This window comes from Dermacentor andersoni, chromosome 10 (genome assembly GCF_023375885.2).
Source record: "Dermacentor andersoni chromosome 10, qqDerAnde1_hic_scaffold, whole genome shotgun sequence".
Taxonomy (NCBI): Eukaryota; Metazoa; Arthropoda; class Arachnida; order Ixodida; family Ixodidae; genus Dermacentor; species Dermacentor andersoni.
The window spans coordinates 48,753,171-48,865,566 of NC_092823.1; the positions used below are offsets into that span (position 1 = coordinate 48,753,171).

General features: G+C 45.5%; 3 protein-coding genes and 1 long non-coding RNA gene across 4 annotated transcripts; 2 read left to right on the forward strand and 2 right to left on the reverse strand.

Annotated features, from left to right (window-relative positions):
- Nucleotides 1-10,624: 10,624 nt before the first annotated feature.
- On the reverse strand, nt 10,625-23,694 carry LOC140213804 (uncharacterized). The gene is made up of 3 exons (XM_072285139.1): nt 23,482-23,694; nt 12,052-12,199; nt 10,625-10,844 (listed from the first exon to the last, which is right to left on the reverse strand). The coding sequence occupies exons 1-3, from the start codon at nt 23,596-23,598 to the stop codon at nt 10,672-10,674; spliced, it is 438 nt and encodes a 145-aa protein (XP_072141240.1). The 5' UTR covers nt 23,599-23,694; the 3' UTR covers nt 10,625-10,671.
- A 22,969-nt stretch (nt 23,695-46,663) lies between these two features.
- On the forward strand, nt 46,664-55,826 carry LOC129388265 (juvenile hormone acid O-methyltransferase-like). The gene is made up of 3 exons (XM_055078409.2): nt 46,664-47,574; nt 54,606-54,753; nt 55,654-55,826. Exons 1-3 carry the CDS (start codon nt 47,002-47,004, stop codon nt 55,824-55,826), a joined length of 894 nt encoding a protein of 297 aa, XP_054934384.2. The 5' UTR covers nt 46,664-47,001.
- Nucleotides 55,827-65,979: 10,153 nt separating this feature from the next.
- Nucleotides 65,980-109,475, reverse strand: LOC140213446 (uncharacterized). The gene is made up of 9 exons (XM_072284675.1): nt 109,332-109,475; nt 102,746-102,947; nt 94,799-94,902; nt 90,935-91,137; nt 89,048-89,216; nt 86,227-86,508; nt 78,324-78,513; nt 70,126-70,395; nt 65,980-66,163 (listed from the first exon to the last, which is right to left on the reverse strand). Exons 1-9 carry the CDS (start codon nt 109,452-109,454, stop codon nt 66,042-66,044), a joined length of 1,665 nt encoding a protein of 554 aa, XP_072140776.1. The 5' UTR covers nt 109,455-109,475; the 3' UTR covers nt 65,980-66,041.
- LOC140213793 (uncharacterized) lies at nt 81,005-82,490 on the forward strand. Its single transcript, XR_011890770.1, has 2 exons — nt 81,005-81,146; nt 82,366-82,490. It is a non-coding gene; the product is annotated as an uncharacterized lncRNA (long non-coding RNA).
- Nucleotides 109,476-112,396: the final 2,921 nt, after the last annotated feature.

Genomic DNA, 112,396 nt, shown 5'->3' on the forward strand with positions numbered 1-112,396 from the left:
GGACTTCAACAAATTTTCAAAAGCTATTGAGTTCGCTCAACACTTGCACAACAATATTACTGTTGAGTGTTCTCAATAAACAATATATTGGGTAATTTGTGTTGATTTTTTTAGTTGTTTTTTTTGTTGTGCAGCAGTTGAGTCCAGCATCAATAATTAGGACTCGCCCATGAAGACATACGAAAAATTAAATGCGAAGCGTTCCAACCTCATTGCTGTCACTTTGCGGCAGGTAGGTTCTTCTTTCGCCTCGTTTTCATAAAAAAAAATAATGTGTGACCGATGGGGTGGCATTGAACGTCGGCCGTCAAGCCCGGTGCTCTAACCATTAGGCCACGAACGCGCGCATGCTCCTCTCGTTCGAAAGCCAGTAATTTCTGAAAGGCTTGGCGCGTGCGCAGCGTGCCACTTCCTCGTGCTGTCGCTAAAGCTGGCGCTTTCAAGCGCCTATCTCTGGGACTGCCCCACTTTCACAGCCGTTTTCTCTGTAAAAACTGCAGCGTTAGACTAGCTTCATGACCGCTGAAGTTCATAACGATTTATTTATTCGCCGGTGTACAAATGCCATCGTCGTTTTAACATACACTAGATGACATAGCAATTGGTACGATCCAAAATGAGCACGTTTCAGGGAGCAGAAGAATGCGAAGTTCACTCGCAAACACGGCGACTACGCGCATGTGAAGTTCCCCAAAAGTAGACACGGCGGCAGCGCGGCCGGCGATAAGACGGGCGCCGACACGCGACGACGCTACTACCTTCGAGCATCCGACGCGCTGTGGGAACCGTAGGATCCAAGCGGCGCACATGCTGCAAAACATACACGTGAGAGATCTTCGAATTTCCTGCGACGCACCCTCCGTCCGGAAAGTAAATATAGCTTTTTTTATTCAACGGCCGTGGTACTAGAGATCACACAACGAACACGCTTTGAGATCGCAGCGCGCAGCCACTATAACCATTGACTTCAAAGAGCTTCTGATTCAGAAACAGCCGCAACAGTATCGCAGCTAATCGCTGTATCTGCGGCTGCTCCCGACTCTCGTCTTGCAAGAAGCATGCGATTTATTTGAGCCTCGCCGAACTGTCGTCCGCAGGACAGGTCCCGTATGTTCAGTTAAATAGAAGAACACCAAAGGGAAATGAAAGAAATACAGGTAGCGGACTCTTATCATACCTTACTTGTCCCCTCGTCATCTGCAAAGGCGCAATAAACTGTTCTAGTAGCGTTATTTTTGCAAAGATAATAATATTAGTAGCAATTTTTATTTCTAGGTGGCGCTACCAACGTCGAGGTAGTGTTCGGGTGTGTGTGTGTGTGTGCGCACGCGGTTGCAACCGTTGTAAGCACACTTTTGCAACTGTACACATCGTTACCGCTAGTTTCGTAGTCGCATATTTTGGCCGTAGTATTTATTGTTTACGCTACAAATTAGGTTGTTCTTAAAACTTTATGAAGGTTAGTGGATGAAAAATTATTACTAAATAATTAGTGGTTTTCCCGTGTGGTTATTTTGTGTTTGAAAGGTTTTTATAACTCCATACGATAGTGAAGCTGTGAACGGCTTTCGGACTCAGTTGGTTGCCGTTGCGTGGTGGTTCACGCCTCGGGCTTTTTGGAGAAAGTATTTTTTTTTCTTTTCGGCCATCATAATGCACATTTTCGTGAAATGCTTTAACGACGATAAGTGGGACGTTTATCCGTTGAAGTCGTTGGCTGACTCAGCTACTAGTCTTCGACTGATGTGCGAGCCTGGCTGTTTTGATGAATTGCGCTGCAGAGGTCATGATGCCTGTTGGAGAGAAGGCACCCCGAAACAGTCGCAGCCGAACTTCTGCAGATAGGTAAGTAATCCCTTTTTCTTGGGCACGTAGCCTTTTTTCTATTTTAAGATTGACAAGCGTGAGATGTTAAGCACACCGCTCTCTTTCTTCAAGCAAACCGTATGCCCCGGAGGCAAAGCGCGTGATACGCATTTCGTAACTATGGCGACCGCCGTGGCAATTTGGGGCTCGAGGTCGTGGATACGATCCCTCCGGCGGCCGCATGCCAGAGGAGCGGAATGGAAAAACGCTCGTGCATTGTGCATTGTATGATGATGATATGTGGTGTTTAATGGCGCAAGGGCCAGGTGTGGAGTGCATTGTATGCACATAAACATTTCCGGGAAGTCAAAATTAATACGGAGTCCCCTACTACAACCTGCCTCATAATCAGATCGTTGGTTTCGCACGTAGGACATCATAATTATTATTTTTTTTTTAATCCGTAGTGGCTCATCGCATACCATACGGTTAGTGTGATCACCTTTTGTTCCGTAGCGGTTAAGCGCGCCTCGATTTAGGTTGTGCCTAATGATGCGGCGCACCGCAATATATATTTCGCCTCTTTGGGATTTGCGCAGAACGGCCAACCGATTAGTCACAGCTTCCGCGCGGTGACTGTACACGCATACACAGCGCAAATGAACAGAGGTGTGGTGACGACTTCGGCAAAGAACACAGCCGACGACGGGGTCGCCTTATCGCCTGTCACCGCCAAAACTACCGCGGTGAGCATCTTTATCTAGCGCGGCGCGTTTCTGTTGAAGGCGTACTGTACAACTTTAATTGGCGATAACCGAAACATGCCACCGTTCTCTGCTGCCTCTTTGAGCTGGGCCGATCCGAATGTGCTTTGCTTGCAGAAGCGAAAGGAGCGCCACTCGGTGCGTTGTCGCCTCGAGCACCGTTTGGGCGGTGAAGAATGACGCGTGCATGAAGCTAGCTCACTGCGCGGACGCTACCGCGGAAAACGCGCAAGGGCGTGTACGCGACGTTCTGCACACAAATCGCGTGGGATGATCGGACACACGCCGGAGCGGCTAGCGTCAAAGAAACGGTGCATGTTCTCACTCGTACAGGCACGCTCACGCTCGCATCGCTCTCGGCGTATCTTTAGGTGATTCCTGCTGCTGGACTTCTACCCAAAGATTCGATATCTGCTTGGTATCGGCTATGCACCGTCGCGTGGTCTTTGGTTCTGCGAGAGAGCGGGGAATATTTCTCCCAGCTGTGAAACATCGCTGTGCGTGTCTTAGCTAACATTTACCGTAGCAATCTGTTTCTTCCTTTTCTAGACAGAACTCGTAAAGAGTCGCAAATTTTTACTTGCCAGTAAAGTGTGTACTTCTATTTTGTGCGTAGTTATGTGCAGTGTGTGGCAGATTCTGAAATCCGCGCAATCTCATTTTCTGTCCGCATTCCCTTCTCGCAGGTTATGCATGCAGCAAATGCCCAGATGCTAAAGTGTTCAACGTCAAGAACAGCTTGGCGGCGTGCAAGAGACACCCGTTGATATGTGGCTGATTCACTAGCAAGCTCGCATCTCTGTTGCCACTCTCCATCAAGTAGGATATTTAACTATTTTTATGCTGCTGTGTGGTTTACTAGCTGCCCCATGGACGCTGTAAAAGCTTACTTTTGATTTGCTCTGGCTTTTAGTAGTGAAGGATGGGCTACCTTTTAAGGGGAGGTATTTCTTTTGCTTGCGAGGATGTTTACCAGCCTAACCAAGTTATATGTGCGTACTGGAAACAGCAGCGCGAACAGAGGCGGACGACGGACGACGAAATAGGTAGGAGCACACACGAGCGCAAGTTTATTTTTCAAGACAGAATTATTAAAGACGCTGGTCAACTTGACGAAGGTAAAGAGCCATGCATGCGTGGCAGAAACAGTCACGAGCTACAAGAAAAAAATATGAAGAAACCATGTCATGTAGATAAACGTGCGGGAAAAAGGAGAACTATCGGACAAATCTTTCGAAAAAGCGAAATATTTGTCCGATGAGTTATACTGCCCAACGAGAAATACTCTTGAGAACTGCAAGTCTTTCCCACTAAGGGCAACAGATAACTTGCTTATGTATTTATTTCGTTTGTGATCAATAAATATTGCTTCTGGAACTCCTCTGGTGTTGAGGTATAGAGCAGAAAGAATGGTTGTTTCATCACAAAGACCAGAACACAAGAGGACCTATGGAAGAATTATTTATTGATCACGAAGAAAAATTCGTAAGCAATATTTCTGTGACTGTAAGTGGGAAAGAGTTGCTGCAGTATTTCTCGTTAATATCACTTACAGGACAAAGCTTTCAGTTATCATGTGTTTTGTTTTTTTGACGCATATGTTTGTTCTACAGGACGTCTATCGGTCCTTTTTTTTCTGTGCCGGGCTGTTTCTGCTGCGCATCCATGGCTTTTTTCTTTGTGAAGTTGGCCAATGTGTTTAAAATCTTTGTCTTCACGAATAAACTTCTAGTTGAGTCAGCGTTCATGTGTGTTCCTACCTTAATTCATCCTTCTCGTTTCTGTTTGTGTGGTTGTCAAATATAAATGTACACCGAATTGGTGAAGTGTCCATAGAATTTATACATGAAATATTTGCGCTGTTTATTTCAGGAAGAACGCTATAGGGTCTTATCTTCTGTTTTTAACACTGATGTACATTTTTCTAGTTCAACTTCAAGGAGTCCCCTGAGGAAGCCAATAAGAGTGATGGTAACTTCATTTGTGTAAGCTTTATGAATTTCATCCATTCAAGGCATGACATGTCACATGCCTGTAGGTATGCAAGTATTCGTACTTTTTAAACATACTATGCTCTAGTTTTCGGTTCTCATGACGCTGCTTTGTACTGTGCTGCATTCTCCAGGCGCAGGAAGCTTCTTGTATGCCGTCAGTGCATGGGTTCTTTTTGTATATATTGGAGAAACAATTGTCTTGAGCTTAAATATGCATGTATATTACTTGTAATTTTTTTTCAACACGGGTGCTGTATCTCCCTCCGTCTTTCTTACTGCTTTGTCCCATTTTTTATGCAAATTTTATGTATTTTATGCAATAAAATTCTGGTAGCATTTTAATAACATTTTACCTGCGCAAATGAGGTCATTGGTTTTTCGTATACGCATTTCCGTTTTTCACTGTCTCACCAATCTGGCTGTGCAGTCATTGAAACTTTTCCAATCCTTTATGACTATTTCTGGGGTACTTGATACGGCAAGTGCAGGTGACCATCTATTTGGCACTTCGGAATTTTGTTAGCCGTGTGTTACTACCAATTTTCTGGGCTAAATATTTTTTCTCTTATGGTTCAAGGTTTTAGCCTTGCCTTATCTCTTTATTGACTGAGGTACCACTTAGTTGCTGGGTATATTGAAAAAGGCCCCAAAAAGTGCTCTAATTAGCTTTGTGCAAGTCCAGAAAAATTAACTGAAAATGAGCTCACTAATTGAGGAAATACCACCAACAACCTCAATTTAGCATATACAAATGGTGTACTGTTCTTGCAAACCTGGCTCGTCAGAAAAATGATTCAGGTGCTCACCATGCCCGACAACTTTCTAAATGATGTCTCATCAATTAATAGCTAAGTTGAGTGATGTTATTTTATAAAATAATTGGGCAACCTGAAAATATATACATCTCGAAGACAAAAAGCTCAGACAAGTCTACTTTGGTACTTCATTAAATTTTAATCGCGGTGAAAGACGTGTGCTAAAGCTTGTATATATTTACGTGAAGTCATTTGTTTCAAGTCTGCTATTTTGCCTTCTCACAGTCAGCCGTAACTGTTCCTGTGATGGATTAGTGTGCGAAACATTTTAATGTAACGTATTCAGATGTCTTGTGTGTATTCACACGCAAGCAGCTTCAAGTGTTCATGTGTTCAAAGTTGGTTGTTAAAAGGGTATGCTTAAGCCCTGCCTGTTGAGTCGCTTTGCCTTCTAGTCACGAACTTAAGTCGCAAGTGAAGACCACAATGATCGTTTTGATTGAATTCATATGTATATGTGTTGTCAGATGTATTTACACTGTTAAGAGTGCTGCAGGTACTAGCCTATGTCTCCAGGTTCGATGTAGTGGTGCCTTATGTACTGTAATAATGTTTCATGGGCACGCATCTTTAGTGTAAATAAAGGTACTTCAAATTGATCAGTCTCTCCTTTGCTTTTGTTTGTGTTTGTGAAAGTTATGAGCAGGCACTGGGGCATGCAAGTGTCAATAGCAAAGCGATTTCAATATATCAATAAAAATCCACTAGCCCAACGAAATGTCAATCATATTTCAATGGAGACATCTGAAATCTCAATGCCATCTCAAACGGGCCACAATATACTTTTCAGTGCTGTGACAACAACAACTCAACAACAGGTCAACAGAACTACCACAACGTCAATTCAATGCAGCAGCAATGGTAACCCAACAACCATTCAACAAAATGACCACAACGAGCCGTCTAAGCGCAATGGAATTTCAATGGTAACTTAAGAATTATTCAACATTGAGACACCCAATGGTGTTTCAATTAAAAAACGACATTTGGGCGAGTTAAGTTGCAGCTTCCCCTTTCAAATTACATCAAGCATAGTTGTGAGACGCTCAAGGTGAGTGTCGACCGTTGGCGAGAAGACGATGACGTCGTCGAGGTAGCAGAGGCATGTGGACCATTTGAAACCTTGGAGCAAGGAGTCCATCATACGCTCAAAGGTGGCGGGAGCGTTGCATAATCCAAACGGCATTACTTTAGATTGGTATAGGCCATCAGGTGTGATGAACGCGGTTTTTTCTCCGTCCATATCGTCAACAGCAGTCTGCCAATATCCCGAATGAAGATCAATAGACGAGAAATAGCTGGAACCGTGCAGGCAGTCAAGGGCGTCGTCTATACGTGGGAGCGGGTAGACGTCCTTCTTTGTAATGCTGTTCAGATGACGGTAGTCTACACAGAAGCGCCACGTGCCGTCCTTCTTCTTAACCAACACCACAGGTGACGCCCAGGGACTCGATCAAGGCTCAATGACATTTTTATCGAGCATTTTGTTCTCTTCATCTTGAATTACTCGGCGTTCCGACGCAGAAACTCGATACGGTCGCCGGTGAATAGGCGCAGCATCGCCAGTAATAATGCGATGCTTGACCGCGAGCGTCTGGCCTAAAGGGCGATCGTCGAAGTCGAAAATATCGCGCTAGGACGATAATACTTCGCAAAGGTCTTCAGCCTGCGTAGAGGACAGGTCCGTCGCAACCATCTTCTTTATGCTGGGATCGACGCACGAGGCTGGCGCGAGGGGCATGGTAAGCTCGCGAGTAGTATCGGTGGATAACGCTGCCACGTATTGGTCGCCGAGACAGTCAATGGTGGCAAGGCAAATACCTTGCGGTAGAATTTGCTTAGCCAATCCAAAGTTACAGACAGGCATGCGAGTGTGGTTCGCAGTAATAGTAAGTATACTGTGAGGCACGGTGACGTCATACTGTATTGGGATGTCGGGCAGAGGAGTGACGAGGTACTCGCCATTAGGAACTGGTGGGAAAGACAACAGTTCAATGTAGGCTATGGACTTTGGAGGCAGGCGAAGAAAGCCGGTGGAGCGTAAGCGGCAGTGGGGTGCGTCAGAAGGTTCTGCGAGCATCGGCAACTCAAAGCGAGGGGTACTGGAAGAGCAGTCAATAAGAGCAGAATGGGCGGAGAGAAAATCGAGGCTGAGAATGAGGTCGTGGGGACATGAGCAATTACGGTGAAGAGGACAGGAGTGTGGCGGCTGGCGATGCTGACACGTGCCGTACACATGCAGATGATAGGCCCAGTACCGCCATCTGCAAAGCGCACGACGCGTGCCGACGCTGAGGTGAGGAGCTTGTTCAGTCGTCGTCGGAAGGCAGCACTCATAATAGAAAGATGTGCTCCTGTATCGATGAGTGCCGTGACTGGATAGCCGTCAACGTCAACGTAAAGAAGGTTTCGGTTAGTAGGTGACTTGAGCCGAGCATTTGAGGGTAGGGTCGACAACGCAGCTTCACCTCCAGAAGCTGCAGTGCCTAGCTTTCCGGCTGGGTCCGGGAGGCAATAGGCGGCGAAGAGAAGCAGCGGGGCTGGGGTGAACGAGACTGGTGGCGTCGAGGTGAGGGCGAGCGACTGTAGCGAAGGTTCGGAGCAGGGGCATCAGTGGTAGTGGGTTTATGGCAGGTGGCATAGGGTACAGAAGGTCCAAAGGTGCGGGAATAAGTGGCGGCGCAAGTGCGAGGAGGTGGTGGCCATCGGTTGCGGCAGTGACGGGCGACGTGGCCGATGCGACAGCAGTGGAAGCTGATCGGCCTGTCATCAGAGGTAGACCATTCGGACGGGTTGCGGCGAGATGTGGCAGAAAAGGTGTGCCGGGGACGAGGAAGGCCGCTAGATAGCTTGGGAACGCTGGGTCGAGACGTGGAACACACGGTGTTCAGACCCATCTTCTGAAATACCTGTCTGTCGACGGCCTGAATCATGGCAATGGTGGTTGCTGGCGGATCGGGAGGCGTCATGGAGAAGGCTGGCGAACAGGCGGCCTTGAGTTCCAGGCGAACAATATGGGTGACGTCGTCACAGGTAGTGGTCTGACGCGGTCGACCCTCACATGTCGACGTAGCAGCAGTGTTCGGTAGCCGCGCAATGTCGTATGAGATACGGCAGCTCTTAGCCTTTTCAAGGCGACGGCATTCTTTTATAATGGCGTGGATAGTCTAGACGTTGCCGAAAACAAGCAAGTTGAAAGCGTCGTCGGCGATGCCTTTTAGCACATGTGCCGCTTTATCTGCTTCGGACATATTATCGTCAGCTTTACGGCATAGAGCCAAGACGTCGAGGATGTAGGAAACGTATGGCTCTGTAGATGACTGAACACGAGACGGAAGAGCCTTTCTCGCGGCAGGCTTGCGTCCAATGGGGTCACCGAACAGTTCCCGTAGCTTTTCTTTAAAACTGCCCTAACTGGTTATTTCGTCATCATGCGTTTGGTGCCACACGCATGGGGTGCGGCCGAGATAAAAGATGACATTGGCGAGCATAATCGTTTGGTCCCACCTGTTATTAGCACTGGCGTGTTCATAGAGCTTGATCCAGTCGTCGACATCCTGTCCCTCCAGGCCAGAGAACACACCTGGCTCACGATGTGGGGCAACCGTGACGATTGGAGCAGTCGGACAAGCCGAAGCCGTTGCAGAGGCGGGCTCGTCACCGGGAGGCATGGTGACAAGCTCGGTGTGTCGACAACTTCGGAGTTCCGTGGTGAGGACGGGGATCGCTGACCTCCACCAGAGATATTACGTGTGGAAAGACACAGACGAAAGTTGCTATTTACATGCTATTTACACTGGAGCCAGGCTGACACTCGCCCATGCGAAGGGCACAGACCAACTTCTTCGTCGTTCTCGCGGCGGCTCGTCTCTTGAGCATCGCTCGACGATATCGTAATAACATATATATATATATAGATGAACACGGTAGACCCCCGCTGTTTCCGTCTTGCTGCCGACATCACTCCCACCTCATGCACAACTGCTCAGCCGTACCTGGAACCCTGCCTCGAGATTGTCAGATTTGGGATTTGGTGCTACTCGAGCCCTTATTCGCAGAACCCTTGCCTGCCCGCACGAGACGCTGCTTGGGGAGGCCCCATATGTATGTCGGAACGAGCGTGCTTAACCATTCTCTACTTGTGGCCGTGCTCTTTTTCACCTCTGGCTGTCGATTAATTTAGTTTTACGGAGCTCCCGGCCTCGACAGGCACGCGCACTTCTCGTGTCTCGACCTCGTGAGGCTGCACCTTGCTGTCCTGCTTTTGTCGGTTGGGTTTACTGTTCCCATACTATTTTCCTCTGTTATGCTTTGCTCAACTGCAAGAGTGCTGGAAAAAGCGTAAGGGGTGCTTTGAGAAAAGTATATACTTCTTTTCTTTTGGGATGCGTTGCTTGCGTCACTGAGGACTATCTGGCAATTTCGTGTAATGAAATGCAGTTTGATTGTAAAAGATTGTTTTGTGTTGAAATGCTGAATAATAGATGTTCTATTGCAGAAGGTCCCCTAGGGTCTTCCTTGTTGCGGCTCGGGCTCGTGTTTTTTGGCTTGGCTTGGCTGAGCACGCGCACGCGCATCGTTGCGTCACTGCTGGACATGCAGTATAGGCACGCTTGACCCTGCTGTAGTCGTGTAGCGCGCGCCCTTAGCTTTTAACATTACTGCTCAGATTTATTACTTGCAAATCCAAAGTTGTTGCGATACTTGTTGGGAAAAAGAACGATAAAATTTTCAGTTACAGTAATAATTGCGAAACTCTGCTGTGCAGCATAATGCATGCTTTAAGTCTTGTTTTGGAAAAGCTGCATATGGTAAACTCCAGCATCCAGAACAGGCATCATAGTTTCTGCAAAGCACGTGGAACCACCGGCTAGGTCGCAAGGTGTTTGCATTGAACAACCGATGACAATAAGAAAGAAATGTTACGGCTAGTGTTATGTGATAAACAGCTGAAGCACTTTTTTTAGGAGACGACAGACAGAAAACGCGTGCGTAGAAGCGCCCAGTGGAAGGTACACGAGCGTTTTCGTTATTCGCCCTTTAGCCAGATTGCAAACGGAATTGCTTGAAATCCAAGCAACCAAATTCAGCGGAGCACCAGAATGCCATAGTCGCTGAGCTGAAGTTGATTTGTAGGCACAATGAAACGCGGTCGCATTGCGTTCATTGAATGACATGAGCGACCATCATAATATTTCGCAGTAAGGAATATCAACACTGCTAAAAAAGCGTCGTTGACTAATATTGCCTTTAATGGAATGACAATTTACCGTGCGAATTGCCGAACCGCACTTATTTGTGCCGTTTCAATGACTTTATTCCGTGGATTACGTAGTTGTCAGCCACGTGCGGGTTTTTCCGTCCGCGCACCCAGTTCTGGAATTCTTCATCAGCGTCTTTGAATAAGTCGTGCCTTTCTTCGGCGCTCAGAGTGTAATTTCCTGGTAGCAATGCAGTCAGTATTCCTGTGGAATATACAATAGATTTTGAGCTTCAATGTTTATTATTTCGGCAATACTGTGCAATAAAATAAAAACAAACGCCATCAATGTACACGCTGAGCACTAAATACGTCGAACATTGCTTTGGCTCTAAACTCTAACCATTCTTTTAATTTTCTGCTCTTTTTCTCTTTTCACAACGGCTCTCATGATGCGGCTTTTCAGCTGTCGAATAATTAGGGTGCATGGCTCGACGGATGATGCGGCGTATACTAAATAAGAGGAAAAGAAGGCTTGCCTAACCAAGGCCCTGAACCTCTCAAAGTTTTCGTTCTTGCGGGCAACATAGAAATTCCAACATAAAAAAGTTATATCCATATAAAAATAAAAAAATATTGAATACCCGCCATGGTTGTTCAGTGGCTATGGCCTTGGGCTGCTGAGCACGAGGTAGCGGGATTGAATCCCGCCCACGGCGGCCGCATTTCGATGGGTGCGAAATGTGAAAACACCCCTGCACTTAGAAGTAATTAAAGAACCCCTGCTTGTCTAAATTTCAGGCAAACTCCACTACGGCGTGCGTCATAATCAGAAAGTAGTTTTGGCTCAAAAAACCCCATTATTTAAAATATATGTATTCAATACACTATTAGGACAGCTGAAAGTAGATGAGTACCAATTTCGAGAATAATGTGTTGCCAGGGTGTGGTCAGCGCTCAGAGCCTCAACAGAAAGTCGAATAATATCCAAGGCGTGACTTTTTATAACGAAGGAAAAGACGCATCTCACACTGGTGTTCATGCAGGCGTAATTTACCGAAACCATTCAGCGTCATTATTTTTTGAAATAGTAAGCGCAAAATATGTTCAAAAATTTTAACCCAAGCGATGGAACTTTGTTCTTACTCACACGAAACTAGAAAAAGACAAAAAGAAAATAAAACGAAATATTTTCTCCAGTGGACCTTGCGTATATTGAGTTCTTGCGTGATACTTGAGCCAAGATAATGATTGCCTTTCCGAGCCCCAAATAATACCCGCTACGGTCTTTCCAAACACTTTCTCAGTCGGCTTAGCTTATACTGTGTGACTGCGGCCAAGCTAAATGCAGTAAGATATTAGATTAGCGTTGTTTGCACGCTGTGTGACAAACGTCTTGATTTGCCTGGCTTCGCATATGATAATGAACCTTCTGCGGATTGCGTGAGGGTTATCGGGGCCCAAACACTCACCGGACCACTCTTCTAAGGAGTGACAGATGTGAGCTATCTCGCAGCTCCTCAATTCCAGCCTAGTATCCTTCGCCAGTGACCGGACATAGTTCAGCCTGTCGTCGGTGCTCTTCATGTCCTGTGACGGCGGAATGAGGGCTTCCCACATCTGCAACGGTGCGTTGCAAAGTTAGTCGTGGCAGCTGTGCTATATGATTAGGCGAATGAGATAAGGTGTACGTAATCAAGTATGGACAGGTTGTTCCAGAAAAACTGGCCAACCTGTATATGCAATGCCTCAAGACCTCGAGCGTACCGGAATCTTGGAAGAACGCTAACATATTCCTAATCCATAAGAAAGCGGACTACAAGGACTTGAAAAATTATAGACCAATTCAACTTACTGTCCGTTGTCTACAAACTATTTACTAAGGTAATTGCGAATAGAATAAGAAACACCTTATACTTCGGTCACCGAAAGGACCAGACAGGATTTGGTAAAGGCTACTCAACAATAGACCATATGCACAGTATCAATCAGGTGATAGAGAAATGTGCGGAACATAACCAACCATTATATATAGCTTTCATTGATTACGAGAAAGCGTTTGATTCAGTCGAAACCTCAGCAGTCATGGAGGCCTTACGTAATCAGGGTGTAGACGAGCCGTATGTAAAAATACTGAAAGATATCTGTAGCAGCTCCACCGCCACCATAGTCCTTCATAAAAAAGCAACAAAATCCCAATCAAGAAAGGCATCAGGCAGGGAGATACGATCTCTCCAATGCTATTCACAGCGTGTTTACAGAAGGTATTCAGAGACATGGATTGAGAAGAATTGGGGATGAGATTTATTGGAGAATACCTTAGTAACTTGCGATTCGCTGAAGATATTGCCTTGCTTAGTAACTCAGGGGATCAATTGCAATGCATGCTGACTGACCTGGAGAGGCAAAGCAGAAGGGCGGGTCTAAAAATTAACCTGCAGGAAACCAAAATGATGTTTAATAGTTTCGGAAAAGAACAGTAATTTACGATAGGCAGCGAGGCACTGGAAGTGGTAAGGGAATACATCTACTTAGGGCTGGTAGGGACCAAGGATCCGGAGCATGAGACTGAGATAATCAGAAGAATAAGAATGGGCTGGGGTGTGTTTGGCAGGCTTTCTTAGGTCATGAACAGCAGTTTGCCATTATCCCTCAAGAGAAAAGTGTATAACAGCTGTGTCTTACCAGTACTCACGTACGGGGCAGAAACCTGGAGGCTTACGAAAAGGGTTCTACTTAAATTGAGGACGACGCAACGAGCTATGGAAAGAAGAATGATGGCTGTAACGTTAAGGAATAAGAAAAGAGCAGATTGGGTGACGGACAAACGCGAGTTAATGATATTTTAGTAGAAATAAAAAATAATTGCACATGGGCAGGACATGTCATGAGAAGGGAAGATAACCGATGGTCATTAAGGGTTACGGACTGGACTCCAAGGGAAGGGAAGCGTAGCCGGGGGCGGCAGAAAGTTGGGTGGGCGGATGAGATTACGAAGTTTACAGGAATAACATGGCCACAATTAGTACTTGACCGGGATAGTTGGAGAAGTATAGGAGAGGCCTTTGCCCTGCAGTAGGCGTAACCAGGCTGCTGCTGCTGCTGATGATGATGATGAATCAAGTATGACAACCAGGGGCCTGCTGCATTAGCTACTAACACCAAAGGGGCGTCTCTTTGATACAAGGCTACCCTTCAATCCAGGAGTGCCCGCATCGCAAATGAGTTAAGCAAGCTTCCACCACGCTTGTAGACTCCTCGTGGGAAATGTTTTTGTCAGTGGGTGACCGCGATGGCTATGTCATTAGGCCATACAAAATCCCGATGATCCAAAAAACTCATTAAAATCTATGTGAAGTGGACCTTTTGCGAAGCAGTTAAAAAATGCTGCAAATTGTCTTATTTCATTTTGCTACCTTTGGCTTGAAGTTAACTGACGAGCACGTCTGTGCGCTCCCGCCGCGGTTCTGTGAAGTTGTGACAATTCTTATATTACATTGCATTTCTTCATTTGTTCTTCTTTTATTGAAGCCTACCCTAGCTTCTTGACTTGTGCTACAGCCTATACCCAACTGTGGCTACCTGCAGCAGTGCGGTGATCCTCACAAACACTCGGCGACCATCCCGAAGAGGTAGTTGGCGTTCAGATGATGGAACTGTACAGGAACGCATGGTATTCTGAACTAATGGTTATTAAAGTAAGCACTGAAAGATCAGAGCGGTCTGCTTCAATAATGGAATTGTTGACTGAAAGACGTACATTTTATCGCATAAGGATATTTGGGTGTAATACGTTTTATCACAGCAATTTAGTAGAAAAGAAGGTCAACAACCCAGACACCTGTAAGGGCATTAAAGGGGACGGTGCTGTTATTCGTGTGAGCTCTTTGGGAAGACGACAGCAGCACCAGCGGCTAGCCATGCTCAGGTGTGTCTTGCAAGGTTCGCAAAAAAAATCTTCGCTTTATTAAAAATTTAGCGTGGAAGGGCAAGCGGTAATGAGGAAAATGCATCAACTTGTTTGTGCACATCGAAACCGCTAACGCGCGCAAGTACTCGTATTGGAAACCTGTCCGGAAGAGTAAAGTGCCGCCAATGCTAGAAGCGGTAATGAATGGCTTGGGCGATGTCGATAAAGAGGGGGTGTCGTACTCGGCGACAAGCGTGTCCAATCATTGGCAGCTTTGGGCAGAAAGAATTGCCTGTGCACCGCAAGCAAGAGGGAACAGAATGCTTGTAACTTTACAACGTCATAACTAATGGTCGAAAATACGATAGTTTACAATGAATTTGGGCATAAGCCATGGTTCAAATTGTTGAAAGAATGCCTCTACCATGCAAAGCGAGCAAAGCGAGAACGGAGCCATGGCCATGGTGCCATAAAGTCGCGTTTTCGGCGTCATGTAGACCGAGGCGTTGAAATTTAACAAACGACTGAACTACGGCGCGAAGCTTGTTTAGAAAAAGCAGAAATGCAGAACAAAACTCTAAATGCATGCTCTCTAGCGCTCGACCGGCATTTCCGTTTGTGGCGGGCTACAGGCTTCTGCGATATTCAGTGGAGCGAAAACGTAATTTCGCTAGAAATAAACTGCTCGTGCCTTTATGAGTACGATCACTTACAGCGCTTTTTAATTTAATTGTATAACGCCGTGGTGGGATCCGAAATGTTGTTAGAGTTATCCCTTAGGTCAAACTATGGAAGTTTGAAATGTAAGTACCTCACTGTACCAGGTAAGCCGAACACTGCTGTCGTTTGTGCTCTAGGAAGTCAGATATATGATTTCAAAACTTAATGCAAAAGATAAGGACAGGAGTAAAAATTTTCCATCACTAACTTCAATGCGCGGTTCGAAATATGGATTGTTCTGATCGAAATAAGCTACAGCTAGTTTAAACAGTCGTGCTCCAAATATAAACTTTTTTTCTAGTTAACCTAATTCACGTTCATAATATTCTGCTCATAGACCCAGATTTTCTTGCTCCAAAAATTCATTCAAAAGTTCTTACAGCTGCCTCACCACTGCCAGCAATTCCGGCTTATGAAAGTCGTCTAAATGCGCATGGAGCTCTTTGAATTTCTAGTGACTGCCAGCTCTGCATTACCGTAGTATTAGGAGCAACTGGATGCGTTCTAACTCCACAATAAATATTTCGATGAGAACTTTGTTGCGTTCATAATTTTCGGATTCGTCAGGCCCTTTCTATGGAGCAAATGCTCCTATCTATATCTCTATGCATATATCTACCTAGTCGTTTTCCCGCGTTTCTAGTTTACTGGGTAGTCCATGGTCGAATAAATAGCACATCCGGCTGCCGTGTCTAGGCAATAGCATTTGAAAAAATCCACCCATAAACTAGGCTCACTCAGTATGAATCAACCTGTAGATTTAGGCCAATCTTAAATGAACCTTAGCTAAGGCTGACATGCGTCAACGCAGATGCCGGACTTTGAATGTGCCACTGTTCGAAGAAACTCGTTGACACCGACAATGAGCACTGGGCATTGGCCCCACAGTTTGTATTGGCCTTCAATAAGCTTCTTTTGATGCTAAGACGAGTCTCTGAGTATGTGCTAGTAGGAAACCCATAACATATCACTATTCCAATCTCTCGTTATTGCAATCTCCTCACGGCCAATTTCCGTGACGACCAACGCAAGCACCGGGCGGTAACCCACCGCGTTTTTAGAAATTTAGATTAAACGAGCTCCTTCCTTATATTGGGTACATTGTTTTGCTTTCAAAGCAAATAGCATTTCCTACATTGAGCAGATTTTCTTATCGAATTCACAGTCATAATAATAGTAAAAATAATCTTTATTTCTCTCATTCCACAGAATACAGAACGAGAGCAGTTGTAATGGTAAAAGCCGCATGGAGCGGCTTGAGAAAACCCCATTACGCCCCAAAATGGCAGTATGACAAGGACACCGCTTAGTCATGACAAACGCATATGTATACATAGAAGCATAGATATATGATTACATTCTGAATTTGCGAACGTACAAGGGCAAAATTGCTTACAGTAGGGATCAGTAAGAAAAATTTGTGATGTAACACAAATTTTGTGTTAAAATTTTGAAAATTTTGTGATGTAACAAACAATAACGCAACATACAAAAACAGAATGAAAGGCCGACCATTAGTGCAGCAGCGGCAGAAAACTAATTAACTTTTTTTCAATATTTCTTCCAGTGAGATGTTATTCCGTTAAGGTAACAGAAAAATATATAGGCACTTGACTGAAACCGATACAGAGTCCGACAAAACGGTGTAGACCAACCGATGCAACGACGTATATTGTACATGGGCGCATGGCTTTGAAGGTTGAAGAGTGTCAACATAGCTGCGTAGTTTGTTCTAATAGCATTCTAGTACATAAGATTTAACCTGAACGCATAAAGATAAGGTACATGAATGATGTTAAACTCGGTATAACAGTTTTATGTGGGGGCAAACTATGGTATGTTAGTTACTAATGTTATCGCACGTTTCAGAGTAACAATAATGTTGGATAAAATATGCTTAGTACTTGTGGCCCAGACAGTGTGGCAATAGATAAGGGGAGAAGGCGAGAAGCACGCTGAAATGCTGACAGTTTCGATGGGGCTGAGTCAGCACAGTAAAAGTTGACAACCGGTGAAGAGGGTGGTGCCGGAATCTGAGATAGGCACGCCTCCCTCTACTCAGGTTGTGGTGGCTGGTCGAAAATTGCTGTGGCATGCAACAGAAGGTCATAATAAAGGGAAAATCAGACATCCACATGTTCGTAGCAGTTGCTACAAAGGAAACCCATACGGGTTCCACGAAAGAAGAGCCTCACGTTGAAGAAATATTCGTACTGGTCCGGGACGAAACGCCGCCAGAACGGATCCTCAGCAAAGACGAGTTAGGAGAGCGATGTCGTATACGTCGTTTACGACATCGTATACTAGAGATCCTCGTATTGAATCGTGTTGCAAGAGATCCTCGTATACGAGGATCGCTTAAGATTTTCGTGATGCCCTGCTCTTGGCGCTGGATGCCAAGCACATTCTCGGACCAGGCCGGTATCAGATGAGACATCTGTGGCTCGTCCCCTTTGCCAGCAGCCTTTCGAAGCAGAAGCTTGTCGATAAACGTTGCGATGCTAGCCAAAGAACTAAAGTGCTTTGTCATTAATTCAGAAATCTGGAACATGAAAATGAAGCTTCTTTGGTTTCCTCCTCACCTAGAAGAGAAATGTGTTGTTCAGGAATTGGAACCGTATGTTATGCTACAGTCGATCACGAGAGAAATGTAGCGTTGTGACAGCATGCAGTGTTCGCAGATGACGAATCGCGATGTAGTGTCCACGCTCAAGGAAGGCGTCTCTGCCACCTGCCGACCTCATCTTATGATGATCTTCAGACGCAAATCATCAATTTGATTCCCTGACAAATTCCCTTGTTTTTCGATGCAATAGAGTTGGGCACATAGGGCGACAGTGTAAAACACGATACCGAAAGCGCCACCGTCATCGTCATAACCACGAGACAGGCATTGGTAGGTATGCTGACAAGCTTCGTTGTATTCGACCAGCGGACGTGTAAACCATCGTTAGCCACCTCTTTTATGTAAATGAGGTCGCACATGTGTCTGGCGAGGCGCCAACTGATTACCACCGGGCTCGGGAGGTGCAAGTACCACAGCTGTGGACACATCTTCACACAAAGAGTATTGAAGAAAATGCAGTGACCAACTGTGAAAAGAACCCTTGTGCAACGCGGGCCGAATCACCGCCTTTTCGGGACCAGCTACATCCTGCCGAGGCTGAAATGACTGTGGTGTTCAAGAAACAAGTGCCATTAGATGAACTGGAGTGCTCGGCGATAGAGCGAAGGCGAAGAAACCCCTTCATGGAGCTCCTGTGAGAGCAGATACCGCTGCAGTTCGAGTAGTTCCTGCAGCTGCGACTCCTTAAAAAGGCGGGACACACAAAATAAAGGTAGAAGCACTACGTGTAGGTGCTGCACCTCAGTAGTGAAAAAATGGTGGACGCCCTTCCCTTAACGTTCAGAACACGGAATGTCCGTGGCTTACGTAGTAAGCGACGGCAGGGTCAGTTGTTGCATGTATTTTGCATCCGAGCGTTAGATATTATTGCAATTCTGGAAACAAAATTTTAATCTGATGAAAACACAGAGGCTCCTGTAGCTCCATTTCTTTCGGAGTATGAAGTATGTGTGAGCAACACGATTGCTGTCTATGTGGGATGTATGATATCTGTGAGAAAAACGCATCAGTGTAACGTGTTGGGACTGTGTACTGATAGGGAACGACACCTTGTTTGGTGTGATGTCAGTATGAAAAGTCAAATTTGGAAGTTTCTTTGTGCATGCACGCCAAGTAGAACGCGTGAGAAGGAGGGCTTCTTTCTGACCTTGTATTGGTTGTTTTAGGTGATTTTGATTGTCTGTGTAGTACACAGGACTGGTCGTCGAGAAAGCAGAGCCACAATACCAGTGTTGATGTTTTCAATGTCACAGCAAGTGACTACGAGCTTTTTGATGTACGGCCCATTTGATATAAACCTCATTTTGCTACACACTCTTTCAAGGTACATATCTTGCAAGGCTGGATCGAATTTACGTCTCATTACCTGTCCTCCTTAGACTATACGGCTACAATGTGCAACCTGTGTTCTTCAGTGATCAATGTTTGGTGCCTGTTTGTTTTGGCAACCGGCATAATAAATGTCCGCGGATGTGCTCAAATTTGTGGAAAACTATTTATATGTCACTCTCACGAATTTTACATATTTTTGATTGAAGTGCGAAGACCCACTACTTTATCACTCTTTCCGAAGTGGGAGATATTCAAACATGAATTTAAAATGATAACCCTTGATGAAGCTTCCATGTCGTCGTTTGAGAAAAAAAAGGAAAACATAATGACTTGCACAATTTGAAATACCCGTTAGACAGATATCAATGTCTCCTTTCTGGCAAGTACATTGAAGACATTTGCGACATTAATGCACAAATGCAGACAATGTACCTTGAGAGATATAGAGGTGTACAAGTTCGAACACGTTCACGTCAGTATTTGGAGCAAAAGTCGTGTGGGCGTTCTTTTGGTGATGAGCGTTGGCATGCTCTGTCGAACGAAGTGCTCAAGATAGAACATGCCGGATCGATTGGTAATGACCAGGCTAGAATAACGAAAACGTTAACGAATTGCTATGACAATTTTTTCCAATGTCATAAAGGTAATAGTGAAGTTGTAACGAAAACGTTTGTTTTGTTGCTGCCACAGTTCGGCCAAGAAGTATGTGATGATGTTGATAGATACATATGTGTCACAGAAGTTGAAGCAACCATTGATTCGCAGGCTAAAGGCAATACTCCTGAGCCTGATGGCTTGAGTGTGGCATTTGATCAGTGTTCTTACTCTATATTGGTACCCTTTTTGTTTAAAGTGTATTAAGAAGCTTACCAGATTGGATACCTACCCGTCACATTCTATCAAATGCACACATTACTTATACGAAAGAGGTAGTGATGCAACTAAAATATAGAAAGTCGAGGGATGTCGCCCTATATTGCTTATCACCGTGGATTATAAAATATTTACGAATATATTTCCTAGCCGCCTTCAAAACAAAAGTCAATCCGTGGTGGAAGAGCTATAAACAAGTGGCGTTAGAGGAATAATAATTCAGGCAAACATCCACGTTGCGCGGTATGTGCTGGAGTGTGTAGTAGACAGTGCAGGACAGGTCGAAAGAGTTCAGGTTAATTTGGCAAAAGCCTTTGATAAAGTTAATCACTACTGGTTTCGGGTGTCAGAGCAGATAAACATTGGGGCTCTTCTATTTCGAGGCATACTATCTGTTAGGCTAATCGCACAGCAAGGGTAATAGTTGGTGGTTGTTTAAGTAAATTTATCTACATGAGGGTATCGGTAAGGCAGTGTCGTCAGTTTTAACCTCTGCTACATGCTTCATTCTTAGAACCGCTTTGCGCATGAACTTTGAAGGACCCTGTCTTTGAAGGGTTCAAATTATTATCCATCGAGATCCGCGTACTTTCTATGCAGGTTACATAGCCTTGTTTATCTCTGAGAAGTGTAGAGAATGTCCTTGCCATAATGCAACAGTTTTGCTCGGCTTCTGGAGCAGCAGTAAACTTTGAGACGCGTTCAGGGTTTCGGTCCGGTCTGTGGTGTACGATGCCAACCCAAATCGCAGGTATTCAGTGGAGACAAGTCTTTAAATACTGTGTTGTAGCTCTCTCTCTCTCTCTCTCTCAGTATCACAATAGCAATCCACACGGGTCAGCGGAAGTTGCAGACGTACAACGTAAGGTTAAACGCTGCCAGGGATGGCATTGTCAATAGTTGACCGACCTGAAGTTTGCAATGTCTGCATAGGCGCCGGCCCTATGTATGTCCTGCAGGTATTGCACTGCGCGGAACTTACATTGCAAGCTTTCCATCGTGTCTTTGCCACCTATGCATGGAGGTCACGTGTTGACGCCATGCGGCATAATAACCTGTTTTTTTTTCCTCTTGAAACAGGGGGTCTTGGCCTACTCCTCCTTTTTTGTTAGGCAACTTGTCTCCAAATTATTATTCTTTTTTGATATAAATAGGTAACTGATAAAACAGGTGTTCCAACTTCGAATAATGAATTACCTTCCAGAAATAGTTTTGTCGTCACCTGTGAAAGATGCACAGCGGGCTCCTTCGGGCTTCTTGAAGGAGGTTCTCAAAGGATTTCTCTTTCTTAAGGCTCGCTTTAGCATGGATTATATTTTCACTACCCCCTTCAAAGAATATTCTGCTGAACTCATAGAAACATTGGTACCTGTTCGCCATTATTGTGCGCCTCATTAGGAATGTCATTACCAAGATGTACTTAAGCGTGTCCGTGGATTGATCATCCATCCAGGGATCACAACACTTTAAGTTAGATTCGGCAACCCTTGCTGTCGAAACCTCGTTAGGAAAAAAGCGGCTGTTTCATCCTGTGGTCGACAAGCAACCACTTGTGCCCACATGCTGAAATGATTGAAAACTGTTTTGTATATTGTAGGGATGCTGTGCTCTTCTGGGGCATCCTCAAAGAACAATTAAAATGATTTAGAAGTCACACCACACACAGTCCGCTTCCGGCCTTTTAAAGATTTCTCGGACCCGGCATATGCCATGTTCTTGGTACTTGGCCTACATAGCCTTCAGATTGTGCGACAGGCACGCGGAACCAACGCCAAACATTCAGTCGTTTTTTCATGAAATAATTGCCCCCGTTCAGAGTGTGTACGCTGCACAAGAAACATTGCCGGATTGGATGCATTTATTGGACGCCTGCACTTGCTTGCGTGATTTTTAAATGTGTTTAAATTCCTGTAGCACTTTGTTTTTCAAGTTTTGCTGCAGATTCGGTTCCCATGTAATAAAATAAGGCGCTGGCGTGACTCAGTGTTAGAGTAACTGACTTCCGCGCAGAGGGCACGAGTTCAATCGTAGCGGGAGCTCAGTTCATTTTTTTTTATCCCGGACACCTACGGTGGCTGGTAGAAAAGCTTTACGTTATGGCGTCCTGAGTTTCTTTGGCACAAATTTTAGAAATTCTGTAAGTGCCACCGTTACTAAGATTTTCCCGACTTGCAATGGCAAAGAAAGACCTAAACTTTTAAACGGTGAGTGGAGCCGAATACACATCACAAGGTATTTTCGGTAACGATCACACGACGCTTCAACTGCCTGCGCCATAAATACGCAAATACGCCCATCTTCAATGAACGCCTTTCACGCGCCAATGCATAAGGCAGCTGTGAAACAAATGCTTTGGGTATGTGCTCTGAGTCCCTCGACAACTTGGGACACTGACTTTATGCGATTGCTGTGTACGGAAAGCGAAGAAACTGCTGTACACATTCGGGTACATCGGTGCGACCCGCCTTTTGTCTCTAAATCCACGCATAGACCGTTCGGTATTGCCAATAGATGGCGCAGCGAGTCCAAAACGAAGTGCGAGGGAGCAACCAGGTTGCTTCACTACACGTTTCTTAGCCATGTAAAGCCGTGGCTACGCGTAGGTGTCACGGCGGTGGAGCAAGAGTGCACGGAGTGTTCTGACGGAAGTGTGAAAGAGAAATCGCTTTGCAGCGCACGCGTCATACGTAACTCGTTTCGATGGCGGCAATAGGTTGTGTACCTATATTCATCCTATCCGAAAGACATTCGCGTTGACCGTCATTGTGAGAAGGGCTCTGCTGAATTTTCTGTGACTCCAAGGTAATTTAGCACGTGCATGTGCGAAGATGTCGTGGTATGCACCTTTCTTTTGTTGCCAGAGTTTTCATTCGGACGTTTTGCATGCCTGTTGTCAAATTTACGTAATAAAAAGAGGAGCCACAAGATTTTTTACCTGTGGCATATTTTTTGGTTGTGAGTACATATTTTATTTTATTTTCACTGGTTTCGGCATTTATGTGCGGTCACCACAAAGAGAAAAGGTTATGAACCGATTTTCAGATGGGGTTGCTAGCGGGATGTATATCACTAGGTGGTTTCAATTTCAATCTCCTTGCACATCGATGGGCTGTGCATCGCGCTGCCCCCTCTTTGAGAACCGGGTTCGGAAGTAATTACAACATACTGCGTATTTTTTTCATTAGTTCAGGATAGTGTCTGCACAGCGATGCAGTAAACGGTGACACGCAATATCACCCGAACGTAAGCGATTCGCTGGAAAAAAGTTTCGCAAGGAATCGACAATGCTTTTCATTTTTAAATTGTCTTTACGAGTGGTCAGCATCCTCAACAAATATTATGTCCAACGTCAACATTGCTTGGCACCTGCTTTTACGGACAGATATAGCACAGGAACTTTTCGCTCATAATTGGCTCTGCTTATAAGTATCCACCACTCACCTCCGCAAACCTGCTCCAGCGTTCCCTTCTCGCCAATGCTCTCCAGATTTCAGGCGAAGCGAACCAAGCGCTGTAATACAGAAGACACTCTCCGCCAGGCTTCAGTAGCTTCGCCATGTTGCTCCATGCTTTGGGCTGGTCTTTCACGCGGGTAAAACTGTTGAAGCCGTAGACGCGATCGAAAGGCCCGTACAGCCTGAGGAAGTCTGAGACGTCTCCTGTTATGTCCAGCTGTTAGTACGCTAGCTTTGGATGAGAACTGTGCTCGCGAGCGTAGGAAACCATGTTTGCGCACACATCGACCCCTACAATTCTCTTTACATGCTCTGGAACATTGGGCAGAAGGATCTTCGAGGTCACTCGGCCGCAGCCAGAGCCAATGTCCAGGAATTGCAATGGCCTACAAGGACTCACGTTTTCTTGCCCGACGTCATCGTCTTGTCCATTGTCGAACGTTAGGTTGTAATAATTTAGCAACGTAGTTAATACGGGGAAACAACACGTGACGCCCTTCGAGTACGCAGCCGCGTCGTAGTCAGGTTTGCTGTGACTGGGCTTGGCTTCGTCATCCATGGTAATTGGTTTGCAGTGATGGTGTTGTGCGTGGTTTTTACTTGTTCTGAGATGTGCCTGAAAAGGCTGGGAAAAGATGTGGCAATTCGTTTGATTTCCCTACTCGCTCTCTTTCCCTTGGTTAAAGACAAACTGCAAGAAAACGCTGAAGTGCGTATACAGCCTTGGTTATTATGATATGGGTATAGAAAAGCCCTCTTGCAATAATCTGTCATTTCAAATACTAGCGCGAAAGTCATGCAAAGTTTCTCTCTATAGCCATTTCTAATGCTAAAAAAGAACATTGCGGTTACCGCTCGCTGGATGTGACGCACTACCTAACATGCGGTGCCTCGGCACGACTTCTGTAATCTCGGTGGCCACGTTTCTACAGATACCGCGGCCGCGTCGGGGTGCCGCGACGTGCTGTCTCCCCGTGTGAGGTGGCTAGATTATCGCGTGCGCTGCTTGGTATTATTAGATATACAGGATGCATGTCAGTCTGAGCGGGTGGCGTCCTGTGCTGCATGCTACCCGCTGACAAATTTCCGACGCGGCTTGCTGGGACTTTCGTCCTAGCGACATCATGCGCACACTTATTGTGATGTGCTGTTCAAAGGTTGCTAAAAAAAAATCTTCACCATTATCAGCTCTGCGACTCCGCCAAAATTGTTCAAATGGTATATACTACAGAGTTTTGACAAATTTGGGGCCAACACAAAAGTTTTTTTTACAGTTGGCTATGAAGCGTTCTTCAGAAGCATCTTGGAATATACTTTGCGGGAACTGCTGGCGCTAGGCGCACTGAAGCGCATTTGCACGGATATCGAGGCTAAAAATGAGGCTGAAAGGGAGCGCAGGACAAGCCGGGGTAATTAGCGTGCAATTAGAATCCGTGCCTACCCTACATCGTGAGGAACTTTCCGAACATGCAATAAATGATGTTTGTGTTTCGACAAGCGAACTTCTTCATTTGCACAGAAAATTCTTTCAAAATGGTTGCAGGCTTCCAGATGTCGGAAAAGGTATAAAACCTGCAACGAAGTGCGAAATCTTACCTGAATCCCTTGTCGAATGACTTTCAGTCTAGGTTTTGCCCTGCAGTGGATACTGAATGAAGTGATTGCCCTTTTATGTGCAAGTTGGGCGGCTGCGGGTGAGGTGCAGCTGCGTCGTGATGAACGAATATATGCTCGCCGATATAACCTAGGTCAAACATGTTTCAAACGCTTCACGAAAAACATCGTACAATCTCTAGATCTAATCCGACTAGAGTCGTCATGCTCTGAAATTGCTTCGTGTTTTTCCTACGGTGTATATTCAAGCGCGGACGACGCGGTACACGTGTTCACCAAATGACAGATCGCCACGTCCACGTTCTTCTGTTGAGGGAACTGAAGTGATAGAGGGAATGTGCTGTGTTTTTGTCTTTCTACTTTGTTCTTTTCTTCCTGCATACAATCGTCCACCTCCCTCCACCCCCTTCTAAGGCAGCGAACCAGATGTTTTATTCCCCATGGTTAACCTTGCTGCCTTTATTTCTTTTTTTTCCCTCAGCGTAGAGCACCATCAGGCTCTCCACTGTACAATGACTATTAACCCGCTGTGCGTCATATTAACTCGCTGTGCAAGATATTAATAAGCAATCCGCAACAGTTCTGGCGCATGGTGAATCCGGAACACGTACATAAAACTACACTTGCTGACAAACAGGATGAAGCAGCAAGTGACGCGAAAAGCGCAAACGCGTGTAACATCGCTCTTGAAGATGTATGCACTCATAAGTGGGACATGTTTTCTTCCTTGCAAAGAACTACCGCTGGTAACCAAACAATGCCCGAGCTTGTATTTTTCACAATTGATCTATAATCTCAGATTTAACATCTGAAGATCCCGTCGTCAACTGGCTTCCATGAGGTCGATTCGAATATTTTCTAAATACAAAGAACACTTAAGCAAACTACATATGTATTTTATATTATCAGTCTCTTTGGTCAAGTCACATACCTGATGACTGGAAAGTGCGAAAGGTAATTCGCATCCATAAATCATGTAATAAACAGTCACCGTTCCATTATCGTCCAATATGTTTCACAATCAAGCATGCCCTGCAAAATCATGTAACATCTAACTTATTCTCAAATAGTGAACTTCTTAAGCTCGAACAATTTCTTTAATTCTTCAGAGCACGGCTTTCACAAAGGCTTCTCTAGTGAAACTCAGCAAGCTAATTTTCTGCATGATTTACATTTAATCATGTACCGTAATTAGGAAATTGATGCCATCCTCCTACATTTCACGAAGGCTTTCGATAAAGTATCTCATCAGCTTCTCCTAATTAAACTTTCTGGCTTAAATATTCACCCTCTTGTTCTTTAATGTATTGGAACTTTTCTGAGCAATCGTCACCAATCTTCCCTTGGTATTGCGCACATTTCTAACCGTTTCCCTGTAGCGTCCGGTGTCGTTTAGGTGTCGGTACTTGAGCACCTGTAGTTCCTAATATACATAACTGACTTGCCTTGTGCCATATCAGATACATATGTTTGCGGACGGTGGTGTCAAACGAATGAACCTGGCCTGAATACAGTGAGAAGAAAACTAGTCATTGGACAAACCAAGATGTATGCACTGAAAGATAGGCAGGGTATTATCATCAGTAATCTCGAAGATATAGTAAAAGCAGCTGAAGAATTTTATACTGAGCTGTGCAGTACCCAAAACAACCACGATACCTCCATTCGAAGTCGCAATGAACAGGTTACAGAGGTTACTTCTATAACTTGCGATGAAGTTAGTAGGGCCTTGTAAGACATAAACCGGGAGAAATGGCAGGAGAAGATGGACTACCATTTGATTTAACCAAAGATTGAAGAGACCTATTGCTAGAGAAGCAGGCCTTTTTATACGAAGTGTCTATCGACTTCAAGGGTCGTAGAGAACTGGAAGATTGTCAATGGTATATTACTCCACAAGAAGGAAGACGTTAACGAAGTGAAATATTATTGACCCATCAGCTTATTTGCAATATTTTATAAAATATTCAAGAAGATAATATTTAATAGAATGAGGGCAACACTGGAATTTATTGAACAAAGGTTTCATGAAGGTTTCATGAAGGGATACTTTACAATCGATTACATCCGTGAAATCAATCAGGTAATCGAGAAATCCGCAGAGTACAATCAGCCTTTCTATATGGCTTTCATAATTTACGAAAAGCCATTTGACTCAGCCCAGAAACCAGCAGTCATAGCTGTATTACGTAATAGATGAGTAGAAGACGCTTACGTAAATATCTTGGAAAAATCTACAGAGATTCCACCGCTGTCTTAGCTCCCCGCAAGAAAACTAGAGAGATACCTATAAAGAAAGGGATCGGACAAAGAGACACAATCTCTCCAGTGCTATTGAATGCGAGCCTAGAAGAAGTATTCAAGCTATTACACTGGGAAGGCTTAGGCGTTAAGATCGGCGGCGAATGCCTCACAATCCTTCGGTTTGCCGATGACATTGTTCTATACAGCAACACTGCAAACAACTTAGAACAAATGATTGAGGACCTTAACAGAGAGAGTGGAAGAGTGGGATTTAAGATTAATATTCAGAAGACAAAGATAATGATCAATAGCCGGGCAAGGGAACAAGAGTTCAGGATCGCCAGTCAGCCTCTACAGCCTGTGAAGGAGTACCTTTATCTAGGTCAATTACTCACATGGCATACTGCTCACGAGAAGAAAACTTACAGAACGATAAATTGGGTTGGAGCGTAATTGGCAGACATTGTCAGATCCTGACTGGAAGCTTACCATTAACACTAAAAATAAAGGTGTACAATGAATGCATTCTAGTGGTGCTGACATATGAGGCGGAAACTTGGAGACTGACAAAGAAGCTCGAAAACAAATTGGGGACCACGCAAAGAGCGATAGAACGAAGAACGTTAGGCATAACTTTAAGAGACAGGATGAGAGCAGTGAGAATCAGAGAGCAAACAGGTATAGCCGATATTCTAATTGACATTAGGCGAACGAAATGGAGTTGAGAAGGTCATGTATAGCGTGGGGAAGATAACCGGTGGACCATTAGGGTTACAGAATGGGTGCCAAGAGAACGAAAGCACAGTCGAGGACAGCAAAAGACTAGGTAGGGTGATGAAATTAAGACATTCGCAGGTGATAGCAGGAATCGGTTGGCGCAGAACAGAGTTAATTCACATCACCAAACATCGTAGCAGGTTGCACGACCGGCTGGCTAGTTGACCGCGGGGGAACAGGATTGATGGATGCATGCTATCATGGACCCTTTGAAACGGATAAGTGGGTGGTGCTACGTGTAGATTCGTGAGGCTATTATGGCCTTCGCGATGCCTAAAATAAGAACCACGACGCTGTCGTTTCTCGCCTTATTGCTCCCAAGTGAACATAGGGTTGCAATACAAAAACAATCACCGCACAGGCTATATTATCCGCTGTACTTAATTGCAGAAATAAATTCGATAAACTAGTTGCGAGTTTCAGTAGCTTCCGCAACATGAAGGCAGGAAAAGCGCGGCCATCCAGATCTATGGATGCAATTGCTAAGAGTATTGACATGTTTGTACAGCGCGAAAGGCTACGACTCAAGGAAGAACACAACACCGGTGCTGACTGCAAACTTGGGACCCAAGCTTAACACCCGTGGCACACCTTCCGCAATATGCACATCTTATGCTGTGTGGACTGGGGGGTTAGTTGGCGATGGAGACTTCATGGGGATGATGGCCCAAAGCTGGATGAATGCGTGCTGCTAGATAAATTCAGTTGTTCGGCCGGTGATGACACGAAGTTCAAGCCACTTCTTCTTTTTTCTCTGTAATAACGAAGTTGCTATATTATTACGACTTGACATTTCGCAATGCGCTAGACAGCGGCATGATGCTAGAAAGTGTTAGTCCACGTGGACCATTGCAATTACTCGACGTGGGCTCTGGCTGCGGTCAAGTGAAAATGAAGATCCTTTTTCCCAACGTTCCAGGCAATATAGGCAGGATTGTAGGAGTCGACATGTGCCCAAACATTGTTTCCTACGCTCGCGAGCACAATTTCCATCCAAAGCTAGCGTACGAACAGCTCGACATAACAGGAGACATCTCCGAATTCCTCGACCAGTACGGACCTTTCTATCTCCCTCTACTGCTTCAACAGTCTTAACCACGTGAAAGACCAACCCAAGGCATGGCGCCACATGGCTAAGCCACAGAAGCCTGGTGGAGGGTGTCTTCTGCTCTATGGCACTTTGTACGTTACACCGAAAATTTGGAGGGCATTAGCCAGAAAAGAACGCTGGAGGAGATTTACGGAAGCGAGTGGTTGATACTTACAAATGGAGCCCATAATCGCGAAAAGCCTCAAATGCTATAACTGTCCGTAAAAGCAGTTCATAAATCATTGTGATGTTCAACGTACTAATCGTTGAGGCCGTTGCCAATGATAAAGACAAAGTTTACATGAGAAACACTGTCAATTTCCTGTAATTTTTTCTATTCTTTTTCTTTGAACGCTATCGTCATTTGTGCAAGTAGGCATGGTATCAGTTACCAGATTATTCAGTTATATTATGTTATGTTGTGAACATTGCGTTATGTTGTCAACATATTAGTTATGTTGTGAACCTATACTTTCGTGTTGCTTAAGCACTGGAGCTGTGTAAGAGCTGTAGTATTGCATCAATGTCGAAGCTAGCTTTCACCTACTATTGCTACAGTATGCCAACACATACGTTTCACCGTATTTGTGCATCTTCTGAAGACCAGCTGTATCTTCTAGGTGAAATTTGTACTGCCCTTTTAATTTGCCGGTTAGTTCTTTTCAGTTTTTAAGACAAAATATTGGCATGAAGGGAAGGGACATCATACAATTTGACGACTACTCACAACGGACTATTTTCATGGAAAGAAGAAAAATATCAGTAGCAGAGAATGTGTGCTTATATAGTTCACAAGGGTTTTCGGTGGGGAGGTGTGAGTTCTAATCCAACGACATAAAGTCACGATAAACGTTATTTCTGCAAACAAGTAATTGGAAAAGGCTAATTTCTGTTTTCTGTCATCTAGAAAGGGTGCGTTCTTTCATTCATTGATAATGGGGCCTAGCTCAAACATATTATTTAGGTGGTACTGAATATGTGGTCACTGATTTCTCTTGTAAATTTTTCACCCTGAGTTAAAACAGCTGAAAATCTTTATCCGACCTGAAGCTTTATTTCGGCAATGCATGACCAAGTCAGGTGGGAATTCTGGTACTTTGAATGAAATATAGGAATTTCTTTGGCACATATAGAGCTACCGGTCATTCTACTCTGTCTACATTTCACCACATGTGAAAGGAATACTGTACACTCCCTCTGACAAGCACTAGAGCAATTTGCTGATACCTGTAAGAGGCAAACCTTGCTTGCCTGCTCACCTTTTTCAATTCACTAGTGTACTTGTGTATATACTACATACAACATTTTCTGCTGTAAATATGTGTGCATAACAGCCCACAAGTGAACTAAGAATGGCACCCAGGCAACGGAGGCTTCCTTAGCTATAGATACCAACAAGGTTGTCTCGTGTGTATCAGGGGTAGTGTAGTGTATTCCTTTGATCTTCTGTATGTAAGGCAGACTGGGTGGTGCCTCAAAAAGCCCCCAAGAGAGCACCATATTTCACTCAAGATATAGGTATACTTGTCCCAATTGATGATGCATTGACATAACTGATGCTGCCCACGAGAGTTAGATTATTCATCTGGTTTGTCCACCAGCAGGAACCGCTTGAACAACAAGATCAGTGAGGAACACCACATGATTGCATGACAAAACGGAATACTCTCCAGATGCCACAGAATAACAATCACTCCGGGCTTATTTGTCCAAACATGCTAAAGCATGCTAAAAGCACGTACTTTCCCATTTATGGTTTATACAACAATATCCTCATAGCGCAGGCCACGAATTGTAGAGATACAAGCTGTATGTTGGCTTCCACCAATTCCTTAGAGGGTGATCAGAGGCGGGCAGTAGGAGCGCTCTTCTGGTTGGCTGGCACAACCTTCTTTGTTCACTTCACAAAGCTCAAATACTTTACTTGGGCTTAGTGAACCTGCTTATGTGCTGCTTGTAGTCGCTTTAAAGAGAACTTTCACAAAAATATAAGCCATATAATCTTCTGTGAAGAGCCTTCACTTATGCCACGGCGCGTACCTGCCCTTTCCGTTAGGATAGATAGTTCGGCGTGTTGGTTAAGCATGATCTGAAGTGAAGGCGCTAAAATGACGGAGGACGGAGGCGCCCTGTGTGTGTGTGTGTTTCTTCTTTGTCCTCCGTCATTTTAGCGCCTTCACTTCAGATCATGCCCTTTCCGATTACATTTATCTCAATGTTCTTCACGAGTCGTTTTGTGACTAGTTTTTAATGACATAAAACTCGTACTGGGGTAACCTTATTACATGGAAACAAAATTTTATTGATGTCATGAAGAATTTGTAGTGATGCGTAGAATTACTTGCCTTCTCAGGCTGTGTTCTGTCTCTGTGAAGCATCACAGGGTGCAACTGGCTGCAAACTAGTTGTGGCTTCCACAGTACTTCCAAGCTTTGTTGGCACACGGCAATGTGACATGGTTATGCCACATGGCAATGTCCGGCTCCGGCTCAACGGACTAGCTAAACCTGGTCAAACGAGTGAAAAGGGCAGCTAAGGCCGCTGGACTGAGGGCATCACTCACTGCAGAGAGAATGAGCATTCTGCAATCGTGGGCTATTTTGTCTAAATATTATTCTCTCCCTCTCAGGGCACTAAGCTGAGGTAGCATTTAGTTAGAAATAAAAAGCTACGCCGCTCATATATAGAATTTTGCCTTGACAAATTATTTAGCTCTCAGGACAACAGAGTGCGTATAAGAAAATATTGGCACTTAGGTTGCTTTAGGCTGATATCTTCAAAGCAAAATCGATTTTCTTTTTGTGTACCGAGTAACCAGATATTTGCACTAGTCTTTCGCCTCTGATATTACAGCAACTTGACATCTACACCATTAATTTAAACTAATTGTTTGCTATAGAAAATACATTCTGCAGCATGAAACTGTTCATGATATATAGCTATGTCGTGCATGCTAAAATTTTTCAAACACATCAGAAGGTGCCAGCATGGTCCCAATGAGACCACACCAGGATACAGAAAGCACCAGTTAAGCACAGTAAACGCACGTCGAACGCACAAAGAGCCCCGGGTCAAGTAAACTAAGCACACCAGACTGGGCACACCCTACCGGCCAGAATAGGTACACCAGACACACGAAACCGGGCTCACCGTACACACCAGGACGAGCCCATCAGATACACCAGACCCGTGTCTGAAAATCCGCTCTGGTGTAAAGGATAAAAAATTCCAGAACCATTTAGCTGTATTTTATAGTGGGACACTAGCAAAATTTATGTGCAGCTGTAATATTAGGAGCCATAGTCATTATATACATCACGAAAACGGATCTTCTCCCAAGTTTTCCTGCGGTATGTAGGTGATTAATTCGAATAATCGGTCTGTCATCACCAAATGAAGCTGAGTGGTCAAGGAATTTTCGTCTCTATGCAGAGACCAAACTGCTCACTTTTTAGTTGTAAACAAATTATCGTAGTCGAAGGTTCTAATGTTCTAGAATTACTGTGGGCTGGGTAAGCCGGAATCATTTCATTGATTCACGTCAACCTAAAAATGCAATCGGGACAAATCTCAGAATTGTATCTTCTTAGCACTCGCGCAACACCTCTACTTGGAGCCCTTGGAGGTACTAAATAATAATAATAAATAAAAATGAAAATTCACTTGTTGCAGCAGTCATCGTCATCACTTGAGTCACTTGAGTTACGTCATCCCATTGTTGACACTACCTTTGTCGTTCTCGACGTCATTCCTTATGTTGTATTTCATCGTAATCACGCTGTTTCAATGAATCGTAATTATGCCGCCATTGTTCTGCCGTTGTCATTGCGTCGTCGTCAGACTGAGACCATCACACATCTGTTGTCATACTGTCATCGTCATACCATCGTCGTCAGTCCAGCTCCTTCATAGCGTTGTCTACATGCCATCGTCATCATCCCATCGCCAACATCCAGTTGTCGTCGTCTCAATGTCATCATGTCGAAACCTCCGTATTATTTAAGAATCAACTACACATTGTCGTAATGCGGCTATCGTTAGTGTTCATTTGTCGCTTCATTCATATCCATCGTCTATTCCATCGTCTCTCCGATGGCGTTATACCGCCATGGTCATGCCGTGCCGCGCTCATGGCCGACTAGGCAAGCGAGTTTCATATAAAGGTCGGATAATATCGTAGTAAGATGCATATAACCGAAGCAAATAAAGTCTAAGAATTTGCACACCTGCTAAATGAACGTGATTTCGTCAATACGGTCTGTTTATGCGTAGAGTCTGTTGATACATACATTGCTCGGATGCTATTCGCATTACCGTTGGCAGTCCTCTTTAGATGACTTCTTCCGTGTTTTTTTTTTACTAAGGCTCATTAGGTAACCAGTTATTAATCAATCAACTGCTTTAAACAATATACCAAGAGCTAAAGGGCGAATTGTCACATTGTCACAATTTCCGATCCTGCTTACCGTAGCTCAACGCCCATCACATAAAACTTTATGCCGAGGCCGAAAAAATCTCGCCGGAGCCCGCAAAAGGCGTAGCGGAATGAATCATCTGCTTTAAACAATATATCAAGAGCTGAAGGGCGAATTGTCACATTGTGAATCATCATGCGAAATTTCCGATCCTGCTTACTGTAGCTCAATGCGCATTACATAAATCTTTATGCCGACGCCAAAAACTCTCGCCAGAGCCCGCAAAAAGTGTAGCGGGTTTCTTTATTTTCAGGGCTTTCTTTTTCAGGCTTGGAAAACCTTTAATGTAGGATGTATAGGAGCAGCAGAAAGCCGGATCTGGAAATTTTTATGACAACGTAAAATTTTCTGATTCTTGTTATTGCTTTTATTACAATATTTTATTCTCAGTAGATACTAAAACGCAATTACTTCATTGCGCGATACACAAAGCATAGCCTAGCTTGATCCAAGCGTTAGTAAACAAAAGTCTTAGTTTTCTCCAAAAAAAAAAGCTTTGTAGACATCCTAGACAATCTACAAAAGTATTTGGTGTGTGAAACACCACCGAAAAAGAAACTAAAGAACCACCCTGCATGATACGATGTATCATCGTCGATACCGGAACCGATAGATTTCGTACATGACCAGGCTATCTCAATACCATCCGGCGCTAAACGAAAAACCTCAGGCGCAGATTCTCATTATATAAGACTGTCACTATGGAATCGTTCAGAACACTAACGAAATATTTATGCAGTACGCATGTCGTGCAGCGACCGATAAGTGGTTAAATGTGATATTACGGTGAAATCAGATCGCACACTACCGCGTGCCTGATATCTGATGAGTGACGCCACTCGCTCGCCCATGTTCTGCGACCATAACGTGATTCGGATGGGGCACGTCAAAGCTGAGCTCTGCTGCCGGCGCCAACCAATCAGGCGCACCTGTATTTCCTGTCTCCATACCATCCTTTCCTCCTCCGCTTTTTTTTTTCATCCTTACGCATTTTTGCCTCTCAATTTCTTCCTCTTTTGAATTTGTCGAACTGCAATGCCTCCCTGCTCTACATCCAAAGTGCGCAAAGTAGACAAAGAAACCCATCGCTCTGAAATGATCAGCAGACTTTATCAATTAAGCAGTAGTTAACACTTCAGCAGGAGGTGGCCAGACAATCACGATACAATAGCGACGATCACTAATTGGTGGCAACAATGACGTCACCTAAAGGATACACTCAAGGAAACCAAGCTTCTAGCTGTTAACCGGTGCCACAGTAACAAAACCGTCATGGGCTGCGCAAAATACATGCAAAAAGGAGATGCAGCGTTTTGGTTGTGCTATACACGCTAAAACTAAATGGTAACGTAGTGTCCCATCTAGATAAGGTTGAGACGGTCTTTTCAAAGACACTATTATTCCATATTCATGCCACCCTGAAATGTTCACAAAGGCAGGCGAACAAAAGGAAAAAAAAAACACCAGTGATACGGTGGGCAAAGCTGTGAAATGCATTTTTGTGCCTTCTTTGCGCGTTCGAAGAGCTTCTCTGTCTAATACATCTACTAATCAGTCTAAAACGACAAACAGTAATAGTTTACTGTTCCGATAAGTATTTTAGTTATGATTCGATTTTATGAGTACGCGTGAAAAATATGTGGACATTCTGAGCGGGCAAGTAGCCTGTCTTTTTTCCGCTTCCTGTTTCAAGAAATTTCGAAAATTTTGGAAATATTGAAAGGGCCATAATATAGTCTATTTTATTATTCCCGCAAAATAAATACTTACCTGTGAATACTTGCGATAATTACGCCATAAACGCTAAGAGAATGGAATGAACTTCTTGTTCACTTCCAACGAAGGAGTTATAATGCGATAACTGAGAAAAATAACATACAGAGTACCAGTAACCGTCGCTGGACTCACTCGCATAATAGTCGAACGTGGCCGATTCCCTATGCAAATTTATTAGCATGCGGACGAGCTTTCAAACACATATAGTTTTCAGTCTGTCGCTGAAGCTCCCTATGAACATTTCCAAACACAGCGCAATTTCATTCACAAATGGCAGACGGCGAAGATACCTTCAGCGGCTTAGAAGCAGTAGGTTTCAGTGGTTGATTAGTGCTTAAACTTTTTCACCAGGCTGATCGTTCTGCCTGATTTGTGATGTATCAAGTGCCAGTCCTGGACAAAGACTCAGAGTGCATCCTTTATTCCAGCAGCTTAAATATATGCGCAACTTTTTTAAAATCAAAGATAAAGCATACATTTTGCTGCGCAGCAGAGATTGGGGAGTATTCTGCATGTGCAATTTTTAACAATTTCTCTCACTTTTTTCATGCTAAAAAACAACAACCAAAACAAACACGCTTCCCACCAATCTTCCCGTTATTTTTTCCCTTGACCCTTACATTTCATGTTGCTTAAATGGCACTTCTGTAGCTTAGTCGAGCAGGTTTTCAGTGTAGAAGGCTGCACACACTCTTTTGAAGTGTATTGTCAAATAACCATTAAATGATGTAAAATGCATGTGAAGGCAGGTCAATTTTTAAGGACCCAAACAGAACCTTATAGTTCAATTAGGGCCTACATGCGCATGTAAGCATAGAAACTTTAGATGGGTCTGTCGCAAGAATAGGAAAATTGAATGCATTCATGATTTTTGGTTCAAAGTAATATGTTTACGCGGGCGATGCTCATTTGAGAGCACTCAGAATACAATGCGAACAAAGTAATCAATACTACATAAAACGCAAAAATATTGTTTTTGGCGTAATGTGGGGCATACGTTATATCATCAATTTGTTCTTTTTAGAGAGAGTGGAAATATACTGTCAGAGGTTATCATATTAGGCACTGCATGACAAAAATGAACGCACACAAATACGTATTTAAACCGGGTGTCCATTGATCGGTTAGCAGTAGGTCCCTCAGTTTTCGTGTAGTTGACATTACTATATGACGGATAGGCCATTTTATTATCATTATTCGGCTAAAAACGCCTGAATAACTTTGAGAAAAATACATTATTTCTATTATAGTTTCATCATCTGTTGCATCTGGTCGAATCGCTTTCTCAAGACCCTGAGAGACAGGTCTCCCCAACTCACGTTAACACAAAATTGATGCGAGGCTATCTTCACAGCACGATAACACTGACACGTTCAGGTTCACTGTAGCAGCAAATGCTTTCCCTCAGGAAAGGAACAGGCAATTTCTTGTGTCAATTGCACTAAGAGGTCGCCATTATTACAACATATCGCCGCTACAGGTAGAGTGTCTTCTTATGAAAACTGGAAATGGTTATGCCAATGTGATGATACGCTTCTACCAATATGCGCTGCCTACCGCGATCCCACTTTATTTTTGCAAAATCTGCTAAGAAATCATGCCTGCTCTAGCCAGTATATGTAGCAATGCTTTCGTTGTAAAGGTAACTGAAGAAAAATGGAAAATCAGTTTTTACTAAGTATTCGTACGAAGCTTTTTAGCACACCAAGATTAAATTCATTTCCGTACTTTCTTTTGCCTGCGTGGGGCGCTTTTTTGCCGCAAATATATCAAACAACTTGAAGACTCAACTTTTTACTTATTTCGGAATGCAGTGCAACCATTGTTTTCTGATGGCGAAGTTACAAGCTAGGAAGAGAATTCAAAAGACAGAAGTATTTGCAAGAGGGCACCGACACATGACTGTTGTTTTTCTACAGTTTAATTTTCACCAAGCCTCTGCTTACCGTGACACTGACCTATTTTGCAAGCTAGACCTGTCATTTAACTGTCTCATATACGTTAACTATATATTTAACCTGCCATGCTGTGCTCTCCACTCGAGTCTACTTGCGACCTCTGGCGTAATGAATGCATCAGAACTGAACAGCTCGTCAGAAATATACAAAAAAGGTTTTATAGCACAAGAGGATTCGTCACTGTGATATTGTGTTGCTCTTCGCTCCCCTGGATGAAGCGAGGTACAAGCTATTTACTCTCTGATGTACAATCATATAGCAGCTACAACAGGTCAAGGTTTTGTTTTGTCTAAGCACTCAGATGTGTATCACGTATCCGACGTGAAGTACGCTTCTATATTAGCGCCTGGTACAACAGACAAGAGGTAATCATTCAAGCTGTCCTGAGTTATCTGCCACGTACGTAAATTGAAAACGACGGCACATGTTATTAAAAAAGTTTCTAGACAATACAGGAATGCATTTAAAAGGTTGACTTCATTTGTATCCAAGTTGGCCAGCTATGACACACCTGGACTGGGCACACAAAGCGTAATACCCTTTCCATGTTTCTTATGTCTGTCCATTTGAAACAGCGTTTTATTATATTTGGATTCCTATTTAAAACGAGATTGTTGTAACAATTCTCTTGGCGCTCGTTGAGCCTAAAGGTGGCCAACAAGCAGAATGTCTCCAATATCATTGCCTCATGCGACGAATGGCCAGAGTTGTCACGCTTGACCAACCAGCCGAAAAGCGACATGTAGAACGCACGCCGAATCATCCTACACCTTCAGACGAAAGCGTCGACTATGACAAACAAGTTTTCACCTTAATAAAGGCCCTATGAACACACTCCGAGTACTAATGCCTGTCATACACGCGCCGGCTGGTCGACGTGCGCCTCAAATACTGAACGCCATGAATCCTTGCGAGTCTTTTGAAGCACCAAAGTTGCTCTTCTGCGATCCTTCCAATGGAATTCCTGCCACGTTAAATCCCGTATTTCGGACTTTTGTGCTAGCTATTGTTTTTAAGAACAAATTGTTAGTCATCGTCATTTGTGCGCAAAACATTGAGAGCGCCCATCCGTATATACAGGTATGAATTTTTATGCCTGCCAGCTGTGGAACCACCGCATAGTTATCGTTTGATTCATATACCATTTCGCATGTTCTACACCCAGTGGCATACAATTACTACAGTGAGTACGTATGTTTGAACATTAAATGCAAGAACGCTTCATTAACGCTCATAGGCGCCGATATTTAACCTTCGAGGTCGATTTGTCAGCTCAAGGCTAATTTCAATTTTAACAGTGCTAACTGGACTATGGATTAATACCAGCGATTTCAATGCGCATTGTTTGCTGTACGGAAGCATAAAGATGGATTGCCGAGGAATACGTGTACTATGATGAGAGGCGTATCTCAAATGATGACAGTGCCATTTACGGCGGGGATGAATTTGGAGCAGATGCCTCGACTTAACCTTTGTTTCAAGATGCCTCAGTGCCAGTGGGAAAAGTGGGAAATGGTTTCCCTACAACAACATTCATGGTACTGACAACGTTCCTACATATATTAAAATCGAATGCATATGCAAGTGACAACCTACAACAGTTCTTCACCCCATCGACTGACCGAAATACGCGTTGCTGATGGAGCAGAATTCATAAAATATCGGCGCTCTCTACCTTTAAACATTGAGGTGCTAATTAAGAACGTTGGCCAAAAAACCACAAACGTTTACAAGCTTATTCCTAAGTTTTCTGTATTCGAAGAAGCATTGGAGCAGTTGCGAGTAATTCGCCGTCACGCGGAACACTGGTACAGGCACACTAAGTCTTAAGCACCATCTACGCCTTAAGGAAGGTGATACGCATGCTGGAGATCCAGCCTCGTATAATCTTACTGCAGTCTCTAAAAAGCGCCATTAGTTGAATGGGAGTGCTCTGGGAAAAATCCCAGTTTCGTTGCGGCGAAGGCGACGAAACCTCTTGATGGAGCTCCTGTGAATGCAGACAGCGCTGCATTCAGAGGCGGGATCTAAGGAAACTAAGCGATCTGCAGCAGGTCATTGGAAAGCAGTGATCACTACAGCAGTCGGACATCAGCCACCTTGCTGCACCTACGTTCCATAGTTATATATATATATATATATATATATATATATATATATATATATATATATATATATATATATATATATATATATATATATATATATATAAGGAACGCTGCAAGAATATTCTTCACTACTGGCTGCGTGAGGGCATTCAGGAAGGCTTTAGGAGCAGGTTATTGACTTGGAATTCAAACAAGATGGCTTATGCAGGAACTGCTCAACAGGAAGAGGGCTGAGTTCGTACTGATTTATTTTGAAGTGTTCAGATCTGCCTTCTGACATTCTGAGGTCACGCAAGGCAAAATTGTAAGAAGACTGAGCAACCAGTTATGAAAAATCCAATTCCCCTCCAGCCACGCTGGTCACGGTTCCCTATTCTCTCCTCCAAAAATCGAAGGCCCACCACGTTTAAAGTAAGCAATGTTATATGAAACAAACAATTCCAGCCACAGTGTTGCATGCGGCGAAATGTAGTACTAATGCTGTTTTCAGCTTCCAGAATATTTGTCGGTCAGTATCTACAAATCAGTAGAAGTTACAGCAACAGCGTCACAAAAGGAACGTGCACCAGAGCACAAAAATGCAATTATGCAAAACGCTCATGTATTTCAATTTAGGTTCGAGAACAACGCTAGGCGGTGAAAGTCATTCCGCCGTCCTTCAGTGTGGCCTGCCTCAAAATGCTATCGTAATTTTGCGTAATAACGCAAGACGCCAGATTTGATTTATATGAAAAAAAATGTGCAACGCTTCATTTTTTTTTTTCCTCTCGCCGGAATGCTCGTACGCCACTGAGACGGTAAAGACTTCTAAGTATATTTTAATAGTTAAGTCACCTTCTAGATTACAGATTTTCAGAACTCTTTAATTTCATTCTCTAGCTCTCTGGAAATCCCACGAAGTGCCATCCTGAACGACAAATATTTGCTTGTTTGGAGGAGACGCCATAAAAATCTATGCAGCCACCGCGAGTTGATGCGATTAGTGAAAAGTGGCGTCACCACCCTCTTGGGTTGTGATGTCTTCTGTGGCTTTTAAGCGCAAACTTGTTTGGCATGTCTGTGAAATCAGCTAGGTTATCCGTGTCGCCGTGAGGGAAGCGAGGTCCGGAGGGGGAATGTGTCTGTAGGTGAAGCGAATCGCGCGCAGACAAAAGTACGGAGGAGCGAGCTGAGCATGTGGCAAAGCAGCGCCACCCAGAGGGAGGTCTAGGTGGCGTTGAGCAAAGTGATGAAAAAAAAAAAGGAGTCGAAGTGTAGCCGAGGAGGACGATAGGTGCAGGTGCGCTGGGTTGGCTTCCTCTCGCATTTACTGCGGATTCTGTGTGCGCTATGAAGGTACCGGGTTCGTCACAGGATCGAGAGTCCGAGCGCCGAGGGAGAACGACGGAGCAGCAACGCAAGGGCCGTCAGACCAAACTGGATTCGACTGACCCCGAAGCCGTCGAAAAGGACCGCGCACGAGCTGAATAAGTAAGGCAAAATGTGTGATCTCGACGTGCCTAGGAGACTCCAGACGAACGTGAAGAAGGTAAAATAAATAGTGTCGATAGTACATTACCAAACTGCTTAAAATAGTAACGACTGTGCAATTCCTTGCAGTGTCTTACCATCTCCTCTAAGGAAGCTTTACGATTCATAGAAATCGGAAAACGGACATAAGACACACAAAATAAAAAAGTAAGCCATGAAAAAACCGCCACCCTCTCTCACAAGCAAGCGTTTTTAAAACACTGCGCGCAATGCGCAAAAAGCGATTGCATCCATATGCTTGCGCGTGACTTGCGTTCGTGATGTGACACATTAGTGTCACATGTTTAAGCCACCCGTCGAGCCAAGGGAGGGTCTGTTAGTACGTAGAAGAGCGATTGGCTATTAAAGCCTGCCTTATATATCTCTTTAGCTTACCTTAAATACGTTACTACTACCACTAATGTATACGCTGGCTACAATGGCTTTATTTTTGTAATCGCAGCGATACATTCAGTTACTATAGGGGTTGGCATCCCAATGCTACCCAGGGATCATCAGAGGGCGGTGGTAGTCCTCTCTGCATTAGTATTAGCCTCTTTAAGTTCTTCAACGTGCACCGTAGACACGGTGCAGGAGGATTTCTGTGCAACAGTGTCAATACATTCAGGCCAGCGGCATCGCGATTTGAACCATTGGTCATGCACTCCTGCTACATGCAGTCAGTAAGTACGATCAGCCGCGCATCATCACAACAGCACTAATCACAATGGTCACGCCAAATGTCCAAACGGGGGTTCGTCATGTGGCTGGTGATAGGCTTTTGTTTTGCAAACTTTTTCAATGTACGGGCTCATTCCTTAAAATATTCAAGAATTCTCAAAAATCCCCTGTTCACCATGGCGTAGTTCTAACCCTTGAGCTGGATTGTTCGGAGAGGCGTACAGGTGGACTTGGAAGCTGTGCGACAGTGCAGAGCAGTAACCCGCTTGCCGTTTTCGTGCAGGTGTTCGCGCTTGAAATCTTCCAAGTGCTGTTGCCAACATTATCTTTGGCCATCACGGAGACGACGTCAATATGCCAGTTCCGAGGAAGCTGATACGAAATGGACGCTTCCTACAGAGCTACGCCCTGCACCTTAGCTGAACAGTTGGCCTTGACCTCGGAACACTGGGTCCTCATTTCACCGTGGCAGACCGCAACGCCTGGATCATTAGTCAGCCCTTCAGCTATAAAATACCTGCGATCCTCCGCGGCACATTCTGGGCATGACAGCTGTGCCGCAGCGCAGAACAGTAACCCCGTTACGTTTGTCAGGCAGCTTAGTAGGTCATGTGCTCTTTCTAACAAAATGCGCAGCAATCATTCTTTACTGCAGCTGTGGAGCCCACACTCCTGTTTTCCCATTGTTACTGAGTGTATTGCCTTCGCTCGTTAAGTGCTCATGCACTCGGGTAATGCTCAAACCAATCCGTGTTCAGAGAATGCCGTTATGCTCGCCGAACTGAAAAAAAAAAAAAAAAATTCTACTGGCCAACCGAAATTGCTTTCAGAAATAAGATACCTCAAAAAACGACTTCTATCGGCAGATCAGACTATCGCGCACTTGATATAGTGAATGAATCATGTAGAAAAACATTGTCAGAGCTTTGTATTGCTTCGCATAGATACTGACAACGTAAGACTCAACACTACCCAGACAGCTCAGCATGTTTGGGCCCTATAACGTAAAAGTATTGCAATATGTTTTTATTCCAATCTCCTGAAGTCAAATTTGCGTAACCGCCGACGCAAGCATCAGGTGGTCATCCGCAGGGTTGTCTGAACAGATCAATCACACGCTCTCCTCGTTCATAGGAGGTCACTTTTGTTGGCTTCATAAACGAATAACATTTCCTATACTGTGCGGCTTGTCTTATCTAATTGGCTGACAATAGGCGAGGATTACGCTCAAGTGGAAAGGGATTCGATAGGGCCGAGCGAGTGCACTGAAAATTGATGACCGGATGAAGAGGGTGGCGCCAGCGTCTGCGATTGGTCCACTTTCCCTGACTTAGGTTGCGGTGGCTGGTCGAAAATCGCGGTGGTATGCAACGGAAACTAAAGAAGGACGATACGACGGAACCTCAGCAAAGAAGAGTTGGAAGAACAAATTTGTAAATGTGCCGAAAGTGCTCGAAAACGTTATACGACCACGCAAAATGTTTCATAATACTCAAATAAACCCATGCTTTCCGGCTGGTGTGAGTAGCCAGTGCCTGAGCGATCGGCGGCAACCATCTTTTATTCCTTTCGGAACGGGGCAGCCTGCGGCTATTTAGAAGAAAATTCAGTTTGATTCTGCATATTAATGCAACTTTAACACGTACACGTCACTTTGACGCGGGGAGTATTCGCGGTTTGTGACGTAGCGTGACAAGCAGGTGAAGTGGGTGCAGCCCGAAAACTTTCGGGCGTTCGGGCTTTTCGAGGCCTATTCGCGATTAGCCGAGGGCTAATCGCGAATAGGCTCCGAATCAGAAATAACTATTTTTTTGTTTGGTCAAAGCCTGCATAATCAGTGTGTACACGTCATATCAGATGGGAGGCTATCGCGGTTTTAGTGACGTCACGTGACGGAAAGATGAAGGGGGGATGGTCCAAAAAAGTTTTTGACCAATCGCGGAGGGCTGATTGCAGCATTGGAATTGAAAAGTAGTTTGGAATAATTTTACGTTATAACGCCCTTTGTGATCTCGAGGGGTGTCTTTGCGGGGCCGAAAATATATCACGGCAAAATAACTAAATTTTTTACATCCTTCTCGATTCTCACAATCCAGAAAGTTACTCCCAATACGAAGAAGTGGTCATACGGCATTGTCAGGACCTCTTAGGTTCATGCTAGAACGAAAAAAAAAACATAACGGGCCCTTCATCTTGGCCGCCAATCTACCGGCCACAATCGCCCCATTATCGTGAAGTATTGTTTTTACAAAACAAAAAAGCCATTCTTTTTAACGTGCGAAAACTAAAAGGAACGAATCGCAGCACTTAACTGGGATATCTCCGCTCCCTCAGGGACGTGCGTTGGCATTTGATTGATTGCTTTCGCCAAAACTAAATCTGCCTGTTTTACCCTACGTTTGACAACCCTTTAAATTGCTTCGACAATATATATTATCGCATTACGTCTTCGCATTACGCGTGCAATAACCTAACCAATTGAGCTACCTCGACGCGCCTTCCCCATCCACTTCCTTGGGTATTTATGTGTTACTACTAGAATTAAATTTGGAAGGGTTAGCCAGCGCCACGACTCACAAACCTTTCCCCTACGTTTTATTTGGTGTCTTTGCTTGTCGGCTTCTCATGATATCATTAATAAAAATCGGGCGCCTTCTGTTAACCCCCTTTATTCTCGTTTTACATAAAGAGGGTCTTGAATCCGGCAACGATGATGCCTTCACGTAGCATGGGCGGGTTTATTTCCGGTTGCCTTCACCTAAAAAGATCACGTTCTCGTGACGTCTGCGGCAGAGAAAGAATGTTGTGCATCCACCACGAAGGTTTGTATAATATTAAACTAGGGTATGATAGTATATATAACTTGTCATATCATATGAAGCCAACACGGACACCAACGGCAACATAGGGGCAATTACTTGTGCTTAATAAACGAAACAAAAAAAACGATAAATAATTGAAATTAAAGTGGATGAAAGAACAACTTGCCAAAGGTGGGGAAAGATCCCACAACATTCGCATTAATATTGTGGCCACGCGCCGAATGTGCTATGTGCGAGTGAAAGTGTGCGAGGGTGAGCCGGCGATGGCGTCTCAATCTCATGCATCTAAGCGGCGACGAAGGGCGCCGGCTTCCGTCCCGCGCAAGGCTTCGGGGGGAGGGTAGGGTGAGGGCTCCTTCTATACCGGGCGGCCCGGGCGGAACCGCGTGCCTGGCCGGGCCGCGGGATGTTGAAAGCCATCCGCGACGACTACGGATTCCACACTGCGGTATGTTTTCGCGTTTTAGTTCGCGTTAACGACACCTCAAACAAGAAGGTCAATGCGCTCACTGCTGCTGCTTCAGCATGAAATCTTATTATAGAGACTGAGGAGACATAAACGCCCTTCAAGCGTTGATGTTCCTTCGGTTCATAGCGCTTGCAGCGCGGTCAGTAGCCACGGTCTGCTGCTGCTGCGTTCCCTCAGTGCCTCGTTTTGACAGCGTGTTTCTACGTTCATCGAGTGAAATTTCAGAGGTGGGAGCGTTGCCCACCTGGGGCAAGCTGTTTTTTCATGCAATTTCATTTCCAATAATTTATTGTTTCTTTGTCACCAGCAATTTCCCCGATGTCGTACTTGGTGTCAGTATTCGCTGGCTTCCTATGTTATGACTATGACTAATAAAAATCGGGGCCCTCGGTTACCCCTCTTTATTATCGTTTATATATATATAGGATGATATGTGGATAGAAAAGAACAAAACTGAATGAGACAAAAAAAGCACATTTGAACTGTCGCTGGCGTTCGCTGACAGAAAGATGCGACCGTGTCGGTATCCCATTGGTGAACACGGGCACCGTGTAGTCAGCGCTTGAAAATAAACCATGAAAAAAAAACAGCAAGCAACTTTATGGCACAACTACTCTAGTCCGTGTATGACTAGAGATTTACAATGTTTTTTTTTATGGCGCTTTCCAATTATCTTGGACCTTTTTATTCAAAGCAAACATATAGTCGCTCATCACGACACATGTGCACCACGTCCGTTGCCGTGCAATGTACCCATAAAAAAAGCGCTGAACAGGGAACGATACTAGGGTTCATATATACGCGCCTTCGTTTCTCCAAAGTCCACTGCAGGCCAAAGCTTAGTTTCAAAGTGTCCTCCGACAGCGTATTCAGGTAAGATTTTGCACTTCGTTGCTTGCTTGATATATTTTCCTACACCTGGAAGCATGCAACTTTTTAAAACCAAATTTCAGTTCAAATCAAAGAGTACGCTCTTCAAATCATAAACTTCTATTTGTTGCATATGACCGTAAAAGTATTTCACGTTTTGGGCCGAACCCGGGTCCCAATTCAAGGTTCCTTGCCCCGGCTCGTCCTGCGTTTTACTTCAGCCTCATTGTCGGCCACGATGTCAGTGCAAATATCCTCCAGTGCGCCTACCAGCAGCAGTTCCCGCAGCATATATTACAAGGCGCTAAACAGTCTTGCTTCTGAAGAACCTCTGAAAGCCAAGTATCAAAAATTTTATTATGGCCGAATTTGTCATAAATATGTAGTATATACCACTGAAAAAATTTTGGCATCGCCAGAGCTGGTAATGTGTAGTTTCTTTTTCTTTGTTATTTTTTTCGTTAGCCACTCTTACACAACACCTGAGAAAAAGTGCTCACGTTGTGTCGCTAGGACGAAAGTCCCAGCAAGCTCGGTCAGAACTTTTTCAGCGAGCCGCGGGCACCAGAGGATGCCGCCCGCTCGGATTGACTAGCGTGACCACGCCTGTGAAACCACAAAGACCAATCAGAGGACGCGGTCGTCTGATCGTCTTACACGGGGACAGATTTCGTCGCGGGACCCTGCGGCTCCCGCGGGATCTGCATTAACGTGGCCTGCGAGATTACCGAAGTCATGCCGAGGAACCACGTGTTAGGTCATGCGTCGCTTCCAGCGGACCGTAATAGCAGCGCACTTTTTCTAGTATCAGAAATAGCTACATTCGCAAGCTTTTCGTGATCTAGCACTAGCATTTCAACTGTCCGATGATCGCAAAAGGGCTCCTCTATGCCGTTATATAACACAAGGCCCTTTACGCGGTTCCTATGTTGTGACTATGACTAATAAAAATTGGGGTCCTTACATGATCTTGCAAATAGTCTTTACCATAAAGAATGAGAGCGAGTCCAGAAGCCAGACAAATTGCAGTACGTTTTTTTTTTCCTTTTTCAGGCCCGTTTCAGAACAGCAAGTAAAAGGAACGGACGTCACAATCACTGTGAATCAATTACTATGGATGACGAAGCCCAGCCCAATCACAACAAACCTGACTACGACGCGAATGAGTACTCGGAGAACGTCTCCTGTTGTTTCCCCACAATAACTAAATTGCTAAATTATTACAACTTGACGTTCGACAATGCGACAGACAGCGGCATCGGGCAAGAAAGCGTGAGTCCATGTGGCCCATTGCAAATTCTCGACGTGGGCTCTGGTTGCGGTCAAGTGACCATGAAGATCCTGCTGCCCAATGTTCCAGAGAATGTAGCGAGAATTGTAGGGGTTGACGTGTGCGCAAACATGGTTTCATACGCCCGTGAGCACTCATCTCATCCAAAGCTAGCCTACGAACAGCTGGACATCACAGGAGATGTCTCCGAGTTCCTCGGCCAGTACGGACATTTCGATCGCCTCTACAGCTTCAACAGTCTTAACCGCGTGAAAGACCAGCCCAAGGCATGGCGCAACATGGCGAAGTTATTGAAGCCTGGAGGAGAGTGTGTTCTGTTTTACGCCGCTTGGTACGCTACACCGGAAATTTGGAGGGCATTGGCCAGAAAGGAACGCTGGAGCAGATTTACGGAGGTGAGTGGTGAATACTTAGAAGTAGCGCCCGTAATCACGAAAAGGTTCTAATGTTATCACTGTCCATAAAAGCATGTCACAAGTCATTGTGCTCTATGACGTACTACTCGTTGATGCCGTTGGCCAATGATAAAGACAACGTTTGCACGTAAATCATTGTCGATTTCCTGCCCCAATTTGTTTAAAGCCAAGCTTCCTTGGCTTACAATCACGCGATTTTGCGTGTGGCCGTTATCTTCCTCACTGACGTGAAGCTCTCATCAAATAAAAAAAGAAGATTTAGTGTGTTGTGATAAGGTTTGAGCCTCATTCCCTCAGACCGGCAGCCCGATGTCCTGCCATTGATCTGCAAGGATACTTGACGGCAGGTGGAGCGGGTATGGAAAGCGTTGGTCTGTTATTTTTTATGCTGCTTTGTCTTTTCGGTTCATCGAAGCTTCGTTTACATCAATTACCCCTGGGCGTGGGATCTCCATGATATATTAGCGCATCTGATGTGGTCGCTTATTACTTCACACCTTGAGTCATAGCTTTGGGATTATTTACAAATAGAGGTAGTAAGCTCTGGGGATCCTGACGACGTTCCGTTTTCAGTAACCTGTATACCGATGTAGACCATGATTAACTTTTCAATAAACTCAAACACGAGAAAACCGTTCTAGAGGTGTGCTTGATATTGAACGAACACCTCCAGGCTACTAGACGTTCTCTGAATTCCTAAACTTAAACTCTAGCACTCCTATAGGCAAGTCAGTCAAGACACTTTTTTCCCTCTGGTGCCTGCAGAACATCATTCTCGCCCATGAAGTTCACGTAAAACGCATACTCACAGCTAATAATTTTTGCCATGATTGAATAATCTGCCGCCTCCTTTCTGTGATTAGGCAAATGTGACAAAAGGCAATCGAAAACTCTGAACCCTTTCAGCGAAAAAATGTTTACGGCAACGTCGTCGCACACGTCTTTGCTAGATTAAGGTTGAGTGAGAAAATTTTCACCAGTACCCATCACATGATGACTGTCCACTAAAATGCGTTTATGATTGGATAGATATAACGACACAACTATGAACACATTAAAGTAATCATGAAAACGTTGGATACAGAATGAGAACGGCATCAATTTGTTCTTAATACTGCGGATTTTCCACAGCTGGAAGCCACTCGAAATTCAAACGGCTCCATGCGCATTTAGATGAATTTTGTTGGTCGGAATCGCTGGTATAGTGAGACAGCTGTAACAACATTGGATCATTTTTAGAGGAGAAAAATCTTAGTATTGGAGCACAATATTTTCACCTTGAAGCAGGTTAACCAGCAAAAAAGAAAATATTTTGACCGCGAAATTTTCAATGTAGAATATGGGAGGTGGCGGGTTCGAACACCTCGCGGTGTATATTGTGAACCCACTACCGGTGAAACCGTGATTACGGGCAGCTGTACTTAGCGTCTCTGCGTAGAGCGCGTAATTAGCCGCACGGCGAACTAGCCCTGTAGTTACTTGATAAAAATATAGAGCAGCGCCATGAGGTGAGCGATGGCAATGTTTACTCAAGTCCTTCCCTATTGCAGTCTCTCCTGAAATCGTATTCTCAACTTAGTGCTATTGCGATCAGCAGTTCACGCCGTGACACACGCCGGTCACGGCTCACACCTTTACGGTGAACGGGCCGACAGCCTGGTCAAAATTGTTCTCAATACGGATGATTTATTACCTGCGCGGCAGTAGTTCGGTGTGGAAAGGTTTGGGCAGTTATCATGGATGCAGCTACCACTCGGCAGCCGCACAAATTGGCCCGTCCACGCCGGAGACGCGCTCAGTGAAACGATACGGCAATCACATGTCAGCCGCCCGAATTGTCATGTCCACGCCGGGGACGGAGTCAGTGTACGATTGCAGACAGTGTACGAACGTAGACAATGGACAAGCAGAGTCAGTGTACGATCCCCCTTCATCGGAGCCAGTGTACGATCGGAGACAATGGACAAGTGGAGTAGTGAACAAATGGAGACAATGGACAAGCGGAGTCAGTGTACTATTCCCCTTCCCTTTTTTCTGCCCAATGGGGCGGGTGCGTTTCTGACAAACCTTCCTTCGGGAGGAAAGGGCAACAGACCTCCGGATTTGGGGGGCGTGATGCCATCGGTGTTCTGACGCCGGATTGGTTCAACGGACTGAACAATGACCAAGCAAGGCGTAAGAAGAGCAAGGAACGCTGGGACTGGTCGGCTGCTACAACTTCTTCATGAAGTTTTTCTTTACTACCTTGACTTTTCTTGGGAATATGGAAATATAAACGCGTATGTCAAACGTCCTGAATATCGGGCCCAGCCTCACGTTCCCTTACTCCACCACGAGCAAAGAGAATTTCACATCTTCGGGCCCCTAGTCGCAACAGTGAACAGAAAACTACCGTGTTCGGATGACATGGTACAGTTAAGTCCTCATTACTTATTTCCCTTAATTCGATCTAATGGATAATTTGTAGAGCATTTAGGATCCCGTCATGGCACTACACAGCTTTATTGAAAAGTACTGCCGGTTTTCGCACTCATAAAAGCGCGAGAAGTTTATTTTGTGCGAAATTGCTCTTTGCACTCTTAGCCCTAGGAACGATGTCCGAACGCAAACGGAAATTCCTGTCGAGCGCCACTGAGACTGCATTCATGCTTTTCCTGATTTCTCTCTATTTTTAATCAGGCTCTCCACCAAAGCTCTGGCGTACGCTAAATTTCCGCGCATCGTACTACGTATCGTAGAAAACGCTGGTGTACGGCAGTGCACCCGCAGCTCCCTTCGCACTTGGCTTGCGTTGCATGGTGCAGGGATTTTCCCAATAATTCAAAACATGGCTCATCTAAAAAATGCATTGTAACATATAGTATTTTCGACTATCAGTTATAAAGTTGTGAATTTACAAGCATGCAGCTCCCCCGTGATTGTGGCGTACGCAGATCACTTTCGCCATAATTCCGTGAACGATTGGATCCTGTTGCCGCTGTGAACTGAACCACCTATTTATCGGCATCGCCTATGCCCGACGCTATGGCGGCCAATATGCGCGGAACATTATCAACCTAGTCAGGCTAGTAATACCACTACTTTCACGCGTTGTCAGAAGCGGTCTGCAGAAATATTTTCATGTACTTTTCTCACTTCCGACTGCCCTTCCACTCTTACGATTCTATTAAAACAATACACTCTCTGTCAACCCTGCCAGGCATTTCAGACCTTGGCTGCTAGCAGAGTGCTGCTGCTCGTGCTGTCTCCCCGAATAGCTCACCCCAAGATCAGAACCGCCACATTTACTTCCATTATAGGTGTCCAGGTTGCTGGCCTTATTCTCTGCGGGATTAATGTGATGAAACAAATCATATCAAACGTTCTCATACGAACAAATATACGTCTCCCAGGGCGCAGTTCCTTTAACGAACCAGACCCTTCTAACATTATTTCTATGTTTACTATGCTAACCGTTAGGTCATGTTAGCATGTAAATTTCTATCGTGCCAACGTCAACTACTTCTTTGAGATTATCGCCTAGTGTGGATGAGTGTTTGCAGTTTCCTGCCCATATATCCCCAACTTGGTTGCAGTATTTACCAAGAATGCAGAGTTAAAAATTCATTTCAGATGGATTCTTGGATGGGTGTTGCATCATCGTGATTTATTATGGTTTAATGGCATAGCAATCGCGCTCGCCCTCTCACGAAATTATTTGCCATGAGGCCTCAACAAGCGTGATTGAAGCTTCAATTCAGCTGTGATGCGGTCATTCGAAGAGCGCAGGGTATACTTGAATCAAAAGGACACCTCTGTACTTGTAGCAAGTTCGCCCCGCGAGTAATTATTAGCAATACACAGAAGCGCTAACGTTTTTACGACTGTACATGGACGCTTTAAAATGCATTGTAACAAATGTGCTTAGGAGAAGGAGTAGATTTTAATGAAGAAAAAGGAGAACGTCGGCCTGCAGAACGTGTCTCTAGGCTGCTACTCCTCACTGGGGAAAGGAGAAGTGGGAAATACGGGGAGAAGTAGGCGTCTGGCGATTGCGTTATGTTACAATGAGTTACTATATACACGTCGCATATGAGGATGCCCACTGTAGACACAATACACGCAAGAGTAATCTTGTACACACAATAAGTTATCGCGCAAACCCTTTTCGCACTCTCTGCACGTCTCACAGGTGCTAGAGCAGACCATCGAAACCACTCTCACACAGACAGTTCAAGAGTGACTTTATGGCACGTTTATCATGATCAACTCTTCTCCGCACACCTAAAATATTTTCTTCCGGAAAAGCACGGGAGTGCAAGCAGTCAACATTAGGATTTAGGCTGCATATTGAGGACACATGCAAACTACGTGACCTATTGTCTTGTAAGTGTGACAGATGATACAATCAGGGTCTCGTGCTGGTACAATATTGTGAAAGCATCGGCAAGTGTGCGCCACATCGAGCCGTAATCGATGGATGACTGTTTCCTGGCCCCTCCGCAACCGAAGTGGAAGCCCGAATTGTAAACCCGCGTCAAGTCTGGGAAGACACTCTTGCTGATGTTCGGGGTTGTCCCATTGTCGATCCACAGAGGTTTTGATGGAGGTGTGGACCAAGGCGTTGATGTCATACCGGGAAAAATGTCTTTCTGTAATGTTCCTGGCAGTATGCGTCTTTTTTCCTTTTCGCGTCAGCCTGTTCATTTCCAGCTACTCCACAATGGCTAGGAATCCACTGCGGCACGAGGGTATGCCCGAATTGAGACGCCTCAGCCAGCAGAGACATTACGTCACAAACCAGAGGAATATATGCGGTTCTCTGATTCATATAATTTCTGATGAGTTGCAGGGCTGGTTTTCAGTCACCGAACGCCGTCTTCTTCTCGGTCAGCTCATCTGCAGTAGACGACGTTCTGTGTCCTACTTTCAACCGTTTGCGATCCCCAGTGCAGGTGCAGTGTAAACTGTCATAGAAGAGGCCTGTGTCACTAAACTATCTGCAAAAACATGTTTCGTATATCCGTACATGTTCGGAATGTAGGATAACGCGAAATGTGCGAGCCCAGCAAACTGCATTTTCGACTTCTTCGTTATGCCGGGGATTGAAAGCCTTACTGTTGGCTTTACCACTGTCCAGAATGGAACTTCTGGAACGTAATGCGGTTCGAAATCCGACGGCAATAAATATTGCTGCGGCAACAAGGTTACTGAGTAGGCGGCGACATGCCGTATGCTTGAGGCGTTCGTCCGTGGATGATTCTTGTGTCTAGTGTGTAGCCGTATTTGTACTCGCACTGACGCGTGTCACAGATAAACGCGAGCTGGGCATGTGCGTGCCTCTGCAGTATTAACCCGAAGTAGACGCACATCGTGGCAGTCCTAGGCAAATTCTCAGTGCGCGAGCCTGAGCACTTTCAAGTATGCGTACAGCAGTTGTACTAACGTGAGAAAGTACAGGCACACTGTGGCGGAGGTAGCCAACAAAAAGTACCTGATATAGCTGCAGAAGAGATGATTTGGATTGCCCCCACAATTTTACAGACATATGACGAATGATTTCAGTAAAGCTATGGAGAGCTCTGCAGAGATGCAGGGATGTGCTTAATGCAGAGATGTGCTTCGACCAAGATAAGTCATGGTCGATGATGACATTGAGAAATTTGTACTGGGTTACCAAATGTATGATCTACCCATCAATTCTAACGGATAGCAGCCTATTGACCTACGCGTACATGCTATGGTTATACTTTACGCCCGTGACAGCTGCAGTGCGAGACTGTTCAGGTATTTCAACGTCATCGACACTGCACGCTGCAGCTTCGTTTGCACTTGCAAGCGCCTTAAGCCCGTGGCCCATATGCAGATGGCATCTGCATACACAGAGAGAAAGCTTGCGCCTGTCTGTTTTTCGATGTGTCCAGCGAGCACAACATTAAATACAGTTGGGCTCAGTACACCCCCTTGAGGCACCCCATAATAGACAGGATGGTTCCTTGTTCTACCTTCTAGAGTTGTCATGAATATCGTTGTCGCTTGAAGGTGGCTGGCTATCCACTGATTCATATGGCAACCGATGCCATACCCTACAAGAGAATTTAAATTGGATCATGTGGGACATTGTCAAAAGCATCCTTGATATCAAGAAAGACAGCATCCGTCATTCGACGGCGACGTCTTTGATGTTCAACAGTCGTTACGAGGTCCATAACTCTGCCGATTAAAGAATTACCCTTTCGGAAACCTCCAATCGCGTCTGGATATATATTGCGCTTCTCCAAAAACCACTCCAGGTGCGTCTAAACCATGCGTTCCATGGCTTTTCCTGTGCAACTGGCAAACGCCACAGGTTGGCCGGTAAGCATAGCATGGGATGTCTCGCCTAGTTTTAATAATGTCACGAACTTTCTTATCTTCGAGTGCGCAGGCCCTATTAGGCTCAAATATGACCTGTGGGCTCATGCGGTGTTCCCTCACAGGCAATGAATCTTGCGGAACAAGTCTCAATATATGCAAATCACAAGTACCCGAAAAAACAACCACTCTTGTTTGCAGGCGTACTATTATGATCGCGAATTATCGCAAGTGAACGCAGCGTAACGAAGGCTGGAAGGGTGTGACACTCCACCAAAGTGACGACTCCTGATATACTGACGTTGAAGCTAGCACAATCAGGCAATTTGCCTAGTTACTGCGTAAATGAGGCTAGAACACTTGGCGGTCGCTTTCTGAGATCGGGCGCACTTCGAAGTTCTTGTGGCAAAGGCAGTTTCGCGCAGCAAGTTAAAAATGTTGCGCTCTGGCGCACTTGATGGAACTTCATTGTGCACGTAACATCAGACACTCAAGCCAATTCTGACGTTGGACATATTCTCAGTGAAGGAGCTAACTGGCTAGCAGCCAGGATCCCTTACGAAGGAAAACGTGTCTGAACGTGGCCTCTGGTCGCTATATTTGATTACGTACACGTTATCTCTTTCGTTTAATCATAGCACAGCTGCAACGACTAACTTTGGAACCCACCGTTACAGGTGTGGGAAGGCCTCATTCCGCCGTCACAGGATATGACGAGCACTGAAGAGAGGCTCGACTATGTCCAATCACTGGCAAAGAACGTTGGGCTGGAATTGAGGAGCTGCGAGATGGCTCATATCTATCTCCCCTTACAAGAATGGTCCGGTGAGTATTTGGGCCCCGACCACCCTCACACAGTCAGCAGAAGGTTCATTAGCATATGGGAAAGTAAACGAATCAAAACATTTGTCACACAGCATGCAAGCAATGCTAATCGAATAGCATACTGCACTTAGCTTGGTCGCTGTAACATAATACAATCTAACCCGCCAAAAACTGCTGAGAAGGAAGCCAGCGAGTAAAATTTAGGGCCACGCTATGGGAATTTTTCTCATCGCTAACATACGACGAAATGCTCAGTATATGCAATTTCAATTGGAGGAAATATGTCGCTTTATTTTCTTTTCGTCTCTTTAAATTTTCTTGCGAGCCAGAATAAAGTTTGTATCGCTTGGGTCAAAATTATTGAAAAATGGTGTTCGCCTTTTTACCTTGCAAGATAATGACACTTAATGGCTTCGGCGAATGACACCAGCATGAACCAACTCAGTTCTGTATTTCTTGGCGAAAAAAAGAACGCACCTATAGCATTCTTCAACTTTCTGTTGAGCCTCTTGCGCACTGACCACATCCTGATGAAACATTATTATTGAAATTGGTGTTAATTTACATTCATCTGTCTTATTATTCCATTCAATATCTTCATTGTCATATCTATCAGCTTTTCATGTTCTAATCTCTATTTTGGCGACAAGGACAAGCATATTTACTATTCCAGGCCCTGTACTGACAAGGCTTCTTTCCACTCTTATTTAATGTATACTTGTCCATCCATCGAGCGTAGTGGCTGATCCATTCAATAGCTGAAAAGCGGTATCCTACGAGCCAATGTCAGAAAAAAAGATTAATAGAAAATTTAGAATCCCAGCGCTGTTTAGAAATAATAATTGATTAGCGTGCGCTTTGACGACGTAGTGTTATTTTCCTTTTCTTCATATGCCGCAGGAATGCTGGCTGCATTGATACCAGGAAATAACACCCTGACTCCTGAGGAAAGGCACGTCTTGTTCCAAGACACTAACGAAGAATTCCAGAAGTGGCTACGAGGGCGGAAAAACCCGCTCTTAGCTGACAACTATGTAATCCACGGGATAAAGCCGATGAATCGGCACACATAAATATGGTACGAGAATTCTGACAGTGAGCGTTTCATTTGTAAAGTGGCCTTCATTTGAAGGCCGTGTTACTCAAGCGCACTTTATGAGTGTTCATCTTACTAACTGCAACACTTTACGACGTTCTCGAATGTCCTTCAGTGTACGCAATGGGGAAAGCATTTTATCTTGCGTGCATCATCAGCCGTAGCTCAGTTGCTACGGCATTCTACTGTTCCGCCAAAGTTTGCGTATTAGATTTGCGGCAACTGCAACTGTATTCTGGGTAGAGGGTGGATGACGAAAACGCTCCTGTACCGAGAAGTGCCTACTTGTAGGCTAGGGCTCTCTGTCTACCCCATCCTCTGGAATGTGTTTCACATTGTGATCCTGAGCACCAAGCTATAATAGTTCTTTCTTCTTATGTAGGTAAACGTGACTTGCGCGATGCCTCTTGCATGCACGTTTTACTCCTGCTTTTTCTGAAGACAGGTACCGTTCTGTACTGTAAAAGTGCTTACACACTTAGGTGTGTTTCCTTGCTGCACTGGTAACACTCATACTTATGGTCCTTACACAAATTTATATAAGATAAAAACGAGCTCTATCTAGACGGGCAATGACAAAAAACGTAGTTAAAAACTATGTAATCATTCTGGCTGCCTTGAGCGGCGAGAAATATCCAACTAGAAAGTTTCATATCTCTCCCTGTATAATTATCTTGTGGGATATTCATGTGCACCCAATGCTGTCCGAATTATTTCATACTTCTGCATACGTATGTCATCGCACGTCTACTTAGAGCTCAATTGTCGTCTTCTGTAAATTTTGGCGAGGCCCTAACGGTAAGAGTATTGCTAGTGCGATACATTTTTTACATTTTGTGAAAGTTCGTGAAAATAGTATTACGCTAGCTGTCGCTGCAACTCTAGCAAAGTTCATGTGGAGCTGCTCTTTTAGTGGCCATGGTCATTATATCGACCATGAAAACGGATCTTCTGCAAAATTTTACGTCAGTCTGTAGGTGAGTCGAAGGATTTCATGTTCTTGGATTACTGTGAGTTTGGCAAAGTCGGAATGAATTCACACGTTCACACGCCTGCTTCATCATCCGACTCTCGCTCCGCAGTCGTCGCCACTCCATTGTCGCCATATAGATTTTATCATACAGTAATCGCTACGTTATAGTCATCGTACACTCGTCGTCATTCCTTCTTCATGTCTCTGCGCCGCCGTCGTCGTCATTTCTTCGTCGTCATACGTTCCTCGTCGTGCATTTGTTGTCATACCGTCTTCGGGATGCCGTAGCGACAATTACATTGTCTTCACTGTGACTTCGAGATTCAATTCTCGTCTTGCCGCCGTCGTAAGCCATCGTCGTCACACGATCTTTTCATATCGTTGTTACCACGCAATCATATTCATACGGTTGACTCAACATTGTCGTCACTTTAGTTACGTCATCCCAATGTTGTCATACCATCGTCGACAAACCACCTTCGGCGATGTCGACGTCATTCGTTTTCTCTCATTTGATCGTAATCAGGCAGTTGTCGATGAATCGTAATTTTGCCGCCACTGTCCTTCTGTTATCATTGCATCGTCATCTAGCTACAAGTATCACACATCTGTTATCATACCGTCATCGTCAAACCACCATCGTCATTTCAGCTTCTTCATACGCTTATCGACATACAGTTATCATTCCGCCATCGCCGATATCCATCGTTGTCGTCTCAACATTCTTACACGAAACACGATTCAGTAAGACGAGCAACCGATCATCATCATCATCAACATCATCATTTACCTGGTTACGAATACTGCAGGGGAAAGGCCTCTTCCATACATCTCTAACTACCGCTGTCTTGTACTAATTGTGGCCATGTTGTCCCTGCAAACTTCTTAATCTCATCCGTCCACCTAACTTTCTTCCGCCCCCTGCTAGGCTTCCTTTCTCTTGAAATCCAGTCCGTAACCATAATGGCCATCGGTTATCTTCCCTCCTCATTACATGCCCTGCTCAGGCCCATTTCTTTTTCTTGATTTGAACTAAGATGTCATTAACTCACGTTTGTTACCTCACCCAATCTGCTCTATTCTCACCCCTTAACCTTACACACATCATTCTTTCCATAACTCATTGCTTCGTCCTCAATTCAAATTCGTAAGCCTCCAGGTTTCTGCCCCATATGTGAGTACTGGAAAGACACAGGTGTTATACACTTTTCTCTTCAGGGATAATGGCAACCTGCTGTTCATGATCTGAGAATACCAGCCAAACGCTCCCCAGAGAATTCTTCTCATCATTTCAGTCTCTTGATCCGGATCCGCAGTCACTACCTGCTCTAAGTAGATGCATTCCCTTTCCACTTGCAGTGCCTTGCTAGCTATCGTAAACTGCTGTTCTTTTCCGCGACTGTTGGACATTAGTTTTCTACAGAAAAATTTTTATACCCACCCTTCTGCTTTGCCTCTCCAGGTAAGTGAGCATGGATTGCAATTGGTTGCTGAGTTACTAAGCACGGCAATATCGACAGTGAATCGCAAGTTACTAAGGTATTCCCCATTACCTCTTATCCCCAATTCTTCCCAATCCAGGGCTCTGAATACCTCCTGTAAACACGTTGTGAATAGCATTGGAGAGATCGTATCTCCCTGCTTGACGCCTTTCTTTTTTTGGATTTTGTTACTTTCTTTATTGAGGACTACAGTGGCTGCAGAGCCGCTATAGATATTTTTCAGTATTTTTACATACGGCTTTTACATGCATACATTTTTTACATACATTTCTCTATCACCTGATTGATATTGCGAATAAGGCCTATTGTTGAGTAGCCTTTACAGAATCCTGCCTGGTCCATTAGTTGACAGAAGTCTAAGGTGTTCCTGATTCTACTTGCGATTACCTTAGTAAATATTTGTAGGCAATGGACAGTAAGCTAATCAGTCTATAATTTTTCAAGTTTTTGGCGTCCCCTTCCTTATGCATTAGGATTATGTTAGCATTGTTCCAAGATTCCGGTACGTTCGGGGTCATGAGGCAATGGGTATACAGGGTGGCCAGTTTTTCTAGAACAATCTGCCCACCATCCTTCAACAAATCTGCTGTTACCTGATCCTCCCCAGCTGCCTTCCCCATTTGGATAGCTCCCAAAGTTTTCTTTACCTCTTCTGGCGTTACTTGTGGTATTTCGAATTTCTATTTCTCTCTTCCATTACCGTCGTGGGTGCGACTGGTACTGTGTAAATCTCTATAGAACTCCTCAGCTACTTGAACTATCTCATATATATTAGTAATGGTATTGCAGGCTTTGTCTCTAAACGCATATATCTGATTCTTGCCTATGCCTAGTTTCTTCACTGCTTTCAGTCTTCCTCCGTTCCTGAGAGCATGTTCAATTCAATTCATATTATCCTTCCTTATATCAGCTGTCTCACGCTTGTTGATTAACTTGAAAAGTTCCGCCAGTTCTATTCTAGCTGTAGGGTTAGATGCTTTCATACATTGGCGATTCTTGATCAGATATTTCGTCTCCTGCGATAGCTTACTGGTATCCTGTGTAACGGAGTTACCACTGACGTCTACTGCACACTCCTTAATGATGCCCATAAGATTGTCGTTCATTGCTTGAACACTAAGTTCCTTTTCCTGAGTTAAAGCCTACCTGTTCTGTAGCTTGATCCGCAATTGTTCTATTTCCACTCTTACCGCGAACTCATTGATCGGCTTTTTATGCACCAGTTTCTTCTGTACCCTCCTTAAGTCTAGTTTAATTCGTGAGTTCTTACTATCCTATGGTCACTGCAGCGCAGCTTGCCAAGCACGTCAACATCTTGTATGATGCCAGTGTTAGCACGGAGTATAAGGTCTATGTCATTTCTAGTCTCCCCATTCAGGCTCCTCCACGTCCACTTTAGGCTATCCGGTTTCCGGAGGAAAGTATTCATTATCCGCATATATTCTCTTCTGCAAACTCTACTAATAGGTCTCCCCTGCTATTCGTAGAGCATATGCTATATTCCGCCACTGAGCTGCATCCAGCCTGCTTCGTGCCCACCCTGGCATTGAAATCGCCCATCAGTATAGTGTATTTTGTTTTGACTTTCCCCATCGCCGGTTCTACGTCTTCATTGAAGCTTTCGACTCCCTGGTCATCATGACTGGATGTAGGGGCGTAGACCTGTACGACCTTCAATCTGTACCTCTTATTAAGTTTCTGAACAAGGCCTGTCACCCTCTCGGTAATGGTATGGAATTCCTGTATGTTACCCTCTATATACTTATTAATCAGGAATTCGACTCCTAGTTCTCATCTCTCCACTAAGTCCCGGTAGCACAGGACGTGCCCGCGTTTTAGCACAGTATATACATCTTTCTTCCTCCTACCTTCACTGAGCCCATTATATCCCATTTGCTGCCCTCTACTTCCTCCAATAGCACTGCTAGACTAGCCTCACTAAATAACGTTCCAGCGTTACACCTTGGAAGATTCAGATCCCACTATTGCACTATTCCACTTCCACGAGCAACTATTTACAAGTTATATTTACAAAAGCGGTTGCAGCACTCACCGGTTACATTCGCCGCGCGAGTGTAGTTCGCTCTTCCTTCTCTTTTATCGAGTGATGGCGCCCGGGCGCCTCGTTCAAACAATCAATGGCCAGACACGAGTATAATAATCCCCCTGCGGCAGAAACAACATCCTGGATCCTCTAAATGTCGTCACTGCGAGGGTCATACTGCTTCAGTCGTGTGACGTGCACGGTATCGCTGGACTGGGGAGCAGATGGGGCGTCAGGTGCGATCTCGTAGGTGACGGGAGTCACGGCACGAAGCATTCGGTATGGGCTTGTGTAACGAAGCAGCAGATTTTCTGACAGGTCGACCTGACGCGAAGGCGACTATTGAAGCATCAAAGAACCAGGCGGGAAGTGCCGGTCTCTGTATCGCAGATCGTACAAGCACGCCTTTCTCTTTCGGGATATCAGAAGGCAGTCACGGGCAATTTCCCTTGCGTGGGCCCAGCGAGCGATGGCGTCAAGTGCACATTCACTCGTCGGCGTGACCAGGTGAACAGGTAGGGTTGTGTCGTGGGGCAGTGCTGGTGTTCGACCGAACAGAAGGAAAATTGAGGGGGGGGGGGGATAACCGACTGTGTTGTGGTGCGAGGAATTATAAGCAAATGTGAAAAAGGTACAGCGAAGTCCCAGTCAGTGCGGTCTCAAGAGACATATTTCGCGAGCATGTTTGTGAGAGCGCGATGGAGACGCTCCGTGAGGTCATTTGTGTGCGAATGGTGTGACGTGGATAGATTGTGCCTCGTGGCACGAGACTGCAGGATGTCCACGATATCTTTTGATAGGAATGTCCGGTCAGGGTCTGTGAGAAGTTGTCGCGGAGCTCCATGCAATAAAATCATGTAGCATAGAAGAAAATCGGCGACATCTCTGGCGCAGTTTGCAGGAAGCGCTTGGGTGATGGCGCAGCGCGTGGCGTAATCCGTGGCCACAGCGATCCACCTTCTGAGCGATACCTCAGAGGTAGAAAAAAGAAAAGTGCCAAGTAAATCCAAACCAACCCGAAAGAATGGTTCCTCGGGAATGTCGAGTGGTTGAAGGTACCCAGCAGGGCGCGTCGATGGTGCCTTTTGTCGCTGGCATTTCTCACACGCAGCTACGTATCTGCGAATGGAGCCAGCTAGCCCTGGCCAAAAGACACGTCCGCGCATCCGGTCGTAGGTACGGGACGCACCCAGGTGACTGGCAGTGGGGAGGTCGTGAAGTTCATGGAGAACAGCCGATCGAAGGTGCATAGGGATCACAAGGAGTAATACAATGCCGTCAGGATGAACGTTGTGGCGGCAGAGTACTCCATCTTGAAGTGGGAATAAGTGAAGGAAACTTTCGCCAAGTGACAATTTCAGGACGGGTCTCGGCGCTCCTTGTCGGCGACATGGAGCAGTGGAAAAAGAGAGAACACAGGCGCCGGTGTCAGTTTCAGACGTAGAGGTAGCGTCTTCAACTGGGTAGCGAGAGAGGCATTCTGCGTCTTGTTGTTCGCGTCAGGACTTGTAGGTCACTGTGTGCGGATATTCTTGTAGTCGGGGGGCCCAACGACGAAGCCGGCCAGTAGGATCCTTGAGCGACGAAAGCCAAAACAGCGCATGATGGTCTGTCAAGGTTGGCCTGTTTTTTCTTGCCTAATTTTCCTCTTTCCCTTTTCAGATTGAGGAAAATCCTAGACCACATGACCTCTGAAAGCTGCAATTTGCTCTATCTGACACTTCAAGGTCCTCCACTAAGCTGTGTCGGCAGAGACTATGAAATCTTTTTCATTTCTTGTTTCTCCACTAGAGCTTTTCGAGGTCCACTTGCCGTTCCTACGCTTCCTCAAGAAGGTATTTATTCTTCGGAGCTTATTTCTTTCCGCAAATTCTACCAGCATCTCCTTTAGAGTTCCTAGTACAGATGCCGTAGTTAGCAATTTCTTATTCACCAGGTTGCCTTTTTCCCCACTTTTGCATTGAAGTCGCCAATGACTACAGTATGTGGCAACTGCTACGATTGGGTGGATATCGTATTTTCCCGTAAATAATTACAGTATACTGAGTCTGCACTTTTCTAATCACTAATTCCATATCTTCATAAAACGCTTCCATTTCACCATCATTATGACTGGAGGTTATAGCATAGGCTTGTACTACCTTTGTTCTATACCTCTTATTCAGTTTTATTACGATTACTCTTACCATATCATTTATACTCTACAATTCCTCAATGTTGCCCGCTGTGTTTTCTCGATGAGAAATCCTACATCGTGTTGTCTCTCATCTGGAAGTCCTCTATAGCAAAGCACTTGGCCGATAGTGAGCACTGTATAAGCATCACCAGTTCTTCTAACCTCACTAAGATAAATGATCTCTCAGGTTATGCCTGATAATTCCTCAATGAGCCCTACTAAGCTAGTTTTACTCGAGAGGGTTCGTGTGTCGAACATTGCCAGGTTCATTTAAAAGTGGCGGATCGCCGGATCCAGAGATTCTTAGCACCCTCTGCCGTGTCGCAGGTCTGACTGCCGCCTTGGTCAGATGCTCTGCAGCCGCTGGGGTCTGAGCACAATGGTTTATTTGTGAGGGTCATGAGAAAGGTAGTGGCCCAATGCTGCACCAGGGATAACAACTCATGTTCCGGTGAGGGAGTGTCTTTGTTCAAGCTTAGTGGACTTTCCCAATTTGGTTGCACCTTGAGTAGTATAGCCCCACTGGTTCTCGGCATTTTCGGTCGGTGTCAGGCGCCACTCAAAGCCTGATAATGTAGAGTACTGGAGGAAGGTTCAAGCCTATGACGTGCAGATATTGACCTTTAGACACTACCGCAAAAAGACATCGTGTGGTTTTCCAGAAAATTGGTAATTTCTGTTATACGATTATGTGTGTAATTTATTACGTCTTGCGTTAGTTCATTAGGCTAACTTTTGGTGCGTAGTACTCTGACTGCAGCAGTCCCACTATGTTCTTTCTTTAATTGTGAAAGGCTGCGTAGTCTGCTTTTATTTATTTCCATCCTCCTATGTAATTTGCATGAAAAGTAGCGAGTATGCACGCTTTGAAACCACATCGACAACGCAATGCAGGAATAATATTACTCTGTAGCCTGCTCTAGCTATTCATTATGCAAAATAGAAGTGAGGCGTGCAGACAGGACACAAGAGTAGAAAAGTGGACAACACGAACGCCGGCGTTCGTGTTGTCCACTTCTCTACTCTTCCGTCCGGTCTGCACGCCTCTCTTCTATTTTGCATAATGAATCCTTACCAACTACTCAGCTTTCTGTCGTTCTCTCCTCTAGCTAATCTTTGAATGCCACTCAGTGTAGATTGTCTTGGTGTACACCTATGACGTGTTCTCAGAAGTTTCCTTTCTTTTGAAGGATGTGCGGGACCTTTCAAAGTCCAAGAGTTGCATGGCCAGACACCACGTGTCGTCATATCTAACGGCAACAACACGAGTCCCGCCTCACCTGCGCCCAGAACCCTCGTATGCTTTCACACCATTTGGCAGCGCGACGCCGCCATAGTTAGCGACAGCTTACGTCAGAAATATCGCTCATAGGTCTACTCGCTCACGCACAGACCAGCCTGTGAGCCTGAGTCTTACCAAGGCCTGCTGAGTAGAGTTTTGGTTAGTTTGAGTCGAGTGAGATGGGCTGAAGTTTGGTGATTCTGTGTCCGAGTGATGCCGAATAGGCAAACTTTTCTGATGCTGAGTTTAGGTGAGCTCTAAGCAAACAAAATATCCGTCAGATCCGACGTCAGATCCTGACGTCGATACACTTTTGAGGCACACTTCACCATTATGCAGTTTACTGACCGACTCTTGAAAATAGCACTGAGAAGCCGTGCGCAGAATGCCCTTTAACTGTACATAATTCCCTTTCAAATATTACCTATTTTCGGAGATTTCCGTGGTGCTGACCTATAAGTCCTACTTTCAATATCCCATTGTCGCCATGGTTACTTTTTAATTGAATAAATCAACTACGAAACCTGAGCCCTCTGATGCCCACTGCAGCTACGCTTTCAGTTAGACGCCGTTGAGTTAAGCTAGGAATTTGTAGTAATGACTGACGGCAGAGTTATCAGAATCTGAACTTTCATTCGCCTTTCTTTTTCTCCGCAATACTTTCACGGTATCGCTTATTGTCAATCGCTCTTCTTTTAGGCTAGGTCAATAATACTGCTTAAGCACGCAAATAATATCCACTATATTGTAGTAACTCAATGTACTTTTCTGTAATATTTCTGTTTACTTAGCCTATTACGCCAACTTAGTCACCGTAGGGGTCACTGGCTTGGGACGTTTCGTGGTCCTGATGCCATCGTGGTCGTTCCAATATCGTTATTTCAGCTTCGTCGTCAGACTTTCGTCATGCTGTCATCGTCCATACAGGTGTTATTACGCCACAGTCTCCATGTTATTGTCGTCATACTGTTTTCGTCATTACACCGACGGTAAGGTAACGCCGGAGACAGGGTGTGTCGCATATAGTCGGAGCAAAGAAAATCTAAGGATGACCAAGACAGATTATAAATAACATGGTCTTCAGCAATATGGTGTGTTGCTACATTGCTTAAATTTTTGTGTCAGTATCGGCAGTCATCGTAATATTGTGTTGTACTGTTGTGCGTACTGTTGTCTCCCATAGCTGATGTCCTCGTGAAGCGGCCACAGATGACTTGAAAACTACAATAAATAAAGTTTCAAAGCTACCACAATGTCAAACTTTCTTGTCAGATAATTCTGTGCCCTCCGGGTGATGATAATGCAAAATTCCAGGACACCTAAACATTTCTTATCTTTCGGATGCGAAATAATTGTTGTTCAATAGAACGCCGCTCAGCCGTCCTTCCCGTTACTAACTCCTCGCAGGCCAGCGAGAGCGTTGAGTTGCCTGGCGCGTTTTCGGCCTTATCGAGGTACAGTTAGAACGCAGGGAAGAGCTTGTCCGGTCAAGGAACACGTGGATAACACAGGCTTGCGAGAGCGAGCATGACGTGGCGTCGCGGCGATTCTCACTACACTCATACAACACTTGGCGCGCTATTGCTGCAGGAGGTGTTCCCTTTCACCCGTTCTTCTCCGTCGAGGCGCGCTGATGGCATGGTGTCGCAGTCAACGGTGACTCCCTCGACATGCGGTCGTGATAGAGCGTCGCTGCCAATGGGAAATGAGGTGCCGTTTTGTTTCTACAGATGACATATGCCGGTTTTTTATCGTTCGTGGGCCATTCGACACTTTCGCATCAATAAAGTTTCAGGTACGCCTTTCAGCATCGCTTCTGTAATTAGAGCTCGCTGCCATGTGAAATAATTTGTTATGGCCGTAAAGGTAAGTGTGTTACCCATCGCACAAGTTCACATCCTTTCCGTTGAAAAAGTCTGGAAAGGGTACTCATGAACGAGATCATGCGGCTTTTCCGCAGACTAATTCTACCAACTGCAGCCTACTGCGTAAACATTTTATAGCTAGTAGTTTCGTTTTTACACACTAGCAGTGAACCTTGAAAGAAGGAAGCCAGAACACGGACAGACAGGTTGGGTTTTCTCTCCGAGAGCTTTTACCAGGTGAGCTGCAACGTTTTAGACCAGTTATATAGTTTATTGAGAAGTCCCGCCACCAATGAAACAGTCGAGTGCACATGTTGAGCAGGTGAGTATCAAGTTGATCGGCCATGTCGTTACTGGAGTTGCGCGAGGCAGCGAGCCAAAGTGGCTCTGCAGACTTTCCCGGTGTCCGTCTTTGGTAGTGAATCCATGAAGAAGACACCACCGTATAGGTGCTTGTGTACAGCATGGCTACCTGCAAGGGAAGGAGAATAGTTGTTGGAAAATCTCTTGCTTACAATAAAGCTGCTCAAAACAAAGGAGGGGCGTCATGCTGTGTCCTATTCCAGCTAACTTCAACTCCCTTGCCAGCTAATTTACACGGGATATTCTCGAAATCGTATCACTGCGCCGCTTGTGACGTCATGTCCAGACTGTATTTGCGTAGACTGGGGGGAGTCAACACTCCAGCCCCCTAATTTTCCGATGACCCCTCTACCTCCTCCTTTACCCCGAAACAAAAGCTTTCAGGAGGCAGGTTCATACAGAGTGACATGAATGACAGGGTTAGGTTGAATACGAAAACAAAGGGTGGGGGATTATGGGGTGATACCCTCACCCGTGCACACGCAGAAACACTTTCGCCATTGCGCCAAGAACAAATGGACTAAAAGTGCGGCGTACCATGCGTCCGTGACAGCTCGCCTTTGGGCGGGCAAAAAAGACAACTATATTTTTGCATAGAAAGAAAGAATTTTGCTGGCCGCATAACTTATGGCTGACACCTTAGTGGCCAGAAACATGGATGGCGCAATGAATCGGGAACATAGTATCAGAAAGCACAGAGAATATATATATATATATATATATATATATATATATATATATATATATATATATATATATATATATATGGTATATATCGTGCGTGTAATGACATTTAAAATGAGTGCCATCAATCTTGAAACCCTTCTTATTGGAGTCGCACTGTAAGATCCAATTACATTTCCACATCTCTTAATAAATTCAGCGGGAAGGTAAGCGGCTTAGTATTTTTTTTTTTGGTGTGAGTATGTTACTGTCTGTATCAGGTTTACATTTTTCACTTTCTTTCACATTATATTGCGACAGGCTTAATTTCAAGTTACTGGATTGGTGATTTTCAAGCCTACTAGACATGAAATAATGGACCTTATCATATCTGATGTTCGTGTTCTAAGTTCTCGCATGAAGTCAACATTATCCAAACTTGAAAAGTGTAAATAAGCAATTGATCAGTCTTACTCAATTCTGCAGCTATACGCATTTTATGATTATGAACATGTAAAGAATGCGGTCACATTAAGGTTTAAAGCAACAGAATTAATTGGCGCCTGAAAGCCATATTGGAGCTGAGAGAAAAGAAAGGTAAGGGGTGAGGAGTAGAGGCCGGTGTAGAACCCCCTCATTCCCGAAATATATTTCGGCCTACGCCACTGCCAGACTAATAACCTCATGCCGTGTCTGCGTTCATACCTAGGAGACGCTGATTTCTAACACCTAACGTATACTTGATTTCTCTCCGTCGAAAATTTATTCACTGTGCCGGGACTGGGGAGAGTGAACATCTGTGACATACAGTACTACTCTGGTAATGGTCAGTTTGGGGAATTCGTATTCTGCTTGAGAAGTCATTCATTTTGTAATTGTTATTAGTTATCGGCTAAAAATGCAGCAAACAATTATTGATCCCATTAAACTTCGTCACTGAGCTAAGATCGCATATACTCCGCTTAAGAAGACAAAATCTGGCACATGACGGCACTAGGAAGCGCTCCCAAGTTGTGAGCGAGCGGTTGCTCATTGATATTACTGAATAGAAAAGTATACTCTCAATGCAGTGTGATAGTACTAAACCATGGGTACTAACATCGATGATGACAAAATTGAAATACAGCTATGCAATGCGTCACCAACGAGGAAGTAGAAAATTGTAGGCGCAAGTCTTAGCAAAACGGCAGAATGAATCCGGAGTAAATGTGCATAGCCTTTGTAGTTGACTTTAAGCTTAGGCACTGTTATGCTGTAATGTGAAATGCAGAATTGATTGATGTGTTAGATTAACAGAATTCGTGTAATGGAAACCAATGTGTTGTCAAAGGCGAGAAACGATCACATGAACTGATGACATTGGGCAATATGTAAGCATATTGTGTTGTAGGCTTACAAAGGAATATGATATGTGGCGGTTGCTCAGAGAGAATCACCTGTCTTTGGGGATGTAAACAGCCTGATGAGCTTAATCGTCCTGTCAATCATTATTGCTGCAACAAAGTTCTTACAAACCATGGTGCCTTACTGCACGACAGCTATGAGCGCGTCTATAGGCACAACACGAAAAAGAAAAAATATTTCTGCTCCAGTGTTATGCAATTTACGAAGTCGTGCTGTATGCTCTAAGTAAGCGTTCTTATTAAAAATGAATCACACGCGGAATCTGGTATCACACGCACTGGTATCCATGTAATACGAGTCAGCAACGCCTGAAATAGACATTAGCGATTATTTTATAAGCGAAATTGATTACTTGATGAAGTTTTACTGCCTGAAGCTGTGAAGTGGGTGGAAAGACGCCCGATTGTCTCACATTAAATGTGGCTAATTTCGAACGCCTTTTAATTATCCGTTGTGCGCCAAAGATGAGGTAAACAAGTGATGTCGAAATCAGTGCCATCTGAACTCAGCCGCAGCGGCCCGTAACATGCAGGCGACCTCACGCTCAGCGGCACAACACCATAGTTGCTGTGCCACCATGGCCTGTGTAAGCATAACTGCGCTGAAGCTGCTAGCTAGGTCTTCTCGTGTCCTCGTATTCTGATTCAGTTTCACCAGAGAAGGCTTCAGTTTGTATTCACCGAACTCCTGATTTGATATCGCACGAGTGAGTATAACAGTGTGCCCCTGTAGCGACAGACGTCTAGTCAAAGGCAAGTAGACCTTGCGTAGTGGAACTGAAAAATTCAAAGCGACTCGCTAAATCGCACTTGTTCGATTCGGTCGTCTCTAACATAATTCTATCTCCGTGAAACGCTGCACACACTTGTCGCCGTTGTTACGGATTCAAGAATATTAAGATTTCAATTTCGAAGTGACATTGACTAATGAAATTAAAGTAGTCATTGATGAAATAATCTTCAAATATGAATACAACAGTCTTTCTGGAAAATGTAATCTTTTTCGCCAATCAGGCATGCGCCAAAAAAATCAAGGGCACTGTGCCTCTCAAGTAATGTTTTTAAAAAATGTGCGGGTTACTTATACTACGTGGTAAACATAATTATGTTGCATGTACAACACTCTTGCTCGGAACTATCGCAAATGCTGTTATTTAATGTTCTCAGGAAGAAAGAATAGCTCCTCGACATGTTGGTGGAGCTGTGCGGCCCTCAAATTTCCCCCAGACAGCAAGAAGATTCACCCACTCGACATAATAGTATCATAATAGTTTCGGCATGTTTGTTTTCCATTACACTGTTTTGCAGCTCGAAGCGGTACGGGGGACAAAGAGAAAACGCGATTGTCCTCGTTTTCTCCTATGTCCGCTGTTCCGCATCGAGTTTCACCACACACACACACACACTAATGTCGGGTATTGGCAAGTACTGTTTTGGAATAATTTGTAGTGAGGTTTATACCTGTAGTGTAGTCTGGGTCGTGCAGATGCATTAAAGGATAGTACAGTGTGTGTACTTGAGCTCATTGTGTCGGATAGAGCACCATCGATGTCCCCATGACACTGCCCCCTTTCAACTTTTGGTATGCTTGACTGCTTGGCGGATACGCTTCACTGCAATACTCTTGTACGCTTTGCCACTTATTACGGTTGTAGTACGGTGAAACTCAGTATAGGAAACCTACGAGTAGCACGTTTATCGCAATGCCGCGTGCCTTAAGACTATACACGAACACCGGTACAGCCGTTGAGAAAGTGCGCTAGGCAAGCTAGAAAGCACCATCCAAAAAGAGCGTAACTCATCAACGACTTTGCCCTTACAACACGCTCTGAATACAATTCGGAATTTTTAGGGTGTTAAATATTGTGAATAGTAAATGTGTCTCTGGAATCTATTCGAATTTGAACCTATTCGAATAGAATATCGAATATCGAACACCACTAGCCATTATGGCCAACGTTATTTGCTGAGCAAGAAGGCCAGCTATTCCTGACGCATAACTTACTCGCTACTGTTGCTTTAATCTTTTCGGCGAGCAGCTTTGAGTCTTTCCTGCGGCCCTCGTCTGTGAGCACCACAGTAGCCGCGGGCACCTCTCCGTAGTCGGGATGCGGGATTCCCACAACTGCCACCTCGGCTATGTCAGATGCATATTGACGGAGAAGAAGCTCTTCCAGTTCGGTGGGAATCACGGTGTCGTCCAAGCACTTGATCATCTGCTTGAGGCGCTCGACAATGTAGAGCCGGCCATCTTCGTCGTAGTAACCTGCGTCACCTGCGCGATCATTGCCATGAGCCTACAGGAGTCAAATGTTGAATTTATTTCTGTAAATCATTTTAGTTGACGAACTTCGCGACCAGCCTAATTTTATACGCCACCGCTACCACGTGGGATGCCGGTATAACAATAGTCCACAGCATACTTAACAACTATATTTATCATATCAAGCAGCTACAGTTCCTTACATGTCAGCAATGCCGGAGCAGCTTCTTTCAAAAACGCATCATGAACGTTTCCTCTGTGCTACAAGAAAACGTTACCTTACTGATGCAATTGATAAAAAAGTGGGTGCACTAGTTCGTCCACAAAAATGAGTAACAAACGGCAGTAATCGCCAAGTATTAGAATGAGAACAGCTTATTACAAAAAGTGGATAGTAGGAAAGAATTGGTAGCGTCTTCTACAAACTACCTGCTGGCTATCACCGGCCAGAAGATGCACTGCATACAAAAGGCCGAACTTTCCGGTTGTTTCCTTCACGGAGACGACTACCACTCGGCCCTCGCTAACAGGAGACTGTTTACACGATATCCATAACGCGTGCGGTTAAAAGACGAAGAAACGCGGGAGGTAGGCAAAGGGCGGGCCGTGAATGCAAATGATTGGGTGACTAGGCAGAGTGATCTGCGGGGCATATATTCACTGAACTTCGAGCGGCTCTAGCTTCCTTCGCTGTTTCATTCACCACGCCGGGCTGCATCGTGAAGATCTTGTTTTAGGCAAATTGGTTGCGGCATACGACGTCACATCACTTCACTATGACGAGAAACAGTGCGAGTGCGAAAGATCGCGGTTAATTTAATTATACTTGGAATGATGACGGAAGTAGAGCGACTGCCTGCCTACGCCCTTGAAGCATGAACGGCAAAATAGAAAGTCAGATAAAAAGGGCGCGTGGCCTCACGTATCAAGAGTGGCTCAATAATAATGTGCAGCCTACCCTGGCAAGGCGGTGCCGGGGGAAAGACGGATAGTTCTTATCAAGGTCGCATTATTTAAGCATAGTCGCTTCACGAATTCCGGGGTATCTTGTTGCACGAGGCAAGCATGGCAAGCAGGCTGTAATGGTCCCTTTGCTTTGACGGTCACTTTTAACGTTTAACCTTTTAATGCGACTAGCTAACTTTGCATTGTAACCTTGTTGTCTTTCCAGCTATCTGTGCAGTTAAAATTACGAGCGATCTCGGAGGTAGTACAGTGTAAAAAAAAAGTGGCCGCATCAATCCATTGGGCTCACTATTTAAAAAAAGATAGAGGGCAATTCAGCCTGTAAGTTGAATGTGATAAGGCACTCTCTTCATAGATGAGTTGGGGGTGAGGATATATACGGATATATATATATATATCGACTCGCAAAGCGTTAAGACAGTTTGATATATATATATATATATATATATATATATATATATATATATATATATATATATATATATATATATATATATATATATATAATGAAAGGGGGTTTATTGCAGCTCGTACGCGGGATCGCAAGTAGCGCTTGATCGCGAGTCCTAGGCGTTCGCATCAGCAGCCCGAGCTCGGGTCTCGCGCCGCAGCGGTGGCAGTCCGCACAGCGCCACATGCATGTTGCCCACTACAATTGCCCCCGCGGCGAAGAGGAGCCATCCTGGCGACCTAAGGGGATGACACGATAAGAGGGTCGTGGTACGGTTTCAGGCGGCTGACGTGAACCGTCTCGCGGCCACGGCGGCGTTTGTCCCAAGATGGCGTCACCGGTTCGACCACATAATTCACACGCGATGTACACGCGACGACCCGGTACGGAACCTGATATTTCGGAGCAAGCTTTGGGCTAAGGCCTGCAGATTGGAAGGGCAGCTGAAGCCAGACGTAAGAGTCCACGGCGAAGGACTGTGTGGGCTGCCCGTTGTCGTGGCGATCTTTGTGAATTCCTTGGGTAGCCGACGTGAACGAGCGAGCCAGTTGGCGGCACTCTTCAGCATGGCGAGCAACTTCGGAAAGAGGGGTGAATTCAGAGGCATCCGGATGATATGGTAGCACGGTGTCGAGGGTAGTGGATGGTTCACGTCCATAAAGAAGGAAAAATGGTGAGAAGCCTGTGGTAGCCTGAACGGCGGTATTATACACGTACGTCACAAAAGGGAGGACATCGTCCCAATTGGAATGATCAGACGCAACATACATAGTGAGCATGTCACCAAGAGTGCGGTTGAAGCGTTCCGTTAGGGCGTTAGTCTGTGGGTGATATGCCGTAGTGGTCCGGTGAATAGTGCGGCAAGCGGCGAGCAGCTCATTAATAACTTCGGACAGGAGGACACGGCCTCTGTCGCTGAGCAGTTCTCGCGGTGCGCCATGCCGTAAGATGAAATGCCGTAACATAAATGCGGCGACGTCGCGAGCAGCAGCCGAAGCAAGCGCAGCAGTTTCTGCATATCTTGTAAGGTGGTCTACTGCGACAATTATCCAACGATTTCCTTTAGCAGTGCATGGAAGAGGCCCATAAAGGTCAATGCCAATCCGATCAAAAGGACGTGCAGGACACGGTAAAGGTTGCAGAGGGCCTGTCGTATGAGGAGATGTCTTGCGTCGCTGACAGGCTACACATGACCGAATGTATTTGCGGACATAAGAATACATGCCGCGCCAGTAGTAGCGCTGGCGGAGCCGCTCGTAGGTTTTCAGGACGCCAGCATGAGCTTGTTGTGGGTCGGCGTGGAAATACGTGCATATGTCGGAGCGCAAATGGCGAGGGATGACTAGCAGCCATTTGCGACCGTCCGGCTGATAGTTTCGGCGGTATAAGATGGCGTCCCGTAGCACGAAATGGGTGGCTTGGCGACGAAGGGCTCGAGGGCATGTAGCCGTTGAAGAACTGTGAAGAACGTCAATGAGAGACACAATCCACGGATCTTTCCTCTGTTCAGACGGCATGTCAGTAACAGCAAGTGTAGCAACCGGGCACTCTATGGATGAGGGTGGTATTTCGTCGGATCGCATGGGCGATCGGGAGAGTGCATCGGCATCAGAATGTTGGCGCCCGGATCGATAGATGACGCGAATGTCAAATTCTTGGAGCCGAAGAGCCCAACGTCCAAGACGGCCTGACGGATCTCTCAGTGACGCAAGCCAGCAAAGCGCGTGGTGGTCTGTCACAACATCGAACGGATGGCCATACAAGTAAGGGCTAAATTTGTTTAACGCCCAAACTATAGCCAAGCATTCTTTCTCTGTGACAGAATAATTGGTTTCTGCCTTCGTGAGGGCACGACTCGCATACGCAACCACATATTCCGGAAAGCCAGGCTTGCGTTGCGCAAGGACGGCTCCAAGACCAACGCCGCTGGCGTCCGTATGAACTTCGGTCGGTGCAGTCGGGTCATAGTGGCGTAGAACAGGCGGTGAGGTAAGCAGGCGACGCAAAGTGGTGAAGGCTTGGTCACATGCCGGAGTCTAATCGCGAAGGTCACCAGGGCCAGCCAGGAGCTTCGTCAGGGGAGCGATGATGCAGGCAAAATTGCGCACAAAGCGTCAAAAATAAGAGCAAAGGCCGACAAAACTTCGGAGCTATTTCAGTGTAGTCGACCGTGGAAATTCTGCGACAGCACGAAGTTTGTCAGGGTCGGGAAGGACGCCGTCTTTGGAAACGACATGGCCAAGTATGGTCAGCTGGCGGGCTCCGAAGCGGCACTTTTTCAAGTTAAGTGGAAGGCCGGCGGTGGCAAGGCAAGTAAGGACTTCGCGTAGACGAGAGAGGTGAGTGGTGAAATCAGGGGAGAAAACTACCACGTCGTCTAAATAACACAGGCACGTCTTCCATTTGAGGCCTCGCAGAATGTTATCCATGATCCTTTCGAATGCCGCGGGCGCATTGCAGAGGCCGAATGGCATTACTGTAAACTCATACAGGCCATCAGGCGTAATGAAAGCTGTCTTCGAGCGGTCGGATTCATCCACTGGCACTTGCCAATAGCCCGATCGCAAGTCCAAAGTAGAATTCAGCACCATGTAGACAATCCAGGGCGTCATCTATGCGCGGTAGAGGATAGACATCTTTTCGTGTAATCAGCTCGATCAGCTTACTGTCCTTCGAGTACAAAGTATTTACTAAGGTAATCGCAAATAGAATCAGGAACACCTTAGACTTATGTCAACCAAAGGACCGGGCAGGATTCCGTTAAGGCTACTCAACAATAGACCATATCCACACTATCCATCAGGTGATAGAGAAGTGTGCGGAGTATAACCAACCGTTATATATAGCTTTCATCGATAACGAGAAAGCGTTTGATTCAGTCGAAACCTCAGCAGTCATGGACGCATTACGCAATCAGCGTGTAGACAAGCCGTACGTAAAAATTCTGAAAGATATCTATAGCGACTCCAGAGCCACCGTAGTTCTCCATAAAGAAAGCAACGAAATCCCAATAAAGAAAGAAGTCAGGCAGGGAGATACGATCTCTCCAATGCTATTCCCAGCGTTTTTACAGGAGGTATTCAGAGACCTGGATTCGGAAGAATTGGGGATAAGAGTTAATGGAGAATACCTTAGTAACTTGCGATTCGCTGATGATATTGCCTTGCTTAGTAACTCAGGGGACCAATTGCTATGCATGCTCCCTGATCTGGAAGGGCAAAACAGAAGGGTGAGTCTAAAAATAAACCTGCAGAAAATTAAAGTAATGTTTAACAATCTCGGAAGAGAACAGCAGTTTACGATAGGTAGCGAAGCACTAGAAGTGGTAAGGGAATACATCTACTTAGGGCAGGTAGTGACCGCAGATCCGGATCACGAGTCTGAAATAATCAGAAGAATAAGAATGGGCCCATGTGCATTTGGCTGGCATTCTCAGATCATGAACAGCAGGTTGCCATTATCCCTAAAGAGAAAGGTGTATAACAGCTATGTATAACCAGTGCTCACGTACAGTGGGGAGCAGCCTTGTCTAGAGCGCGGCGACGGTGCTCTGCGGAGCAAGTCAGCGCCACCTAAAGTTACGCTCTGGGATGGAGCTATGCGTCTCGTGCGCATGTGCGGCCAAAACAAGGCGGTGCCTGCTCGTGGGTTCTCGGCCTCAGTGCTTGCGCTTCAGTCCGCCAGGGCCGCGCTGAATGATATGTAACAGCGGCCGGAAAAGCAACGCGTTTCGCGCGAATCACGGGGCGGCTAGGCAAGCAAGTGCAAGTGATATCGGGTGATCGCGCGTTTATAAAGCACGTCCAAGTGATAGCGGGTGATCGCATGTTTCAGGCGCAGACCAGGCTAAGAGTGCGAGAACTGGGCCTATATGGTTTTTTTGGTGCCTATTTTCGTCGCCTATTTTCGTCGGCTGTCGCCCTTAGGTAAATACGCAGTGCAGATGCACGCCGAAAGACATTATGGCCGCGCTTGCTTGCCTGGCCGTCTCGTTACACTCGTGAAACACGGCGGCATGGCGACGCCCTCTCCGCCATCACAGCGTCACAATTGCAGGCAGCGCGTCCCTGGCGGCACGAAACGAACTCATAAGGCGGTGGCTGGACAAGGAAGCGATGAGCAGGCATACCTCTGTTTCTGCCGCGCATGCGCGCGGGACGCATACCTCAAACCCAGAGCGCCATGTTAGGTGGCGCTGACTTGCTCCGTAGAGCACCATCGGCGCGCTCTAGAGAAGGCTGCTCACCACTGTACGGGGCAGAAACCTGGATGCTTACGAAAAGGGTTCTACTTAAATTGAGGACGACGCAACGAGCTGTGGAAAGAAGAATGATGGGTGTAACGTTAAGGGATAAGAAAAGATCAGATTGGGTGAGGGAACAAACGCGAGTTAATGACATCTTAGTTGAAATCAAGAAAAAGAAATGGGCATGGCCAGGACATGTAATGAGGAGGGAAGATAACCGATGGTCTTTAAGGGTTATGGAACTGGATTCCAAGGGAAGGAAAGCGTAGTAGTGGGCGACGGAAAGTTAGGTGGGCGGATGAGATTAAGAAGTTTGCAGGAACGACATGGCCACAATTAGTACATGACCGGGGTAGTTGGAGAAGTATGGGGGAGGCCGTTGCCCTGCATTGGGCGTAACCAGGCTGATGATGATGATTATATATAAACTACTTGGACAACCGGACATGGACCGGCACCTGTTTCGCCTAGTAGGCCACTTGCGCCACTGGGTACGGTGCAACGGGGTATCGAACACTGGGTATGTATTTCAGCGTTCACAAGCCTCCGCTTTTAATTATTCCTGATTTCCGCTCCATAACCGCATCACATCGCATTTGAAGACCTCATTACCATCACATGTTGTGTGTCATGCTGTCACATTACCACGGTGCTGTTCAATTGCCGTGACAAGATGTTTAAATAAACAACAATAAAACGTCTCAACACTGAAAAACAAGCGAGTTACACCTACAACCCGAGCACTCCTTTCATATGCATGTGTGCCAGCATAAGCACAAATGTCGATGGCCTTGTGCACAAACATTGTACAAAGCTCAGCTTCCAAGATCATCCAACACGTGTGTTGGATCTGCATAACTTCCCAAAGTAACAGATCTCTGCATTTCGGTCAGCGATATGTTCTCGACAAACACCTTATGTACAACAGTCCAAGTACAACGCCTGCACTTTGGCACATCCTTAGCCTCCCTTGGCCTAAGGTTTCCACATGTTTCGGCGCAAAGCAGAACCTGTTGTAGCGAAATGCGCTGCTGATCCAAAATAACGAATGAAGGAAAGAACACACGACAACTTGACAAGTGCGTCGTCTGCTCTTGTGGCCCTGTAGCCATTTTCAATACAGCTTTTACAACAAAGTAAGTCTAACCTCAGCCCTTCAAGCAAGACTTCAGTTGCAGAGTCGGAGTCAGATGCTCAAAACAGTACGTGGCCACGGAGACTGTAACCTGGTATGATGTTTTGCTTCAGTGCAGCAATCCCCATGACTTCTGGTTGTGAAACTTTTTACAAAGTATCTTATGCGCTTAATTTGTTTGCAAACTGTCAACTTTTTTTCACTGTGGACGCAAAAGCTTTTTTTTTCTTTCTATAAATAATTTTGTCACCTATACGTGGAGACTGTGAACATCAGAAATAAATGACTACAAGGTTAGAAAAAGTTCAACGTCGTACAGCGCGCTTCATAAGCTCAAAGTACCGCCGTTTAGATTCCGTCACACTGATGTTGCAGTTTTGTGAACTGGAAACACTAGAAGTACGAAGGCAAAAAAATCGTCTAAGAGTGTTTTTTAGAATGCTACATGGGCATTCAAAAATCAACAAAGATGAGTATGTTCAGCTTCCAGGAAAACGAAGCAGTCGTGTTAATCATGGATATGTTTTACGCCCATAAATTGCTCAGAGTGATGTGTTCCGCTGTTCTTTGTTTCCTGCGGTGATTGAACTTTGGTACGGAATATCAAGCTTCGTGGCAAATGCCAGTGATGATTGTGAATTTCAAAAATTGTTAAACGTGTATTTTTGTGATTCCGTTGCCGCTTGATGCACCTGTATATATGGTCTACCTGTATTTAAAGCCTCCCTGTAAGAACCCTCAGCAGAGGGTTGAAAGTATGAAGAAATAAATGAAATAAAATCTATTTAGCACCAGAAAAATTTTCAGGCCAAGTTGGGCTCGTTTGTTTCCTTACACTTCAGAAATATATACAAAAATATATAATATACCACTTTCACCCGCTGATAGCCTCCTCCCAATAAAATTTCAACGCTCAAAAGTGTATAGCATGTCCAAAAGTGCATAGCATGTCCCACATTAATACGAAAAATATAGTGCTTGTTTTAGGGCGGAATTTGCCCCAGAGGCCAATTATCACCAATTTGACTTTCGTTATCGCCCCCAAAAAATTGAAAGTCGAATTAAAGTGTAAGGAAACGTGAAAACCTGTCACAAGCTGAACTTAGCGTTAAAGTCTTAATAAATGCACTACTGCATCTTACCCGACTTGCTCCATCCGTCATTGTCGATGATATCGGCGGTTTCTTTGGGTCGTTTGTAGTATCCCCTCATCATCGACTCCGTGCGATAACAGACCTCACCTGTCTGGTGGGGACCGAGTTTCTCCCGCGTGAGCACATCAACTACCTGAAAATTGACCGAAAAATATTGATGTAAGGTGTGGAAATCAACCTGAAATGATTATTTATTCGTAAGGTAATATAAGAAAGTTATGCCTCACCGACGAATATACTACAAATATAAAGATTAGGAAAAAAAGGCAAGCTGCCTGATAATGGCAGGCTATTATAAAGCATGAATTTTTTTTTTGTTTCCTGCCTACGTTTCTCGTGCTTGTTACGGTCTGCCGCGATGTGCCACTAACCTACACACAATGGGATGAACTACATTCGTTCCTTCTGTTTAAAAAAAACATATAAAGACATGATTGTACAAAGGTAAAGCCCGAAATTTTGCAACAATGTTCCCTCCAGATAAATGCGATGAAAGATACACTTGCAATGACTACTTGCACGAAAATATGGCGCAAGTGGATACCGCGTTGAAAGTGGTCGGAAGAGAACGATGTCCTGCACGTCACGTGAACAACTGGGATTAATATTTTTTTAAGGGAATTGGCAAGGCTTATCGGTGCATATAGGTAAAAACGTAGCTTTAGCCATTCCGTCAATATTCAGTTCGTAATAAGCAGAATTCGAAGTGTTTGAGACTGAAGTTAGGATCATAATTTCGTTAGGCTACGTAAGCTAGAGGCTTTGCACTCGTTGGAGCCTTGCAAAGGTCAGAGAGAGAGAAAAAAAAACATTTATTTCGAGAAAAGCAGAGAGGTCGGCGGGAGAAATTCGAAGGTTAAATACGTGGAACGTAAATATGTTTCCTGCTCCAGTTTGATGCTGCAAATAAAAATTTTCTAATGAAGCATTAGGTATTGACAATTGAAGAGATCGAAGATGCGAACACGCTGTACGAGCATGGGCCGGAGAACATGCCGGAGAATGTTGTTTATTTTACACATAACCCTACAGCTCTTCAAGATTTTATTAATCGCTTGGGAGCGTCAACCGGCACAATGACCAGCTCCCTCTCACGGAACGCACCTATTGTAGCCAGGATAAGTGCATGCGCGCCGAGTATGCTGGTCTCTAAGCATCAGCTGCTGTGCTATGGCAATGAAACCGGCCTAACCCTTACTGGTTACGAGCTAGTGTAACGTTATCATTTTAATGGGAGCGCAGAAGGGCGTGCGCGAATTTTTGTGTGAATTAGGGAAGCGCATAAGCAGCAGCAGGGGCTATGCGGAGCTTTACGGAATAGCCTAGCACACGATGTTCGGACTAGAGCGCATGGTCTGTGCGCATGCGCATACCCTCACTACATTCGTAGAGACGTTCCGCGATACTGCGCTCACCGTCGTGACGGTCGACACTTCTGCCAGATTACCGAAATCTTGGAGGGCTGCACAGAAATATGCGGAAAATGTTGTGAGCGCTTTTCAATGAACTCTTTCACTGCCTTATCTGGTTCAGTTATGCGAAACAGGTGATTTCATTATAGTGCGGCAATGTGTTCCGCTCAAGCTAGATATTTGCATTGTGGTGGGAATAAGAATAGCCTGTGTCTCCACTTACGCAAGCAAGCAGGCTGTTATTCCACAAAGCATTGTCTTTTCTTACATAAAAAGGGGGGGGGGGTGGCGTCCGAAATTGGGAGGAGCTGTCGCTTCATAAAATGGAATACAAAGCAAACTGTGTACCGTGACGTGACTTACACCCACGAAGAAAGAGTTATTTTTCTTACATGCATTAATAGCATCGCACAAGGAATGCTAAGTTGTTCTGGCTATGTTGTCTCATCGTAACACATCTGTTTGTAAAGTAGTGATATTTTAATTCTACTTAGCGGGTGTTGAAAACTAGGGAGGTCTTCGTGAGTAAAACGAGGATGGCGCGTTAAAGGGACACTACAGCGAAATAATAACTCGAGTTTCAAGGAACAAACCTTCAGGAACGCGTTCACTTTTGATCCGTGGAAAAAGACCTCTAAGTATATATTGTCACGTAGTACTGACGGTGAAGAAAGCAGCAAAACTGGGACTGAGGAAACTAGCGTTTTATGGGGTCAAGTTGGGCCCTCAAAAACAGGCTACATTCTAAGAACGACGACAGTGGTGAACACAGTCGGCGATGGTCGAAAATTTGATCAGCGGGTCATAGAGAAAGAAATTCAACAAGAGGGGACACTCGGCAAAACTGGCAACAGGAAACACGTCATCCCTAGTGTCAACTACATCCGTTAATTGACGGGAGCATCGGAAAAAAAGAATGTGAAATGAACTTACAGACAATGAAGCATAACAGCGAGTCGGCCTAGTTGGAAAAGATTCATCTTAAAACTTTTGCGCGCAAACAAGCAGGGACGAAGAAGCGCTCGTCCTTCTGTTGCCCTTTTCTTCGTCCCTGTTTGTTTGCGCGCAAAAGTTTTAAAAGGAATTACAGACAATGTTTTATTTCTTTTTATTCTTTCCCGCTGAAACTAAAACGTTTTGCATATAAATGAGCATATACTTCGCGACCTATTTTTCTTGCGTCACCTAGCAGCAAGCTGGCGGCACGCCAGACGCGCCAGATGCATGCGTCATTCGCCAGACGTGCCACCGAAGCGAGCGAGTCCGGCTACGCATGTGAAGCTCGCCTGCTCGGTGACCCGTCTCTTTTGGATGTAGCCCGTTTGTGGGGCTCCCGGCGTCTACTTGCTTTCCGTCTGCATTTCGACACAGCACCGCTGCACAACTGGATTACAGCAAGGTGAGGAATATTGTTTGACAGTCTGCGACGCATTTCAAGCATATTTAGGCTTACTGCAAAAAACTTAACCTATATGGTGACGGAGTTATCGAAAAACAGCTCCGCCGTCCAGGCCTAGTTCATTTTAGTTAACTACTCATACTGGGAGATGTTTACTACGCTTTCTATGTGCCCAAGCATCATTATAACTTATTTCGGTAGTTTTTGGCCACGCTCGCCGCACTTGGATTTGTGACGAAAAACACCTCGAGCGTGAGTTTCGCGTGTTCTGAGCCTTACCGGGACAAGTGTTGGCGCTTTCTCTGACCCCAGACATTATTGTAACTAATTTCGCCACTTTTTAGGGGCACTTTTCAAGCACAGTAGCCGCGCTCAGCCTAGTGGCGCAGTTAGCGAAATGTAGCTCAGCTGTGTGCCGCAGTTAGCTTCGCGTGTACTGAATCTTACCGGGAAAAGCTCGTGACGCATTCTCTGACCCCAAATATTATTGAAATTCATTTCCTAACTTATTGGGATACTTTTGAGGCAAGCTCGTCGCGCCTGGGGTTCTGAAGCTCTCAGCGACAAAGCAAGCCGACCGTGGTGAGTTAGTTTTGCGTGTGCTGAATTTTATTGGGACTAGATTGTGTCGCTTTTTATGGCCCTGCAACAACATATACCTTATTTCGGTACTCACGCTTGTCGAAATCACGACGAGCGATTGCCGAGAGTGATAACACGGAAGTATGTTGCTTGCGCCAGCAAGGTGCGTAAAGGAGAACGCCGAGGAGCTCAAGAACTTGACATTTCTGTCTTCTGAGCGACAGAAAACAAGCTTTGCACCCAGGAATCTGTCTTGACTGCGACTAGACGGCATTCTGCGAGCGTGTAACATGGTCTGGCTTGAGAGCCAGTGCTGTAGCCTCCTCTGTGTACTTGGCGTACCATCGCGTCGACTGAGGCCAAGTTGTTTTGGAAACGCTCAGTCACGTGTGTGTATTTGTGCTCCTAAAGTGCAGGAAATAATGCCCGGGAAGGGAGGGATGCTTGAAAATTAGGTAATTTCTTCAGATTTTATGACATTGTTTGGGAGGAGTCTATTTCCTACGAAACGTATGAAAAAGTGACTTTATCTGTAATGCCGCTCATTCACCACTTAGGCACGTTTCGCCTCTACACGCAATATTCCAGTTAGGTCAATATATCAAAATCATACATGCTTGTAATTTACTGTTTTCAGTTGATGGCATCCAGTGGAGCTTCGTACGACAATTACTGATGCTTATGTGGTGCCACAACTTTGGATGAATGCACAAGAAGCCCGGTACGAGCATTTATATAGAGCAAAATAAACATTTCAGAAGACGTCTTGCGTTTTCTTTATGAAATTGCTCGTAACACAGATTTGGTGGACGCTTGTAAAGATCGTTCGAAATCATTTTTACTAAATAATACAACGATTCCGCGCGAAGTCCGCGCGTGATTCAACAGTAAAAGGGGAAAAAAAAGTGCCGCGCCGATCAGCGCAGCCGGCGTGGCGTGTACCAGCTGGCGTTCAAAAAGTGCGCGCTGAAAACCAAAACCGGAAGGTGTTAGTAGAATCTGTTTGGTGCGCTACAGTCAATTCGGCAGCTGGGCTCTATGGGAGTGTCCGCTCTTGTTGCGATTTTTCGCTATGAGCGGGTCAAGCGCGTCAGCTTTTATACATGAGCCATCGAAGTTTCCAGAGTAATCGCTGGTGCCCACGTGTCTTCCAGAAAATTCTGCACAATTCGCGTCGCGCATACATGGAATCAGATTACACAAGGTACGGGGACAACGGACAGCGACATTCCAGAAACTTCCGGTACATGCAGGTGCGTCCCTCAATGAGTGATAACATTTGTTAGACGTTGAAATACACTGACCCGTAAAAGATAAAGTTCACGTGTCAATATATTAGGAGTTAACGGACCACAGTTTTCTTCCACAATTTCTGTCGCCACCCCAATGGCATCGATGCCGTGTGGTCGCGGATTTCATTGTCCTCGCCGAATCAGAAGGCGCCATAACACGTGACCGCTAGCGTAACCGCCCGCTACCTCCTTCTTTAGCTCATCGCGATAGGTGCTGACGCGCCGGAGAAGTGCGACTGCATTGAAGCGACTTCTGTTCAACATAACGCGAAATGATCCTCCGAGCTCTCGCGGCAGGTGTCGCTTCATACGACGTTGGGCCGCGGGCCGACACAACGGAAAGTGAAGCCCCCTCCTCTTTGACGGAAGGCCAGGCGCCAGAACCGCCGTTCGGTAAAGAGGGACCCTCTTTGGGACGTTCGCGAGGGACAGTAGCTACTGCAGTCGCGACTCACGAGCACCACCTACTGGTAAGTACTCGAGTTTCTACATGTTCACTGCATTGTTTGCGTAAAACAAATGCTGCCATTGGGAGAAACATGGAGAGAACACAGTTTGCTGCCCGAGCTCAACGTCCTTCATTCGTACATTGTGTAATGGCCACTGCGGCTTGTCATCACTTGCGCAACGTTAGGGCGCCGTTGATTCAATTTTAAATTAGCACAGTTCGAGGCGTTGTCTACTGGTCGTCGCGTAGTGGCTGCGGCTATGTCAGTCTTGCGTTAAGATTTTCATGCAGATCGAGTTCAGTCGCAATCGATGACCCTATAAAATAAGTTATGCGGTATGTTTTATTCCAATTTCCTGACGTCAAATTTACGTAACTGTCAGCGCAAGCATCGGGCGATGACCCGCAGCTTTGTTTGAATAGGCGAATGAAACGCTTGCCTCCTTTATAGAAGGTCGTCTTTGTTTGCTTTCAAAGCAAATGGCATTGCTTAGCTTGAATGGTTTTTCTTATCTAATTGGCTGACAAGAGGCGAAGACCACACTGAAGTGAAGATGGTTTCGGTGGGGGTGAGTTAGCACAGTGGAAGTAGTTAACGGGATTAAAAGGGTGGTGCCGGCGTCAGCAATCGCTCCACACTTCCTCTTGCTTAGCTTACGTGGGTGGAAGAAAATCACGTAAGCACAGAACGAAAGGTTAAATATGTCGCTAGAATGGATTCTCGGCGAAGCGATGTCGCAGGAGAGTAGAGAAAGCACTCAACCAAATTGTCTGCACGTTGCGTATCGTTATGTCTTCGTTGTGTGCCTTTGTGCTTCTAGTTAACAACGAAGCGATGTTGTGTACATAACCAAAGAGCTCGATAATGTTATGCTGCCACGCAAATACAAATCACCATCATCATCATCAGCCTGGTTACGCCCATTGCAGGGCGAAGGCCGCTCCTATAGTTCTCCAACTACCCCGGTCATGTACTAATTGTGGCCAAGTTGTCCCTGCAAACTTCTTAATCTCATCCGCCCACCTAACTTTCTGCCGCCCCCTGCTGCGCTTCCCTTCCCTTGGAATTCAGTCCGTAACCCTTAATGACCATCGGTTATCTTCGCTCCTCATTACATGTTCTGCCCATGCCCATTTTTTTTCTAGATTTTAACTAAGATGTGATTAACTCGCGTTTGTTCCCTCACCCAATCTGCTCTTTTCTTACCCTTAACGTTACACCTATCATTCTTCTTTCCTTAGGTCGTTGCGTCGTCCTCAATTTAAGTAGAACCATTTTCGTAACTCCAGGTTTCTGCCCCGTATCTGAGTACTGGTAAGACACAGCTGTTATAAACTTTTCTCTTGAGGGATAATAGCAACCTGCTGTTCATGATCTGAGAATGCCTGCCAAACGCACCCCAGCACATGCTTATTCTTCTGAATATTTCAGTCTCATGATCCGGACCGCGGTCACTACCTGTCCTAAGTAGATGTATTCCGTTACCACTTCCAGTGCCTCGCTACCTATCGTAAACTGCTGTGATCTTCCGAGACTGTTAAACATTACTTTACTTTTCTGCAGAATAATTTTTAGACCCACCCTTCTGATTTGCGTCTCCAGATCAGTGAGCATGCATTGCAGTTGGTCCCCTGAGGTTCTAAGCAAGTCAACATCATCAGCGAATCGCAGGTTACTAAGGTATTCTCCATTTACTCTTATCCCCAATTCTTCCGATCCCAGGTCTCTGAATACCTCCTGTAAACATGCTGTTAAGAGCATTGGAGAGATCGTATCTCCCTGCCTGATGCCTTTCTCTATTGGTACTTTGTTGCTTTCTTTATGGCGGACTACAGTGGCTATGGAGCCGCTACAAATATGATGCGCAAATATATAAACTCTCCATGGCTAACCCAAGCAGCGAGAGAGTGAGAAGCGGGCAATCACCTTGTATTCATATTGGCACGCAGCAGAGTGCCGCTACTCGGAAGAATGCAGTTTCGTACGCCTTAATAATGCGTCTTTAATGCGCCCACGACGTGGTCAGTTTTCGCGGTTTTGTGGCGTCCCGTTTTTCCCAATACACATTTGACCAATACAACAGTTGACCAATAGCGGAGTGTTCATGGCAACTACTGCTCAGAATCGAAAATATTTATTTCTATTTTGTTGGGTCTACTAAAGCACAGTCGATCTGTCACGTCAAATCAGATGAGTTTTGACGGTGTTCCTGTCTCTCGCCTGACAGACACGCTAAGGGGGCAGGGGGGACCCCAAAATTTTTGAACAATCTTGGAGGGCTGATTGCATAAATGGTATAACAAAGCTTGGAATATTTTTAGGTTATAGCTCCTCGGGATAACATTTCTTGATAACGATTGTGACGTACTTGCGCAAAGTGAGCAAGGACGGTATCAGATCAGCTCTAAAATCCATTGAGGACTTTGATCATGATCTAGCAGCTCGATCAGCTCTGTCACGATCAAAAGTGCGTCGTGTGACCTCGCTGTTGCAGGCTGCTTTCAATTTACAATTATTTCCGCAAACGGCGCCTTCTGCAGCTATTTAGAGGGTACTGTTGGCTGCACTACTTTCTGTTGTATAGAAAAGATTGCGTTGTGCACATGCGCTTTTGCACAACGTAGCGATCTTACGTACGCAACGCCGTTGCGTAGGCAATGTACGCACTACTAAAACTGTCCATTCTCGTTCGACTTGACTTGGCGCCGCGTTTCAATTCAATTCCCATTAAAAGCAGTGACGTAGAGTGCTTCTTACCTTTACTGCCGCATTGGGAGTAGGGAACCCGACGTCAGCGCTGATGCCGAAATCTTCGTTCTTAAGCCTTGAAGTAATAAGGCTGCATGCTTCGGTCATGCCGTACACTTGCACCAGGACCTCAAGACCACCGAAAACTTTACGACATTCTTTGGCCAGTAGTGTCGAAAAGGAGCTCCCACCCACGGCGATGGCTCGCATGCTTGGCAGCGTTCTACCAGTGTGCCCCATCTCACGCACCAGAGCTCGGAGATTGCCTGGGAACATCTGTGCTGCCGTAGTCTGCATTAGGTTCAAATTCATGGCATAAGCAAACTATCGAACCAAACTATTTACGTTGTGGTTTTAGTTTGGGTCACCCATTTTTTATATGACGGGCACCCGTCACCACTACATATTTCTTATGTTGCCTAACTTTCCATGCTTTATGCTGGCATGTGTGTTTGTTTCCGGAATCCATCAACTTCTTCTCGAATATATTTTTTGAGTTTACCGCTCTTCCCCACGATATTCTTCTCCGATGTGACATCTAATATGTCTCGCTCTCACTTTCCAGACTTTGAGACATCGTTTGTGTTTTTGTTTTGTAATACAGTGTGTGACTTGCATGTTTGCGTTCAGAGAAAACCGTATAGTTATTGTTCAAGCCCACAGACATAAAAGTAAAGGCTTCGATACACTTGACGAAGTTTGGGTAGGTATGCAAAGCAGAAAAATAATGGCCAGAACAGGTAAAAGATTTTTTTCCCATATCTTCAGCACTGCGGCCCTATGACGTAGAACTACTACAATCTGTTGTGTTTCGCAATCTTCTCACGCCAAATTTACGTCACTACCGACCAACATCGGGCGGTGACCCTCAGTGTTGGTTGAAAAGTCCAATCAAACGCGGTCGCCGTTTATAGGACACTTATTTTGCTTTCAAAGCAAATAGCATTATCTACATTAAGCAGTTTTTATATCTAATTGGCTAACACGAGGCAAGGATCACGCTCAAGTGGAGAGGGCGCGGCCAGGCCACCAAAGTGAAAGCAGATAACAGGAAGAGAAGGGTGGTGCCAGCATCTGCGATTGGTCCGCTTGCCTTGCTTAGCTTACGGTCGCTCGTCGAAAATCGCGGTGGATTGCAACGAAAGGTTGGAACAGCCGCTAAAGCGGATCCTCAGAAAGAATAGTTGGCAACGCAATACCATATATATGCCGAAAGTGCGCGACAACGTTACAGGGCCCGGAAAAAAGTTTTATTGTACGCAAATAAATTCATGTACCCTGGCAGCTCTGACTTACCTCTGCCAGAGCGATCGGCGGGTAATAACCTTGCATTAATTTTAGATCGGGCCACTGCCCGGCTGTTCAGAAAATAATTCAGGTTTGTTTGGCATATGAATGCGCTTTTAACACGCACACGTCACTTTGACGCCCCCAGTTTTCGCGGTGTGATGACGTCGCGTGACAGACATGCGAAGCTGCCGCAGCCCCAAAACGCTTGACCAATAGTAGAGGGCTTAATGGCGAAAACGATGCCGAATTAGAAATAATGGTTTGTTTCGTTTGGTATAATCACGCTTAATCCGTGTGTACATATCCTATCAAATGGGGCGTTTTCGCCGTATACGTGACATGTCGCGTGACAGTCAGACAAAGTGGAGTTGGACCGAAAAATTTTCGACTAGTCCCGGAGGACTCATTACAAAATTAGAATAGAAAAGTTTGGAATAGCTTTACGTTATAGCTGCCCTGGAATCACCATTCCGAAGGAGCGTGGACTGTGAGTTTTGGTTCAGACATCTTATAAAAGCGAAACACCCAAGAATCAATGCAAAGCCCTCTCCTTCTCACCAACACCCCCAATGCCCAACCCCTTGAGCGATGGGAGACCTTGATATCCAGCCCCGCCCTACCCATTCAGCTCGCACTGACGGACAGGGGCCAGGGCCTGCTGGGAACATATGGGTCCCGTAACTAGGGAACCACCCCGTCTGGTGCCTGCGTGCACCACCGATTTAATTCGGGCCCAGTAAATGTTGCTTCTTCATCATCAAGTATAGGGTACGGGATGCCCACTGAATACGCGACGTCGTGTACAACATCTCTGTCTTGTGAGGTTTATTGGGTGGGCCAAACTGTGGCAGAGTATCCAAATATTTCATACATTGCCCGCTTAAACGGAAGTCATCCGGGCAGTTTTAAGAAGCAATAGGGAGATTTACGTGACACTTTATATTTCATAGATGTCTGGAGCATAAGGAAGTCTTTGGATGAGAAGGTAAACCCTTGGCCACTGCCTTTTCTTTGCCGCTCAACAGCGTCATAGCGTTGTTAAAATGTAAAACACTCCGTGCCACTGCCAATTCATCGCCAGCGTGGGCTACAATTTAGTCCAGAAAGCTCAGGAAGAAAGCCGAGTATATAGAAGAGATATAGAACCAATTTCAGCTGCTGATCTGCAGATAAATCCCTCAAAAACTTTTTTTAGCCGAAGACAACACTTTACATGGTAAATACTAATATCTTAAAGAGGGTAGAATAATCCTGTGGAACACGCGGCACTTTGTACAATAGATAAAGGCGGTGTAGAAAATTCGGACTCATTAGATAAATTACAGTGAAGTTGGAGGAAACGGTAGTTTAACACGTTACCTCACCGCTATTATCGCCCCTTTACATTCGCCAGATCACGGACCAAATGGCAGTGCCATTTGCTGTCAGCTCGCGCTTTAGCTCAGAAACTGCCTCGTTACGAAAAACTAAATGCGAACTGAGGAAATGTGACGTCTTAGTAACTTTGCTTTAGGAGACAAAAACATGAAGACACCGCAACCTTGTATTTGTCGACAGCATCCATGATTCCTAGAGGGGTCATGTTCGCTGGCACAACTGCATACGTTGCGCCGTCAAGGACAGCTATCATGCCGCACAGCATACTCGCCAGGTGTGTGACAGGGTACAAGCCAAGAAAGATGTCTGGCTCTCCCCAGGGCAAGTGTATCCTGCGCAGGAAGCGGTGTGAATGACTTGTCCACCACAAAATGGTGATGCTTCCTATCTACTAGAGTAACATCCGATTGTGCTCGTAGGCCACCGTGTCTTAGATCTTCAGGTGTTGGTCCTTCTAGCAAAGCAAGTGCTACTTGCATATACGAGAGAAGCACATGAGATTCGCAAAGCCTTGCAGTAAGGCCTTTTAAAATACATTATGGTGAAATGTAACTTCTTTTCAAAAGGGGAACTACCAGTAGCGGGGTGTAGATGTAGAACATCGGCTCTTAAAACCTAGCTAAACTACTGGCACGTTATACTGCTGACACTTCTCAGCCGATTAAAGGCGAACTTCCACGTAATGTTGAATCGCATAACCATCCCGATTGAAGAATGCGTAAATAGAGAGGAGGCTTGCTTCCAAATATTTGCAATTGAAATACGTGCCTATGCGTGACAAAAGGATAGCAAAAAAAAGATGTTTTTGGTGCCCAAACTAAGAAAAATGCATATCCCATTCACCAACTCTTATCAGCAACAGGCCCATTCAGGCTACGACGAAGTTCTCTAGGACGAAAATCAGCTCCACACTCTTGGTGAGAGTACCGCCTAAGGATGGAAGCTTCTTGAGAATGTCGTCTATAAACGTGATTTCAGTGCTAAGGTAACCTATACCACCTTCGAGCGCGTCATTGCGTACGCAGTTTGAGCACTTCTCACAGCGATACTCTCGCCTATTGCAAAGCAGTCGGTAGAGAATTTTGGATGAACGGCAACTTTTCTAGTGTTTGCGGTTTACCCGAGAAGTCTACGAGAGCAGCAACGACTGTAGGAGCACATTGTGACGCTCCACCTAACCACATGTTTGCGTTTTGCGGGAGCATTTTAATAACATTTAATAACACAACGCATTCATAATTACACCGCGTACGAAAACTTACTCTAGTAGCACAGTATAATACACCTAGTTACTACAGCAACTGATCTTCGTTTGTTAAACTTTACCCACCAGGTGACGCAACTGAACCGGCCGCTCAAGTTTATTCGCCTTCTTAACCCGCTGTTCGGCAAGCAGAGGCGGAACATGTTTTACGTTGGAAATGTGTTTGTGGTAATATCAGGCTCCCTACAGCCAACTTTTCCAGCGGGTGATAACATTATGCACAAAGTGACGCCAGCACAAAACAAGAAAAATGTATTTTAGGCTCCTAAATATAACTTAGGCGCCAAATTCAAAATATTCATTTATAGACAGCAATAAAAGTGCCTGTAAGATGTTTTTAGGCTTATAACTCGTGTTAACGCGTCAAATAGTAGCAAAAACAATGTAAAAAAAAAGCCATTTTACCTAATGTTCCGGTCTGTCGTCATGAGTGTGTTTTGTTCTCACCCGTGTTCAGAACAAGTTATTTTACATTTCATCATTTGCTCTTTCGCCGACAAGCGGTACGCGTCTACAAAAGCAGCGTTTTAACTTATTTCTAGGCACAGGCTCAAAAATTAGGGCGAAACACAAGAGCGGTGTTATTGGACGGAGCTGCTACAACGTAGTCACGTTGACTCGGTAGGCTTTACAACAGTTTACTCCGCCTCTTTGGCTGTTTAAACATTGTAGAACAACATGAATTGGTTCACCTAGTTAGCGTAATTTACGAACTAGTTAGTCATTTAGAAAATCTTTCATTGAAAAGTAGGAAGGCCTTGACCAGTTAACGCAATCATCGTTTACCTGGATGTGTAGAAGGACGCCACGTAACCGTAGTGGGTCAACTCAACGCCCTTGGGCAAGCCCGTCGTTCCTGATGTGTAGCACACAGCAAGAACGGTGTTTTTCGGATCGACGACAGGGCACTCGCAGAACTCTTTTTCATCGATCTTCGAAAATTTGGAGGTAGAGACGAATCCGGCTGCTTGGCCGACGCTGAATCCTCCCTGAATGAGGAAGTAGTTACAAAAGAGCTTTTTCATGGTTTTTCTAACCTCATCAGAATTTTCACTGCATGATCGTCGTGCTCTAGCTGGGTGACCTTGCCCTATAACGAAGGACCTGTCTTTGAGGTGGGGCAGCCCTTTGTAACGCAAGGCCTTGTAGATTTCCCTGTCGAGCCGCCTACACCTAAATCGACATGGCAAGTTGGTCGAGTTGATAGGTTAACATTTTTGCGTATATATACAGCGCGACACGCGCATTGTGTAAATGGTTTCGCCCTAAGGAAGGCCACACCAGAATGATCTCCAGGATCCTGCGTTAAGAGTGCATGAGGCAAGCGAGGCTGCTTAGAGAATGCCTCGAGGCAACATTCGACTTCCACAAAGAAAGGCAACGACAGTGTCGGTTATGGTACTTGAATTCACAGCACTTATGGCCTTCTTGCATGTCAGCTTTCTCAGCTACATGCACCAAGTAAAACAAAAACGCGAAGCTTCCTATGCCAGTAAAATCAATTGAATGTTGCCAGCTTAAACTCGAAGCAGCATCGCGTATTTTTTGTGTTCTTCCTGATTAGTTCGTGACAATTAGCCACCTTCTGAACTATACTTACAACAGATATGACATTACTAAGTATTTATTCAGCACGCTATATCATACGTCTCTTTTTTTGAGCGCGAAACGCTACACGCTTGGTAGGGCAATGCGTTAGAGGCAAGATGCGTACCTTTGGATTCAGCTCGCCTAAGAGCGATGTTGCCCCGGTGCGCGAATGCATTGTCACGTGGTATTTTTCCAATATTTCGCGGGCTCTTTTTTAGACGGCGGAAAAACTGTAATGCATGAGATAGCACATAGAAGTATTGATTGGCAAATTCTATTCGAAGACAATTACTTTACAGCACATTAATTGTAGCCATTATAGCTCGGTTAGAGTAGTGTTGTCCTAGCCAATAAATATTACTCACATCATTCTGACCTCATTTATTTAAGTACAGGCAATCTTTGGTTGGACTATCATTTACGTTGCACGTGCACTAAAAATCATGGTGTTCGTTTTAAAGAAAACATGCTTTAGAGTACGCTGACAATATATTCACGGTGCGCTCCCTGCCACCTTTTGCATATTATGGTGCGTGAGGTTCCTCTTGCTGCTACAAGGAAATTCCTGTTATACATGCTATTTTTAGGCCATGCAGAATTGTTAAGGATCGCCTGTGGCCTGTGTTTCAACAGAGAGAGTGCAAGAGTGGGGTTAAAGATTAACATGCAGAAGACAAAGGTAATGATGAATAGCCGGGCAAGGAAACAAGAGTTCAGGATCGCCAGTCAGCTTCTAGAGTCTGTGAAAGAGTACGTTTACCTAGGTAAATTAATCATAGGTAACCCTTATCATGAGAAGGAAATTCATAGAAGAATAAAAATTGGTTGGATCGCATACGGCAGACATGGTCAGCTCCTGACTGCAAGCTTACCATTATCATTGAAAAGGAAGGCGAACAATCAGTGCATCTTACCGGTGCTGAAATATGGAACAAAAACTTGGAGGCTGACAAAGGAGCTTGAGAACCGGTTAAGGACCGCGCAAAGAGAGACGTAACGAATAATTTTAGGCATAACCTCAAGAGAGAGAAAGAGGGCGGTTAGGATCAGAGATAAAGTGGGTACAGCTGATATATTAATTTACCTTAAGAGAAAATAATGAAGCTGGGCAGGTCATGTAATGCGCAGCTTAGATAACCGTTGGACCATTAGTGTTACAGAATCGGTACTAAGAGAGAGGAAGCGCAGTCGAGGATGGCAGAAGACTAGGTTGGGCAACGAAATTTGGAAATTCGCGGGCGCTAGTTGCAATCGGTCGGCACAAGACAGGCGTAATTGAACTTCGCAGGCACACGTCCGGCTGTGGACATAAAATGGGCTTATAACTATTATTATTATTATTATTATTATTATTATTATTATCATTATTATTATTATTATTATTATTATTATTATTATTATTATTATTATTATTATTATTGTCACAATGGACCTTGAGATGGATTATTCGAAGTGGCCGGCATTACTCGCATGAAAAATTGTGACTAGCAACCGAATGATTATTAAAAAGTGGCTTATTGACTTTACGATAATCACTTCATTACGATACATATTCTAATGTGCGAATTGGAGCGGGTAAGTTTCTAAGGCGTATCCACTTTAAACGACTAGGATGTATCGCACAAATTTCGTGATATGCGCCGTGAAACGTGCGGTAAGAATGCACCACCGTTTCGCTTTTTTAGAAACCACCACATTATGCATTCAAGAACAAAAGGAACGAACGCGCACGTATTTTGCCGCGCACATTGACAACGAATGTATCGAAACTGGCGTCATCCTGAAAACTCCTTCCATGCGGACACACCTTTCGAACCCTCCCGCTGCCACTGATGAATTACAATATGTGCCTTTATGTAAAAAAAGAAATTAATTATCAAATATTTATGAATTAGTCGAATATGCATATTCTTCTTTCTCACAAGTAGTGGGCGCCTCTTTGAGTAATCCAGCTCAATCACTAGAATTATGCCATCTGCCAAATGCGATTTGTAAAAATTGTTTAAGGTCGAAGAAAACGCCAGCTATACTTCTCTTTTCTATCAGCACCAACCTACTGGTATGTTGTGTGGGGCACCTCATCAGAGGCTATTCTCTATGGTATAAAAAGACTAGGTCAGATAGGTGTGCGAATATTTGTAAACGCGCCAGACAAGTCACACAGAAACACAATTTAACGTCCTTAATATACAGCCTAGTAGCTATAAAACAGAGTTCAAAGACTCCCTCTGCCCTTATTACTATGGCCGTCAGTTGATGCGATCCTTAATCCCACGAGTTCTAAACTCAGTAGCACAAGGAAATGATGTGCTTATATGCATACCTTGTTCAAGACTACGGTTTTCTTTCGCAATTGTGGTTACTTTGTATACACAATAGATATGGTATCTGTGCTGCTGTCGCATTGTAAACGGGGTGCAAGCAATGATCTAGCCTTAAACAAGCCTCTGTAGTTTCACTCCCAACAGAACTCATGTAATCACTGGAATTCAACCACAGCTGACACGTATTTTAGTATGTATAACAAGAACTGCAGTAAAGAGGGCAAATATTTTATTCATTGCTGTTAGTATGTCACGCGTAGTTCTACAAATATTGCTGCGTAAGAATAGGCAAGATATTCTGCAAATTTATGCAATAATACAAAAACGGTTCACATTTATGATTGAGTCACCAAGACCAATATTAATACGATACTAATAGCTTCACCAATAATAAGAAAGGTGTAAATGCCTACTTACTCTGCGCACAGTAAGTAGACCACTCTATTCTTCTCAAGACAACCACCTCTTCCGTGTAATCTCATAATGTGTAATAATGTGGACACATTCTGCTGAAGCTCGCTCCTACAGAAGCAGCAGATAAAGACGCTTACTTTCGAATAATTTTTTCTTACATAATTTAGGAAACCGGGTGCAATTTCTACTTTTTGATGTCATTGACATAAAGCTCTATTGCAGGCAATCGTAGTAGGCAAATGCGGCAAGGTGTGCGTTCTTTTCGCGCACTCACTTAGCATACACAAACTCCTACAAACAATGCACAGGCGCTGCAACTCACCTTTAGCTTTAGGCCCGCAACTGCTCTCTTAAACTTCTCCGCATTCGGCTCGTCAGTGAGGATGTGTGTGCAGTCGCCGTCTTCCACTTCGTAGCGCAGCTCATCTGCACATAGCAAATAGAGTGCGATTTATCATCGAAATGTTACTTTCGCATAAGTTATAGTTCACGGTTGCATATCGTGCGTTGAATACATGACGATATCACGTATGGTATCAATGCGTGAAACGGTTCATTAATAGGCCTAATAAGATTTAGCACGAACGGAAAAAAAACCATCGCCGTGGGCTTGCCTTAACTATTCCTTTCTTTTTTGGCTTCGCTTCAGCGGTATTCCATATTGTCACGCTAAACTGATGCGCGTTGCTCTATCGAACAGCAGCCAAAAACTGCGCTGTCGCCTTGTCACTTGTTCGCGGCCAAGAAGCTAGCCATAGGTTAGCGTTGTCGTTTCAGAATCACTTTAGAGAGCCCTGCAATCTTGCGCGTCAAACATGCGGGCCCTACTTCGCTTCGCACTCTTTCCTGCGCGTTGCGCCCAAACATTGACACGCGGAAAATTACTACAGGATAGGTAGCGAGCGGGAACCTATTCAACATGATGTTTTCGAATGTGATACAGGTTTTTCATTCGAGCTTATGCGCAACTATTTAAACTAAATCTAACGGCGGGCAACTAAGTTTATCTATTTAGCTAATTAATAAAGCAGCCATATTCATCAGCGTGCGCAAGGCGACTGCTAACAAAACAGCGTGTCTCAGAGTCGTATTACGTGGAATTCTTCTTTTACAGCGTGGCATGCGTTAGTAGAGCGCACGGTATTCATTTTAGAAAGAAGGTAGAGTAGGGACGGCTATCACTCGGCCGGTCGTAGAATAACCCCGGATCGATATATGTTACTGTCTTTACGTTTCACTCCCTTTTTGTTGTATTGCGGCGAAGTTCTCTAACTCACTAGACTAGCTATGGTTTGCTAAGGCTGCGGCTCTATTTTGGCCTGAAGTGTGCTCGGGATGGAAGGTTCGCCTGCTTTACGATATAATTGTGGGCAGTGGGCGCACATCAGTTTGTCCTCGTTGACTAAAACTAGTGTGCTTCACTTAAACTTCGCCTTGACGACGCCGCTGACACAGCAGCCGGAACGAGTGCAGTGGTAGGATGCGTGGCATCATTGGTGGTGATAAACATTATTGAAAGGGGAAAGGGTAAAGGGGGACGTGGCTAAGGGATTGGGCTCAAGTAAGGCCCTGGGCCTGCTTGATCTTCTCCGCCTGGTCCACCAGTTCAAGCTGTCGGTCGACGTCCCCGGAACTGAGCCAGGCTGTCCAGTCAGCCTCGCAGCTGACGGGGCGATGAGAGAACGGGAGCGAGGTGCATTCCCACATTATTTGTGTGAGTGTTCCGGTTTCTGAACAGAGCCTACATTGGTCGCTTTCCTTGCCCCCTTTGATATTGTTAATGCACTTTGGTTGTGGGTATGGGTTTGTCTGAAGTCGCCGAAACGCGACCGCTTGCGTTTTATCGAGTAGCTTGGCCGGTGGTGGGAACGCGCGACGCCTCAAGCGATACCTATGGGCTATTGAAAGGTCTCTCAGGGTTCCTCGTGTCTCTTCTCCTCATTCACGCCGTCCGCTTCCGCGGACGAGGTTCGGCGCGCGAGATCTCGAGCCAAACTGTGAGCCGACGCGTTGCCGGGCACAGCCGCGTGAGCGGGGGTCCACACGAGGGTATTCAAGCCGTTTAGGGGGCGTCGTGTGAGGACATGGTACGCCTGTTCGGAAATTCTACCGCGGACGAAATTGCCGATGGCCTGCTTGCTGTCGCTGATGACGGTATTCGCTTCCGCATGCATGGCCATGGCAATCGCGGTTTCCTGCGCTTCCACCACTCGGCCAGCCGTGATTGTTGTGTGTTCCATCAATCCTGCCTTGTGATCCGCTACCACCGCGGTCATGAGGTCGTCGCGAGGTTGCCTGGCTGCGTCTGTGTAGGCCACTCCATCTTGCGAGCCGTAGCGTAGCCAAATGGCTTCACTACGGGCCTGCCGACGGCCCTGACGGAACTCGGGGTCAAGTTGCGGGGTAGAGGTGGGGCTTAAATATGCCCCCTGACCTTTCGTGGAATCGTCAAGTGCTCTGTAACCTCGGAGATAGCCTCGAGACTGAGCTTCCGGAGCGCTGTGCGGCCAGCCAGGGTTAGCGAGAGACGACGGACTTGGGCTGTGTGGTGAGCGTCTAAGAGCTCCTCGATCGTGCTGTGCCTGCCTAAGGCCTCTAGCTTTGCGGTGGCCGCGTCGTCCGGGAGGCCCAGGGCTACCTTTGTGCTTCGTCTGAGCATTGTGTTTAATTTGGCTAAGTCCGCGGCTGCGAGTTTGACATATGGTGTCGAGTACATGATTCTGCTTGTTATGTATGGCTGCACAAGTCGAAGCAGATCGCCCTCGCCCATGCCGTGGTGCCGATTAGCCAGCCGGCGAATGAGCTGTAGTTCATAGTTGGGCGCCCTCTGGAATTTCTCTAACATGAGCCCACCGCGCAGCATGTTCTGAAAGTCTAGCCCCAATATTTTGATACTGGGGCACTCCGGAATGGTAAGTTCTCCGACCTTAAGTTCAAGGAAGCGCCTTCTACGTCGTAATCCTCCGGAATATCTACTTGTGCCGGGCTTGGTCAGGAGGTGTTCTGACTTTACCGGTGAGCACGTCAGGCCCCTCGACTCCGCATCAGCTTGCACGACCTCGATGCCGCGTTGCATGATCTCTTGAAGAGTTTGTGGATCATCCGCCGCTGCTTATAACCTCACGTCGTCAGCGTAGAGGCTGTAGTGAAGGCCGGGGATAGAGCACAGCAGGCCCTGGAGCCCGCGCATCACCGCGTTATAGAGAAATGGGGAGATGACTGATCCCTGCAGTGTGCCTCGGCTCCCCAGCCCTATAATGTCAGTTTCATGTTCGCCGACATTGATCCGGCACTTCCGGTTGGTGAGAAAGTTTGCGACGTATTGGTATGCTCGGTTTCGGACACCCAGTTGGGTCAAGCCTTCGAGCACCGCTGCATGGGCGACATTGTCGAAGGCCTTCGTCAGGTCGAGGCCCAGGAGCCACCGCAATCGGCGAGCGTCAGCCGGACTTTCGGGTTGCATCACCTGCCTTTTCACTGAAGGAGTACATCTTGGGAGGACAGGTGTGGCCTGAAACCAAAGATAGAGTGGGGGAACTCGTCCCTATCTTCTATGTGTTCATTGAGATGGTCTAGGACAACGTGCTGCATCAGTTTGCCGACGCATGATGTGAGTGAAATCGGCCTGAGGTTGTCCGCATTGAGTGGTTTGCCTGGTTTTGGTATTAGGACGATCGTGGACGTCTTCCACTCTTCTGGGATGGCGCCCGTCTTACAGCATTCGTTCATGAACTCGGTGAGCTGCTCCATTGCAGCCTCATCGAGGTTGCGTAGGATCTTGTTGGTAACGCGGTCCGAACCCGGCGCCGAGATCGTCAGCAGCTTGACGGCGGCGGCCGACACCTCAGCGAACGTAAAGTCTGCGTCTATGTGCGCGTTCGGCCGGCCGTGGTAGGCCGCAGGTAACGGTGTCTTGAGTTGCACGCCGATGTACTTGTTTCGCGTCTCGGCCAGGAACGGCCCCGGGTCCGGAGCATGCCTGTGGATTAACTTGGCTATGTTTCTTCTGCCTTCGGCCCTGCTGGTGTCCGGGTACAGGAGGTGGCGTAAGAGGTGCCACGTCCGGGCTGCGCTGGGGCGTCCCCTCATGAGATCACATATTTGGTGCTATTGCTGCCGGGCGACCTCGGTCGCGTGATCGGAGATCTCTGCGTCCAGTCGAGTGATTCTTTAGGACTTCGCTATCTTTCCCCTGCTGTTGCCAACGCCGGAGCATGCTCGATCTTGCCGGCCACATGTGAAGCAGCCTGCTGTCGACGTTGGAGATTTCCGGGGCGTCTTCCGGGTCTAGATGTTCCGTATGCTCTTCCACGTCGCTCAAGAGTTGGCTCATCCAGGATGAAATATTGGCCATGGATCCCTCACTGGCTCGCATTCTACTGGACTCGCGAAATTTGTCCCAGTTTGTAACCGAGAAGCGATGCTTCCGGCGACGCTTGCCGCGTGCATAGATTTCCGTGTGAATGATGCAGTGGTCGCTTCCCAGAGTTTCGCCGGTGTTCGTCCCGGCGTAGTCATGCGAGTGGACGACGAACGTCAGGTCCGGGTTAGTGTCTACCTGACCTCGGCTGCCAATTCTGGTGCGGGCGGTAGTATGGTTGATTAGCGTGAGACCCAACTCTTGCGTGGCTTCTGCTAGATGTCCACCCTTGCGGGTGTCGCCCAGGTAACCCCACAGAGTATGACCCGCGTTAAAGTCCCCAACGATGAGCAGGGGGCAGTCGCGGCTGACTTTGAGAGCTGAGCGAAAAAGCACATCGAGCTTCGGGTCTGAATGTGGAGCGACGTATATGTTGAGGACGAATAGGCTGGGATCTGACGTGCCCGTCGTGATGATCTGCACGAAAACGTGGGGGATGCCCGTGGGGGGAGAAGTTTCGATGTCGTGGATCGCCGTCACCTGTTCTCGGCAAATGACCGTAGTGACTTTCTTGGAGTTGTTATGGCAGTGCAAAGCCCGGTAAAAGGAGAGGCCGGCTTCCATCTTGACTTCTTGTAGCGCTATGATATCAGGTTTGTATGATTCTTGCTGTGCCGTGTTATTAACATGCTGGTGAAGGTTTGCCTTCTTTTTTTTGAATCCGCGGCAGTTCCACTGCCAAACGTAATAGGTGCTATTGGTTGTTACTGCCATGTTGATAGTTGGGGAGTGTGTGGACAGCCAGGTCCAGGCGGGAAGGGCGGAGGACCGCCGCTGCGCTGAGGGGCGCCGCCTCAGGGACGACCGCGGGGTGAGGGAGAGTCTGCTCCGGCTGGACGGGCGCTAATTTTGGGATGTATTGTGCCATTTGTGCCACCTGTGCGGCTAGCGTGTTGTGGTTCTGTTCGAGGGCCGTCATGTGGTTCTCTAATTGCTGGAAGCGTTCAAAAATTGCAGGGAGGATGGTGTCCATAGCCACCTTGACCGCGCGTTCAACGTGTTGCTCTACGTGTTCCATTAGGTCTGCGTCCTCAATTGGGGTTGCAGTGGGAGTCCTGTGAATGAGGCTGGCTTTTCGTTTGTTCGGTGGACCCTGGGAGTTCATATCGGACTCTTCGCTTTCTATAGTTGTTGGTATGCTAATAAGCACGGATGTCGATGAGGGAACTGATAGGGCACTGGTTGCGTGCTAGGGTGTCGGTCCCTGTCCATTGGTTGTGGGAAGCAACCGCTCTCGTAGGCGCGGATCTATGTATCCTGTTGTGCGATCTTTGTCTGCATGTTTTGGATGGTTTGCTGTAGACTCTTAACTGTGTCAAGTGTAACTATTTCGGTATGCACCTCGCTCCCCCTCCCTGCCACTATGCTGGCCCAGTTTCTTTGTTGGCTTGGCCCCCTGGCTGCTGCCTCGGGGCGCTCCGCGATCTCGACCGGCCGCAGCAGCTCCGACTCCAACCTCGGCTGGTTGACCGACGTCTTCCGGCCGTGGCGCCGCCGTCACCGGTCGACCCCCCGTCCGCGCAGGAGAATGACGACGAGCGCCTCTCCCTAGACCGGCTGCGGTAGCTGTAGCTCCGTGGCGGCGGTGATTGAAGCTGCTCTTCCCGTTCTCGAGCCCGCCTCTCGCTGCGCTGGCGTTGGTGCTGGCGGATGATGAAAGGAGTCTCAAACTTCTTCCGGCCCTCCCAACTTCCCATGACGTGGCTCTTGCCGCACAACAGGCAATGTGGCGTGCACTCGTGCCCGTCGGTCGTGTCGGGTGTTCCACATTCTCTAAACTTCTTGGTCGTGCTCGATTCGGACAGACGTCTTCTCGATTCCCTGTCAGGTAGCAAATCAAGCAGGCTTGCACTATGCACCGGAATAAATTGCATCGGTGCCATGCCCCGCCATACATGACGTAATGAGGAGCTTCCTGTCTCCTGATGACGAGCAGGACGGCTTCGGACTCGCCTAGACGGCGGAACCCCACTATGTCTGTATTGATGCCGCTCTCGGACAGATTCTCCTGAATTTGCTGTTGGGTGTGGTGCGGAGGAATATGGCGAATAATGCCTTTCCCTTGATCTTCAGATGGGAAGTAAGCTTTAATCGGATAGGTTTGACTTCACTCCTTTAGCGTCGATAGCGTCGCATAACTGTCGGCTCGGTCACCATCCTCGGTACCCAGGACAACGAAGTTGCCGACCGCGTCCAAACGTACCATGTCCTTGCCGTAAGCTTGCTTTGACAGTCCCGTGGAAACACACAGTGCATCCATGACGGTCGATGGGCGTTGTCCAGACACATCAAAGCTAACGCCGATTCGCAACACCACTTTGAAGTAGTGCGGAGGGATAGGGGGCTTCCTCGGGTGCTTGGGGCGTTGCGCCGGGTTAGGCATAATAACGACTCCGGCCATGCTCGCCTTCTCGCGGGGCGAACTTATCGCTGACTTGCATTGGGTACGTTTGTCGCGCTGCAGCTTGCGCCATCCTTTATCTGCGAGGTCTTCGGGGGTGATGGGCGTTGCCTCCACCACGACTTCCATGCTGGCGTGGTGTCGCGAGCCGGTCCGGCCCCGTCCACTTAAAACAGGAGCTATGCCTAACGGCGGTTTTCAGGTGAAAAGTGGCCAATATTGGACGTACCGAGGTGGGAGCGGTGTGCGTTGATGCCGCTTAACTTGTTCAACGTGAGGATGCAATCGGTTCCTTCCTAGAACCAAGGGAACCTGGCCAAACAACACAAGATAGCGGAGCCTGTTTTTCATACGTGCGCGCAGAAGCGCCTTCGTCGTCTTCGTCGCGGCAGCATTCATTCGAACCGTTCAGATTTACGCGTTACATGAGCCACGGAAGACAGTGGGGCTCAGGTATGCGGAAGTACTCTTTTCAGCACTGAAGCCGAGCTGACTCGGCATGGGTATACCCATCCCGACTATAGTCCTGAGGGAAATGAAATCTGTAAAAATAAAGCTCATTTATTGCAGCGCATTCGTTTAAAATTTTTGTAACCACTTTTTTCTAGAGCGACACCCCGTTTGTGTAAACGCTCTTGAAGTAAAGTCAAACGCATGCCTGAAAATATTTAACTCTGCAATCTGTGCCTGCCACTGATTTCCCGAACCTCAAACGTCACATATTCTAGAGTTTTCTTGTGGTTTCCTGAGGCTAGCCTGACGTTTTCTAAACGCGTATATTCGTTGTCGATTTTGCACAAACTGTGTCGGAGCCTCTCTCATGCCTTAGTTACACCTAGGGTATTGCGTGTCAATCCGCCATCGAAGCGAAGAAAGTAATTGTGCATCAACTGTCCACGCATATTTTGCTTATAACTCTCCTGATTGAAACCAACGCTAGAAGCGCATCAGCCGGATACTCGCCGTTTGTAATACCACTCATGGCACAAACAGCTTCCGATGGACGCTATGCGGCGCAAGGACCAAGGAGCTCGTATGGCATACACAGCACCTACTTTTCAGCCCTGTCTAGGTCAAAGAGGGCAATGAATATTCTTTTCATAATTGTACTTGATTATATCTTGATTAACTCTTAATTACTCGTAGCCGCCGCAGTAGCTGGGCGAATATGAAGTTACGCTGCTATGTACGAGGTCATTTCAGTGGAGGCTAAATGAAGAAAACGTCATGTACTTAGATTTAGGCGCGTATGAGTGAATTAACATTGTTCATAGGTATTGTAGATATAGTGTATTGCTCAGTCAAAAGTAGCAGCTCTCACAAAAACGCATTCGAGGCAAGCATGGCAGAATATGCAAATAAATGCTCATTTCCGCTTTAGGGCCTCTAGTTCCGTAGAATTTGTACGCCATGAAAACGACTGTCTCACATCACAGCGGCATCCTTACGTTCGGTGACGGAGGCATTGGGCAGGAAAACTGTCGCGCCCGCTAGGATGCAGCCGTACATGGCTATGAGACTTTCCACGCTGTTGTTCACGTGGATGCTGACATGGTCGCCGGGAAGCACCCCATTCTGCCGGAAACCGATGGCATAGCGCTGCATGCTAGCCAGAAACTCGGCACGTGTGAGGCTGAGATCGTCGCCGACCTGCATTAATTGTGACACAAAGTGTGACTTAGAAACCGTTGAGCAATTTTCAGTGCAGAGACGCCATTGCACAAGCAAAAATGTTGACACTGAAGTCCTTTAGCGTGAATTTTGCGCTGTCCACCCCATACTTCTGCGCGCGAGCGAATTGCGTGTTTATCTGCATAGACAAATGAATAGCATTATTCAAACGGTCTTGACCGTCTACGTGCTCACGGTTGTCTATAAAGCTTTCTTTATGTAGTTTGCACGGTTGTTCTAGGCTGCCCTATACGAAGGGCCAATTTGGCACCTTCTGGACAAATGAAACTTTCGTATATACCTGATGTTTCCTAATACTGCAAGAGCAATGAGATTTGGAGTATTTTCTTACGGATTCTGACTGCAGCCGAGCATTATGTACCAAAGTCCTGCAGCAGCTAGTTGCCCGAAAGTGCGTTCAATAAGGAAAGTATTACGCATAGTTTCGGGGCAATCATTTATGATTAAGATCTCACGGCATTACGTATTAGCTAGATTGAGCATTGAAAGGCCTACCTAAATATCATAATGCTAGCGCAATCCAGCGTTTACCTGAAGTTCTTGAAGCGCTCGAAAATTGAGTAGCTCAATTTACTCTGGAAACCTCACCGCAGTGTGATAATTAGCCTATTTATAGTAAAGCGTTTTCTTCTGCCATAAATCGGAGCCATTCTGCAGCCTCCTGTCATGGTGCAACGACACTTCGTTTATGCAGCCGCTACATATGACCGTTCGCTGAAACAAAGATGCAAGTCGCCTAACGCATCCCAGTATTCTATTACTTCTTATTTACCATGGCTGGTGTCTGAAATACTGACGAGAAAATTTCGTTCATTGCTGGAACCACAACACCGGTCTCAAGCGGGAAAATGATTGTGTGTGTTTGTTAATTCGGTGACCATAATTTCGAAGTACGATTCTTGTACCCCCGCTGAAAATATGGCAAGAAACAAATAACGGTGACCTGGCAAGGGCACCTTGAGAAGTGTTGGTGCTTGGCACAATCCTAGCCCCCATACCGCGGCTGTTATTCGTACCGCTGCTGCAGGTCGTAAGGTGAAAGGGTAGAATTCGCAAACGGTGACGATTAGGATCTTGATCAACCTCCGCGCGACGGACTCCCACCGGAGCTATCAGGCTACAGGCGCCGGCACCCTGCTGAGAATATGAGGGTGAACCTCGGCGGACATATCTGGAACCATAGGTCCATATATCACGTATGACATTTGGATCCTCAAAGAAAAATGACCAGACCCTGAAAGAAAAAAGTTGTGCCGAAGTTCTCAGCTGAGAAAAGGCTTATTTATTTATTTATTTATTTATTTATTTATTTATTTATTTATTTATTTATTCAGGCACCTACAGCGCCCGTAGAGGGCATTTTTGTAGGGCGGATACAGTTGTAAAACATACATCGTCATGCAGATGACACTGTGTAAAGAACAAACAAACAATAAAAAACACACTGCATTCTAATACTGAGAAAACTGATAACAAAAATATCATGAAAGCAAGAAAGACGTAAATATTGTCATAGGAACAATCGTATACAAAAAATTCAAAAACACACAGCAACGCACTACACACGCAAAAAAAAAAAACAAATTCAACGAAACTTGATTCCACAAAAGGTGTGACAGAGCATTTTCAAATGAAGATTGCGAGGCTAAGACAACTTCTTTTGGCAATTTATTTTAGTCATGCACTGTTTTGGAAAAAAATGAGTTTTAAAGACATTTATACCACACTAGTATTCTTGAACCTTACAAGAATGATCTAAACGGGAGGATTTATAGCTGGGAGCTTTCATGTATAACTCTTTAGACAAACCTGTTGCGCCTATAAAGATATTGTAAAATAGCTTAACTCTAAGGTATTTGCGTCTCTCTTGCAATAGAAGCCAGACAAAATTTTTGCACATCTGAGAGGAGCTTTTCGTGCAATCATAGTTTGCGGACACAAATTTTGCTGCTCGTTTTTGAATTCGTTCAAGTTCACTGATAAGTGTTTTTGTTTCAGGGTCCCAAGTAGCACAACCGTATTCTAAGATGGGATGAACGTTTGTCAAGTAGAGTGTCTCCTTCAAATTGTAAACCCTTTCCAACGTTCCTGCTTATTCACTCCACTGAGGACAAAGCACCAATAACATTGAAGTCGGTCTTCCATATCGCAACGTCTCTAAAATCAGCAACTGGTAAAGAATACAGGATGAAAAACCTTGCTTCTGGCAACCTCTTGACCGAAGCATAGACAAGAGCACAAAGCGAAGAACACCAGAAAGGAAGGAAAATTGCTGAGTAGAAAGTGATAGTTTAACCCCGCCGTAGCCGGAATAGCGTACAAGGGGTGATCTACGAAAAGCAATTGGGGAGCAAAGCAGACGAAGATATTCTTGATAATCACCGAACCCCAGGCGTCGGCGCCGTTCGAAGAATCCCCATCCGAGAAGCTAATAAACAGGTAAAAATTCGCTCATGGTGATCTTGTTCAACCGCCGCAGCCTTCCAAAAAGAGTAAATGTGGCATATATAAGTTCTTCCGTGACTGCGTACCTCCTAAATCAGAGATGTTTCTAACGTCAGCAGTACAGGCATGGCTCGCAGTCCTGCCGAGCCAGAATTACTTATGCAAAATTTGCTGAAAATTATCACCCGTCTGAGATCAGCGACAAAACAGCTATGAAGTGCTCCAATTACAGTGGCCCCCGCGCGGCGTACTAGCGATCTTCTAGAGCTATCATGAAAGGAAAGGAAATTATTCAGCCAAAAGTCCAAGAAAATCGAACATTTCTAGAAGCACCCTGAAAAACATGCAATGTTAAGCCGATGGAGCTCGCCGGGAGGAGGGCAGAGTGGCGTCTCGTGTGTACTTGCGGCCACTACAGCTTCAGTGATCTGCCCTTGCCTCTGGCCGCCCCTGAGCAGCCACTGGCCGCTCAAAAGGCTTTCGCTTTCAAGTTGAGGCCCCGTCAGTGGCTGATGTTTGTGATGAAGCAATAGACATAAAACCCAGTGCACCAGGGACGTCTACCTCAAGACATCCTGCTTTGTCCACTGGTATAAGGAAAGCACGTCGCCAGCCAATCGCTGCCTTTGGAAAGGGCACTTGAATAAGCATGTCTTCCACTTCTATCTGTCGAGCAATGCAAAAGCGAAATATTCATCTTCCGTCGACGAGACGTTTCAACGTATCAGAAAGCAGCATTGAGGTTGCTAATACATAAGGACAGTGGCCCGAAAGAAATGGCTTTTATTGGTCGCTGGATCTGCCACGGACTAATACATAACGTAGGCGACGTAAGCGATAATCAGTTCTCTCCTTTAGCCCAATGCGTTCAGGAGATACATTTGGCCCCCCGAAAAAAAACTTGTTAAACAATACAAGGTTTCCCACCGAGGCCATGTCACCATTGGTCGTCTTTCGGGTGGCATTGCAATTATTATGTGGCACTAGAGTGACATATTGGTAGTCAATTTTAATGCGTATAGTCCCACCTGGAGAATACGACAGCTAACTATAGAGGGCAAATTATGGAAAATTTCATTCTGACGAATACCATACGCATTCTCAATACTGATAGGCTCACGTACTGCACACCAAGCACAGTAAAAATCAGTTGGATTGATTTAGCTCTCTGTTGTCCAGATATTTACGTCCGCTTAAATTAGAAAGTACATGACTATCCATACGGACGTGAACATCTGTCATGCTTGACACGTTCCGCACAACCCACTCCAGCACCTATTAAACCATAGTGGTGGAGACTGCATCTAGCAAACTGGGTACTATAGACGACACGTGACACGTGAGGAAAACATTCCAAAGAAAGTCTTAGTGTAGAGAAAATTCACGAAAGATTTACTATCTGTCTTGTTGAAGCGGCATCCATATAAGTAACCCGAACTTCAAGGCTAGCTGAACAACATCTTTAAGAGGTAGCCAAAGTACGTCAACCAAGTAAATTTCAAACAAACGCGAGCTCAGGCACGGCACATCCGGAGAACAGCGGGAAAAACGTCATGGGAAAACTTTGTATCTTCTATAAACAGTTTGACATCAACCTAAATAGTCTTGGAAGGTGTGCGGAAAATGAACTACAATAACACAGCTTGCATAATCCCTCTGCTAACTCCTCCTGCTGTTCAGACGGCACTCCTAGATCAGGCGGACGCTTTAGGCGAACGTTTTGCTCAATTCTCAATCTCATGAAACTGCTATGCCACTTTCCTATCTTACAGAAGCATAACAGATACACAGAAGTTACCAACCAGAGGAGCCGTCAAAGAAGACTATAAGAGCATATTTGCTGTAAGCGAACTAACGAGCACGCTTAGTACTCGCAAGAGAACAGGACCAGATCTAGATAGCATTCATTACGCAATGCTTCAACACTTACCTGAGGCCCCTTCAAGTGCGTTACTCAAGTTCTTTAAGAAGGTGTGGCGTACGGGCACAATACCAAAAGCATTACAAAAAGCTACCTTCATCCCTTTCTTGAAAACAGACAAGCCACAGACCCTCTCCAATAGCTTCCATCCAATAGCCCTGAGAAGTTATCTGGCAAATTCATTTGAAAGCATAGTGAATGTCTGATTCATGTTCAACCTTGAGCACCATAACCTGCTAAATACTAACCAGTGTGGCTTTCGGGAGACACGAGCACCATTAGGCCATTTATTCATGTTAGAAAACAAAATGCTAGGAGCATTTACCCTTAACCAACAGTGTCTAGAACTCTTCTTTGAGCTAGAAAAGACCCATGAAGGTACCTGGAGGTTCGTAATTCTAGGCGACATGGTTGATATGGGAATAAAAGGCAGAATGTTGAACACCTAGCTTACTTTCTCTCAAGTGGCACATTGCAGGTACGCATTGATACTATTCTCTTGCGTATGTTCAGTCAAGAAAATGGCGCACGACAGGGTTGTACTTGATGTACAGCCCTCTAAGTTAGAATTGTGACACCTGTGAAACCAGAAACAGCTAACCATAAAGAGACTGTCTGAATGGGCAGAATCTTATTGCGACGACGCTTACCCGCTGATACGTCGATTCCCGCCTGACACGCAGAAGCACGGTCACTGCCTCCCCCCCCCCTCCCCGGCCTTAGTGTCAATATGCACCGAAACACGTGACGACTACGAATCTACAATAAGACAATGTCGACGGTTGCTCTGCTAATGCCTCGCCATGAATAGGGGAACTAGATAAATGTATGCGTTCGCTTGCGCCTGCGCTGCATTGTTTGGTATTGCAACAAGGCTTTTTTTGGCAATGGCTCATAAATATTTCATTCAAAGGCCACATACATCGACAGAACAACCAGAGGCACGAATGGCAATAGCGCAATAGCTGTGCTCTGTTAATGAGACCACGAGATCCAAACCTTGTCGTTTACATTGCGAGATTCATTCACTGCGCTGCCGGGCAATCACAAGTCACACCTCGCAGGCTCATGCGAAGGTAATTTGGGGAGACTGAAATTAAACCACGCCGTCCCGACAGCTATTCTGTGTATCGGTCATCAGAGTGTCATAGCGGTGGTTTCTCACGTCTGCGAATTTAACTTTCCACCGCATCGTAAAGCAAATATTTTCTAGATTTCGGCAGCTATTGGTTTTTCACTTACCAATGCCAAAAGCCCCTACATTTAGAAAAATTCTCCTATATTTGGCATCACGGGGTCAGTGCAACGACACTTTATGTATCCATCTGCCACAAGACAGTCTGTGATGAAAGGTGGTGGCTAAACAAGCTACGATTGTTTCGTGTTAGACTTGCGTTAGAATGCGTGCCACGGATCAGATTATTCAGAAATGATAGTTACATATAGAAATTTTTGGCTTGAAAAGAATACCCTTCGTTTCTGGCATTCTGGCATTTTATTTCGGCGTATTATTATTATTTATTATATTAGTAATGTTCATTTTAAAAACATATATACGCTAGGCGGGAAAGAGAAAGCGAGGAGTGGACCAGTAACTGCCACCGGAAGGGCACAACGCCTACCTACTCTTCAGAAAGGTGACAGAAAAATAGGAATGGAATGTGGGAAGAACGGGGTTGAAGAGCAAATAAAGAGCAAGATGACAAATGTCAGAGAAGAAAGTAGAATACGCACAGTAAAGGTCAGAAACACTGCAACTTACGTGCAATGTACCCAACCGAGGAAATTAAACCAAACAGCTGTAAACATTGAGTTCACAATCATTCGTGTAACTTCCTTCAGTTTTGTCATAATTCATAACTTACGTTGTCAGCGGCTTTCTGATTAGCCATTATTCCTCTCACGTAAACCCCATAAAAGTGACTGAGTCTACGAGCATCACCGGCGATACAACACGGAAGGAACAACGCTCTTACCAGAGCTCTCTTGTTGGGGTTAATCAGCAACTGCTCTTTTACCAAGGCATAAATCGAGCATACTGGGATGTCGATGCGCGGGTATGATGAGTAGATGACGCGATCTTCAATGCGAGCCTTCATGGTTCCAGCAGGCAAGTCTCTCTGTAGCACTGGAAGGTAGCGCAAAATCCACATTTGTCAGCACTTGTCTCTTAGTATCAGTTTCAATATTTCCTACGTTATATACATGCCCTCCTATATGATAGGAGCGATGATAACTATGATGATTATGACATCCACAGAAAGCACTGTCGTAACATTTTGATGCGGTGCTTACCCGGTGCTGACGCGGTGCTTACAAGCGCCGGGCACATTTTTTTTTCAAAAATTCACGTCTAGTACAACGCCATTTTCGAGCAGCAGTTAGGCAACACAAACTAATGGCTTACTCGCAAGTCAGTTTGTCGCTAGTTGCAGCGCATGTGAACAGTACATTCACAGGCGCTTGCGATTAACCCTACGTGATTCGCCATATTCCATACTCCGGATGCCAGTTTACTTATACTTTAGTTCGGACTACAGTGCTTTACCTAGAAAAACCTTTGTTTAGACACGACCATCGTTTCGCCAAGAAAATTGTGAGTTCAAAGTGTTCTCTCGCTTCTTCCTTTTCGAATGAATAGAGCAGACAAGCATAAACAGTATCAAACATACAATAAACAAATACACTAAAGAACAACACATTGTAAGACTGTTTCACCAAACGCACCAAAAGCACCAAACGAGACATTGTGATCTGCTGCTGCTAGTGCCACTGCTGGCAAAAGCAGCCTCCTGCGCCGCCAGACACTTGCCGCGAGTGGGAAACCTCTCCAGCCGCTATCGCTTCTTATAAAGCAAAAGAACCACAACACAAATCCAGCCACCAAGAGGAAGACAACCTCATAGTCGCTAAGGCTACCATGTGTAGAGTGTGACGTTTAGCTGTCCCAAAAGGGCCTGAGACTTCACGCGAGTCTTATCTTTTGTTAGAACTCCGCGTGATGAAAATACAACCTGGAAGCATATATTTTAATGCGATAGCAATTATAGAGGCACTCCAGGCGCATTTTTGCCAACCCCACCCCCGTGATGTTCAGTTCAAAGTCCAAGGGCGATAATAACATACCCGCGTGTAGTATGCTGTATGTGCAAGAGAAAGCGTCCGAAGGTGAGTCGACGATGTCAGTTATATTTCGCGCGCACGCATGGGGGAAAGTGCGGCGGAAGCGCGGCGTCTGCCGTCATGCGTAAGGCATGGGGGAGGGGAGAGGACAGGGACCTGAGGGGGGGGGAGAACCCCCCCCCTCAGGTCCCTTCGGATGCTACTGCTTATGTCGCGGCCGGCCGTGCCTTAATTTGAAAGCGATCTCTAATGGGCAGAGAGTCTAGATGCGCATAGGCTTGTAGCTACGTGAGTGCTATGTTTTTGTTGTTCAGTTTTTCTTGAAATGATGGGCAGCTCGAAGGTCACTTCGCTCGCTGCTGCTGCCATGCTTCCTCACGCCATGCAGCGTTTTCACAGTGCGTGTCCGCGGTCATCGAGTGTGATGTGTTTATGTTTTCCTCCACGTGCATGACACCATGCTTGTTAATTTAGTTAGTAATCGAATATTTCCAAGTTTATACGGCCAATAATAGTAACATCCTTACTTCGTATAGATGTCTACTAATTTGCTATTGCTATCGATGGTTCGCCTTTTGGAAGAAATTGTGACTTTTTGTATACAGTTATGTAGGCTTCGAGACGGTAAGTTGGCCAGCTGGTTAGGATTCACTGTAAGGTTCGTAACAGCGCAACACCAGACACGGACAAAAGGAAGGTAAAAACAATGCCGCGCCGCTGACCCTCAACTGATACCTTATTGAAGATATGTCTTACATGTATGTAGGTGCAAATTCAAAAACCATGACATGCACGAGCCAGAGATACATCAAGGCAACTGTGACCAACTTGCGCATAGTCAAAAGTGACAAAGGCATTGCGTTCCTTGTCATGACGAGCAATACATGGTTCGCCGATACATGTCTTTTCCCTAATCTTTATATTGCAAGCCTCGCGTGTATATAAATGACATTAGCATTTTTCATTTAATAGGAGCGACAACCGCACGACTTGCAGTGCTCCAGGAGATGACGTGGCGCAATCCCTTGACGAGATATTAACGCAACCCCTTAATTAGATGCACACAGCGCTTCTTTTGTCGAACGTACTCTCGACCACAAAATATTGGAATGTCATCTGCAGCCTGTTAACACAACTGATGCACCTGTACACATGCTTGACAGTGCTCTTTCTCTTTACTTGCTTATACTTCAGCATCATGTCAAGTAACGGGCATGTGCGACCTACCTTATGTTACGCAGAAAAACGAACATCGATACTGTACCTTGAACCGACGTTCTTAAGCCCATGCGCCAACTTCTGTACATACGGCACTCTTGCGTTTTTCCTTTTATCTAATTTCGTTTTGCCATTTTGGTCATTTATACCCTTGACGCCACGAACCATACTTTCCCGCACAGCCGACATAATTAATTCGGGGTAACCAGCGTCCGGTGAACAATTTATCTGATCAGCAAAAGTCGCATTGGACATAGGAAAACACGGCTTCTTTAATGCAGCATTTGGGATAATCTTCGCTATAATCCCTTCACTTCCTTAGAATGACAGGATTTACAGTTCAAAATGGTCTTAACCGAACTCGGCTCATATTTCCAGCACACAGGATTTTTCGAAAGGTTAACCTCAGGTATAGAAACTTCGAAAGTAATATTAAGGTCCAAGCCATGCTGCCTGAATACCGTCAAAATTTCATCAACACCCTCGGGGGCAATGTCACAATTAAAAAAACATAACGAGATCATCAACATAGCGGAAAAACTTACTGGAAAGCTTATGAAGGTGGCCCTGTAGCTGCTTATCAATATAACCTAGAAAAATCTCACTATTGAGAGGCGCTACACAGGAGCCAATGCACACCCCCGATTCTTGTATATCCATAAGCCCTCTTCGTGAAACAAATGTAGATCTCAAGTAAAAA

Excerpts from the sequence above, each read along its gene's own strand:
- LOC140213804 (XM_072285139.1), bottom strand. The coding sequence starts at position 23,598 with ATGGCGAAGCTACTGAAGCCTGGCGGAGAGTGTCTTCTGTATTACAGC. Across the intron at positions 12,200-23,481 it reads GCTGGAGCAGGTTTGCGGAG|ATGTGGGAAGCCCTCATTCC; the intron begins GTGAGTGGTGGA and ends GCACCGTTGCAG. Across the intron at positions 10,845-12,051 it reads CTCCTTAGAAGAGTGGTCCG|GAATACTGACTGCATTGCTA; the intron begins GTGAGTGTTTGG and ends TATATTCCACAG.
- LOC129388265 (XM_055078409.2), top strand. The coding sequence starts at position 47,002 with ATGGATGACGAAGCCCAGCCCAATCACAACAAACCTGACTACGACGCG. Across the intron at positions 47,575-54,605 it reads GCTGGAGCAGATTTACGGAG|GTGTGGGAAGGCCTCATTCC; the intron begins GTGAGTGGTGAA and ends CCACCGTTACAG. Across the intron at positions 54,754-55,653 it reads CCCCTTACAAGAATGGTCCG|GAATGCTGGCTGCATTGATA; the intron begins GTGAGTATTTGG and ends CATATGCCGCAG.
- LOC140213446 (XM_072284675.1), bottom strand. The coding sequence starts at position 109,454 with ATGAAGGCTCGCATTGAAGATCGCGTCATCTACTCATCATACCCGCGC. Across the intron at positions 91,138-94,798 it reads TTGCGGGCCTAAAGCTAAAG|GGAGGATTCAGCGTCGGCCA; the intron begins GTGAGTTGCAGC and ends TTCCTCATTCAG. Across the intron at positions 78,514-86,226 it reads CTCCCAATGCGGCAGTAAAG|GTTGATTTCCACACCTTACA; the intron begins GTAAGAAGCACT and ends TAATCATTTCAG.